This window comes from Leucopleurus acutus (assembly GCF_964270905.1).
Source record: "Leucopleurus acutus genome assembly, chromosome: 5".
NCBI lineage: Eukaryota > Metazoa > Chordata > Mammalia > Artiodactyla > Delphinidae > Leucopleurus > Leucopleurus acutus.
Window position 1 is genome coordinate 87750673 of NC_139147.1, and position 144179 is coordinate 87894851.

A 144179-nucleotide genomic window follows, 5' to 3' on the forward strand; every position below is an offset into this window, starting at 1 on the left:
CACATATAAGCGATATCATATAATATTGGTCTTTCTCTGTCTGACTTCACTTAGTATGATAATCTCTAGGTCCATCCATGTTACTGCAGATGGCATTATTTAATTATTTTGTATGGCTGAGAAATAATTCCATTGTGTGTGTGTGTGTGTGTGTGTGTGTGTATCTTTATCCATTGATGTCTGTGATTGACTTTAAAATACTTCAGCAAAAACAAAAGATGGAGCAAATACAGTAACAGTATTAACAATTTGTAAACCTTCACGGTGTACATTATGGATGTCTGTTACATTTATTTCTCTGCCTTTCTCCGTGTTTGAAATTTTTCTTAATAAAAAGACTAAAACAGGGCTTCCCTGGTGGCGCAGTGGTTGAGAGTCCGCCTGCCGATGCCCGGGACACGGGTTTGTGCCCCGGTCCGGGAAGATCCCACATGCCGCGGAGCGACTGGGCCCGTGAGCCATGGCCACTGGGCCTGCGCGTCCGGAGCCTGTGCTCCGCAATGGGAGAGGCCACAACAGTGAGAGGCCCGCGTACCGCAAAAAAAAAAAAAAAAAAAAAAAGACTAAAACAATCGAGAAAGAGTGAGAGGTTGAGTGTACTAGGTGAAAAGGGATGATCAGAAATGTAAGATTACTGAAAAGATAGGGAGAGATAGGATTTAAATCTCAGGAGGAGGAATTGACCCAAATGACAGAAAAGTCAGCTTCTCTATTATAACAGAAGGGAAGGAGGAGCATATGATGAGTCAGTCCTCTATGTATCATTTTGTAAAACTAATAGTGGGAAATTGAAAGAGTTCATGTCTGGTGGCTTCTCTTTTCTCTGTGATATAGAAGGTAAGCTCACTTGCTGCAAGAGGGGTTGTGAGAAGATCAGAAGCTGGCAAAGGATGCAGAGGAGCTGAAATCGTTGATATTGAGTGGACGTGACGGGTAAAAAGCTGCATATGGTAGCCAGGTGGTTTTGAGGGCCCAGCTAGATTGCTTATATGAACTTGTAGCAGAACTAACTTGCCCCGCTGTTTGATTTTTCAATCAGTGTTTGATAGATTGAGCGCTGGCTGAAAGAAAGTACGGAGTTGGATTCATCGGAGTTGTGATTTTTGTCAGTTGAATGTGACCCAATAGAAGGGCAGGGGAAACTAGGGTACTGGCAGAGTTGCTGATGAAGTGCTGGACCTGAAATTCAGCCTGTATGAGAAGGGAGTGCAGCTTGCAACTAGAAGGTGAATAAGTTCTGGAGATCTAAGGCACAGCATAGCGAGTGTAGTCAGCCACGCTGTGTTTTGTACTTCAAAGCTGCTAAGAGACTAGGTCTTAAATGTTCTGTCCACAAAAAAGAAATTGTAATTATGTGATGTGATAGAGGTGTTAGTTAACGCTTTGGTGGTAATCATATAGATATATAAATATCAAATCAACATGTATGTCTTAAACTTACACAATATTATATGCCAATTACACATACCTCAATTTTAAAAAAGGGGGAATTGCCACAAACTCACTGTATTTCACATCGGACCCCTCATCTTTCATATGAACCTTCTCCCTGTCATGGACTCTAAAGGGTCTGGGATTTTACCTACTTATAAGCTAATAAATTAGCCTGTTAGTGTTTTGTGGATGCTGGCAGAAGACATAAGACTCTTGGGTCAGAGACCAAGGACTTTATTACTCGCAGCACCCCAAGTAGCATGGCCTGATGTTGGTTTTTGCCCGTTCCCCATGCTCCTCAGTCCCATGGAGGTGACCCAGGTGTGCCTAGATGGATGCCACATATGCACTGGGTTTGCATCGCGGTCTAGAAACTCTGAGCTTAGGGAATTTACCACTTTTACAGTAAGAAGCAGCAAGGTCTCTCTTTGTCTTGGGGCAGACGTCGTCTCATCCCTCAAGGTTGCTCACTCCAAATGCAGCCTTGAGAAATGGCTTAGGTAAAAGTGACTAGGGCCTTCTTATTTTGGCATACACAGCAAGCATGTGCAGGGGTGCTCAGGGCCCCATGGCCTCTCCTAGTATTCCCCCTCCATAGAGTAGTGGTGGTGATGAGGGAACTGCTTCCTCTTTGTCATTTCTAGTCGCGGTACCTCCATCCTTTTGGCACCCAAGCTGGAAAATTTCATTCATTTGGAACAACTCATAGTCTTTCCTGAATAACTCTTGTTAGCTGCAGATAGCTCCTCTTTAGAGGGTCCCTTGTGTGTGTGTGGCTTTGGGGGATAGAAAGGCAGTCGAATTGGGTAAGAGGTGGTTTTGAATGCCCTTAAAAGTTATAGGAGACCTCTCTGAGCCCCTTGATATACCTACAGAAAGTCATTCTGTAGAAAGAGAAAAACAAAGCAGGTGTGAAGAGAAAAGCAGGACAGGTAGAGAAAGAATACTGCCAGTTTCCAGTCTCTGTTTTCTTCCTGAGGTCATAACATCCTTGCCTTTTACTTCTGGGATTCATGCTAAATGCTTAGAATGAATTTTCCTTTAGTTCTTAGATTATTTTCAGGTTGGTTAATCTGCTGGAGCATGAAGTGTCTCAGGTGCTAGAGATGTAGCAAAGAGTAAAGTGAGCAAAGTCCCTGCCTTAAGGAGCTTACACTCTACTAGGAGGAAGCAGACAACAAATAAGCAAATACATGTTCGATGGCATTGAGTATTACAGTGAAAAATAAGGCAGGGTAAGGGGCCTAGTTGGGTACCTATGTGCTGTCAGTGAAGGTTGCTCTGAGAAGGTAACATTTGAACCGAGGTAAGGGTGGAAGCAGTGAAGATACCAGGGGCAAGCAAGAGGGTTCCGGGCAGAGGTAAGAGCAAGTGCAAAGACTGAAGCTGGAGCCTGCTTAGTGTGTTCAAGGAACATCAAGAAAGCTTTTGAGTGGCTGGAGCAGAGAGGGGGAGGGGGAGGAGAGATATGAGGTCAGAGGGGGTGTGTGTAAGAGACTGTGTAGGGGGCTCTGTGGGTCAAGGTAAAGAGTTAGATTTTGCTCTGAGCGGAGTGAAAAGCCATTGTAGGATTTAAAGCAGAAGAGTGACTTGTGTTTTCAAAGCATCTCTGGTTACTATATTTAGAATAGACTGGAGAGTGGGCAAGGGCAGTAGAAAGGAGACCAGGTGGATGATGGTGTCTTGGACCAGGGTAGTCAAAGTGGAGGTAATCAGAGTTGGTCAAATCCTGGATATTTTTTGAAGGAATGACTGACATGATTTGCTGATGGATTAGATGTAGGGTATGAAAGAAACAGAACAGAGCCGTTAAGGATGACTCCCAGGTTTTTGGCTTAAACAGTTGGAAGGATGGAATTGCCATTTGCAGAGATGGGGAAGACTTAAGGGTGGTGTGGGGTTCAATTTTGAAATAAGTTGAGGTGTCTGTTAGGCATCCAAGTGTGGATGTCTACTGGTGCCCTTGAAACTGTTGTAAAGTATTTCTCCCTGGACTCCATTCTAGTACTGATTCTCTATAATTAAGTCTTGAATACTGCAACTCAAGCTGTCTCTTCCTTCCTCTGATCCCATTCCTCCATAAAATCCTTTAGCAAATAATCTAGATCTATAGTTACTGAGCAGTTTTAAGTTCCAGTAATAATTATCTCACTTGAGTTTCAGAGGGACCAAAAGGAAGTTACATGTCAATATTTAAAAAGCAGATTAATATGTAAATGGAGAACTGAGTCAGTTTGTCTCTCTTTCTTTTTGAATAGTGACTTTCATTTGTTAGTTTCTGAGGTAAACAAATTCAAGGATGAGTGAGCTGGAACAGTTGAGGCAGGAAGCCGAGCAGCTGCGGAATCAGATCCAGGTAAGAGCAAACTTTTTCATTTTGAAATTTTAACATTTTTATGTAATACCAGCGATGAACAAAATTTGTGCATTAGTTTATCAGTCTACGTATATTAAATAATTTATAAGGTGAGAAATGGTCAATTTATTTTTATCATGCCTCTAAAGAACTCTCCAAAAATCATTCCTAACAAATACCTATGTGGACCAACGGCCCCTGTGTCCCTAAGAAGTTAATAGTGCACATGTAATCTCTGCTGACATGATAATATTTCTCTTCTACTCACACACCAGGAATCATAGTTTGATTTTTGGTATGTTGAGGCATAATGTAATATCATAATGTTACACAATATCATAATATCACATAATGTAATCTATTAGAAAATTAATCTCTAAACCATTAGATTGCAGAAAAACATTAAAAATGATTAGTGGCATAATGAAGATGTCTGTCATCTTTACTCTTGGAAATCAACTCAAAACAGTAAAGAGCATAAGGAACAAATACAAGCTTCATCTTTAACAAAATTAAAGACACTTAGAACTTCAAAACCTAATAGAGTGGGGAAAAGTTGTCAAATGTTAGGGTGTGGAAAGGCTCTGAGAGAGGGTTTCTGCAGCTGTAAATCTCATATTCCCTCAGGGACAACATCGTTCCTTTCTTTTGGAACAGTGAAAACAGATGCTTCCCTGGACTGAGAAATATCAAGGAGGGCAGAGATAAACATGAAAGGATATAGACATGCTGTCTTTTAGGAAGCCTCTTGGTGAGAAGGTAGAGGAGAGACCGAATTGTGTGTAGCCTGCTGCTGCCTACTTCTTTTCACAGGGAAAAAGTAAGAGCTAAACAACTTACAAATATAAATGAAAAACTTCATAACGAAGCATGGAGAATCCAAGTTATTAGTAACTTGGAACACTGCTGTGATCTGTCCAGTATGAATCTTTGGCAATAGCGATTTCAGAATTACTTATCTAATTTAAAGGTGAAGAATAAGAAAAAAGGAACAATCATAGGATCTATGCAAAGATGTTACAGGAAAGAGATGAAAGGAGCAGGAAAAACAAGGGATGGGGGAAGAACACTCGGCAGAAAAATGTTGTATCTGAGCGGATTAAAATCATAATCATTCTAATCACCAGGAATTCAAGGAAGTTAATGATTTAGATGTGAATGAGAACTCTGGGTGGATACCTTAGGTGTCTGAACAAACCTGTCAAAACAAAGGAGGGATTGATTTTTTCTGGGATGATTAGAGAAGGCTTCATAGGCTAATCTCTGAGTTAAGATGTTGCTACCACCACCAGAATGGATTCTCCACCATCTCTACTTTGTGTCACTTGCTCCAGATGCTGAGCAGGAATGACTGACTGGCCAAGCACATTGGTCACATGGCCGTCTCATTTTTTAAAATCTTTTCTCTGTATCTGTAAGCTTGGTTTTTTGTTTTTTGTCTTTTTTTAACTTGCACATATAAGTGAGATTATGTGGTATTTGTCTTTCTCTGTCTGACATATTTCTCTTAGTGTAATGCCCTCAAGGTCCATCCATGTTGTCACCACAAATGGCAAGGTAGTCTTTTTTTATGGCTGAATAATATTCCATTGTGTGTATGTATGTGTGTGTGTGTGTATGTATCTCACATTTTCTTATCCTTTCATCTGTCAACAGATACTTAGGTTGTTTCCATATCTTGATTATTGTAAATAATGCTGCAGTGAACATGGGGGTGCATATATCTTTTTGAGTTAGGGTTTTTGTTTTCTTTAGATAAATACCCAGAAGTGGAACTGTTGGATCATATGGTGGTTCTTCTTTTAATTTTTTTTTTTTGTGTGGTACGCGGGCCTCTCACTGTTGTGGCCTCTCCCGTTGCGGAGCACAGGCTCCGGACGCGCAGGCTCAGCGGCCATGGCTCACGGGCCCAGCCGCTCCACGGCATGTGGGATCTTCCTGGACCGGGGCACGAACCCGTGTCCCCTGCATCGGCAGGCGGACTCCCAACCACTGCGCCACCAGGGAAGCCCTCTTTTTTTAATTTTTGAGGAACCTACATACTGTTTTCCATAACGGCTGCACCAATTTGCAGTCCCACCATCAGTGCTCAGTGTTCCCTTTTCTCCACACCCTCGTCAACACTTGCTATTTCTTCTCGTTTTGATGATGGCCATTCTGACAGATGTGAGTTGCTATCTCATTGTGGTTTTTATTTGCATTTCCTTGATGATTAGTGATGTTGAACACATTTTCATGTACCTGTTGGCCATCTGTATGTCTCCTTTGGAAAAATGCCAGTCAGATCCTCTGCCCATTTTATTTATTTTTATTATTTTATTTTTTGGCTACGTTGGGTCTTCATTGCTGTGTGCAGGCTTTCTGTAGTTGTGGCAAGTGGGGGCTGCTCTGTTGTGGTGTGTGGGCCTCTCACTGCAGTGGCTTCTCTTTGTTGTGGAGCACAGGCTCTAGGCATGCGGGCTGCAGTAGTTGTGGCTCATGGGCTCTAGAGCACAGGCTCAGTAGTTGTGGCACACGGGCTTAGTTGCTCCGTGGCATGTGGGATCTTCCCGGACCAGGGCTCAAACCCGTGTCCCCTGCATTGGCAGGCGGGTTCTTAACCACTGCGCCACCAGGGAAGTCCCCTTCTGCCCATTTTAAAAATCAGATTATTTGTTTTATTTTTCTGTTGAGCTCTATGAGTTCTTTATATGTTGTGGATATTAATCCCTTATCAGATATACGATTTGCAAATATTTCTCCCATTCAGTAGGTTGCCTTTTCATTTTATTGATGGTTTTTTTTGCTGTCAGAAGCTTTTTAGTTTAATGTAGTCCCACTTGTTTATTTTTGCTTTTGTTATCTTTGCTTTTGTGGTCAAATCCAAAAAATCATCACGAAGACTGATGTCAGGGAGCTTACTGCATATGTTTTCTTCCAGGAGTTTTATGATTTCAGATCTTGCATTCATGTCTTTGATCCATTTTGAGTTAATTTTTGTGTATTATGTAAGATAGTGGTCCAGTTTCATTCTTTTGCACGTAGCTGTCCAGTTTTCCCAGCACCACTTATTGAAGAGACTGTCTTTTCTCCGTTTTGTATTCTTGGCTCCTTTGTTGTAAATTAATTGATCATATATGTGTGGATGTATTTTTCTGCTGTCTGTTCTGTTCCGTTGATCTATGTATCTGTTTTTGTGCCAATATATACTGTCTTAATTACTATAGCTTTGTAATATAGCTTGAAATCAGGGCATGTGATGCCTCCAACTTTGTTCTTCTTTCTCAAGCTTGATTTGGCTATTTGAGGTCTTTTCTGGTTTTATACAAATTTTAGGATTGTTTGTTCTATTTCTGTGGAAAATGTTATTGGGATTTTGATAGAGATTGCATCGAACCTGTAGATTGTTTTGGGTAGTCGGGACATTTTAACAGTACTCTTCCAGTCTGTAAGCACAGAATATCTTTTCATTTATTTGTGTCATCTTCAGTTTCTTTCATCAGCGTCTTAGTTTTCAGTGTACAGGTCTTTCACCTTCTTGGTTAAATTTATTTCTAGGTAATTTATCCTTTTTGATGCAATTGTAAATGGAATTGTTTTCTTAGTTTCTCTTTGTGATAGTTCTTTATTAGTGTATAGAAATGCAGTTGATTTCTGTATATTTATTTTGTATCCTGCAACTTTACCATATTCATTTATTCTCAGTTTTGATGGAGTCTTTAGTGTTTTTTGTATATAATATCATGTCATCTGCAAGTAGCAATAGTTTTACCTCTTCCTATCAAATTTGGATGCCCTTTATTGATTTTATTTCTTTTCTTTGCCTAATCACTCTGGCTGGGACTTCCAATGCTATGCTGAATCCAAGTGGCAAGCATGGGCATCCTTGCCTTGCTCCTGATCTTAGAGGGAAAACTTTCAGCTTTTCACCATTGAGTATCTTATATATGTCATATATGGCCTTTATCATGTTGAGGTACATTCCCTCTATATCCACTTTGTTGAGAATTTTTATCATAAATGGATATTGGATATTGAATTTTGTCAAAAGCTTTTTATGCATCTGTTGAGGTGATTTTATGATATTTATCCTTCATTTTGTTAATGTGGTGTATCACATTGATTTGTGGGTGTTGAACCATACTTGCATCCCTTGAATAAATCCCACTTGATCATGGTGTATGATCCTTTTGATGTGTTGTTGAATTCTGTTTGTTAATATTTCCTTGAGGATTTTTGAATCTATGTTCGTCAGGGATATTGGCCTACAATTTTCATTTCTTGTGGTGTTCTTGTCTGGAGTGACTGGCCAATCACTTGGTCATGTGCTGATCTCATTTAATGCTTGTAGCAACCCTGTGAGGTAGATGGTGTTACTTCGTAGCTGAGGAGACTGAGCCTCAGTGAGATTAAGTAACTGGCGAAGGTAACATAACTATGAAGTGGTAGATCAGGACTCAAGCCAGGTGTATTTTGGTTCCAGAGCCCGTGCCATAGGTACCCCTGTGGCCCTGCCTCCCCATCATGTCTGCTAAGATCTGGCTCTGTAGCCTGTGCTATAGCCACATGAATCTGGTTGTCATTCCCTGAACATGGATTGCTCTTTTCCACTTTGTTGCCTTTTATCAAATGGTTTCCTTTGCCTGGAATTATACTACCTCTGCTCTAATTTTGTTCCTGGGACTTGTATTCATTGAATCCTAGTCGTCCTTTAAAAAACCTCACCAGAGTCCTGCACTTGGATTTCTTATTCTTTTGTTGGAAGGCAGCATTGCCTGGTGGAAAGGACATGGATTCCATCTTTTAATTATTTTGTGGCCAGGACATGTTTACAGCTTTTTTTGATGCTTAATGTCTCTGCCCACTATATAGGTTTGCGGAGAGGAGTAAGCAAAATGACATGTAAAGGATTTAGATCAATGCCAGTAAGTGGCCGTTCCTTACTTGTACAGCCCTTTGGATTTGTGTTACAAGGCTGATTACAGCCCACCTGATATTATAGTTCCTTGTGCACATTTGTCTTTACTACCTGTACTTGGCTGGGAAATTCTGTGTTTTAATTATCTTTGTATCTCACCAGCATCCAAGCAGAATGTCATGGGCATAGTTGCTCACTGAATCATCTTCCGTGATTTCAAGTCCATGTGTATGTAAAATACCATGTACTTTTCTCATCAGTTTAATCATGTCATGCTCTATTTAAAGACCATTTCTTCCTTCTTTTCTTTTTTTCCCCCTTAATTCCAGAAATATATTTTAACTATATATTTAACTATGGTATAAACACATGACATAATAGAAATGTATGCTATTTGGTGCAATACATGATTCATTTAAAAAGTTTATTTTATTTTATATTGGAGTAGCATTGATTATAATTCATTTTAAGTTAAAAAAACAGAAATAGAGAAAATGTAGATTGTCTTTTGTAATTGTTACTTGTTTGATTTGGAGTGAGAAACACCACTTTTATTTTGCACAAAGATATTAATATCAGAGCTTTATTTTTTAAGGTGGGCAATAAGGAATTCAGCTGTTAATTGGGAATGATTCTCTTATATTCAGTTTTATAATGGATAAAAGTGTTCATAAGTTCAGTAATTTTAACTTGCCGTGTTTTAATTGTGTTGTTAATATTAAGGTAAGCTCTATGAGGGCAGGGATTTCTGGTTTGTCTACTGCTCTATCCATGGTGCCTAGCATAGTACCTGACACAGTGTGCAACAGATTTTTTTATTGAATGACTGAATTAAGAAAGATGATCTAAACAGTGATAGTTCATTTTCATAAAGCTTAAAATCAGAGAGCTCTTTTTATAGAATTGTCTTCTACTCCAGCATTTTTGGACATGGCTTAGGCTGTCACTGTTGTTTCTGGAAATTCTTTTCATTGTAGGAAAGTGGGCTAAATTATTCCTTGCCAAATGAGGTTTCTAAACCCACAATCTGAGAATGAGAGAATCAAATCATATGTTTGTGTAACTACTTATGAACACCCTTACATAGAAATATTCTAAGTGCTTATAAATAGGTTGAAAAGGCCGCCAAAAAGATTGCATACTTATCCAGTCTTTGTTGCAGACGGTGGCAGGCATCCCCTGGCTGAATGGAACAGGTTGTCCTTTGGGGACAGTAATTCAACAAATCGTGTGTGCCTCTCTGCACAGAAGCGTGCACAGCACACTGGGGAAGAACAAAGTTGAAGACAACACTACCCTAACCTTTGGGGGAAAAAATTGGAACAAATCTAGTAGGAAGAATTAATTGTGCTTCCCATGTATATGAATCCTCTAAATTTATTATTAACTGATAAACTTGATTTAAAACATTTTGTTGCTTATTAAACATGTTCTTTGTTTGCCGTTACTTATTTTGTTAATTTTTGTTTCACTATCTTCTGTTTAATAATTCTCTTCAGTTTGTGTAAAAATTTAAGGTCTTTTTGAAAGGCTACCCTATAATACTTAGGCAAAAACACCTGCTTACATGTAGGGAATTTGCTTTTAATGTAAAAATATAACTCATTATATAAAAAATTATTTTCCTGACATACCATATCTTTTTATCATGTTAGATCAAAAGTATTTTATTTCTGGGCTTCCCTGGTGGCTCAGTGGTTGAGAGTCCGCCTGCCGATGCAGGGGAAACGGGTTCGTGCCCCAGTCCAGGAAGATCCCACATGCCGCTGAGTGGCTGGGCCCGTGAGCCATGGCCGCTGGGCCTGCACGTCCGGAGCCTGTGCTCCGCAATGGGAGAGGCCACAACAGTGAGAGGCCCGTGTACCGCAAAAAAAAAAAAAAAAAAAAAAAAAAAGTATTTCTAATAACACCTGTATACAGTATACTTGCAAAGTATTTTAAAGAAGTGTTATTTTTTAATTAAAAAATTTTAATTGAGGTATAGTTGTGCAATATTATATAAGTTTCAGATGTACAACATAGTGATTCATAATTTTTAAAGGTTATATTCCTTTAAAATATTCCTTATTTTAAAGGTTATATTATAAAATATTGGCTATATTCCCTGTGTTGTGCAATATGTCCTTGTAGCTTATTTATTTTATACATAGTAGTTTATACCTCTTAATTTCCTAAGCCTATCTTGCCCCTCCCTCTTCTCTCTCCCCACTGGTAACCAGTAGTTTGCTCTCTATATCTGTAAGTCTTTTTCTTTTTTGTTGTATTCACTAGTTTGTTTTATTCTTTAGATTCCACATCTAAGTGATATCATACAATATTTGTCTCAACTAAAAGCTGCTTCTTTGAAAACATAAACAAAATTGATAAAGCTTTAGCCAGAGTCATCAGGAAAAAAGGGAGAGGGCTCAAATCAATAAAATTAGAAATGAAAAAGGAGAAGTTACAATGGACACCACAGAAATACAAAGGATCTTAAGACACTACTACAAGCAACTATATGACAATAAGCTGGACAACTTAGAAGAAATGGACGAATTTTTAGAAAGGTACAACCTTCCAAGACTGAACCAGGAAGAAATAGAAAATATGAACAGCAGAATCACAAGTACTGAAATTGAAACTGTGATTAAAAAGCCTCCAACAAACAAAAGTCCAGGACCAGATGGCTTCACAGGCGAATTCTATCAAACATTTAGAGAAGAGTTAACACTTATCCTTCTGAAACTATTCCAAAAAATTTCAGAGGAAGGAACACTCCCAATCTCATTCTATGTGGCCACCATCACCCTGATACCAAAACCAGACAAAGATACCACACAAAAAAGAAAATTACAGGCCAGTATCACTGATGAACATAAATGCAAAAATCCTCAACAAAATACTAGCAAGCCAGATCCAATATACATTAAAAGGATCATACACCATGATCAAGTGGGATTTATTCCAAGGATGCAAGAATTTTTCAATATCTGCAAATCAGTGTGATACACCACATTAAGAAATTGAAGAATAAACACCATATGATCATCTCAGTAGATGCAGAAGAAGCTTTTGACGCAATTCAACACCCATTTATGATAAAAAACTCTCCAGAAGGTGGGCATAGAGGGAACCTACCAACATAATAAAGACCATATATGACAAACCCACAGCAAACATCATACTTAATGGTGGAAAGCTGAAAGCATTTCCTCTAACATCAGGAACAAGAATGTCCACTCTCACCACTTTTATTCAACATGGCTTTGGAAGTCCTAGCCATGGCAATCAGAGAAGAAAAAAATATATAAGGAGGACTTCCCTGGTTGTCCAGTGGTTAAGACTCTGCCCTTCCACTGCAGGGTCTTAGTTGCGGCATGTGGGATCTTTTGTTGTGGTCCACAGGCTCTTCGTTGCAGCGTGCAGACTTCTCTCTAGTTGTGGCGCACAGAGTCCAGAGCGCATGGGCTCAGTAGTTGCAGTGCGTGGACTCTCTAGTTGTGGCACACAGGCAAAGTAAGTCAGAAAGAGAAAACATACCATATGATATCACTTATATGTGGAATCTAAAATATGGTACAAATGAACCTATCTGTGAAACAGAACCAGATTTGCAGAGATAGAGATCAGACTTGTGACACAGAGATCAGACTTGTGGTTGCCAAGGGGGAGGGGGGAGGGAGAGGGATGGACTGGTAATTTGGAGTTGGTAGGTGCAAACTATTACATTTAGAGTGGTTAACCAACAAGGTCCTATTGTATAGCACAGGGAACTATATCCAATCTCCTGGGATAAACCAAAATGGAAAAGAATATTTAAGAAAAAGTATATATGTGTAAAACTGAGTCAACTTGGCTGTACAGCAGAGATTGGCACAACATTGTAAATCAACTCTACTTTGATTTAAAAAATAAAGTCTACTTTGTTTGATATGAATATTGGTACTCCAGCTTTCTTTTGATTTCTGTTTGCATGGAATACCTTTTTTACATCCCCTCGCTTTCAGGCTGTATGTGTCCCTAGATCTGAAGTGGGTCTCTTGTAGACAGCATATGTACAGGTCTTGTTTTTGCAGCCAGTCTATGTCTTTTGGTTGGAGCATTTAATCCATTTACATTTAAGGTAATTATCGATGTTCTTATTGCCGTTTTGTTAGTTGTTTAGGATTTGTTTTGGTAGGTCTCTTTTCTTCCCCTTTTGTTCTCCTGTGATTTGATGACTATCTTTAGTCTTGTGTTTGGATTGCTTTTTCTTTTTTGTGTGTGTATCTATTGTAGATTTTCACTTTGCGGTTATCATGAGGTTTTGATATAGCAGTCTATATATATACAAGATTGTTTTGACTTGCTGGTCTTTTAATTTCAAATATATTTCAATTATCCTGCATTTGCATTCTCCTCATGATTGCTGGTTTTGATATCATATTTGTTTGGGGATGATTTTCTACCTTTACTCTATGTTTGCCTTTACTGGTGAGCATTCCTTTTTGTAATTCTCTTGTTTCTAGTTGTGGCCTTTTCTTTTCTGTCTAGAGATGTTCCTTTAACATTTGTTGTAAAGCTGGTTTGGTGGTGTTCTGCCTATGTTTTCTTCTAGGAGTTTTACGGTTTCTGGTCCTACATTTAGGTCTGTAATCCATTTTGAGTTTATTTTTGTATATGGTATTAGAGAATGTTCTAATTTCATTCTTTTACCTGTAGCTGTCAAGTTTTCAAGTACTATGTATTTTTAAAAATATTTCTGAAATGACTTGGGTTATACTGTAAATACTCTTCCCATCACCTCAATTTCTAGTTGCCAGAACAAATAGAAGGGAACTCAGAACTCTTGCTTTTTGGTGATGCTTATTAACAAATATAACTCTGAATACAATGGGCTTATTAAATCAGTCTAGTTCAGTTTATTCGGGGGATGCAATTAAAAATCTTTTAACCATAAACCAAAAGTATATTTGTGCAATAGAATAGAATTGTGTGTCTATATATAAAGCCATATATCTATGGCCAATTGATTTTTTAGCAAGGGTAACAAGACAATTCAATAGGGAAAGAATAGTCTTTTCAACAAATATTGCTGGGACAGCTAGATATCCACATGTAAAAGAATGAGTTTGGACTCATACCTCATACCATATACAAAAATTAACTCAAAATGGCACCTAAATGTAACAGCTGAAAGTGTAGAATTTTTAGCAGTAAACCTAGTTGTTAATCTTTGTGACCTTGAATTAGGCAACAGTTTAATATGACACTAAAGCACAAGCAAGAAAGAAAAAAATAGATAAATATACAAATTGGTCTTCATCAAAACTATAAAAACTTGTGTGTCAGAGGAAACTATCAAGAAAGTGAGAACTCAACCTACAGAATGGGAGAAAATATTTGCAAATCATAATCTGATAAGGGTCTAGTATCCAGAATAGATAAAGAACTCCTATAACTCAACAATAAACACATAACCCAATTTAAAAATGAGCAAAGAAGTTGATAGACATTTCTCCAAAGAAGGTATACAAATGGCTAATAAGCGCATGTGAAGACACTCCACATGAAAAGATGCTTAGCATCACTAATCATTAGGGAAATGAAAATCAAAACCACACTGAGATGCCACTTGACATCCACTAAGATGGCTGTAATAATTTTTTTTAAGAAGAAGAAGAATAAAAAGACAAGAACAGTGTTGGTGAGGACATGAAGAAATTGGAACCCTCATACATTCCTTGTGGATATGTAAAGTGGAGCAGCTACTGTGAAAAACCATTTGACAGTTTCTTAAAATGTTAAACATAGTTGCCATATCACCCACCAATTCCACTTTTAGGTATATACCCAGGATAATTGAAAAGGTATGTTCAAAGCATCATTAATCATAAAACCAAAAAGTAGAAACAGCATAAATGTCCATCATATTAACTAATGGGTAAACCAAATGTCATATTTTTATACAGTGGAATATTACTCAGCCATAAAAAGAAATGAAATACTGACACATGCTACAACTGAATGAACCTTGAAAACATTACACTAAGTGAAAGAAGCCAGACACAAAAAAGGTCATATATTGTATGATTCCGTTTGTATGCAATGTCCAGAATGAGCGATCCATTGGAAAGTAAATTAGTGATCACCTGGGGATGGGGGAAGAGGGAATTGGAAGGTATAGGGATTCTTTATTGGAGTGATGGAAATGTTCTGGAATTAGGTAATGGTGATGGTTGCACAGCATTGTAAATATGCTAACCAACCCAACTACACACCTTAAAAATGATTAAAATGGTTAATTTTATGTTATGTGAATTTCATCTCATTAAACCTTTTAAAAATAAAGATTGTGTGGTACAGTAAGAAGTATATTTCAAATCTATATTTCCAATGAAAGTATTATTTTAAATCATATCTAGGGATTTCCATACCTAAATGTATAATTATCTTTCTTTACTTCAGGATGCTAGAAAAGCATGTAATGATGCCACGCTTGTTCAGGTAAAATTTTTATTTTTCCTCAATTCATTTTATTAATTCACGTGAAACTGCTTGATACTGATGCAAATGATGTTCAGATTCTCTTTATTAGTGAATTTAATTGAAAGGAATATGAGATCTCTATTAAAAAACACTTTGTAATTTGTCAGATGCTGGTAGAAGTGCTTTTTAAAGCATACCTGTTAAAATGGAAGTCCGAAAAAATACAATAAAAATATGTACGTTCATATAGTATATGTTTCTTTTTAGGTAGCTTCTGATTCTTTTGATATGCCCTGGTTAAGATCTTTTTTCTTATATAAACTATTAGGAAGGTTTCATTAGTTTAATTAATATTGATCATTTTTATTAAGGAGATATTTTATGTGTTGTTTAAATATAAAATTGGCTTTCTTTAGATAGTTAAAATTAGAAATGTTTTACTATTTGATCATCTATTAGATTTTTATTTGTAGCTGTTTTTTTACTAAGGTTGGAAGGTATGTCTGTTCTTTTTACTAAATAGTCTACAGAAGATGTTCTCACTGGAAGGTGTGCAAATAAATCATACTTTTTCTTGAACAACATATTAATCCTATAATGACTCTAGGAATTATTAAAATACCTTCAATAGCTATAAATTTGTTTTATGTCTGCTTTTTTGCCTATTAATTGTTTCTACTTTATTTTCTGAGCTACGTCTAAGGTAAAGAATGACATTCTCGTCACTTCCTATAGATCACGTCAAATATGGATTCCGTGGGGCGAATACAAATGCGAACAAGACGTACACTGAGGGGTCACCTAGCTAAAATCTATGCTATGCACTGGGGATATGATTCGAGGTTTGTACCTGCCATTTTCAGACTGTGTGCAGAATTATTTTTGTTGAGTCATCATTTGCATTTTCTTTTTAGAAACAACCTATACCTATGAAGTATTTGCAGAAAATGCATCTAATGTGAACGCTTTGCTTTTAATAAAAGTATTCATTGATACTTTAAAAGTTTAGAAACCTTTAATATGGAAAACAGATTTACCTCTCAGAAATATCCTTTATCAAATGATTTAGGCAAAGCGTTTAGGATTTCTTTTCTTTGCAGTGGGGTATTATAGTTTTTTTTTTTAACATGCCAAGGCAGTTTTATTGTGTATTAACATTGAAATTTCAGTTAATAAGGAAATATTTGTTGAATATTGCTATGTACAAGTTACCAGATCTTGCCGTAATTATTTATTACCTAAATTCACAAAGGATGGAATTACATAAAACAATGACATTTTTGTTGAATACATCTTTTATTCCCCTAACCCCATCATACAAGTGTGTGTACACGCACACACACACAGCCGCCATCTGGAGTGCAGTTGGATGGTTGGTCTTGATGATTTACTTTGTTCATAGGGTCACAGTGTGGCCTGTGCTTTTTCCAGAGTATCTGGCACTGCTTCCATAGTGGTTGACTTGTTCCTTTGATTTGGTTCATCTAATGGGGAAAAAGTCTTAACTAAAAAATTATTTTTTAATAGAAGTTGCATACTTTTTCTCTTCTTCTTCGAGAACCTAAAAATGTTGCTACCTGTTGCTAATGCCTGGCACATCTTGATGTAAATAAGATACTTGAATACAGTAATATAGAACTTGTGCCTCTTAGGAGGGAATAAATAAAATTATATAACTGGCAACTGACATAAAGCTAGGCCAAATGTTTTATTCTTTTTCTTAAAGAAGTTTAAGAAGTAATCTGCCCATTGAGATAGCAAATGTGTAACTCAAAATACAATCACTTGAAACAATGTTAATGGTTCTTACTTTCTTATAGTTTTCTCAAGACTATTAATCTTAATAGAGAACCCAAAGTGTCAACAGAACCTATCTCACATTGTCTTTCTACCCATTCTGATTATCAACTTGTAACTTAATGTCCTTCTCAACTCAATGCTGATGATGCCAACTGATGTTTGAAGAACTTTAGGTTCCATCCCATACCCTGTGGTTAGATCTTCCCTTTCATAAAACTTACAGTAATTGCTGCATAAGAACCTGATGTTATTTACCTACAGTGAAGGGTGATGGGGACAGGAAGGTGATTCTTTTCACTGTATATCTGTCCTTTTGTAGTTTTTGAATTTTATACCATAGTGAAAAATAAAATTCCAAAACAAAACAAAAAATTCAGTGGCAGGTAACTTAGTCAAGAGTTCATATTTAGCCTGGCAAACAGAGCTTTCTGTAGTTTAAGCCCAGTCCCCTTTTCTAAACTGTTATTCCCGTTTCTTACAAACTCTGTGTAACTGGGAAATTCACAATTCCTGAAATACCTGTTGTATTTTTCCACCTCTTGCCATGGAACATACCCTCCTCATAGAACACAGACTTCTTTATCTTTAGCTTTCGAAATTCCATTTTTTCAAGACTTGTTTTCTTTTGCAAGACTACTTGAGTAACCCAGTTAGCACTTACTTGTCCCTCATTTGTTTTCCTATGGCCTTTATTTTATACCACTCCTCTGACTATTTTCATTTACCTAATTTATTTTATTAAATGTCTTATCCCCACCAGATGATGGAGGGCCCCAGGGTAGGCGGTATAGCCTGTTTTGTACCCATAACACTGCCTTGCATTCACAGGCTCTCAACTGATATTTTTAGATTGAATGAAATGTGGTTCTTAGGCTTATATGTACTCTACTGTCATTATATTTAAGTCAGTACATACTAAACCAGTCAGCTAATAGCTACCAGAATCTTGAATAAGAACTAGAATGTTGTTACCATGAAAAAGTTGTTATAACCAGAGACATTTCTAGTAAAATGTCTAAAAATATTTAATGTTGAAATTTTTTGGCATGCAGAATAGATTTTTTTTAACTTGTGAGAATATTTTCTGGTATCAAGTTTTTAATTCGAAAAATTATTTTTGTCTTTTCTGAACTGTTCTACATTAATGCAGTGCATAATTTAAACTACTTTTTTCCTCTAAATGTCACATTATTTTTGTGTTTGTTCCTCTAGGCTACTAGTCAGTGCTTCCCAAGATGGAAAATTAATTATTTGGGATAGCTATACAACAAATAAGGTAGAGTTTCTTAATCATCCTCTTACATAACCCTTTTATTTGGTTTGATGTCCACCAATTCTTTCCTTTATTCTATTACTTCAAGCTTTAATTTCTTTCCAGGATAAATTTACTCGTTAATTTTAACTCAGATCCTTTCTTTAGACCTAGTGTTTGCTTTTAATATTTAACCTTTTCTTTTTATTCCCAAGGACAACTACAGGAATATAGTTCAGTGTGTCTTATTTGAGTCCCATATTTCATACTTGAATATTAGAAGACAGTGTGCATCAGTTTTACATATAAATGATTTTTTTTAAAAGGTCCCATTTCCTAATGTGACAGCGACCCTGCAATTTTTATTTTTAGTTGTGGATAAGCTAGAATGTTTTCTTTGGTCCACACTAGGCATTGATTTGTGTTTCTGGACTGCTCAGAAGATACAGTAGATTGGAGGCAAATTACAACTTGTTTAGATCCCTTGGTGGTAAAAGCCAGTGGGTCCTCTTAATATGTCCACTGGAAGGAACCCCTGACATAGAGGTGTTGAGTGGTCATGAAGAAGCTCCAGGAAAATACTCACAAGTCAAATACTTCTAGATTCTGTGTGCATTTATACCACTGTTTCTAGTAAAGATTTAGAAGTAGTACCATTTTTGTGAAATAAACAGTAACTTGAGCCTGGTTGAGAATTTAAAGCTAGCTAAGACACATTTGTAATATAATAGTTTTTCTGTATCAATCAGAATTGAGTGTGACTTTCAACTATATTTTCCTAAAACAGAAAAATATTCTTTTAGCTTAAGTGAGAGCATAGTAATCCCACGATGTGTTGATTCTGTGTATGGGCCACTTAGCCTTTATGTTCCCATTCACATTAAACTTTGCTACCTGACCTGCAAATGCTTGGTGTTGGGTAATAAGGCATCATACAGTGGTATGAGTAGATCAGTGCAAACTATTACCATTGTTTGAATTCGAGCCCAGAATATGTGTTATTAGAAGGTCATAGTTCTTTGTGGAAGAACCACTCTGTTCAACTCCAGTACTTGTATTATTCAGTGTTATGTTAGAGGAAATTCATCTTTTGAGCACTAACGCAAAAACAAAAAATTTTGTTAAGTTCTTTAACATTTACACTTAATATTTCAAATGGCTCTGTTAGTGTTGAAATGTCCTACGTCCTTGTTATTCTTAAAAGAATACTTTCTGAAAAGAGCACTTAAATCCAAATGATTTGATAATAATACAGAAGATATAACAGGCATTTCAGTGTGCATTAGTATTTTATTTTATTTATTTTTGCGGTACGCGGGCCTCTCTCTGTCGTGGCCTCTCCCGCTGCAGAGCACAGGCTCTGGACGCGCAGGCTCAGCGGCCATGGCTCACGGGCCCAGTCGCTCCGCGGCATGTGGGACCTTCCCGGACCGGGGCACGAACCCGTGTCCCCTGCATCTGCAGGCGGACTCTCAACCACTGCGCCACCAGGGAAGCCCTAGTATTTTATTTTTTATTGTTCACTTTCTCAAACCATTTCATTTTTATTTTACTTGGCCTATTTTTTAAGTACATTTAAATTGCAGTAATATTTGCTTCATTGTAAATAGGTTTGAAAAATTAATGACTGTTTTTGTACTCTTGACTTAGTTTTTGTGTTGTATTTGTCCTATAGATGCATGCTATTCCTTTGAGGTCCTCCTGGGTGATGACCTGTGCTTATGCTCCCTCTGGTAATTATGTTGCTTGTGGAGGACTGGACAACATCTGCTCTATATATAACTTGAAAACCAGAGAGGGAAATGTGAGAGTGAGCCGAGAGTTACCGGGTCACACGGGTGAGCATCACTACATATTGTCCTTTTCCCCTAAACCTGCTTCTTCCTGAAGAATGAGCTGATCAAGGAGAAGGAGTGACAAAGTGAGATCAGCTGGCCAAAGGATGCATATTAATCAAGTGAGAGTAGAAATTACCATGAATCTGGGAAACACTGACTTTTTATAATTATACAAATGATGACCATACTTCTATTTTTCTTTCAAAAAAGTATTGTTTTTAATATTGTACATCAACTATACATCAATGAAAAAGAAAGAAAATAAATAAATAACTCCAAAAAATAGTATTGCTTTTGTAAAAATTATAAATTTATTGCGAAAAATTCAAACAATAATGAAAAATACAAAAAGAAAGCAAATATAATTTTCTGTATTCTCTGCAAACCTATAGCAATTATGGGATTTTGGTGCTTAATTATGTAATTGAAAGTGTGTATCAAGATACATTTATGAAGTATTTTTCACTATGTGATAGTGCATTCAATGTGCACACCATAGTTCAATAATATAGTATTTGGTTAGCAGTGTTAATTAGGAATTTATCACCACTCATCAGGTTTCAGCCTCTCTGGATTCTTGGAAGTACTATTTGGCTGTGCTTTTTACACAATCTCAATAATGGTATTGTTCCTGAAATGTCCATATTTTGAAGCACAGGTGAATTCTGAGCATTTGAGTGCCACCTTTCCTTCCCTGAGGTTTTTAACATATTTCTCCAAGGTACTTAACCAAGTCTGCTATAGATTATAATAGATATTTGTATTAAGGAGTATCTTTCTCTTAGGTAAGTGTAGTAGGTGGAAAGGACTGTGTCTTTTACACAAGTTTGTAACTGAGTCATCAACACAGTAAATACCTAAGAGTTTGTTGATAAAATTCAGTTGCAGGCAGCATAGAGTTGGAAGTAATTAAAAGTAGAACTATAGATTATACTAACAAACACTTGCCCAGGTATTATATGTTTAAAATATATATTACTGTTTCATACGGTAATTGAATTAATCAGTGATAACCTAACATTTGTTACTCTCTATGCTGTAGGCTACTTGTCCTGCTGTCGTTTTTTAGATGACAGCCAAATTGTTACAAGTTCAGGAGATACAACTTGGTAAGTTTATTCCAGAAGTTTATTCCAGATTTTGAGTTTGAGGATGGTAGTAGGAACTAATGTAAGAAAAGAGCAGTCATTAATTATTTCTATTTTTAATTATAGTGCTTTATGGGACATCGAAACTGCCCAGCAGACCACTACATTCACTGGGCATTCTGGAGATGTGATGAGTCTTTCTCTGAGTCCTGACATGAGGACTTTTGTTTCTGGTGCTTGTGATGCCTCTTCAAAATTATGGGATATTCGAGATGGAATGTGTAGACAGTCTTTCACTGGCCATGTGTCGGATATTAATGCTGTCAGTGTAAGTGAAGAGCATTTCTAAGGAAAATTTATTGTGCATATAAAGTGTTGAACTCTACAGTATGATTTTAACAACAGATTCCCTTCAAGGATTCTTATAAATAGTATGCTTTTATAACATTTAACCCCCAAATAACAAGGGTTTGATTTTTGTTAATGGAAAGGTTTTAATCCATAGGCCTAGGTCCTTATTTGCAGGTAATCAGGAATAAGTTTTTTTTTTTTTCTCCCAGATTTAGAGGGATAGATCATCTTGAGCAAACAAGCAGATCATGAGTATCAACAGTGTGTTCAGAGGAGAACGAAGTCCCATATCTCTGGGGTCAAGGGAACAACCCAAAGAGAGACAGTCAGGAAGACAGAGGCAGCTGTTTAGTGTAGACAGTATAGCTTTTGAAGTCAGCAAACTCTGGATCTTAGTTCTGCTGGGAACCAGCTGTGTGAGATCAGGTGGGCTACTTAACCTCTGTGAGCTACACATTCCTCAGTAGGAATAATGCTGCCTACATTAAAGAATAATGTGAAGACTAAATGAAACTATAGACTGGATGCTCAATAAATGGTATAAATTATTTATAATCTCCTTCATATTGAAAAAAAAAACCCTCAAACAGGTATCCACAAATAGATTAAGCCAGACAATAAGTACTTAGTTCTTATTTCAAAAAAGTATTGTTTTTAATATGGTACATCAACTATACATCAATGAAAAAGAAAGAAAATAAATAAATAACTCCAAAAATGAGAATGAACTAGTCATATGTCTTTATAAATTAAAACTAAAATGGCATTTTGAGTGACAATCAAAATGATTTATCAAACAGTCAGCATTGAGGAGAGGGATATTAAGAGGAGGTGGGATACTGCTTGACTTAGGTAAATTGTCCTGTGTGGATCAGATGCCAAAATGTATAGATATGACTAGAATTTCCTAAAGCACTGTAATTGCAAGTGTTTATGGGTGTAAGATACACTCTAATTTTGCAAGAAGATATTTTTTGGGAAAAATTCGTTTTTATTTATCATGTGCATATTGAAAGTCAATTTTATATAATCTTTAGAGAATATCAGAGAAAGTAAAGGCTTTGTTACCCCCACCCCCTATTAGGCCAACCTGGTTTAAGAGTAGAATTTTGGAATAGGCAAATGCAGTCCTCTCCATCTCTCATCCCACCACGTTTATCACGTTGATGAGCTTCTCTTCTGTTCCTAGTTTGCTACAGATTTATCAGGAATGAGTGTTGAAGTTTATCAAATGTCTTTTCTTCATCTATTGAGATGATCATGTGGTTTTTCTTTTTCAGTCTGTTAAATGGTGAATTTACGTGGATTAGTTTTCAAATATTAACCCAACCCTACATTTCTAGGACAAACCTCACTTGGTTATAATGCATAATCCTTTTTAGTTACTAGTGGATTCGATTTGTTAAAATTTTAAAATTTGCATCCATATTGATAAGTTATTATATGATTTTTCATTTCATGAAATGTTTTTTCAGATTTTTGAAAGGGTTCCCTTTTTTCCACATCCTCTTCAGCATTTGTTTGTAGATTTTTTGATTATGGCCATTCTGACCAGTGTGAGATGATACCTCATTGTAGTTTTGATTTTAGTGATTTTAGTGATGCTGATAATTAGTGATGTTGAGCCATCTGTGTGTCTTCTTTGGAGAGATGTTTATTTAGATCTTCTGCCCATTTTTTGATTGGATTGTTTGTTTTTTTGATCTTGAGCTGCATGAGCTGTTTGTGTGTTTTGAAGATTAATCCCTTGTCACTTGCATCATTTGTAGATATTTTATGCCATTCTGTAGGTTGTCTTTTTGTTTTGTTAATATTTATTTGATTTATTTATTTTCTTTATTTTTTTGGCTGCGTTGGGTCTTAGATGAGGCATGAAGAATCTTTTATTGCGGCGCAGGCTCTTTGTTGTGGTGCATGGGCTTCTATCTAGTTGTGGCATGCAGATTTTCTCTCTCTGGTTGTGGCACGTGAGCTCCAGGGCACATGGGCTCTGTAGTTGCGGTACGTGGGCTCTCTCATCGAGGTGCACAAGCTCAGTTGTTGTGCGCGGGCTTAGTTGCCCTGCGGCATGTGGAATCTTACTTCCCTGACCAGGAATTGAACCCACGTCCCCTGCATTGGAAGGTGGATTCTTTACCACTGGACCACCAGGGAAGTCCTTGTCTTTTTGTTTTGTTTATGGTTTCCTTTGCTATGCAAAACCTTTTAAATTTGATTAGGTCTAATTTGTTTATTTTTGTTTTTATTTCCATTACTCTAGGAAAGGATCCAAAAAGATATTGCTGCAATTTATGTCAAAGGGTGTTCTGCCTATGTTTTCCTCTAAGAGTTTTATAGTATCCAGTCTTATGCTTAGATCTTTAATCCATTTTGAGTTTATTTTTGTGTGTGGTGTTAGAGAATGTTCTACTTTCATTCTTTTCCATGTAGCTGTCCAGTTTTCCCAGCACCACTTACTGAAGAGACTGTCTTTTCCCCATTGTATATTCTTGCTTCCTTTGTTGTAGATTAATTGACCATAAGTGTGTGGTTTATTTCTGGGCTTTCTATCCTGTTCCATGGATCTGTGGATCAATGGACTCAAGTGTGTGTTTGTGCCAGTAACATACTCTTGTGATTACTGTAGCTTTGTAGTATACTCTGAAGTCAGGGAGCCTGATTCCTCCAGCTTTGTTTTTCTTTCTCAAGATTGCTTTGGCTATTCAGGGTCTTTTGTGTTTCCATACAAATTAAAAAATTTTTTGTTCTAGTTCTGTGAAAAATGCCATTGGTAGTTTGATAGAGATTGCATTGAATCTGTAGATTGCCTTGGGTAGTATACTCACTTTGACAATATTGATTCTTCCAATTCAAGAACATGGTATAAGATTTCCTTTTTTATGGCTGAGTAATATTCCATTGTGTGTATGTATATGTGTGTGTCTGTGTGTGTGTACGTGTATATCTCACATCTTCTTTATCCATTCTTCTATCAATGGACACTGAGGTTGCCTCCAGATCTTGGCTATTCTAAACAATGCTGCATTGAACAGGGTGCATGTATATCTTCTCCAATTAGTGTTTTTGTTTTCTTGAGGTAAATACACAGAAGTGAAATTGCTGGATCATATGGTAGTTCTATTTTTAATTTTTTGAGAAACCTACATACTGTTTTCCATAGTGGCTACACCAGTTTACATTCCCACCAACAACACATGAGGGATATTTTCTCCACATCCTTGCCAACACTTATTTGTTGTCTTTTTGATAATAACCATTTTGACAGGTGTGAGGTGCTGTCTCATTGTGGTTTTTATTTGCATTTCCTTGATGATTAGTAATGTTGAGCATTTTTTCATGTGTCTATTTGCCATTTGTATGTCTTCTTTGGAAAAATGTCTCTTCAGTTCCTCTGCTCATATTTTAATTGGGTTGTTTGTTTTTTTGATACTGACTTTTGTGAATTCTTTGTATGTTTTGGATATATTGTTTGCAAATATCTCTTCCTATTCAGTAGGCTTCCTTTTCCTTTTGTCAGTAGTTTTCTTCACTGTGCAAAAGCTTTTTCTAGTTTGATGTAGTCCCATTTGTTTATTTTTGCTTTTCCTTGCCTGAGGAGACATCCAAGAAAAATACTGCTAAGACCACTGTCAAAGAGCATAGTGCCTGGGAACTCCCTGGTGGTCCAGTGGTTAGGACTTTGCACTTTCACTGCTGAGGGGGGCCTGAGTTTGATCCCTGGTCAGGGAACTAAGATCCCACAAGCTGCGCAACATGGCCAAAAAAAGAAAAAGAAAAGAAAAAAGCATATTGCCTGTGTTTTCTTCTAGTTTTATGATTTCAGGTCTTACGTGTAAGTATTTAATCCGTTTTGAGTTTATTTTTATATATGGTGTGAGAAAGTCATCCAGTTTGATGCTTTTGCATCTAGCTGACCAGTTTTCCTGACACCATTTATTGAAGAGGCTGTCTTTTCCTCATTTTATATTCTTGCCTCCTTTGTTGTTGACTGTGTGTGCATGGGTTTATTTCTGGGCTTTCTGTTCTGTTCCATTGATCTATGTGTCTGTTTTAGTGTCAGTAACATACTGTTTTGATTACTATAGCTTTGTAGTAGTTTGAAATCAGGGAGAGTGATACCTCCAAAAAATTTCTTTATATTTTTAAAAAAGTAAAAAATATTAGAATGCAAATGACAAACTATAAAATATTTGCCACAAAGAAGATAAATTTATATTCTTCATTTTATTCCTACACATCAGCAGGTACTAACAGAGTAATACAGATGACCAATAGATACATGAAGTGATTTCCTCTTTGTAAAAAGTGTTGAGTAGTGCCACAGTATCTGAGAAAGGGGATTCACAAACTAATAATGCATAGTTTTCTTTACTACTAGCTTAACTTTATAACCTAGCCTAACTGGATGATTTTTGTTCTCTTTTATAAAATGTTTCCTATTTATTTCTCATAATGAGATTATTGGAACATTTAAGAGTATACATACATATATAAATTCTATAAATAGTAATATTTGATTTAAACATTTTAGTAAGACATATGGAGGACCAGAGCCAGGATGTTTTGAGTACTTGCTTTGTGCTGAACAGTGGGTTATGGGTACTGTGCATGTGTTATTTCATTCAGCCCTAACCGACACACTAAATTCTGAAACTAAGACTCAAGTGTTTAAGAATCTTTAGTGCCTAACATCATTCACCTGGTAAGAAACCAAATTGGAATTTGAATCTAGGTCTGTCTTACCCCAGAGTCTATTATTACACTGCCTCACATAATTTTTGTGTACTTCTATGGAATAAATGTTTGTTGCTTTTCTTTCTAGTTTTTCCCAAATGGATATGCCTTTGCCACTGGCTCTGATGATGCTACTTGCCGGCTCTTTGACCTTCGTGCAGACCAAGAGTTATTATTGTATTCTCATGACAATATCATCTGTGGGATCACTTCCGTAGCCTTCTCAAAAAGTGGGCGTCTCCTGTTAGCTGGGTATGATGACTTCAATTGTAACGTATGGGACACACTAAAAGGAGATCGTGCAGGTTAGTAAATAAGTACACATTAGGTTTTGATTTTGTCGGGAAATGTGAAAAGGTTCCCATCGGTTGTTTCTGGGGCCCCCATGGACACCCTAGGGAATGGCAACATGGCAGTTCTCATTCATGGTCATTGTTGATCTTTTGAGTGCAGTTACAGTCCATAAACCATATTTATGTTTCTGTTTTCTGAAGAGTAATATCTGATTCTATATTTTCTTGTTTGGTAAGTTTTGACATAAAGATGAATAGTGAATATAATTTAGTATGGTCTTTTCCCAGTTACAGTTCTCTTATAACCTGACAGGAAACATGGATCTTCTTTTTGGCTCAGATCTTGTATGGGGCAGGACATGGAACCACTGTCTCCCCTTAACCCCGTACTCTGTGTTCTCCCCTGCAGCTTCCAGAATATTAGCATCCAGTTGTACTGGGGACTGTCATTAATAACAAATTACACAGAGTGACTTAAAATTTTTTCAGAATTAAAATTATACTCAAGGAATCAAATAGGTCTACATGGCTTGTTACCAAAACACAGCAGTCCTCTGACCCCAGCCCATGTTCTCTGCTCCCAATGGTAGCTACTTTTAAGTATTTACTTTTATATCTTTAAAGAACATCCTGATTTTTTTTTTTTAACTTTTAGGCATTATCTGTTGAGGGTTTGGTTTCAACATCCCTCCTCCCACCACAGCTTCCATCTTCCAGTTTTTCCCATGTAGTGAATTTGGTTTAGAACATCAGTCAGTGTTTATTACACAATTATGAATTTTTAAACAGTACTTACTGCCAAGCAGTGAGATATATGCTGTGACTTCTTTTGCTGCGCTGCTTTTGAATATTCTCTAGGGTCAAATTAATTTTTTGGCTTACATTCTTAGTTTTGATGTACTTCTCACTAATTAATCTTCAAACTTTTTGCAAGTTTTGATATGTTTGGGAGCAGATCCATTTTCATCCCTCATTCTGGGCATTCAGTGGACCTTTTCAACCTGGAAACGTATACCCTGGAGTACTGGGAAGTTTAGGCGGCTTATTTAATTGGTTGCACTTTTTTCTCCATTATCATTCTGTTTGTAGAACTCCCATCATTCATTCATTCATTCATTCTTTCTTTTTGGCTGCACTGGGTCTTCATTACTGCACACAGGCTTTCTCTAGTTGTGGTGAGCGGGGGCTACTCTTCGTTGCGGTGTGCAGGCTTCTCATTGCAGTGTCTTCTCTTGTTGTGGAGCACAGGCTCTAGGCATGCGGGCTTCAGTAGTTGCAGCACGCAGGCTCAGTAGTTGTGGCTCATGGGCTCTAGAGTTCAGGCTCAGTAGTTGTGGCGCAAGGGCTTAGTTGCTCCGCGGCATGTGGGATCTTCCTGGACCAGGACTTGAACCTCTGTCCCCTGCATTGGCAGGCGGATTCTTAACCACTGCACCACCAGGGAAGCCCAGAATTCCCATTATTCTGACGTTGGACTTCTTGGACTTTATTATTAGTTTCTCTCATATTTTCCATCTGTCTTTTTTGCTCCATGTTCTGGGAGAAATTCTTGCCTTTTCTTTCCATGAAGCTTCTGTTAAGCTTTGGGTTTTTATTTTTGCTACCATCTTTTTGAGAGTTTTTTTTTTTTAGGGCCACCATTCTTTTTTTCATGAATAAAAGTCTTGTTTTTCTGGGGTCATTAATGAAAGCCTTTTTTGAAGTTTTCTTCTGAAAGCATAATCTTTTGTTTCCCAAGTTGCCTTTTTTCCCCCTTCTTTCTTATTTTTTCAGTGTCCTATCTATTATATTTCCTTAAAACTCTGATTCTTAGCCTCTTATTTATCCTTAAGAGTGAGGCACTATAACTGTTTGAAAGCCCTCTGCACATGGTTGGGGTGTACTGACTGTAGGCCTCACTGAACAGTGATCTGGCCAGGCTTTGATTGGGGAACCTCTGATATATCTTATGGCCTTTTTTCCCTTGGGCCAGCTGTCTTCTCTGAGGTGGATTGTTCCACTTTTCTACCTGAAGTATATAAGCTGACTGACAGTTTGGGGGCTGATTTCCGGGAAGAAGCTGGGGTGCAAGACAATTAGCAAGTAAACTTACTTATTCCCCATTTTCAGCAGTTTCACCAATCTCAACTGTGCCTATTTTCTTCTAGTTAAGAGACCCTCTTTTACTCTCTCTAGCAAATAAGTCTCTAGTCTTATGTTCTGGTGCAGGATGATAAATCATCTGACTCTGCAGAGTGAAGGAAGAGACCTGGGGAGTCTAGCTGATTCCTGGACACTTTCTAATGTAGCCTCAGTTTACCCCATCTTTGCCCATGTCTGGTTCCACAGATACCTGGTTCCACTAGTATCTGACCCTTCTGGAGGTTCTGCAGTTTGCTTTTGTTTCTTGGCTTATCAGACCATTTGCTTTGAACTTAGCATTTTGGGGTCCACTAACACACTTACCACCATACAGCTCACAAAATTTTGTTGCCACTGCTTGCTCTCATCCTTGCTGTCCTTGTGGGTGTATGTCCTTGCCCTTTTAAACACCTATACAGTTGTTGAAGTTTCTGAGGGAGTGGAGGCAATGTCAACATTACCAGGAATAATTTTCTACAACCTCTCTTGAGACTGCAGAAAAGTTCACGGGTTAGCATTTTGCAAGTAAATTTTTGGAGATACTCTGTTGTTCAAAGCCAATTACCTTTTTGAGGTATTAGGTGTTTTGCTTGGATCGAATGAATTAATATCCATAACAAAATAAAAACATGTTTGTTTTCTGTATTTTTTTAAACATATGCTTGAGTTTTAGTTTTGCTTTGCTTACAGCTGTTTGGTTTCAAGTTGACTCAACTGGATACTTTCACCTTAAAATTGAAATGCTAATTCATTCTTCTTTCCAATATGACTTGGAGTATTTAGTCACAATGGTCATTTTTTGTTATTTCAACCCATAATGGTAAATTTGCCTGTTGCCAAACATTGCCATACTGAAGGTACTGCACAAAATATTGTTAGACAAGATGAACTTCTGTTCCTAAGATTGGGTGAAAATGATATGCTTAATTACATATGGAGATAATGAAAACTCAAACAGTATATTAAAGAAAAAATTCTTTTTGAGAATTTGATATATTCTAATTCTTCTTTTAAATCTTTACTTTTCTCATTTTCCTCTCAAATATTTGGGAATATTTAATTTTATCCTGTGTAGTGGTCAGAAGATCAAATAGGTTAAATATACAAAAGAAAGCTAAGACTAGATGAGTTTGATGGTTTCAGAAAGTTATGACCAAAACATTCCAGGGTTTGGTGGTTAAAAGAATAAAGTAAATAAATTATGTTGTTATTTTTGGAAGTGGTAGTATAAGTCAGCTTCATTCTCATGTTTTTGTTGTTCTGGTGGTAAAAGTTCATTGAACATTTAAAATTTTGTTTTTGTTGAAAATAGCATAGCTTATTGGCAAAATTTAGAAGTATCATGAACTTATTAGAGATGTAAAATAAAAGACTACATGTTGTTGAATAGATGATTTTGAACATAAGCATAATTATAATTTTTCAAAAATGAAAAACACAATTTGATGCACATGTCAGAAGTTCATGGAATACAAAGAATTTTATTTTACCTACATGCCCACCTTACCCCTGGCACTCAGTCTCTCAACTCAGGGGAACCTGTTAGCTTTTAAGTACCCTCCCAGATCTTTTATGCATACACTTGTTTAATTCTAAAACTTGCCCATTGCTAACTTTTTACTGAACTTTTGTTTTTCAGGTGTTCTTGCTGGTCATGACAACCGTGTCAGCTGTTTAGGTGTAACTGATGATGGCATGGCTGTGGCAACAGGGTCTTGGGACAGTTTTCTTAGAATCTGGAATTAACAGCACAAATTTTCTGTTCTCCACTGATACCTGGAGAAATCAGTACTACAGCCTATAGCTGTGCAGAAGAATTTACCTTATATTTGCAGGTGAAGATTTTTCTATTATTATATACAAAAAGAAGCTTTCAGTAAACTACAAAACAAAAAAAGGTGAAAACAAGGTAAAGGTGCTTGCTGAGATCAGGACCAGTGTATTAATTTGAGGAGTTGAGCTAATTTAACCTTGATGAATTTTTGCTTGTACTGTCTAATTCTTTTTCTTTGTGTAGAACAGAATGTACACATTATAGCAGCCTATCATGTTTGAGAGTATGTGTTTGCATTTTTTAAGAACTACATTTTTAACCTTGTATACCTTAAAAAGTGTCATAGTTTTGAGTTTTATAGTGGAGGAACCAGGCACAGTAATAGATGGAAGTGATACCATTGATGTGTGTACTGATATTTGAAGCAAGTCTCCTTGTATTCCGACCATTTTGATCTAAAAGAGATCCTGGTTGCTTACTGTTTAAGAATGCTGACAGGCCTAGGTACCACTGAGGGAGTCCTTGTGAATATCATTAGTTTCTGCAATATCCTCTGCCATCTTATCAATTTAAATTAGTGCTCATGTTTAGTCTTTTGAAGGGGACATAATCTGATGGCCAGGGAATAGAGATCTCACTTTGAAATTTTAGACATACATAAGAAACTCGTATTAATTGGTAGATAGCAATAATCACATGAGAATGGTTCTTGTTATTTTAAAAAGCTGGTTATGATCAAATGACACTTAGGTAGCATTCGAAATAGCTGGGCTTTCCTATTGATTTCATATTCTAGAACTGAGTTTGTAAGGTGCACTCATTTCAGCAGATTGATGAACATTTGGACTGTCCTGGCATCTGAAAGATTTTTCCCAGTGTTCTCCATCAATGTGTATCTAGGTAGGAAAAATAATGTGATAGCATTACGTTTTTCAAAGAAGTATAAGATCTAACCAATCACCAGGTCTGACTAGTTATAATCATTAAGAAAGTTGCTTTATGAATTTGTTCACATAATATAAAATCTGAATTGATGTTAACTCTCTGTGCCTTCAAAAATTTAAAAAGCAGACATTCAAGCTTTTTGATCTTCTGTAATATTTCCTCCCATTAGCACAAAATATTGGTTTCTAAGTGGTTTTGCTTCAAAGGATACCAAGATCAAAGTGACCCCCACTTTAAAGCCAAAAGAAGATTCTAAGAGCAGTTCTTGAAGGGGTCAGAGGAAAATACTAAGCAATTCCTCTGCTTGTCAGTGATATAATAATGTGTGTATTACTAGAACGGGCCCCCTTGAACTTAAACAGAGATCCTTGACCCCTGGATTTCTCTCTTAAAAATAATCTAAATGATTGACAGTAGAAGACTGTTAGTCTTCTTTGATGGTAAAGTCGTGGGGTTTTTCTGATGTAGAAGTGCATTGTGTTTTGTAACAGTAAACTGTCAGTAACTGTTGAGATAGGTCTGTTAACTTTTGATCACCTGTAACCCTAACCTAAATACTCCCAAATTTTACTTGTAAATTTTCATTTTTATATGTGGATGTGCTAATAAGTGCATCAACCATAATGAAATCAGTAACTGTTTTAAGATACTAAAAAGAATAAAATGGGAAAAGGAAGATTTATAGGACCAAAAAAACAGACTTGTAGATGGCAGGCATGAATGTATATTTATATACACATTCAAGATTTCTATGAGCTTTAGCTGTTAATGTTTGTGGACTATTTATATCACTTCATAAAAAGCAGCTCTTTGAGATAAGGCAAGAATACTTCAAAGGGACATATTCATATCCAAAAATAGAGAGGGGTGAGGGTTTACCATGTAGTTCAGCAATTTATTCCAAAATCCTCTTCAAGAAAGCACTTCTACCATGTGCAAAATAGCCTTATATATATAAAAAGAGAGTATCTCCTCTCCTTTGAAAGTGGTTCTAGTAACAAGATACTTTAGTCAGAGGCACACAGACTATGAGAAGTCTGTGGTCTTCAAAATGTTAATAAAAGTGATTTAATGTTATTAAAGTTTTTGTAGATAGTTAAAAAGCAATTCCCATAATTAAATATGTATTAGGCAACTGAAAATTAACCACTACTACGGCTGTTATGACCGTATTATACATATGACCGAATGGTGACCTCATTACCACGTTAACTTACTACTTAAACCGTTGTTTAGTGATATGGGTTCCAGTTGCTAAATATTTGTTTCCTTGCAGTTTGAGTTCATCTGCTCATCTAATTCTTTTGTGCATAAGAACTTCCTAAAGTCAGTATAATTTGTAGAAGCACAGTACAGTTTGAATCTCAGTTTTTCAAAACTTAAAAAAAATATGGCCAAAAGTAGTTTTAAGGAATTTTATCAATATTGCAGTTCTGGTGCCTGATTTTTTTCTATTTACCTAAGAAACATTTAAACGTCATGCGCCTCAGTTAGGTTTATTTGTAGAGTCTTTAATCACTTCGTAAAGAACAGGGTTTTTTAAGATGTGGCAAGAATATTTTAAAGGCACATACGCTTTTCTAAAACAAAGTGGAGTGATTGCCATGTGCTTCAGCAAATCATCCCATAAACCTGCTCAAGAAAGCACTTTGTGCTCTCAGCAAGAACATCACCTCCACTTTGATGGACAGGCCTCAATTTTGGCAGCTATGCTATCAGAGATTTAGACTAAATATCCAAGATCCCTCCCTAGCTCGGATTTTTATAGTTGAGTCTGTGGTTACAACAGCATATTGAATTCCATCTTGAGAGGCAAAGATTTAGGCTTAATATTTCATGAGATACTTAAGTATCAAGAGATACTTAATTCTTCAAGAGAGCCTAGTAAGCCATCTCCTTATCTTAATTTAGACTCAGTTGAACTGATTAATACTGCATGATGATAGTAAACTAGTTTCCTAGACATAACGGAGGTAGCTGCTTCTGGAATATGTTAAGTAATTTTAAAGTTAACATATTGAAAGAGAAATGGATCTTGGCTTCTCCAGGTGACAAAGTGAAATTTTTATTGTTGCAAAAAAAAAAAAAATACTGTGCCAATATTATATAACTAACCTTCTCCAACACTTTTGATGTCTTAGATTTAGTAATATTATTAAGACTTTTAAAAATGAAGACATTCATGGAAATTTATGCTTGATCATTGGTGAATGTCTCACAGTTTAAAGTACAACAGTTGAATACTTGTGGCTTACCTGTTGATGTGTTTAAACGTTAATGGAAAGTGATTAAACAATCTCCCAAATGGGCCTATGATTTTAGTAATAAACATGTTCTTTCTAAAATCTTCACAGTGTGAGTCATACTTAAAAACATTTTTAAATTAAGTACTATGTTCAGTTTCTAATTTCCCTTTTGCCACTGTGGAAAGCAAAATTTTGAAGCGTTTCTTACCTCCTGTTAGAATTTTTAAAACACCCACCAGTCAGACTATCTTGTGAGAAATGGTATCACAGTGAATAAAATTGGTATTTTAAATTAGGTTAAGTAGAATGTGAAGTACCCTTCATATTTACTAGTTTTTCTCCCATTGTTCATTGTAAGTTGCCTTAAATTCACTGATATATTTAAAAGTATTGGTTATAATAGGTACTCAGTAAAGTGGTCTGTAGTTGAATGTCTAAGCTAGCATTGTTTTAAAAAGTAATTTATTAATCAGAATGATGGTACATCTTGTGTTTAGCAAATTTGTTTGCATGTTGATAAAATTTCCTAAGTCTTTTTTCTTAAATCCAATTGATCCTACAAAATAGTTGATTAATGCAGCATATGAAAAAGCTGGTTATATGTTTCAACTGGTGTTAAATGTGCCTGACAAAATCTTACATCATACAGTATTTTTTAATTAATAGAACTTCAGTGATATACTTGGTAGATATTTCAAGCCTTTTCTGTGTCTTACACAATGGTGCTCTATCCTATTGTTTTCTCTTTTCAAAGAAGCATCTGAACACTTGCATTTGCATATTCTTATCCAAAGGCATTCATGTCTAAGTGGGTTTTTTAAGTTGATTAAAATGTTTTTCTTCACCTAGAATGGTTTCTACAACAGCTGTGGCCAACTGAATCTGAATGTCAGTAGTTTGTGGGAAAGGTGAATGTATTAGATTAAAGCTCTTAGAAAAAAGCTTTAAACCAAACTATGGACTTGTATCATGATTTAACAGTATTCTTGAATCTTTCTTGCAGTAATTTGTTCCTTTAGTTGTACAGTAGCTCTGTGAAATAATGTTGCTGTGAATTGATACTGTAATCAATAAAGTGCTTTTAACAGATTTCATGTAGCATGTTTTGATTTTTAGTAGAATTACTTTTAAGTCCCAGAACTAAACTCCAAGCCCAATAGTTCATGTTCAGTTCTAATTCCTTTATCTAAACATTGGTAATTATTTTCTTCATGAAAAATGAATGGGCTGCTGGAAGCAAGGAAGAGACTGGAGTGCCACTGACCTATTCTGTAGTACTGTGAATGTTAGCCTACTGTTAAAAGGCCACAGATTTTCATCAAAATGTCATTTTTTTCCCTTAAAGTTCCCTTAGGAAAAAGATGAGCAGGTCTCCCCAAGATAGCCATAAAAATCATTAAAAGATTAAAACTCACTAAATGCCAGTATAAATGCTACATTTATCAACTATCAGGCAAACATTTTATTTTCACCTTGCATACTTATAAAAAATCTAGTTTTGTAAAAAGTTGAAGGTTACATAAAGTTTATAAATAATCCTGCAAACATACATAGTAGACAGTCAAGTAAATGTGCAATAACTTTGAACGCCAACAGCTACAATTCTTTATAATTCATGGGCTTGGTCATAGGTGCACTTATTATCCCTAAGCATAAAGGCTGGGCTTCATTACTTTAGTGTCCCATTTCCAACACTCATATTTTCAAGCTTGATCAGGCGGAACTGGATTCAAACTAGTGATGAAAAACTTAGTATAAACTTACTATACGAGAATCACACTACACTACACTATTCTGTAGTTCCCAAACTTCAGCATGCATCAGATCACCTTGAGGGCTTGTTAAACCAGAGATTCCTGGTCCCCAAACCTAGTATTTGATTCAGTAGGTCTAGGATGAGACCCAAGAATGCAATTCTTTCTTACAACTTCCCTAGTGTAGTGCTCCTGTTGACTGAGGGACTAAATTGGGAGAACCACTGTACTAATGAGGTGATACCAAACCACTATGCTATTTCAAAAGTTCAAGTACTTGCATATAAAGATTAAGAACCCCCCCCCCAAAAAAAGATTAAGGCCTTGAAATTGTAAACTTAATTAGCAGTACCCAGTCTTAGACATGTTTTTCATGTTGCAATTGTTACCTAATCCCACTTCTTGGTGGCTTGTATCATTTTTTGGTTATAAAGCAACAATATTAGCCATAAATGAGTATTTATTTGGATTTGAATATTGCATTCTAATATCCGATTTGCATAAAAAATATTTTTGAAAGCCTTCTATGGCCTAAATAATATTTTCTCCTTAAAATATCCTGGAAAACAGTGTTGCACCTGTTGTGAAAAGACTGAATAGCATCCAGGAGCCTTAAAGGCAGAGAAAAAGAAGTACTGAGTATTAAAAGAAAAAAGCATGAAATGTTATCCCTCCCATGGAAAAGCAGCATAAACTATACTTGCCAAATGTGCTGTGTCTTCTGGGATTGTGCCTTTCTAACAAGCATCTAGGTGATGCTGATTTGGTGGTCCTCAAAACTACGTTTTGTGTAGCAAAGCCTTAGAATGTCAGTTTTTTAATGTTTCCATATAACTTTTCTATTAGTTTTTAACATAGAAACAAACAATACTTGAACTCATAAACATTTCATTAAGGTAAAAAACATAATTTTTAACCGTGACCTGTCAAATTCATACAATGTTTAAAAGCCACCCCGGGGGACAACCCAGCAGTATCCTTGGCAAATACTTTATAAAGAACAGCATTTGTACATGACTGTAGCCACCCAAAATTCAGATCTCCCATATCTCTGGCTATTTTTATCACTTCAAACTTAACTCTTAAAACTGAGATAGAAAGCTTTCCTTACTGGAATCAGAGCTGAGGCTGGAAGTGTTTCTTGAGAAACATGAGAAAACTATTTAGACGCAAATACCTTTATAAGGACTCTATAATAACAAACCTATATACTGTTTTACATCAATTTTAATAGGAATAAAAGAGGGAGTAAAAACAGCATTATTAGTGGTTTACATACCTGCCAGGATGCAAAAGTGATTGTAACCTGCATAAATAATACACTCAAGAACATTCCACACTCCTTTGTGGTTAGAGCAATGCAGTTTATAAAACAAAAATGTGACTATTCCCATTGAAATAGGCATCAAAAATTCGTTTTGAGAAAGAAGATGAAAGGAGCATTCTCTAACTCCTGGATGCCAGGAAGCAGAGTTTTTCAGAATCAAAAACAAAGAGAGCCCTAATTAAGAGCAAGGCCCCACCCCGCAGGGGTCAGAGAGTTGGTTCTTTAAACTAATTCATCATTTTCACATATCAAAGGATTTTTCTTTACCCAAAATTAAAACTAAAGAGACAACACTTTTCAGAAATGCATACACCCTGAGATAGATCAATACCAGGATCTACTCAAGGATTTGCTATTTAGGTATAGTTAGTATAATTCATATGTAAAGTCACTTCATAAAAATAACTGTCCCCATCTTCCAAGTTCCATCTTCTATCATGATCACCAAAGCAATCTCTATTGTTAAGATTCTTCATCGCTTGAATGTAGAAACTGCTTAGTAAAATTCTCCAGCTCGTTTTCAAGTTGAACAGCTTTATTTCTAATTTAAAAAAATGAATAAAACACCAATCTAATCATAAAGGTCAATGAGAAAAAATGCATCCCATGCAAATCTTAAAAAAAAATCACTAGCCAGCTGTTGCTACATTTGTCTGAACTCACATCATCAACTCTTTTTAAAGCATTTATTATATGTGCTACTGTAACTTTGCAATAAACACAGAATCCAATGGCCAGAAGAAAGGTATACTGAGATAAAATCTTTAATAAGAATGAAAAGCCTAAGAGACAGTGGAGTCATATCACCTTACATGGGAGTTACATCCTAAGTCACACAAAGACATAATTGTTCTTGAATTCCCGTTAAGAATAAAGCGTAGAATAAGTGGTTTTATGTATACACAAAGTAGCTGGTAGATGTCAAAGGACCATAGTTACCAAAAATATTTTTTTTAAATATTAAAATTGTACTTGATGCAGCCAAATGCCCATAACAAGAGGGAAAACAATGTAAATTGACAGGGGAATGCAGGTTTGTATCTCCCATTCTCATACTCTGCCAGGGCACACACACATACTTAAATGAGTTTCTCTCTTTTCTTGGTCCTGTTTTGTTTGTTGCTGAGTGCATATGGTCAAGGTCATAAGTTAAATGTTCTTGTGAACTCCACTGTATATTTCTTCAAGTAATGCTCCTGAAGCATTAGTTAAATTAAATTATATCTGAATGGCTAAAAGCCTAATTTAGTAACAAGGGAGATTCCAAATATTATGTTAATAATATTCTAAACTTATTATGTTAATATTATTCTAAACTTTCCTATTAGAAGAATTAGCAGATCAAAAATGTTGATACTTATTCAAGTCAGTCCTGCCAAAATCTGAAAGCTACATAAGTACCAATAATCTATTTTATCAGTTATGGCTTTTTACTATAGCAAGATGAAAAATATTTAAAAACCTACCTAGGTTAAAAAAAAATTTCTATTGGATATAGTTTCACCAAATTTGAAAAGCTGTATTTGGGATGACCTAACTTAAAATAGGAGCAATGGAATATGTGAAATTAACTTGGGTGTATTTGTGTGTGAGAAGTGATGCTGGGGTTTAAGTGATAGGCAGTCACCTTTTTCAGAGACCCTGAAATGGAGATGCAATGAGAATGTGACTGCTAAATCTTAATCTTTTCAGATTAAGATACCAGGGATGGACACTATCACAGGTGTTTTAAGTATAATGTCCCAAAATCCACGTCATAAGGACAGCCTCGCCAATTTGCAGGCGTTGCAAACTGTTTTTATATAGGCAACTGTATGTAGCATGTGCCCTGGTAAGTAGCAGCAGGAAGTAAATGATGCTTAATGATTCTACCAGACTTGTAGGTGAGCCAGCTAATGGGTAATAAAGCTGAAAGAACTGCCAAGAAGTATAGATCTCGTGGTGATACTTCTGGTCTTGACCCCCAAAGCACAATTTATTTAGACTCCAAAGAATCCATGGCAAATCATATTAAACCAGAATTCCACATTATATTAGGATATCTTGTTTACTTCCGTTGCTTCAAATTTAAGTATACCTAACAGTCCCCAATGAGAAGAAAAGCTATGGGTCTTGGATATGTAGGACTGAAAATTCATACTCATACTTTTAATTACAAAACTTCTGTTCTGAATAAGGACTAGTATAGCTTAACATAGAGCTATAAGCTTAGATCTAAAAAATTCCTTTAAATTCAGATTTGTTTTTTTGTTGTTGTTCAAATTAGCTTTCATTGAAATTGCAAAATTACAATTAAGCCAATGCAGAAAGCCAAAAATTTTAACATAAATTTGCTAGTGATTTTACATAATTATATTTTGGTAATGAAACCAATAAATGTTCATATTATTAAGGACAAAAGGTTCAAATACCTTAAGCGCTTTGAATTGTTCTGTATTTTCTCCAGTTGATCTATCTCTTTGGATAATCTGGCAATTTCCTCTTCTAGACGTCTTTGTGTAATATCAACTTGTTGGCACAGGCGAGCAAAAGTGGTTGCCATTTCCCTTCAAATAAAAAATAATTTTATCAGCAGTCATGAATGTCTTTTAAAATGAATAAGCTTTCATTTAAAGTTTATATTAAAAAAAGAGATCACAAGTTTAAAAAATTCCCAAAAATATAAGGTATCAAAGAACACGGCTAAGAATGGTATGAGGGAGGGTATGGCACTTATAAGCTTAATATGACTGTGGGCTTAATTTCATCTGGCCTCAAGACAAATGCTCAGTGGGTAATAACATTACTCTGCCATATTGCTGTAAATATGAATAAGCTATAAAAAGGCAAAGGATGGGTGTATTTCTTCAGAAGCATAATAAGCCTTACTCTTGTCCCCTGCCTACAGAAATAAATTACTGAGAACAGGAAAGAAAATTTCATGAACTTCTGTGACAGTCAAAAATACTTTAAACTATAGCAACATTTAACCACATTTCTAGAACAAAAGGGCTGTATTTAATTTGTGTGCTAGTTAATATGTTAACTTTGGAAAATATATTTATATTTTTGCAACTTGGAGCATGCCTCGTAGGTGTGTACCACTGGAATTTGATGAACTGACTTGTTTTTCTCTGCAACTATTCTCCTGCGCATCTTCATCTTTCCCAGGGTCCTTTCCCCCTCCATTCTCTCCCTATCTGACCAAATACCAATATCAGACAAATGAAGCATCTTTTTATTTTAATATTTTATTACATTAATATTTAGCTAGTATTATTATTTTAGCTATTATTATTATTTTTAGCTAGTATTATTTTAACCAGAGTAATTATTTGAGGTTGCCTCCATTAGAGTGTAAAGTCCTCTAAGGAAGAATACAAGTTATCTTTAACTTTTAATTTCCCATAAGTTCTAGAGTATTTATTGTCACACGGTAGGCAATTAATAAATGTTTGATGATGAAATGAATAGTAAGCTTCATTAATTCTGTTTTTATGAATGTGAGCCTCAGCTGATTTTGTTTGGAGGTCCAGTTTATCCTCATTAAAGAAAAAGATCTTAATATAAATAAATCAAAATTAACAGTTATATAAAATAGGAGCTCAATAAATATTTGGTAAATGAGTGAACTAATTCTGTGGTCTCAGTTCTGTGCCCCCATTGCTTCCATTCCCTATAGCTCTAACTTAACTAGGTTAGTACAGGCTCTGATCTTGTGTCTGAAACAGTTTAATCTCCCTGCAATTCTTGTCTCCTGAGTCTAAACCACTTTACACACCACACCACTGCAAAGTTATCTGTTCTAGAGCTAAATGTTAATGATATCACTCCCAGGGTTCCTAATTATCCAAACCTCAGTCCTAGTGTTAGGTTTATACTTGAATGGACCCCTTCTTATGTACACATCTGCCACACTGAAATTATCTCACGTTTCTGAACACATTCCTTTTCCCCCAACCTTCTTGCCTTTGGTTTGAGCTGTTTTCTCTGTCTTGCTCCTTCTATTCTGATGTTCAAGTCTCATCAGGCTACCTCTCCTCTAGGAAACCTTTGCTGATCCACTATCCTTCATGATTTCAGATTCTAGGGACTCCCCTGGTAGCAGAGTGGTTAAGAATCCGCCTGCCAATGCAGGGGACACGGGTTCGAGCCCTGGTTCGGGAAGATCCCACATGTCGTGGAGCAACTAAGCCCATGTGTCGCAACTACTGAGCCTGCGCTCTAGAGCCTGCGAGCCACAGCTACTGAAGCCTACGTGCCTAAGAGAAGCCACCACAGTGAGAAGCCCACGCACCGCAACAAAGGGTAGCCCCCCACTTGCCACAACTAGAGAAAGCCCACACACAGCAATGAAGACCCAATGCAGCCAATAAATAAATAAATAAATAAATACTCAATGCCATTTAAAAAAAAAAGATTCTAGAGCCTCACATTATGAAGCTCTCATTACTTTTCACTTTTCACCTTTTATTATAATTATGTACATGTTGTTTCTTCTATTAAATTGCAATCATCTTTAGCTCAGAAAACTTTCTAATTCAGCTCTCAGGGGCACTCTAATACAGAATATTATGCATTGATTTGACTGGAGTTCTATATGTTTTTACTAAATCAATGAAACAAATATTTAAGAGACATAAACTTGGTGGACCCAGGTATTTATTATTATAATAAAATTCTCTTGAGTTTTAAAAAATCATGCCTTTAAACCTACAAATCTGGGCTATAATAGTAAAAATAAATTACGTACCACCATGCATTTTGAGCCCACTTGTTTGGTATCATTCTGTGTTTTCCACTTTGGTGGCAATTATAAAATGTGTTCATGTTGTGATAATTCTTTGAGCTCTACTCTTATTTATGCATTTCTACATGTATGTCCTACTTCAGTAAAGCTTTAAAACAAAAATAGATGAATCTTGCAACTTACTGTTGTACTTGGTGGCTGCAGTTGGCGCTTGTGAAGCTAACAATCAGCTGCAGTTTTTCAGTTGCATAATTCACAAATTGCTGTTTAAAGGCTCTCTCTTTGGCACGGGTGGTCCAAGTCAGCCTTTCATAAAGATACAAAGCTCCATACATACTTAATGAAACAGATATGAGTTTCCAGCCTACAGTTTTCCAAATCTGTAAGATAAATTCACAGCTTACTTTGAGAAAGAAAAATACCACTAGGGAGATTGTACTAAAAGGCATTTTAGAAAACTCATTGGCTCCCTACAGGTCTTTGAGTCAGATCCATTTTTTAAAAATGTATATTCCTTCTCTATGAGAAAATATGAAATTACCAGAAATCAAGTCGAAAAAAGGAGCAGCACATAAATACCAGGCAAGAACTTTTATAACCTGCCAGGCATTTGGTAAGTTGATTAAATGTATCTCAAAAAGGGATGTTAATTTAGGTCAAAGGTTTAAAAAACCAAAATGAACTGTATATAAAATAGTTAACTGGGAGTTCCCTGGCAGTCCAGTGGTTAAGACTGCATGCTTCCACTGCAGGGGGCACAGGTTCGATCCCTGCTTGGGGAACTAAGATCCCACATGCCGCGTGGTGTGGCCAAAAGAGAAAAAAGAAGAAAAAAAAGATAACCAACAAGGACCTACTGTATAGCACAGAAAACTATACTCAATATTTTGTAATAACCTATAAGGGGAAAGAATCTGAAAAAGAATAGAGATATATATATTTGTGTAACTAAATCATTCGCTGTACACCTGAAACACAATATTGTAAATCAACTATACATCAATAAAAACAAACCAAAATAAACCTATGCTGTTAATGATATGAAAAAAACTTTTAGCATATAAGAACTACTACAAAAAATAATATTTAATACTTTAAGGCAGATCCCTTTGGTATTTGGAGAAGGCTAGATAAGGGACCTGGATCATTCCTGTTACTCCAATGCACAAATACTGTTTCTTCGTGTGCTGTGATGTAAAAGTAGGAAGTATTGTTTATGTTGTGGTAATCATTTCACAATATATACATACATTAAATCATGTCATACACCTAAAACTAATACTATTTTATATGTCAATTATATTTCAATTAAAATTTTTTTAAAATATTTTTTAAGATTAGACTTGTGAAACCCAATTCACTAATTTTAACTTACAACTTTTCATGTCATCTTATAGATCTTGGAAACTGAAGTAAATATATCTTTCTTTTCCTGATCTAGCAGGTAGCTTTGCAATAATTTCAATTTCAATTACACCAAAAAATACTGTTTCAAAAAAAAAGTTACTATTTCTTACCACTCCTCCAACAACAATGATGCCCATAGAAGTTCTAGACGTAAGAGAGGCTAATGCTGTTATTAAGGTAACCATGAGTTCTTCCTGTGACGCATTATCTGGTGTTGCTGGATTGGTAGGAGCAGTGGGAGTAGAAGCTAAAGATCTGGGAAGCTAATAAGGTTGGGGGGGGGGAAAGGATTAATTCAATTAAACCACTACAAATGGAAAAGTTACATTTACAAAATTCGATTGTATTCTCTTTTAAAATTACAGTAGTAAATCTACAAAAAGAATGACTCCAATTAATGAGTTTACCATAAATACATGAAGAAAATAAAAATGGTCTGAAAGTTATCTCCTGTGACATGGACCAATGATATCATGAAGAATGAATTTTCATAACATACAATGAGTCTACCTAAAACAACAAGCCTTCAACTCTCAAGTGAAATTAAAACTGTATATAAAAAAAGTTTTTTTACACCAAAAAAACAATCCTTAAAAAAAAACTGGACTTCAAATTTAAAACCTTGGGAATTCCCTGGCGGTCCAGTGGTTAGGACTATACGCTTTCACTGCCGAGGGCCTGGGTTCAATCTCTGGTTGGGGAACTAAGATCCCACAAGCTACGTGGCCAAAAAAAAAAAAATTAAAATTAAAAAAAAAAATAAAAGCAAAGTTAAAATCTTTTACACTTCAAAATACACCATAAGAAAATTAAAAGGCAAGCTACAGACTGGAAAAACATACGTATTTGGAAATCATGTATCTGATAAAGACTTGTATGTATCTGGAATATATATAAAGAACTCCCACAAGTCGATAAGAAGCCAAATAACCTAATTTAAAAATGGACAAATGATTTGAATAGACATGTTACAAAATAAGATACACGAATAAGCACATGAAAAGATGTTCAAAATCATCAGTCATTAAGGAAATACAAATCAAAACTACAATGAGATACAACTTCACATCTGCCATAATAAAAAAGACGATAACAAGTCTTGATGAGCATGTGGAGAAAGAGAACCTTAATACATTGCTGGTGGGAATGTAAAATGGTGCTGCTGCTTTGGAAAACAGTTTAGCAGTTCCTCAGAAAGTTAAACATGGAGTTACCATGTGGTCCAGCAATTTCACTCCTAGACATATATACTCAAGAGGAATGAAAACAGATGTCCATATAAAAACAGTCTATGAGTATTTAAAACATCATTATTCATAATAGCCAAAAAGTACAAACAACTCAAATGTCCATCAATTGGTGAATGGATAAATAAAATGTGTAATATCCATAATGGGATATTATTCATCCAAAAAAAGAAATGGAGTATTGATACATGCTACAACATTCATATACCATGATGACAAACCTTGAGAACATCATGCTAAGTGAAAGTAGCCAGTCACAAAAGGCCACATTTTGTGTGATTCCATTGATATGAAATGTCCTGAAGGGTAAAAATGATAGCTAGAGAAACCTGACTAGCAGTAGGGCTGGAAGTGGAAATGACAACTGACTGCAAATGGGCACAAGGGTAGCCTTTGGGGTGACAGACATGTTCTAAAACTGGATTGTGGCGATGGTTTTACAACTCTAAGTTTTCTGAAAACTTATTGAATTGAGGGACTTCCCTGGTGGCGTAGTGGTTAAGAATCCGCCTGCCAATGCAGGGTACACAGGTTCGAGCCCTGGTCCAGGAAGATCTCACATGCCGCGGAGCAGCTAAGCTCATGTGCCACAACTACTGAGCCTGTGCCCTAAAGCCCATGAGCCACAACTACTGAGCCCATGTGCCTAGGGCCTGTGCTCCGCAGCATGAGAAGTCACCACAATGAGAAGCCCAAGCACCGCAACGAAGAGTAGCCCCCGCTCGCTGCAACTAGAGAAAGCCCACGCACAGCAATGAAGACCCAACGCAGCCAAAAAGAAAAAAAAATTAATTAAAAAAATTATTGAATTGATAAATTCAAAAAAGTTTTTAAAAAGAGACTCTAAACTGGTAGAATCAGATACATACCTGTATAGTACAGCAATAACCACCTAATAAAAAGCCTACTCAAAAAAAATATATATATATAGATATATATATACCTGAAAGATAGGCTCTGATAATCCTAGAAGCACCCGCTGAGCATTTGTAGGACCCAAGAAACGATGGACAAGGGAGGACCAGCCCAAGGAAAAATGAAATACAATATCCTCTTGAAAATCTGAACATAACTTGTGGCAATTTAGGTCATAGCTGAGATCAAATTTCTTGCAAGGAATCAGTGTATGTAGTTTATTCTGTACACCAGCTGGAAGTAATGGCTTCAAATTTTCTAGAAAGAACCGAATTATGATATTTTAGTTAACAACAGTAAATAATATTTTATAAAATATCTAAAGGATTTTATAATAAATCTTTTAACAACGACATAAAGAAAAAACTACACATGAACTTGCAGACATAAATATTACCAATAATTTCTTGCTGGGATTGAAGCATTGAAGCATTGACTTCATTGGTGCACCGATCAGCCAAATTTCTTCCCATTCCATCTTCTATGTGCTTATTTAACTCCTGTTAACAATGGTAAATGTCCACGTTATTTTTTCTCTAGAATATATGCAGATTTTATTAAAATGTCAAAAAAGTAGTAAACACTAAAATGATCTTATTCTTTTCTAAGATGATAATTCTTCTGTGTACTTTATAGTTTAGATTTATTACAAGAGTGCACAGGAGATGTAATAGTTTAATCATGTACTGATTGCCATGAAGACACTAAAATGGCCAAACCACTAAAGAGTGGAATAAGAGTCAGAATAAGATAAGGAAACTGTATCTGAATAACATTTAACTACAATTTAACTTACATTTTTATATACTTTCAATACACTTGGAGTAGGATGAAACTCAGAACAAAATTCATCAACCAAAACAGAGAGTCGACAAATTTCATCTGTCATTGCACATGAAACCTAAAAATATTAAAAAATCAGAATTAAAATATTTAAACAAGATTACCAACTACTCAAAAAAATTAAATTGAAAAAACTTAAATATTCCTTTAAGGTAACAGATACCATTTCTAGCATTATCAAAAGTATTTCCATTCCCAGATATTATAATCACAAAGCTAATGTTACCCACCTTATTTGCAACCTCCTCTGTAACCTCCCTGATTTTTTTCTTAACATCCAGTGTTAAAAGGTTCATCTGGTTTCGGATAAAGTCCAGTCTATCAATTTGGTCTTCCCTCTCTTCTATTGAATAAACCCTATTATAGTATGAAAAGTAATTAATATTCAGGGTGTATTAAAGTCCCACAGAAATTAAGTACAAACACTCACTTATATATTGAACCATCTGTTAGCATGATAGAAGAAAAAAAAATCTTGTATTTCAACATCTAAAAGGATTCAAATAATATTTCACTTATAAAATGTTTTACAGATGATTGGATATAAACTGTCTCTCTGCTCATGTGGTACCTGAATCCCACAAAGGATTAATAAGGATGCTAAATCTCCACCCATTTCATAGATATGAACAGTCAAAACAGAACTAACTCAATATTAAGTCTACTTAATAAACAGGGGCCAGTAAACAGCACTCTGCAAGCCCAATCCAGCCATCCGCTAGCTTCTGTTAAAGTTTTCTTGGAACACAGCCACAAGCATTCATGAACTTATTGTGTATATGGCTGCTTTTGCTCTAAAACAGCAGAACTGAGTAGTTGCCAAAGAGACAGTATAGCCTACAAAGCCTAGAATATTTACTATCTGCTAAAATTTGTCAACCCCTGGATGATATAGGAAAATAAAAGCCTGAGATCCTTTTAAGATCATCTTTCCCAAGACATCTGTTCCCAAGGCATGATTATACGAACCACCCTCAAATCACATCTTTTTTGTGCTACGTTTATTTCAATGTCCTGTATTTTTATAAAAATTAAGGTCAATCCAGTGGACGAATACTTACTTTGGCTACCATAATAAAGCAACTGAGCTCACTATAGAGAAACAGTGTGCATAGGGCCAGAGATCAGAATCTGGGTTCTGATCCTTGAGTTTTATATGCTGCAAATTCTCTAATGTTGTACATAATGCATTCCTGCTAAAGTGTCAAAATTAGGCAACAGACCTAGATATGAGTGGAGTTTTGTTCTCAGCAAGATCAAATACATTTAAAATCCCCAATTTTATATCTTGGATTTAATCTTAGATTCTTTATATCTTCCCATTGATTGGCTTAAGCCCACTTAAAGGTCCAATTGAGGCTTAACATCATTATGCTTACAACATCTAATAACATCTTAATCTCTGTTTCAAGTATACCAAGTTTGTGAGAACTACCCTCTTCTTCGACTAGTGTTGGCACTTTCGTGTATTCATTTTCATCATTACAAGGTAATAAATGGAAAAAATTACTGCAATATAGTATGACATATAGAGTAATGCTTACCAAATTCACTTTCTGGCTGGCAGGTAGTATCACCTTGTTTGTTTACCAGCTGATATAAAACCACAACTGGCATAAAGGAGTGATTTCAAGGTTTCAATGTATGAATACATGAAAGATGAGTGATAGGTTGAATGTAAAAAGAGGGCACCTGTTTTGGACTTCGAGAAATTCTGCTGGAAGAAATGGTTCTTTCACTGCTTTAAAGACATTTAAAGCCACTGAACATTTTAAAATCACAGCTCACACACGAGAATACTGAGATCCAGGGGATGTAAATGATGTATTTGTTCAAGGTTGTAAAAAAAATATTTATAGTTTCAAATATTCATTAAAAAACATGCAAGTAGGCATCAGCTAAACCTGCAAGGTTGATGTTAGTGTGAAAGGTATTTAATAATATAAAAATTTTAAACCTTAGTCTAAAGAATTCATATTGACACAAAAATAATTTTGCAATAAAATGAATTCATACCTTTTCTCTGCTGCTGCCACGTTTATTGAATCCATTATGTTTTTCACCGTTTCTAGTATCTGTTTAGCTCTGATAGTGTGCTGTTCAAACTTTGTTTTCACTGCTGACTGCGAGATACACTCCTGCGAGGGGCCCAAGCCATAACACATTACTGTAATTCCATCCCAACGTTTTCAGGAATTTAAACACAAAAACTTGCTGTTTGTAATGTTAACCAAAACAGACATAAGGATAGAAAATAAATGGATGACAAACACAACTTAAAATTATAAAGGTAAAAAAAAATGTCAAAAATTTAAAAGTTAAAAGGCTTTAACAGCAAGTTCATAGCTTTGTGTAATTTTACACAGTAATGTGCAATGGCTCTTTGACTATATTATTTTTTTAAATAAATAAAAAAAGGTACTATTTTCAATGTTAAAAAAGGTTTCCTATTAGGATTACTAATTTTATTTGGATCACCTTTAATCTACTTCTAGTCCATCTATCTTGATTTTTCTCATATTTGCAATGAAAACCTCATGAAGTTCTTAAGCCATGAAATAGAATTCTACATTGAAACAAATGAACGATACGATTCACATAAAGTTAGTAAAAAGGACTTCTACAGATTAAAGCTTGAACAAATTGAAAAATACTATTTAACAGCAAACAACCTAAGTAATATTTTAAATTGTTTATAGAAAAATATCTAAAGCTATTTCTAAGATAATCCCATTATTGTCATTGGACTATATAGTGTGTGCATATAGGTCAGAATGATGCCTTATCTCATGTTTCACTTTCACTAACTGTAGCTCACAACTTACTAACAGTTGTACAAATCAATTAGTGTTTCATGACCTGTGTTTTTTACACAGAGAATACATCAGAATGCACCACATATGATGATGGATATTTCTTTAGTGAAATTTTGTTTCAGTTTCAATATATGTGCATATTACTTGTTATTTAAAACATTTACTGTGATTCATCATTTAAGTGCTAGCAAAATTATTAAATTAAAATTGGCCTTTCACTTTTACATCACAGAAAAGTCCAATTCTGTACTGACATAACATTTGAAAACAACCGCAAGTGTAGAGAAATACTATCTGGTCTTTGAACAACCAAGAACACTCATCTGGGTCACGACATCAAATTAGGGATATACTCCCCAACTCTCCAATATTTCCATGAATTCATCTTCTTGAACTTAATATAAAACCAGTACAAATTGTGGTAATTACTTCTGAAAGTAATTACTATCCTTTATCAAAATAAATAGCTTTTAAGCTTTAAAAGGTAGTCACTTAATACACTAGCACTATATTTGTTATGGTGAAATCATTAGTATATTATATATTCATTCAGTGTTCTATTTATAATCTATGCTGAGCCGTCACATCTCTAAAATGATTATTTCACTAAGAGAGAAGAGACTTTTAAATTCTCTCTTTGGTATTTTTTTGAGGTATAGGAAACAAAGCAGATTCATTTCTTTAGCTATAGGGCACATGAGGGTAATTCATTTAGTTAACAGTTTATGTCTTAACTCAGAGCCCATTACTTTTTTTCAGTGCATAGCCTTACTTTTGCTCATTGTCAAGCTCATTTATACATCACTCAATTATCACTAATCCTGAAGAGATTACTAATAAGAAGTTACAGTATTCCTGTTCTGTATATGCCAAAGCAGAAGCCACCAATAACTACAAAATATTAAACATTTAAAGTGCAAACTGCTTATTTTTTTTCAAACTGCTTATTTTTTAATGACCAAAACAAAGTTATGATTTTACTTTAAATAACTATCTCATAAATTGCCAAATTAACCATCACAAAAACTATAATAAAAGAATAAAAATATTTTTAAAAGAAAAAAAAGTTAAAAGAAATTCTGTTCCTCGATGAAGCAGATCTAGATATCAGCAATGAAGACCCCAAATTTGTAGATGACAGCACAGTATTAGAGCTAGACTAGAGAAAAAGAAAAGACCTCCAAAAGTTATTAGGCAATATACAAGTTATTCCTTGATTCAAAAATATACATTGGTGAATAAGTATAAAGAAGAAAACAGGCAATCTTTTTCTAATTAAAAAGTATCCCATACTGACGTTCCCGCTGATCAGAAAAATATCAGAAGTCAACTGCAAAAGGAATACTCTATTCCAAACTAAGTATAGGGAATGCTAATTTATTTTTTAAAATATTTATTTATTTGGCTGCACCAGGTCTTAGTTGCAGCATGTGGGATCTAGTTCCCTGACCAGGGATTGACCCCGGGCCCCCTGCATTGGGCGCACTGAGTCTTAGCCACTGGACCACTGGGGATGTCCCAGGGAATGCTAATTTAAATAAAGGTTCTTTACTGAACAGTTTCTCAGAGCCCTTTATATACTAATATACTTATGAATCTCCATGGGAGACATATATAGCATGCAGCAGTTCCCAGACTTATTTTATCAGGAACTCTAATTTTCCAAGGAGAAATTTAAAATACTACACCAGACAATTTAAATTCCATCTTGTCAGAGTATCCTGTAGGCTGTTTTAAAACTTATTAAAGATTTAGAACCAAAACAATAATCACATCTCAATTATGATCATCTTCTCATTTTCTAATAACATCTACAGAAAACAGCTGATGATTTAGTCATATGTAGTTACAAATTTGTAAATATTAATATTTATGTGTAATTAAGACATACAGGGCTTCCCTGGTGGCACAGTGGTTGAGAGTCCGCCTGCCGATGCAGGGGACAGGGGTTTGTGCCCCGGTCCGGGAGGATCCCACATGCCGCAGAGCGGCTGGGCCCGTGAGCCATGGCCGCTGAGCCTGCGCGTCCAGAACCTGTGCTCCGCAATGGGAGAGGCCACAACAGTGAGAGGCCCACGTACCGCAAAGAACAAAAACAAAAACATAAACCAGCTTGTCAAGTCCCCTTGATAAAAGGCCCTAAATACCCAATAACATGCTATTTACCACTCCCAATGTATTATTTTGAAATATCTTAAACTGACAGGAAAATTGCAAGAAAGAACACCAAGACACAATATACCTTTCAAGTAAATATACCAAATGTTAACATTCAGCTTTGTTTACCTTTCCTTCTCTCTCTCCATGCAGATCTATATAGGTAAGTCTATATAGATATTCATCTTTATACATACCTGTATATATTTCTTCCTGAACAATCTGACAGTTCATTGTAACCACCACAGCCTTACTACTAAATATATTAACATGTGTCTCCTAAGAATGGGGACATTTTCCTATACAACCACAAAACAATTACTGTATTCAGAACTTTTATCACCAGGACAATACTATTAACCTAACGTACAGTCCATTTCCAAATTTCACCAGTTGTCCCAGGAATGTCCTTCACAACAAATTCACTGATACAAAACTATTAAGAATAGTTAATGGCCAAATATTTGGGCAAAAAAATTTTAGATTTCTAAACTGTGTTCAGAATATACACTGTCCAAATATAGGTTGAAAACAAGAAAACATATGAATAGAATTAACATTGATTTTCTTGATTGATTTTATTTAATTTCCAAGCCTTATTTAACTTGGTACCCTGAAAGTTCATAATATTCAGCTTCTTTTAAACCAAATGAATCTCAAGAGGTCCATAGCAAAGATCAGACTGATAAAATGATTAACTTGGTACAGTTTTTCTTTATACAAAAATCATCTTATAAGACTACACACACAATATTGAATTCTAAAAACAGAGAAAATGTGTATAAAGGCCACATTTGTGATCACAATGCAAAAAAAATCAAGAAAAGTTAGATGATAATAATCAAAACATCTGAATTTTAGTAACTCCTGTATTGAATAGGAAATGCCAAAAGCTATCATTAAAAATTAATCAACAATGAAACTGGATACTGAAACCTATAGAATACATCCAAAGCTACACTCACAGACAAATTCATGGCCCTAAATTCTTTCTTAAAGACCAAAAAGCAAAAAACAATCCCACTTATATAATGAAAGCAGAAAGAAACTTTGTGTAAAGATTAACATAGAATTTAATGAATAAAACCCCCAAAATACTATGTATCAACTGATAAATTAACCAAAGTCTTTGGAGGAAAAGCAAAGCAATCAGATCATTGGTAAATCCAATTAAGGTTTAAAATACACAGATATTTCTTGTATCCTTTATCTATCTATATATATATATAAGTATAGATATAGAAAAGGAATACAAAATTTTTTTAAATGAACAATTTTATACTAAATCATAATTTCTCAGAAATGCACCAATTTATAGGAAATCATAAATTACCAAAATTAGTTTTAAAAGTAACAAATTTCAGCTTTGACAAAAGTTGAAAAGAGTTGTCAGTGCAGTTACCAAAAAAAGGTCTGGCCATCCAGACAAAATTTTTTGCCACCTGATTATTTCTTTAGGTAAATTCAAATAATTTCTAGCTGATTCTCATTTTATATCATAATTTTAAACAAAAATTTCAAACTCTAAAGCCTAACATTCTCCACAACTTCATGTAAAAGCTCTTGCTCATAAACAGTTTTTTCCATATATAATTTTTAGATGCTCAAATGAACTTTTACAACAAAAAAGTGAAATGCCAAGTTTCTTCTAAAAACATTAAAAAGAATAGTTCCTACGTCTGCCTGATTATTGCAATCACTCAGGGAACTTTAAATATATAACAGATTCCTAGGTCCATCCTAGCCCTACTGGATTAGTCTCTGAGATGAGTCAGGAGTCTGCAGTTCTCTAAAGTACCTCATGTGTTTCTCATCATCAGCCGGGTTTGAAAACCAGTGCTCTACAGCACATCTTTTATTCTTCTCATTCCCACCTCTTCAAGGAGATATTCTGGGAAATCAAATGCTGTACCAGGAACCAATATGAAAGAGGTATAAATGTATAACTGAACAATATATGATTTGGTAGGAGAAATCAATGACAAACACACATGCACACAAACACACAGGAAGAAAGAAAAGCTCAATAAATAAGAAAAGACAAGGGAAACAATGATATGCTCCCCAATTATTTTCTCCATGGATGAAATGACTATAACCAGTAAGAGTGAGGAGAGCATTGAATCTCTTGTGAAAGCAAAAGGGAAAGAAGATAAACAATGGTCTTTGAGTAACTGGGATATCATATATCCTATAGCTTAGTTTGACAAGACACCTACTGATATCCCAGTGACCTCTGATATCCCAGAGGCCTGAGAACGGGTTTTCTTAAACACCTTGTCTTTATCTACCTAATGGTCTTTCTCCCTCTCACCAAATTAAAAATAGGGGATAGTGAGCAAATGGTTAATTTTAAAAATTCTGCCAAGTACATTCAACATTTATGTCCTTACTATTAAGACAGTTACTACTTATAAGGAAGAATAATTACTGATGGAAGTTTTTTTTCATTTCTGAAGTATTTGTGTTCATCTGCGGATGAGAAGGAGATATGCAATCTAATAAGCACAACTAAGAGCTAAATTAGAGTCAAGAAGATTAACAGCTAGAGAATTTTTCAGTCAATGTAGAAAGTTTTAATGTCTCTGAATAAAACACCTACACCAAAACATAAGAGTATCTTCCCTCCCCAGTGCTGCACACACATTATCTATTCATGCACCTCAGCAGTTTAGATTCCTAAAATACAGGACCTATATCTTAATTATTTTTGTATTCATTTATTCAGGACACTTGGCATAAAACATGGAGAATTAACAGGTGACAATACAGTTTAGAAATGTAATTAACTTTTGTCCAATGACATTAACTATGTTCTATCAAAAAAAAAATCTTCATTTTGCTCTATTATCCATTCCAACAGCAATTACATTTCTTTAATCTTGTGCCTGACTATTGAATATAGAATATTTTACCCACTGAACAACAAAATATTAGAAACTAGTGTCTCATTTAAACACAAATACATTAAAGAAAAAGAATAGGAAGAAATTACAATCTTTAATTTTCCATTCTTATAGATCATCCACTTTGCAGGGACTTTCCTTCTTCCAACTTTCCTCGTTTTACTTGCTGTGTCAGAAACTACACTAAATAACACCAAAGGTTACTGACAAAGGTAGGTAGTGAAAACAGAAGATTATGCTCACTCTCCAACCAATGCTACGGTTTTACATTAGTCAGTACATTCACAAAATTCCTACCTCAAAGATTTGTTCAAAATTCTGAAACTCCTGCAATCTCGCCTGAAATCCTTCTGCAAGTGCCCCACCTGTAATATTTAGGTGAAGATTTTAAAACCTAGTATATAGCAAGATAAAATTTCTAGCATGCTATTTTTATAATCTATTTGTATTTCAAAAGGATGAAATAATGAATACATACCACCTTCTGGCATCCCCTGGGCTTTGTGCTTTCTGGCACTAAGAACTTCCTTTGCAGAAACAAAAAAGATACGATTCCGTGCTTCTAAAGGATCCACAACTTTGAGCTCCTCCACCAAGAAATGTAGGCATCTTTCCATGTGCTGTCTGCGTACCTAGAGAAAAACAGGGTATTAAAAGAATTCTAATAATTAAACAAATATAACAGTTACTGGCCTATACTAAACTCCACTTATAGTGATATTGTTACTATATGATATGGTAACAGTTGTCTTATACGTAACAAATCCAAAAATTCTAATAAATGAAGTTTGATACTTGCTGACAGGAAATCTTCCTCTTAACTTAATGATTCTTCCTTGAACATTTAATTTAAAATTCTGATGGACCATCAAATACTACACAACCATTAAGAAACATACTGTAGACAAACATTAGTGTTTAATGGCATGGGGAAAGGTTCCTAATTCTGTATTAAGGGTATATGATGTGTACATATATTTATGTAAATTAACAGGTGGCATGCAGGCAATACCCACAAAACTAGGTGGCATTTTAATTTCTTCCTTAAGCTTTTATTTTCCAAATTTTCTACAGTGAAGCTATTAATACCTTTAAAATCAGAAATTAAGTGCTACAATAAATTTGCTATAATGAAGTTATCTTTATTTGAAATCAGAACATAGATGGTATATTTTTCTTCTAAAAAACACTGGGGGGACTTCCCTGGTGGTCCACTGGGTAAGACTTCACGCTCCCTATGCACGGGGCCCAGGTTCAATCCCTGATTGGGTAACTAGATCCCACACGCATGCTGCAACTAAGAGTTAGCAGGCCACAACTAAGAAGCCTGCATGCTGCAACTAAAAGGTCCCACATGCTGGAACGAAGATCCCACAAGCTGCAAATAAGACCCAGCGCAGCCTAAATAAATAAATTAAAATAAATATTAAAAAAAAAACTACCCGGAATTAAAATTGGGGAGAATGCATTAGCTAGGGATTGGAGCTCTAACTTTAGGTTTAACAATAGCACTTGGGTACCTAAATTAGGAAGAAGGATTGGAAGTTAGTTAGGGTTTAGTACCAGCCTTTAGCATTATGGCTATGATAAGAGATCTCCATGTTAAGACTTAATAAAATTAAGCTAAATAGGAATGGAGAAGAACAATCTGTTGGTGATATTTCCTAATTCTCTGATGATTAAATGAGACCCCAATTTGAAAGAGTATGATTATAAAGCAAGAGTTAATAACAACAGGATATAAATCATCATATTAAGCAAAATTTCCATTTGGGGGGTGAGGGGAAGAATGAAAGCAAATAATCTAACATGTGAATAGTGATGGGATAGTGTAAATTTCATTTTTTTAATGCATTTTCTAAGTTTTTTTTAATAATAAACACATACTACTATTAAAATCAGAAAAAGTAGTATCAAGCCAATTAAATATTATTTGTAGACCAAATACCAGATTCTCTACTCTTTTTAAAATGAAGTTTCTAAAACCACCAGCATGACTAAACCACCAGCATGACTAAAATGAAAAACAAAAATACCAAGTGTTGGCAAGGATATAAATCACGTGGAACTCTCAATCTGGTGGTGGGAATATAAACTGGTATGAGCACTTCAGAAAACACTTGGGCTGTATTTATTAAAACAGCATATTCTTGGGAATTCCCTGGTAGTTCAGTGGTTAGGACTCTTTTGTTTTCACTGCCAAGGGGGCGAGTTCAATCCCTGGTCAGGGAACTAAGATCCTGGTAAGCCATGTGGTGAGGCCAAAAAACAAACAATAAACCCCCAGCATATTCTTAATCTGTAATCCATCAATTCTACTCCTAGATTATACCCATGGATTACTGATACCTGTGTTATTGACATTTTGAGTCCGATAAATCTTTGGTTTGGGGGCAGGAGCTGTTCTGTGTTATAGGATGCTTAAAAGTATCACTAGCCTCTACCGACTAGATGCCAGTAGCACACACCCTTAATTGTGGCAACCAAAATATTCCCTGGGGGACAAAATCATGCAGCCACTTACACTGAGAACCATTGGTATATACTCAGCAGAAATGTACACCAATGTGCACCAAAGAGACATATACAACAATATGCACAGGGACCTCTCTGGTGGCCCAGTGGTTAAGAATCCGTCTTGCAACACAGGGGATGCTGGTTCAATCCCTGGTCGGGGAACTAGGATCCCACATGCCACAGGACAACTAAGCCCACGTGCCACAACTACAGACCTCACATGCCACAACTAGAGAGAAGCCCACGCACCGCAACAAGACCCGACACAGGCAAAAAATCAATTAAAAAAAAAGAATATGCACAGCAGCATTATTCATGATAGCTAAAAACAGGAAATTTATCCAAATGCCCATAACTATCAGAATGAACAGATCAACTGTTATTCATAGGATGAAATACCACACAGCAATGCACTTCAGCTATGCACAACAGTATGCATACATACCACAAATGTAATGTTGAGCAAAAAACCTGACATAGAAGTAGATACTATGTGATTCCATTACATAAAGTTGAACAACCAGAAAAACAGGGGGTACTGGGGTGCTGGAATGTTCTGCTTCTTGATCTGGATCCTTCTTGATCTGGATCCTTACACAGGTGTCAAATTTGTAAATTCACTGAGCTGGACACTTATGATTTGTACACTTTTCTGTCATGTTATACTTAAATAGAGAATTTAAAAAAACAGGGGACTTCCCTGGTGGCACAGTGGTTAAGACTTTGCCCTCCCAATGCAGGGGGCCCGGGTTCGATCCCTGGTCAGGAAACTAGATTGGCAAGCTGCAACTAAGGAGCCTGCCTGCCTGCGACTAAGACCCAGCACAACCAAATAAATAAATAAATATTAAAACAATAACAAAGAAACAGAAGGACATTTCAAGATCTAAAGTGATTAGATAGTACTTTTATAACATAACTTTCCTTCAAAGTAGCTTAATACTCTGTCTCTATCACATATCCACTTCAGGTTTTCTGTAACTATATTCTTCTCAAGAGAATAGCTGCTTATGATGTTCTATTCTATGAGATGTATTGTTTCTTCAGATAGCAATGTACATGACTGTACTTCAAAACTTACAGAAAAAAATAACTTACATCTTCCATATATTCTGGCTCTGATGCAGAGGCATCCCAACGATTATTCAGAATAAAAATATTAGGCTTGGAAAGTCGCTCATTTACCTTGTGAAAAAACTGTTTTTCCTGAAAAACATGAAATATCCAACAGTATGTTTATTTTTTAAAGCTACTTTATTTTTACCTTTATACTTGAAACTTTATTTGAATCTCAAAGTTTGAACCATTTAACAATAGTGATAACACCCACTGATAAAGGATCCCAAAGCACTCTGAGCATTAAACTTTCAAAGATGACAAAACTGGGCTTCCCTGGTGGTGTAGTGGTCAGAAGTCCGCCTGCCGATGCAGGGGACGTGGGTTCGTGCCCCGGTCCGGGAGGGTACCACATGCCGCAGAGCGGCTGGGCGCCGTGAGCCATGGCCGCTGAGCCTGCGCGTCCGGAGCCTGTGCTCCACGACGGGAGGGGCTGCAGCGGTGAGAGGACCGCGTACCACAAAAAAAAAAAAAAAAAAAAAGATGACAAAACTAAGATATAAGAAAGCAAAAGTTAAGATTTTCCTACTCCTCCCATCAGTCTTTTTTTGAAATTCAATTTAACCAATATTTATCGGTTTCTACTATATGCATGACACAAAAGATACTGCTAGATATGACAGTCCATATTTTTAAAAAGCTACCTCCCATCTTTTTGAAGATTTAGACTAAGTAAATAATAATGTAAGACACATGTACAACACATCATAATAAACAATAAAGGTATATGCCATAAATAGTATAAATATCCAATTGAAATTAGGAAATGCTCCATAAAGAAGGAAGTGGTGATAAAGATGGGCTTGAAAAGTACTGACAACAGGGCTTTTTGAAGGATGAAAAATTGGGAGGGGGAAGACCTGTGCACAAAGAATAACATAAACAAAGGTACCAAAGTCAGGATGTGTATCAAAGTTTGTTTATCCAACACCTAAATAATGCAGTTACTCTAAAACAGGTTTTAAACATTTCCCTATTTTTTATACCATCAGGTTGTAAACAACTGTCAGTGTTGTCACAGCAACACGGTTTATGTGATATAGATCGGGCCATATAAACACTAATAACACGGTGACAAAACAGGTCTTGCTGGTAACACCTAGGTTTTAATGGTGTTTGGCCATTTATATGCTTTTGATGAATAACATTTTTTTAAGATTATACAATAGTTTTGGATATTAGATATTGAAACTCTGGAAAGTTTATTTGAAATAAGTCTGGCTCTAGACATTCTGGATAAATAATCTTCTATGTTTGACAGCAGCTTATAGTGTACACAGGTAAGCTGAAACCTACAGTGCACACAGATAAAGCTGGAAAAGGCTGACAAAACTCAAAGTATGAAAAGCCTTGCCTGCCAGATAGGGAGATGAGGTGGGAGTGTTATACTTTATTCAAAAGACTTAAGCCAACAGCCTAACAATTCTGATGCCTATTCCTTCAGAAACTTGTAAATAACCACAGTGAATGTCAACAACACACATGTATCACACCGTGAACTCAAATATTCACTAGAAGCTAGAGCCATCAAACCAAAATCAGCCCTTCCAATCCCACAGAAACACAAACCCCTTCGTTCACCTCTGATATTAAAGCTTCTTTCTAATCCATGACTTGGATTTCCTTCACTTTTCAGAATTAAAACAGACATCATTTCATTTCCTATCATTTAAACAAAATAATGATTAGACCCTACCGTATTCATTAGAGTTGATTCAGAGTTTGCAACCAAAACGAAGACATCAGCATCTAAGCAAAACTTATCAATCCAGCTATCCAGCTCTGTAGTGACATCTGTACCTGGACTAATGGGAATAAAATAAGAATTGTGTTATATATTCTTTAAAAAGAAAATTTAGATTACAGAGAGATAATTTTTTTAAACTTTTAAGAATTAGTTGAAGTCTAAAGGATAGGATTTCTACCAGTTATCAGTCTGAAGCCTAGGAGATTTAAATTACTTTCTCAGCTACAAGACAGCAGTTGTGGAAAGCTGAGAATCTGTGCTTTATATACTTCTATTCTGCTGACAACCCCCAGAGCCTGTCCAATCAACAACTTAACAAATGCTAAAAAAGTTTATTTACTAAAGAGAGAAAACTTCGTGATTTTTGACAAAGCAAGTAACATGTTCACTATTTTAATCTTTTAAATCTTTATGCTTTGGAAGATTGAAAATAAGCAATGGAAAAAAAGAAAATAAAACCTAGGCTAATATACAACCTATACTATAAAAAGTAGAGACCAACTGTCTATACATTGACTTGATATGTCCTGTGACAAATCGGCAAGTTAACAGGTTGGGGTCATGGATACAGTCTGGCCATGAAATAAAGAAAAATTAGTTAATATTATATTTAAACCAAATATTTTAATTTCCCAAGCACCTTCTCTCATCTGAGCTATTTCTGTTGATTACTTGAAACTCGCTTTCAATCAAAAGGGAAGACACTCAACCAAAAAAATAAAGATTTCCATAGAACACTGAAATTTTAACTGAAGAAAACAAAAGAACACACCACAATTTTAAAAAATCATTTAACTACTTTTTTTGGTTAAGGACTCTGCTAAAGAGATATGCATTACCATTTTATTAAGCACCAGTGTAGTAGGATGATTTTTGAAAAAACATATTAAATGCAGGTTAATCAGAAGAGCCTGAATAAATTACAAAAGCATGCGATTAATTCTTGAATAATGAAAAGCTGTATGAACTGTCCAGTGGTTATTTTGGGAAACTAAGTCTCAAGAATAATTACTGATTAAAAATAATACCTATTTAGAGTTATCTATCTAGGTATCTAGAATGAGACAATCTCTAAGGCCCAACCAATTATCCAAACTACAAAGTCAGTCTAGAGAAAAAGTGACAATTCTTGAAATTTCCTGTAATAGAATTAAACTGATAAATTGGCACTTTTATGAAACCATTAAAAAACAAAAAAATAATAACTTATCTATTCCATTACAATCTAGCAAATGAGAACAAAGCAGCAATTGAACATTTTTTTTTAAGCAACTGAACATTTAAAAATTTTACGTACTACATGCTAGAAGCAAGCAGCATTTCTAAAAAAAAAAAAAAAACAAATATATACATAGAAAACAATTCATATGTAATTTTACCTATCCACTAAAACCAGGTCATCTCTCAAGAGGGCACATTTTGCCTTTGGCCAAAACACATGTACAAGACAGCCAGCTTTCAAATCTTTGTCCATATGAAGGGCATGGGCCAGCTGATTAACTGTCTAAAGTGGGAAGGAAAGAAAAAATAAAACTCTACTTGTAACAAAATTCAATAAAAATTTAAAATATTATGATTTGGTACATTTATTTCTGCAAAACATGTAGAAAAAGCAGAACTTTAAATCTTTTGAAGTAAAACCATCTGAGCAATCTTGAGAAACCTGAGGTTTAAAATTACCAAGTAGGAAAAAAAATAAGGCCTTGAAACCGTTTACTCATACCATTCAACAACGATAATCTGGGCTGGAAACATTCTAAATGTCCAACAAATGGAACTCTGGCAATGAATCCCATGCAACCCCTGAAATTGATATTGTATGTATGAAAAGAAATTCACAATATGTTAAGAGAAAAAAAGCAAATCAGAAAATAGCATATATGGGACTTCCCTGGTGCAGTGGTTAAGAATCCACCTGCCAATGCAGGGTACATGGGTTCGATCCCTGGTCCGGGAAGATCCCACATGCTGCGGAGCAACTAAGCCCGTGCACCACAACTACTGAGTCTGCGCTCTAGAGCCCACGAGCCACAACTACTGAGCCTGCATGCCACAACTATTGGCCCGCCTGTGCACCTAGAGCCCATGCTCCACAACAAGAGAAGCCATCGCAATGAGAAGCCCGCACACTGCAACGAAGAGTAGCCCCTGCTCATTGCAACTAAAGAAAGGCCACGTGTAGCAATGAAGACCCAGTGCAGCCAAATAAATAATAAAATTATTTAAAAAAAGAAAGAAAATAGCATATATGATATAAAACCATTTTGTTTTAAAAATACAGAGAAACACCAATGTAACTCTATAGCAAAGAATTTCCACTGAATTTAGAAGTTTAAGAGTTTTGGAGTTTCTTTTCTTTTGCCTAATTGTATTTTCTGACTCTTCTAAAATGAGTTTATTGCTTAGTAATAAGGAGGAAAAATAAAGGAACGTCACTAGGCAGTTATTTATTCACACAAGCCTGCTTTATATCAATGACTACGCCTTCTCTTTCCATTTAAATTTCCTAAAATATTTCTATTTCTCAAGATGACTTCTGACACACATTAGTTCATTACCTTTCTTGTATGTGTTAAACATACAATTAAGTACAAAGGGCTTAAGACAAAATTAATAATCAAGGAAAGGGCATCAGTACACATACCTCGATGGTTCTTTTGTGATTTGTATGAAATTTTAAAGGGAAACATCTATTTCCAAATGGGCACAATAGTCCTGATCAGGCTTGAAGTGAATCTCCACAGTGACAATGTTAGGTAGGGGTTTTTCTGCTTGCTTTCATAAACTTTTTGATAGAATTATAAACATGTATTAAAATTCTGATACCTGGGCTTCCCTGGTGGCGCAGCGGTTAGGAATCCACCTGCCAATGCAGGGGATGCGGGTTCGAGCGCTGGTCCGGGAGGATCCCACATGCCACGGAGCAGCTGGGCCTGTGTGCCACAACTACTGAACCTGTGCTCTAGAGTCTGCGTGCCACAACTACTGAAGCCCGCGAGCCACAACTACTGAAGCCCGTGTGCCTAGAGGTTGTGCTCCACAACGAGAAGCTACCGCAATGAGAAACCAGCGCGCTGTAACGAAGAGTAACCCCCACTCACCGCAAGTAGAGGAAGCCCGTGCGTAGCAACGAAGACCCAATGCAGTCAAAAATAAATTAGTTTAATTAAAAAAAAAAATCCTGATACCTTACCTATAAAATTAAAATAATAAAAGCACCCATGTGACAGAGTTGTGGTGAGATTTGAGTTATTACAAGTATTTAGAATAGTGTCTGCTACTTATCTTGATTACAAAATAAGCAATTCCTTCATTTGTATGGCTTAAAAGCTTGAAAAATATTTTCATAAATATCATCTTATTTATTGTTTGTAAGTAATCTGAAGGGTATTAGACAGATTGAGTTACTTTCTCTGATCAAACAGCAAACTCACAGAAGGAGGACTAGACCTATGAATTCACCTACAGTTTAGCCAAAACTAAAATAGCATGGATCTTCACACACTGAACTTTTGCATTTGTGGGAGAGATCTTACGACTTAAGAGAAAGTGAGTATAGTGAGAAGCAGTGCCTTTTACCAATTGCTTTCATTGCAGAGTAAATATCTTGCATCCTAATTGCTTTTTATTTTTGTTTGGCTGAAAAAAAATCTAGTGCCACTGAATTCCTTAAGAAATTTATGAAAGGCAGGGAACTACCACTGGCCTTTATCTGATAAAGCTATAACATTTACTAATGAATATGCTTACCAAATATTCCAAAGGCAAAAACAGTTTCTAAAGGCACAGATGTGTCAAAAACAGATTCCAGAGCTCAATTTTTTAAACAAAGTTTTCTTTAGAAAGACAAGATTTGAGATTAAACAGCAACAACACAGTTCAATAATGTTCTTTTCACCAGGAACACTATTTTAAAAATTTTATAAACTTTTAATTCTAATTTACTTTCATTTAGTTGAGGACAGGTTTTATTCTTCCAGTAACTTAGCTTTGAAGCAAAAGAATTTTAGAAAATTCAAAATATTAGTGATGGTTTTAAAAGCTATGAATAGAAATACTAATGGTTCTTCCATTAGTATTTCTTGTAAAAAATTTTTACAAGTATCTTAAAAAGTATCTTAAAAGTATCTTCTTGTAAAAATTTTTTTAAAAGAACAAGTTAAGGACATTATGTCAGGTACATTATGTTGCTAAAGATCAAACAGTATACCTTCACATTCTTTTTTTCATCTGACCCTTCTGTCATGAGATAGGCTTTATCTCCATCCGTTCCTTCAACACTCAGGAAGCAATTGGTTGTATGGCCAATTCCACTAGGGAGGACTTTATCCCACAACATGGCATTGATAACAGAGCTCTTCCCACTGCTTGTCCTGAAGAATGAATACACAAAATCATGACAAAACATAATGGTAAAAACTTTGTTCTTTCACTGGGTCAAAGGCCAACTTTTTTAGAATGCAAATTTTGTAAAAAAAATTTCATCAGATTACAATCTGAAATCACAGCCCACTCTTCCCATCACAAGATGTGGTCTAACATCCCATCTTAAATCTGGGCTGGACCTTTTTCACACGCAAAGCTCATTCCTATTTCTTCTTCTCAAGCAGGACAACTGAGTCATCACTTCTCCAGGAGGCCTCTTCCCTCCCACTCCTATACCACCCTAACCTGGGGTAGGCCTCTTTCATGGACCTACTTCACACTAGACTCTGTTTAAGGCCCTGAGAATATGGTCAAGTGGAAGAAGCAGATAACAACATAAAACAAAAAACAAACAAAAACAGAACTTTGAGAAAAGTTTTCAAGGACATAAACAGGGTGCTTTAGCAGAGAATAACTGAGAAGGAATACCTTAGAGTGGTCCGGAAAGGTTTCTGCTGTAGTAACATTTAGGATGAGATTTGAAGAGTGAGAAGGAGTCAGACATACAACAAGGCAAAGAGAATTCTAGGCATAGGAAATTGCAAGTGCTAAAGCCCTAAGATGGGAAATAGCTTAGAAGGCCTATGAGGTTAGTGAGTAAATAAATGCTTCTATTGGTGAACAGCACATGATATCTGAACAATCAAGTGGGGGCCTCGTCATTTCTCTTTGCATCTCTAGTACCTAACAGAGTGATTGGTACATAGGTAGTTAACAAATGGTCCTTAAATTAACGTATGAGCTGTGGCAGAAATCATTCTACCACTCCAGAAGTTTCATTAAGGAATGGCACTTCTTATTCTCCCTCTGGGAATCATGGAGCTGAAAATCCTTTTGGAAGGCACACCTGATAATCAATAGAAACTTAAAAAGAGTAAGTCACAAATTATACTTATCTGTTTTTCTATTCTTACAGCTGGCTAAGAAGCCAATTCTTAGAGATAAGCATTCCTAAAAAGCAAAAATATAGCTTCATAAAGCTGTATTTTATACCAGGAGCTAAAATGAACAAGTTCTTTTACATGCTAATAGCTTTAACATTTAATACAGGCAGAAACTGTTGTGAAGAGAAGAGGGAAGAATATCACTTGCTGCAACATCAGAAACAGAGCTGCGGATATGATCAAGAAAAGCTAATATCTGGAAACTACCCTTGAGAAGAAATAATAAAGGATTACCTGCCAAAAAATGCCACTTTCATATGTCTCCGAGACAGCACCTCACCAATGATGGAAAGCTTATTTTTATACCTCTGTATTTCTATCAGATCATCCTCAGTAGCTACTCGGTCAAGTTCTGGATTCTTGTATGTTGCTGTAAAATTGAAACAGTATTAGAGAAAGTAATATAGATGAATATTAAGTTAATTATAAAACAGAATACTTAAGATATACATATATTTGGGTTTTGTTCTATATTAACATGATATTTGAAAATAAAAATAACATGGTATCTGAATATTTGGTAAAAGGTGAATGCCTTGTTGTAATGGGTCATAAGAATACTGCCCAAAAGAATTTCAAAATTATTAAAAATTACAGGGGTCCAGTCAAAACGGTATTTATTATTCATCTAGGTCTCAAAGATACAAAATACCCACCTAAGACAAAAAAGCATTTCTGAACAGCAAAACTAGAACTTAATATACACCTATTATTATTCCATCCTGATAGGAGCTTCAAATCTTGAACTGAGAAGAGGGATTCACATGCTAAGAGTGAGGTTTGAATGGGCAGTCCCCCCAAAATAAAGATATGGTTCAAGGAGGTCTTCAAGCTAGGTAAGACCTTGCTGTCTTACCACTTCTTGTCTGCTTCCCACAGGGGTGGAGCAAGACAGCTCCTTGAACATGAATGAAAAGAGAATTGCAGACTGTAACCCACTCCTGTCAGGTTTGGGAGTAACTGCCTACCCCAGCCCCAATCTCTCTTCCTCCAGAGATGGGGGTAGCTGGGAAAGCAACGATTTGAAAAGTAGGAAAGTATCTCAGTTTTGTTTATATTTCAGGAATATACATTTTACATTTTTTTCACCTCATTTTGAAGGTGAAAACATGAAGATTCATTTGGCTAGCTGAATGGTCCTAATTAGAGACAAATACTGACACAACTTACTGAGTGACCATCTAATTAAACTTAAGCTTCACATCTCACCATACTTTTCAAGTACATTGATAAAATATGTGCAATTTGGTGAATACCGGCAAGACTGGCTTAAATACCATTACATTCATCTTTGTTTTTCATTTCATTCTTGCTCTTCTACGTGCTTCCTGATTTACTCACTTTGCCTCTTTTTTGCAACAATTTTTTCTGAGGTTTTAGAACCAGTAATGTAAGCAGATAGGTTAGGGGGTCCCTGGAGAAAGAGAACCAGAAATGGCTTTCTTGACTTAAGAGAATCCATCCTGGCCTAAGCCATTTTGTGATCTAAGCCTGGCCACAATGCTCGTCCTTGAACAGGTCTCAGTAATTGATGATCTTAAGGGAACAAAGGAATGCAGCAAAAGAGAAAGGGCAGTCAAACAATAGTGAGTGATAAAGCAGAGTCCTAGTTCCTCCTCAAGAGACATACGTGTGTGTGTGTGTGTGTGTGTGTGTGTGTGTGTGTGTGTGTGTGTTTATCTATCTATCTATCTATCTATCTTTGCGTTCTGCAGGAACTAAAGTCCCCACCCAGGTGGAGAACTGAATGATGATGTTGACCCTCCTGACTTCAGTCAACCAAGACCTGGACTCTGTTGATCTTTGCTCCAATTCTATGCTGAATTCTCCTCTGCTCAAGCCCCTTCATAAATACACATGTACCCTTAGCTTAAAACTTCCCCAATTTTGCTGTTTGGGGACACACTGCTTTAGGAAAGATCCCCAGTGTTCTCCTTACCTGCTGCAAGTAATAAATCCTTCCTTCTCCCGATCTGTGGTTTGGTTGTGTCTACTGGCTCGATACCCACCAATAACAGTAACATTGAATTCAGATTCTAAAGCTGAATTCACTAGCTCCTAGAGTAATAGCTCCTACCATCTATTACATGCTCAATACACAGAAGATGTTACATTTAACTTCATTTTCACTTCCCATCAACTTTTGTAGAATAAAATATTATTCAAAAGTCACCATGCCAGCTCAAATTCTTTCCAAATTGAAAACTAAAATTCTGAACCAGTATTTTTTTCCTCATTCAACAGCAAAACTTGTGTCAGATCTGGTAATACGGACAAAATAATAAGGCAGGATCCCTACTCTCAAGAAACTCAAAATCTGGTGAAAGAGAATTAGGAAGGACAAGGAAAAAAGTTTGATTCTACCAACCTACCAAATGTTTTCCCACTGTCACAGGAGTTTACAGAATCCCTCCCTTTTCACTGTATGCTTGAAGGTCAACAATTATCTCTAAAGTAGTATTTCCCAGTATGACATTCTCACCACCTTTGTTTGAACAGTTACACTCTGTTTAAGAAAACTCCTTTTGCCCTTTTCCCACTGCATCCCAGCCTCATTTGAGAAGGTAAGAAAGGTCTCAGATCTTGGCTTAACTGCTGAGTTGATGGGGGTGATAAGTATAATGGCTAAATGTGGGCTGCCTGACTTTCAGTCTGGGCATTTACTAGCTGCGTGATCTTTGGTAAGCTGCCTACCTTTTCTGTGCCTTAGTTCCTTCATTTTTTTTTTTTTTTGCGGTACGCGGGCCTCTCACTGTTGTGGCCTCTCCCTTTGCAGAGCACAGGCTCCGGACACGCAGGCTCAGCAGCCATGGCTCACGGGCCCAGCCACTCCGCGGCATGTGGGATCTTCCCGGACCGGGGCACGAACCGTGTCCCCTGCATTGGCAGGTGGACTCTCAACCACTGCGCCACCAGGGAAGCCCACCTTCATTTTTAAAATGAGTGTGATTAAAATCTGCCTCAGTGTTGATTTGAGGATTAAATGAGTTATTAATAAAATAAAGTGCTTAGAATAGGACCTCACATATGCACTTCGTTCTTAATTGCTATTAATATAATTCAATCTTCCTCTTTTGGAGGGCAGAAGTGGGTTTTATTTGTTATGGTATCTCTCATAGAGCACAATCCCCTGTATGTGTTCAGTAACCAAGGTTGAAAGAATAAAGCACCTTTATATATTTTCAAAAGTAATTATTTAAAAAACTTAGAGGAGCTAACCTTCAACAAAATGTGATCCTTCAGTAACAAACTCCAGTAACTGGTCAAAGATTGCTGTAATTGTCTTCTTAGCCAGCACAAAGTGCTTCAGTGGAGAAGCAGTTTCTGCCATTATGCTGAAAATAAAAAGTTAGAAAAGTACAAATTAAACTGGATGATAAAGACATGTGAGTTAACAACACTTCCAGCAACATTAACTCCCCAATGAAACAAACTTCCAAACTTTTAGATTTATTTCTGGGGGAAAGAAGTGTTTTGTTTATATATTCACTTTTTGGCTGCCTCGGGTGCGGCGCGGCGGGTTCCAGAGTGCGTGTGCTCTGTAGTTGGGGCATGCAGGCTCTCTAGTTGTGGAGCGTGGGCTTAGTTACCCCGTGGCATGTGGAATCTTAGTTCCCCAACCAGGGATAGATTGAACCTACGTCCCCCGGCATTGCAGGACGGATTCCTAACCACTGGATCACCAGGGAAGTCCCTGGGGGAGAAGTGTTTTAGTCAGACAATTAAAGACTACTTTTGGGTGATATTCCACTAAAATAAGTGAATTCAATTGGCCAAAATCTTGATTGCAATTTCTACTTTAGTTCCCTTTGCTGATGATGAAACTGGCCAAATTCTGATTGCATGTGACTCTTAACTACATCAGGGAACACGGCAGCGAGTGACATGAAGCCAAGTTCACGAACAGTAACTAAGTTATTACGTTTTTCAACCTGGACCTCTAGGTGAGTGGAGGTGGATATGCAGAATGAGGAAATAAAATTCCAAGATCATAATGCAATACTAACGTTTAGAAAGAAGTAGTTCTCATCATAACAAATAAGGAGGCAAGCCTTAAAGCGAGTATTAACGTTTCCAGCCAAAGTACCAAGAACTTCAAGGAGTGTAAGTTAAGAAAAATAAGTTTTGGTGGCAGCTTCTCCTGAAAAGACACCAAACAAAAACGATCACACACCACTCTAATCCTGGTATGCATGTGTGTCAAATGGAGCAAAGGGGCCATAAAGAAGGCTGAGCCTTCCAAAGCGTCAGGAAATGACTGACCAAAGGGGACAAGCGGGAAAGCACGGTGGGGGTAACAACTCGGTTCAGCTGGTGGTGAACGCCGACCTTGAAGAAAGGCCTTCCCAGTCCTCCACACCAGGCGCTGGAGCCCCGCCCGCAGGGCTCGGGGCCAGACCCCACCCCTGGCCCGCTTGCGCCGGCCCCGGCTCACGGTATCCCGGGCTCCGGGCTCGCGGGCTCCGCGGGCCTAACCCGGTCGCCAGCCCTACTCGCAACCGCAGCAGCTCCCTCCTTTTCCGCAGGACCGCGGCGGCGCCTCGTCACAGAGCGCCCCACGCACGACTCCTCGCCCCCTGCCCCCAGCAGGACGAAGGTCACCCGAGCAAAGTGAACCGGCCCGCAGCCGAGGCTGCGGGCACTCACCCCGTCCCGGCTCCGACCTGTCACCCAGCAACCGCACCTCAGCCACAGCCCTCTGGCCGCCTCATTCTTCCAAGAGAGGCTGGGAGACTGGGAGGCGGTGGGAGGAGAAGCAAGAGGGCGGTCACTTCCGGTCTCTTGCCCTTCCCGATTTGGTTTGGCTCCGTAACCGGAAGTGACCTACTCCGAGCGCCATTTTTCTTAAGGGCAGAAGGCAAGGAATTGTTGTGAACAGGCAATGCATCCAGAAGAATGCTTTTCCTTTCACCCCCAACTTGTGCATCGCCTCCCTCTCCCTTCAAAGTTTCCAAAACTCTGCCCAGCCTAGGCGTAGCTAGCTGTCAGTAGCTCGTTTAGTGAGGGAGAGCTAAAAGGAGGAGGGGTGAGATGAGGTGGAGTTAGGGTGTCAGACAAGGATTCCTGCTTACTCTGCCAGAAGCAATAAAGGAAAACCTTTTGACCTCTCCACTACCCTCTGTTCTTGTGTGATTCACTTCCTGAGCTTGGAGTATAGCGGTGTGTGAGGCCACTTCATTTTTCTGAGCCTTATCTACAAAATCAGAGTACTAATAATACCTACTTTGTTGGTAGGCTCTACTACCCAGTTATTAACCAAACACTAATCTAGGTATTACTGGGAAAGTATTTGTGATTAATATCTATAATCAGTTGACTCTATGTAAAAGAGATTAGTTTGGGTAATCTGGGTGTGCTTGATCCAATCAGTTAAAAGACTTTAAGAGCAGAACCGAGGTTTTCCTAATAAAGGAATTCTGCCTGTGGACTGCAGTGTCAGTTCCTGGCCAAGAATTTCCATTCTGCCCTTACTGATGGCTTGCCCTAATGTTTGTTTGTTTTTTAACAACAAAAAATTTATTCTCTCACAGTTACAGAGGCCAGATGTCTACAATCTAAGTGTCAGCAGGGCTGAGCTCTCTCTGGAGTCTCTAGGGGGAGGTTCCTTCCCTTGCCTCTTCCAGTTTCTGGTGGCTAGAGGTATTCCCTGGCTTGAGGCTACATGGCAACAACCTCTGCCTCTATCTTCTCGTGCATCTTCACATGGCCTTCTCCCCTGTGTCTCTTTGTCTCGAATCTCTCTCTCCTTCCTTTTATATGGACACTGGTCACTAGATCCAGTATGGGGATTTGGATCCTGGATCCTAAATCCAGGATGATCTCAACTCAAAATCCTTAACTTAATTACATCTTCAAAGGCCCTATTTCCAAGTAAGATCATATTCACAAGGTATCAAGAGTTAGGACTTGGAGACATATTTTTGGGAGATACTATTCAACCTATTACACATGTATTATAAATACTTTCTTTAGTCCATGGTTTGCCTTTTCACCCTTAAAAAAAAACTTAGTTTTTAATCTGATGAGGAGAATCGTAAATATTCTGTGGCAGGACAATCTAAGATAGAAAAAAGGAAAAAAAAAGACAAATAACATGCCCCCTTTTGGCAGGCCTTTCCCAATGTGCAATGCCAATCTACATTATGCACTTGAACCAGACCTCCTCAAAGCAGGAGGATGAAATCAACCTATGAGAAAAAGTCCGCTCCTTTCTTCAGGCTCCAGCATTATAACATTGTAATTCTATTATTAATATATTTATTTTTCATCTCATACAAAGGTAAAAGGGGTCACATTGACCAAAGGCTTGTCTGTACATGCGTAATTGAAAAAAAAGGAAAAAAAACCTTTGTTGATTGAACTATAGATACAATGTTAATCTGTCAATATGATACATAATTTCTTTCTCTCAAAAATCTATAAAACTGCACCTCTAATTCTTGATCAATGGAGCAGTTCTCAGAGGTTCCGAGAATCTGTTTCCTGGGTTATAATCCTCAGTTTGGCTCACATAAAATTCTCTTTTCTTTCTTCTTAGCTTGATTGGTATTTGATTTTTCATGGACAAATTGAAATTTAGTTGATTTACAATGTTTTGTTAAGTTTCTGGTGTACAGCAAAGTGATTCAGTTATACATATATATACATACATTCTTCTTCATATTCTTTTTCATTATAGTTTATTACAAGATATTGAATATAGTTCCCTGGGCTATACATTAGGACCTTGTTGTTTACCTACTTTGTATACAGTAGTTTGTATCTGCTAAACCCAAACTCCTAATTTATCCCACCCCCGCTTTCCCTTTTGGTAATCATAAGCTTGTTTTCTATGTCTGTGAGTCTGTTTCTGTTTTGTATATAAGTTCATATCACATATAAGTGATATCATATGATATTTGTCCTTCTCTGACTTACTTCACTTAGTATTCAATATAATAATCTCTAGGTGCACCTATGTTGCTGCAAATGGCATTACAGTATTTCACTCTTTTTTATGATTGAGTAATGTTCCATTGTGTGTGTGTGTGTGTGTGTGTATATACATATATATATATATATATATATATATATATATATATATCTCACATCTTCTTTATCCCTATATATTTTGGATTTGCCTAGCCAGCCCTCAGTTCCTTGTAATATTCCTTGCAATAAATTTCTTACCCACTGAACCCTAACTGACACACACTGTAACCCTCCTGCCAGCAAAGTAAGAGACTACGCTTGGTCATCTGCATCATAATGTGACATTTTAAAATAAATAAAGATCTTCATTGTAAAACACATTTTGATAGAAGTACAATTCTAAGGATTCCTAGCAGAAATAATTAGCATACTGTTTCTGTAAGTGTTTTTGTTTATGGTGTGGAGAGGGAGGGTGGGGAGAAGAGATAAGGCATTAAAAAGCACAAAACACTTTGAAATCAAAAGATTTCCTTTGTACGTGCCTGACCAATAAGCACTATAATTTACAATCACGTTAAGGCATTAAGCAAAAAGGAATGAAATTTTAAGGATGAATTTCAAGCATCAGTCAGCATGTGAAGGGTGAAGGCAGTTACTACACTTGAGATCATTCATATGTTCATTAAACAAATATATACTGAAGAAGAAATCTTTTAATGAAAAAGCATGGAACTTGATCTGAAGACCTCAGTTCAAATCTAGACTATGCCAGTTAATAGCTATGTGAAACTCTTAACCACTCAGTTAGTTTTCAGCATAGGGAATTTCAAAGGAAATTTTTGCTTTATTTATATTATTTGAATTTTTAAAATCATAATGGTATCCCTTTATTAGTTTTATAAATAATTACATCTTTAATATAATTATTGTATATCAAAGTAAAAGTGACATTGCATGTTATAAATTATAAAAATAATAAATGTTTTTGTATAATAAGTAATTTAATCCATTGTTTTTCTTTTTATGGAACAGACTCATAGGCAAAAACCAGCAGAGTAAACATAAAGAAGAAGAAAAAAATTAAAATATAAGGGCTAAAACAGAGATTAACAAAAAGTAAAATTTAATTATTTAAAAAACATATAAATTTGACATACCACTGCCAAATCTGTTTAAGAATGTCAAAAGTGAGGGAAGATACAAACCAAAGGAGAAATAACTCTAGATACAAAATATCATAAATGCCAATAAACTTGAAAACTCAGATGAAGTGTAAAATTTCTGGGAAACCATCAAATACCAAAATTAGCCTGAGAAAAAATAGAAAACTTGAATAAGCTAATAAGCATTCAAAAAATTGAAATGGCAATTCCCATATATACAAAAAAAGAGAGCCTAGATGATTTTAGACGTAACATTTTACCAAATCTTTAAACAAAAGATTAATCTCATTATCTCATACAGGTTTTTGCAGAGCATAGAAAAAGAGAAAAAACACTCCAACTCACTTATAAGACTAGAATAACCTTGATACCACACTGGATAAGAGGTGTCAGTAAAGAAAATCACACTTATGAATAAGGCAAACATCCTATGTGAAATATTACCTAACTGAATCCAACATTGTATTAGAAAAAAAATTTTGTACAGGTAGGGTTTTCCTAAAAATACAAAGATAATTCAACATTAGAAAATCAACCAATGGAATTCATATTCGCGTACTTAAAGGAGAAAACCCACTTGTTTATCTCAATAGCTATAGAAAAAGTCATTGCTAAAGTTTAATACCTACTTAAAATAAAAAGTCTTAAAAAACTAAGAAAACTGCTAAAGGCTACTTATCAAAACCTACAGAAAATATACTTAATGGGGAAACTTTAGGAGTCTTACATCTAAGGCTAGGAACAAAAAAAAAAAGCCTGCTAATGCTATTTCTACACCTTATAGCAGTGGAAGTGCTGACAAATTCGATGATAAGAAAAAAGCCATTTGGACTCGCAGACTGGAAGTAAAGAAACAAATATATAATTTATGGCAGATTATATGGTTATTTACATTAAAAATTAAGCAAAGACAGCTATTAGAACTAAAAAGATTAAAACCCAAACAACATTATTTCTGTATACAAAAATCCATGTTTCAAAACTCAGACGTTTTCCTATACATGCAGTAGCCAATTAGAAAATAAGATAGCATGTCAAAGCAACCAAAACTGTAAAGAATCTAGGAATTGATTTAACAAAAGCCGCACACAACCTTTATGGAAAAAATTTAAAAGAACATTAAAAGAGACCTAAGTAACTAGAGAAATATACAATGTTTACAAAAGAAAAGATTTAACATTGTAAAGATGTTGATTCCCTCAAAAATGATCATAACTATAATGCAATTCCAACAAGACTTAAATGGAATTGGAACTAATTCTAAATTTACATAGAAGAAGAAAAAGTCTACCAATAACTAAAACAGTTCTCAAAAGAAGAGCAGAGGACTTGCCTGGTGGCGCAGTGATTAAGAATCCACCTGCCAATGCAGGGGACACGGGTTCGAGCCTTGGTCCGGGAAGATCCCACATGACGTGGAGCAACTAAGACTGTGAGCCACAACTACTGAGACTGCATGCCACAACTACTGAAGCTCATGCGCCTAGAGCCGTTGCTCCGCAACAAGAGAAGCTACCACAATGAGAAGCCCATGCACCACAATGAAGAGTAGTCCCTGCTCGCCGCAACTAGAGAAAGCCCGTGCACAGCAACAAAGACCCAACACAGCCAAAAATAAATAAATAATAAATAAATTAATTAAAAAAAAAAAAAGAAGAGCAGGGAGAATAAATTCACACTACCTGATATTAAGACATACTGGAAAGCTATAATGTTTAAAGCAACTGTTAAAACATGTGATACTATTGCAGGAACTAACAGGAATATAATGAGTACAGACACAGATCCATATGCCAATTATGCCCATGGGGAGTAGATATATGCTCAAATTGGTATCATGAATCACTGGGGGAAGATGCATTATTTAACAAATAGTATTGACAAAATCAGCTCGCTTGAATGAACAAAAATAAAACTTGAATCATCCTTACACACAAAGAAACTCAGACCTAAACACAAAAGGTACAACCAGAACATTACTAGGAGAAAATGTAGGAAAACAGTTTGTTAACAAGATGTAGAGGGCTTCCCTGGTGGCGCGGTGGTTGAGAGTCCGCCTGCCGATGAAGGGGAGGACACGGGTTCGTGCCCCGGTCCGGGAAGATCCTACATGCCGCAGAGCGGCTGGGCCCGTGAGCCATGGACGCTGAGCCTACGCGTCCGGAGCCTGTGCTCCGCAACGGGAGAGGCCACAACAGTGAGAGGCCCACGTGCCGCAAAAAAAAAAAAAAAAAAAAAAATGTAGAAAGCACAGCCTGTGAGGTAAAATGTGATGGATCTATCTACATTAGATCTTTCCCCCCTCCCTTCCTCCCTCCCGCCTCTCTCTCTCTCTTCTCTTTCTCTCTTTTTCTTTCCTTCCTTCCTTCCTCACCGTGCAGCATGTGGGATCTTAGTTCCCCGACCAGGGATTGAACCTGTGCCCCCTGCATTGAAAGCGTGGAGTCTTAACCATTGGACTGCCAGAGAAGTCCCAATGTAACGATTTCTGTTCAACAAAAGACATAAGTAACAGATGGATGGCAATCTGGGAATCTATTTTTTGCTGTGTATATCATCAACTAAGAACCAATATTTAAAATTTTTAAAGAACTTCTGAAAATTAACCAGAAAACCCAATAGAAAAGTGAACAAAGGGGAATTCCTTGGCGGTCCAGCAGTTAGGACTCAGCACTTTCACTGCCGTGGCCCCGGTCCAATCCCTGTTCTGCAAACCAAGGCCCTGCAAGCTATGGAGAGGCACTTCACAAAATGAGAAACCAAAATGTCTCATAAGCATATTAAGATATTTTCAATCTTTTTAGTAATCAAATAATGCAAATTCAAACAATAGTAACATACTACTTTAGGCCCCTCAGATTTACCAAAATTAAAAAGTTGTATAAAACCTTCGATAAGGATGTAGGGAAACATGATCAGCTGATGGGCGTGTAAACTTGAGCCATTCTGGATAATATTTTGGAGGTATTTAATCACAAGCATACAAAAAAATATATACACAAAACCCACTCCCCCTCAGAAAAAAGAGAAAAAAACCCACAAACACCTTAACACATACAAGAATGTTTATGGTAGCATTATCTACAAAGTGAATACTTAGAAACACAGAAGGCACTCAACTTGATATTTAATTGAATTCGAGTTCAGAAAGGTGACAGAGGAGAGTTTCCTGCCCTATACAGTAAATTTCTTTAAGGACAAGAACCATAGTTTATCTTTGTATCCCTGTGCATATGGCTTGATAGGAGATATTCCATAGCTGTTTGTTAAACTGACTAGTAGTGAAACAGAAGTTTTTAAGGAGCTGCAAGAAAAATTTGGTAACATTACATCCATTGCCCTTGGTTAGTCACACAATTTATGGTTAGCAAACAGAGACTAGAAAACAAAGTCACATGCCATGGTTCAGTACTCTCTATTACATTATTTTCTCTCTTCAATTGTCTGGTATGACATTCCATGGAAAAAATAGGGCACATTTTCACTTTTTCTATAGAAAATTCTTTGAAGAGTGGTAGAGAGTTATAAAGTCCTGTTTATTCTAGTTTAAAAAGCATTTGTCTAATGATGTTAGAGAAGCATTTTTCTAAGCTATAAACAAGAAATTTACATCAGAATTTTGTATTCTCAAACTTCAGTCATTCATGTTTCACCTGCTCAATTTTTTCCATGTCCATGTATCATTATTTACTTCATGCTTTTTCCTTAACTGTTTGCTTTAAAAAAAAAAGTTCTGTCTTAAGTAAAAATATTCATGAATCAGATCTGATGTTACATTTTACAACATATAATTTACAACCATGAAAATAAAACTATGTACTATATATATTTTTATATGTTGTGCGCTTTATGAGTCTGGATTAGATGATTTCTGAGGTTCCTCCTGATTTGAGGTTCCTCCTAAACTAACATACTGTCATTTTGTGTTAGTTTCTCTACTTCAGCAATTTAGTTGTTCACTAAAGAACACTGGATCAGTGCCACAAGGCACTTAACCATAATCTTGTAACCATAAAGAAAGAAGTGCCATGAGGGAATTTCCTGGCGGTCCAGTGGTTAGGACTTGGTGCTTTTACTCCGTGGCCTGTGCTCAATCCCCTGTGCTCAATCCCCGGTTGGGGAACTAAGATTCCGCAAGAGCTGCACAGCCTCCTCCCTGCCCCGCCCCCCAGCAAAAAAAAAGTGCCATGATATTATGCTTTAAAAATTTCTAAATTCAGCACTGCTGTTAGACAGAAATTTATAAAATATTTACAGGGTATAGAAGCGAGTGATGTGGTGGGTATATGGTATGAAAGGATTAAGTTATTTTAAACACAGTTTGGAGAATACAGAGAAGGAAGAATTAAAGGAAAAAAATCCACTCTCACCTTGCTAATTGGGAAAATTTTAATCTTTCGAGACTTTCCAAAAATCCAAATGAGGTGTGGAAGAGTTGCACAGAGGAGGGTAATCAGTCATAGAATATAGTTCGAGCAATATGTTTTTTAAAAAAACATAATGCTATAGCAGAGAAGTGGTAACCCTAAATAAAATGTGCAGGGTAGGCAAGAAAAGAGAATTCAATAGTCTCAGATTTCAGCCAACTAAAATCCAAAACATCATGGTAAATGGTCTTTAGGCAGAGGATCAAAAAACAAAAAACAAAAACAAAAAAACACTACCCACCAGAAATTACATTTCTGTGTTATTTTGGTATGATTCCAATTCCTAATCTCAGCTTATTCTGAAGAATAAGGGCAAAAGTATCAATGATTTCAACTGTAATGTTTTTCAGTAGTGGACAGTATCTGGATAAGCTATTTAAAAACCAGAAAACATTTTTTATTCAAAACATTCTTTTCATTAAATTTTTCAATGTGTAATTCATTCAGCTCAATATTTTTAGCAAGAAAAAAATTATCCAGGTCATATTTGTTTGCCTATTTAAAACTCAAAATAAACAAAAACTTAAAGGTTGTGACAACAAAAATCCCCCTAAAAAAGTATCTAAATAGTCATACCTTTTAAAGTATGGGATTAAGACTAGTAGATGACACAATATTCCTATTTAGCAATGTGAGAAAATTGTTTCTTTTTACAGTGAAGAAATTACTTTTCATAAATGTGATTTATTTTGGGTTCAGGTAGTTACCAGTTTAATACCAAGGTTACTAAGGAGAATGAACTTAACAAGGAAGTTGTGGTGATGCTTTAATATGGAAAAATCTTTATATAGAAAATTATTTTTCAAATCACTAGTATGAAGTAGACTCCAAGCAACTAACAGACTATTAATATTTTGTTTTTTAAACTTACAAATTGAGCATACAACTTCATGTAATAAACATGTAAATTACATGTGACTTTTAGCTTTGTGAATTTATATTTTACACCATAAGTGTACATACACATTTCTTTCTCTTAGATTTGACTGTTGTCTTAAGAGATTAATTTATGGAAAGCTAAACCAATATAAGGTATATTTGTAAATCCATAAACTCAATGCCATGAATAATTCTTGTAGATACTCTATCTTCAGTCATCAGAACTTGAGTTACAAAGGAATATATATTCAAAAGTTCATTTTTAATTTATAGGGATGAGACTGTTAATCGTAGGGAAAAACTAGCCAGATTTGCTTCTCTGTTGGGATTTACAGTTAGTTAAACTATTTATTTTCAATTAAATAAAAAGTACTGATTCTTTTAAGCCAATCTGCTTCTCAAGAGGATTGTGGCTATTTGATACGTATTTTTTTCTTTTGGCTGTGCCGCACGTCTTGGGGCATCTTTGTTCCCCACCAGGGATCTCACTCGTGCCCCCTGCTGTGGATGCATGGAGTCCTAACCACTGGACTGGCAGGGAATTCCCATGGCTATTTGATTTTTATTAGCTTTTTCAAATTTATGTCGCTTATAGTGCTTTTAAGTCATGAAAATTCCATCAAAAATTAATCACAGTAGTTTGGGGAGTATATTAACCTGCTTGTAAGACTGGGAGAACAAGCTGAGTAAGATTAACTGCAAATTGCCAGGAATTAAGTAATTCAATGCTTTGAAAATCAGATTTAAAAACTAGGAATAGTGTTAGTTTATTGGGGAAAAACAAAACACTACTGGCTACACCTGCCAATAATTCAGCAATCACCTAACAGGCTACAGACCCTGTGAAACAGAGAAACTGGTTAATATGTGATGATACAAACTCAGAGGAATGAGAAAGGTGATTTAAAATGGTAAAACTGGCAAATTCACAAGCAGGAAATTTACAAAATTACAAGCTTTTGAGTACCACACAATCATTTTCAAATAACATGAACTGCAAAGTGAAGATGAAAAAAAAAGATCCATCACTACTGTTCACTACTGCCAAGAATTCTATTGTAGTGCTAATAAACATCACCATCTGTTACGTATTCTCGAGTCACAAGAGTACAGTGGAAATGTCTGTCTTTGCGCAGAAAAAATCTAGAAGCAATTAGAAAATTTTCTTTTTAAGTAGGTTTGTTTTTCCAAAGAAGTTCATTTAGCTAAAAATATAGACTTGCTACCTCAGCAATTTATGGTCAGTCATAGGCTTATTTGAAAGCTGAGTCAAAGCAAAAAGGTTTTATTGGACAAACTGTCAGTGAGATGTGGCCTCAAGCTGCAGATTCAGCAAAAAAGCACTAAATTATATGGTTCTAAAACTTGGATTTAATACCTCTGGAGTAGTTGCATTACAATCTCTAATTTGATTACTAACACCTGATCAAAAGTAAAGCTGTAAAATACACAATTAAAAAAAAAAACCCAGGCATTATTTATTTAAGGTTTGTTTCCTGAAAATCAAATTCCTGAAGCTGGATGTATATTAAAAAATTATAGACAGAATTACCAAGAAGGTAGTTGAATGGCTAGGTTACGTAGTTATGAAAAACATCCCAAGAACAAATCTTAGATTTTTATGTAACATGGTGTAATGGAAACATAACTACACTGGAAGCCAAATAACTTGGATTCCACTCCTGTCTGCTATAACTGGTTTTGGGACCCTGGCCTAATAATAACCCTAAGTTTCTGTTTCTGTAAGAAACTTAGAAACCTAGAGGGTGTAGACCAGATGGTTTCTAATGTTTTCTTACAATTTCATAATAATTTTAAATCTTCTAAGAAACATTTACATCAGACAGCTCTACCTGGAATGTGATAATCAGATAGAATGGTAGTTTTTAGGAATACAGGTATGCATATATAACAAAATGGTGGAAATAAAAATGACTGGTTTTGAAAAACTTGTTGCTGCCACCATTCTCAAAACAGACTCAAATCCCATGGGTCTTGAAGTAAAAAAAAACACTGTGGGTCATAAATCAGTCTTTTCAACTACATCAATATTTCTGAATGACAATATAGTTAGTGACAGTGTTTATTATATTTGAGGTCAATGAGGCACAAAATGCTATCTCCTTGATACTATAAAAAGCTGTTACTGAATTGTAGTTGTGCCTCTCCCTCACTCCCCTCAGTTCATATGTTGAAGTCCTGGGCCCCAGTACATCAAAATATGAACTTATTTGGGTATAGTGTCTTTATCAAGTTAAAATGAGGTTATCAGGGTGGGCCCTAATCCAATTACTGGCTGGTTCCTTGTAAAAGGGGCAAAGTTGGAAACAGACTTGCATTCAGGGAGAAGATGATGTGAACATGAAGATAGCCACGTACAAGCCAAGGAGAGCAGCGGGGAACAGATCCTTCTCTCACAGCTCTCAGAAGGAATCAACTATGCTAATATTTCAATTTTGAATTTCTAGCCTCTAGAACTGTGAGGCAATAAATTTCTATTGTTTAAGCCACTCAGTTTGTGGTAATTTGTTATGGTAGCCACAGGAAACTAATATAGATTGATTTACCACTATCAAAAGTAATCTATACATTTTCATACAGCAACCCCTATCTCCCACATCTTCCTATTTCTATTTTAATACTTCAGAGGGTTTTCTCAAAAAATGATTTGATATCAGAAGTTCGGGCATGACTTTGCAGTTGCATAACTCTAAATGAAATGTGAACAGATTATAAATAACCTGTTTATTCATTTATAAATGAGTTATGAAATGTTACTTTATTGTCGAACCCCTTACCACTTTCTCCCCATTTAAAATTATTTAGCACACAGATGGGGTTAAAATAGAGTGAGAATTAAAAAAAGACTGCCAAGAAAACCAGATCTCTCCTTCTTACCATAACGCTGGCCTCCTAGTGTCACTGAAAGAATCACACAGATGGGGAGTACACTGATTGCCTTGGGGATAATAATTGTTGGGGAATGCAAAAGGAGGGTCTGGATCTTATTAATGGGAGTATCACTGGACTTAGGTGCGTATTATGTTGCACTTTAGTTCTGGTAGTACAGTACTTTAACGACTTCATACATGAAAAACTGATCTTGTTTTGAGTTTAAAGAAGAAAAAGTTTACAGCACCTATGTTTACGGAAGGAAAACTATAGTCTAATTTCTTCAGTACATCTGTTTCTTATCGATTTATGAAATCAGAGAACATGCCAGACGACGATAGTCACCAAAAGCGGTTAAAACTACCAAATACAATACATTGAAAATACCACATTTAGGATACAATTATATACTGAAAAAGGTAGCAATGCCAAGAAAAAAAATTTAAAAAGATCTTGTTAAAGACAGTTCTCATAAGTTGTGTTTAAAATCATCCATTTTAACATCTGCAAAAAAGTCAAGTTTATTATTTTACATCAACATTATGGAAGTTAAAGAGAACAATCAAGTTGTCTCATGGACTGGAAGGTGACTTATTAATTCCCTTTCATTTCCAAACCTCATTAAGCAGTCACTACATTTATGAGGTAAATCAGCCGAATGCTTGAAATCTAGATGAATTTTAAGATCTTCAATCTGTCCTGTTGAATATTCACAATATTGACATAAATAAATCCCTTCAGATAAATGTGAATTTAAATGTTTGCAATATTCTAGCATGCTTGAAAAGCCTTTCCCACAGTCATCACAAACATGAGGAAAAATTTTAGTATGTTCAATAGCAACATGCCTGTTAACATTTGTATGAAGTCTACTCCGAAACCCACATACTTGACATACAAAGAAGTTTTTACATTTGTCAAATGTAATTTTGCTTAAGAGGCTGTACTGTCCATGTTCTCCATTGTTATACTTATCACTTAACTCTATTAATTTACATGCATGCTCATTTACCACATGGCTATGCAAGTCTTCTGGATCATTCGTTTCATGTTCACAGAACTGACACAAGTACTGTTCATCACAGCTGTGCTCCTGGAAATGTAGGTAGAGTTCACTGCTTGAGGAGAACTGTACATCACACTGCTCACACCAATAAAGGTGATCACTAAAATGGGTGTCTGCAATGTGCTGGCTGAGGTTCTCAAAAATTACTGTCTTATAATCACAGTATTTACAAATGTAGGGATCCTCTTCATGCAGTTTGGCATGTTCGATCAGGAGCATGTTGGTAGAGAAACTTTCTTTGCATACTCGACAGACATTTGAATCAGTACGCTTATGCTTCAAGATCATATGCTGCTTTAAATCAGAAAAATATTTGCTGTTGAACTCACAAAGTTCACATTTATAGAGGCCACTGCTATTAGCTCTCAGTAAAGGCCATTTCTGCTGGGCAGTCACATTAAAAGCTTGGCTCTTGTCAAGAATTTTGCAAAGTTTAGCTGGTGGCTCTTCATCAGTTTGGTCTTGGAGACTCTCAGAGGAATTGTTTTCTGTCTCTATATCATAATCTTCAGAAATTGCATGCACTTCCGCAGCAATTGGAACATCTTCAGCAGTGTGAACTTCTATAGGGCTCTCCTCTTGAGTTTGCTGGTTGACTGATTCAGGGGAGTCGCACTCTTCATCACAAATTTCAATATCAGTAGATTTTTCTAAATAAAACAAGGCTATTATTATTATTATTACTAAATAAGACCTACTAAATAAGTCACTGGCAAAAAGAAATTTATTTTACTTATTATTTTTTCACTGACCTATACAAAATGTGCAAATTCTATTAATTACTTTCCCTTACCTGTAGAAAAGGCAGTGTGATCTAGAATTCTAAGTACAGGACTGGGAACCAGGTAGTTTTGATTTCTGTTTCTGGCCTTGATTCCATCTGTAAATTTTGGCAAGTCATTTGATGTCTCTGTATCAGAATCATCATCTGTGAAAAGGGATTTGGAAAAATATTTATTATTTACATAAAAGCATTAAACATTATTATAAAACAAAGCACAAATGTTTTAAAATATAATTTAGAATTCCAACAGAACTAAGGACTTAAATTTAGCTATGAAAAGCTTTGTTATCTGCGTACCACAGATACACAGAAAATCTGTCCAAACAAGCAACTACTTTTGCTTCCATGCCCTATTTGGACAAGAATACACTTTTTAAAGTTACTTAGGAATTTTAACTTGAAATTACTGAGTCTGAGTAAGTCTTTATTCCCTCAGCTCAGCCCTAATGTGTGTTTATTTTTTAACACTTTAATTGGAATATAATTGCTTTACAATGGTGTGCTAGCTTCTGCTGTATACAGTGAATTAGCTATACATATACATATGTTCCCATATCTCTTCCCTCTTGCATCACCCTCCCTCCCACCCTCCCTATCCCACCCCTCTAGGTGGTCACAAAGCACCGAGCTGATCTCCCTGTGCTATGAGGCTGCTTCCCGCTAGCTATCTATTTTACGTTTGGTAGTGTATATATGTCCATGCCACTCTCTCACTTTGTCACAGCTTAGCCTTTCCCCTCCCCATATCCTCAAGTCCATTCTCTAGTAGGTCTGTGTCTTTACTCCCATCTTCCCCTAGGTTCTTCATACCATTTTTTTTTTCTTTTTAGAGTCCATATATATGTGTTAGCATACGGTATTTGTTTTTCTCTTTCTGACTTACTTCACTCTGTATGACAGACTCTAGGTCCATCCACCTCACTACAAATAACTCAATTTCGTTTCTTTTTATGGCTGAGTAATACTCCATTGTATATATGTGCCACATCTTCTTTATCCATTCATCTGTCGATGGACACTTAGGTTGCTTCCATGTCCTGGCTACTGTAAATAGCGCTGCAATGAACATTGGGGTACACATGACTTATTTATTTATCTATTTATTTATTTATGGCTGCATTGGGTCTTCATTGCTGTACGCGGGTTCTCATTGTGGTGGCTTCTGTTGCGGAGCACAGGCTCTAGGTGTGTGGGCTACAGTAGCTGTGGCTCGAAGGCTCTAGGGCACAGGCTCAGTAGTCGTGGCGCACGGGCTTAGGTGCTCCACGGCATGTGGGATCTTCCCGGACCAGGGCTCGAACCCGTGTCTCCTGAATTGGCAGGCGGATTCTTAACCACTGCGCCACCAGGGAAGCCCATATGCCCTTTTGAATTATGGTTTTCTCAGGGTATATGCCCAGTAGTGGGATTGCTGGGTCATATGGTAGTTCTATTTTTAGTTTTTTAAGGAACCTCCATACTGTTCTCCACAGTGGCTGTATCAATTTACATTCCCACCAACAGTGCAAGAAGGTTTCCTTTTCTCCACATCCTCTCCAGCATTTATTGTTTGTACATTTTTTGATGATGGCCATTCTGACTGGTGTGAGATGATATCTCATTGTAGTTTTGATTTGAATTTCTCTAATGATTAATAATGTTGAGTATTCTTTCATGTGTTCATTGGCAATCTGTATATCTTCTTCGGAGAAATGTCTATTTAGGTCTTCTGCCCGGTTTTGGATTGGGTTGTTTTTTTTGATATTGAGCTGCATGAGCTGCTTTTAAATTTTGGAGATTAATCCTTTGTCAGTTGCTTCATTTGCAAATATTTTCTACCATCCTGAGGGTTGTCTTTTCGTCTTGTTTATGGTTTCCTTTGCTGTGCAAAAGCTTTTAAGTTTCGCTAGGTCCCGTTTTTGTTTTTATTTCCCCTTCGCTAGGAGGTGGGTCAAAAAGGATCTTGCTATGATTTATGTCATAGTGTTCTACCTATGTTTTCCTCTAAGAGTTTGATAGTGTCTGGCCTTACATTTAGATCTTTAATCCATTTTCAGTTTATTTTTGTGTATGGTGTTAGGGAGTGTTCTAATTTCATTCTTTTAATGTAGCTGTCCAGTTTTCCCAGCACCACTTATTGAAGAGGCTGTCTTTTCTCCATTGTATATTCTTGCCTCCTTTATCAAAGATAAGGTGACCATATGTGCGTGGGTTTATCTCTGGGCTTTCTATCCTGTTCCATTGATCTATATTTCTGTTTTTGTGTCAGTACCATACTGTCTTGATTACTGTAGCTTTGTAGTATAGTCTGAAGTCTGGGAGCCTGATTCCTCCAGCTCCGTTTTTCTTTCTCAAGATTGCTTTGGCTATTCGGGGTCTTTTGTGTTTCCATACAAATTGCGAATTTTTTTGTTCTAGTTCTGTGAAAAATGCCAGTGGTAGTTTGATAGGGATTGCATTGAATCTGTAGATTGCTTTCGGTAGTAGAGTCATTTTCACAATGTTGATTCTTCCAATCCAAGAACATGGTATATCTCTCCATCTATTTGTATGATCTTTAATTTCTTTTAGCAGTGTCTTATAATTTTCTGCATACAGGTCTTTTGTCTCCTTAGGTTTATGCCTAGGTATTTTATTCTATTTGTTGCAATGGTAAATGGGAGTGTTTTCTTAATTTCACTTTCAGATTTTTCATCATTAGTGTATAGGAATGCAAGAGATTTCTGTGTATTAATTTTTTATCCTGCTACTTTACCAAATTCATTGATTAGCTCTAGTAGTTTTCTGGTAGTGTCGTTAGGATTCTCTATGTATAGTATGTCATCTGCAAACAGTGACAGCTTTACTTCTTCTTTTCCAATTTGGATTCCTTTTATTTCTTTTTCTTCTCTGATTGCTGTGGCTAAAACTTCCAAAACTATGTTGAATAATAGTGGTGAGAGTGGGCCACCTTGTCTTGTTCCTGATCTTAGTGGAAATGGTTTCAGTTTTTCACCATTGAGGATGATGTTGGCTGTGGGTTTGTCATATATGGCCTTCATTATGTTGAGGTAAGTTCCCTCTATGCCTACTTTCTGGAGGGTTTTTATCATAAATTGGTGTTGAATTTTGTCAAAAGCTTTCTCTGCACCTATTGAGATGATCATATGATTTTTCTCTTTCAATCTGTTAAAGCCTCAGTGTTTTAAAGTTAACATGGACAAGCTGAAATGCCAGCCAGTAGTGAAAACTGCACTTCAACATCAGGTCTTTATGGTTTAGAAGTTTCAGATTTACAGAAAAAAAAAAAAAAAAAAGACAGTACAGAGAATTCCCATATATCCTCCATTCAGTTTCTCCACTCTTAACATCTTACATTAATATTTGTTACAATTAATGACCAATACTGGTAAGTTGTTATTAACTGAAGTCCATACTTCATCCAGATATCCTTGGTGTTTACGTAATGTTCTTTTTCTGTTCCAGGATCCCAATCAGGATACATACCATTTAGTTGTCATGTCTCTAGGCTACTGTTAACTGTGGTAGTTTCTCAGACTTCCCTTGTTTTCGAAGACCATGACAATTTGAGGAGACTGGTAAGGTATTTTGCAGGATGTCCCACTAATGAACTTCGTTTTTTTTTCATGATTAGACTGGGATTATGGATTATTGGGAGGGAAACACAGAGGCAAACTGTCAAGTTTTATCGTATCATATCAAGAGTACATACTATTAACTTGGTTTATCACTGTTGACATTGAACTTGATAACCGGGGTATTTATCAGGTTTCTTCAATGTAAAGTCACTCTTTTACTTTCCATACTCTATGCTTGGAATTAAGTTGCTAAGTGCAGTCCATACTTTAGGAGTGGAAAGTTATGCTCCACCTCCTTGAGTGAGGAGTATCTACATAAATCATTTGGAATTCTTCTGTACAGATTTGTTTCCTCTCCCTTAAATCAGCCATTTCTCCAAGAAGCCCTTGTTCCTTTTATTGGAAAATGGTATTAGAAACCAAGATCTGGACACTAGATGTGCTCATTGCTACTGGGCTGTCATTTCTGCTAGGCCCCCTCAGCTAACACAGCAAATAATATGTGCATGTACACTACCATGTATATATAGATATACCCATAAATGTTTCTGTATGTAACCATTTGTGTCTATATTAAGCCAAACATGAGTTCATACTGATGTCTCTGACTCTGCATGTTCTTTTCTTAAAATTTATTTATTTTTATTTTTTTAAAAAAATATTTATTTATTTGGCTGCACTGGGTCTTAGTTGCAGTACGTGGGATCTTTCAGTTGCGGCATGCAGTCTCTTAGTTGCAGCATGTGGGATCTAGTTTCCTGACCAGGGATTGAACCCAGGCCCCCCGCACTGGGAGCACAGAGTCTTAATCACTAAGCACCAGGGAAATCCCTGCGTGTTCTTTAAATAATTTATGTATCTGTGCCTATAATAGGAGCTCACGGGAACTGGGAGTTTTGATTATTGCAGAGGAAGAAGAGAACAAATGCAAGTTACTATTCATCTTATGCTCTAGAAAAGAGGAGTCAATAGAAGATACAAGATTGAAAATGACCAAATCCTTCACCCTCTGTTCTTTCCTTCCATTAGCCCTCCAGACTGAAAGGTATAGCTGAGTGGAAGAACTGTGTGTAACAGTATTCTTTACCTTTCATCATAAATGGTCCAAACTCTGGGTCATTCCTGCTTTGCCACTGATTCCTAGCTGATTAAAATTGATTTAGGAGGATCTGTTTTTGATTTATATCTCTGAAATAATGTTAAAAATTAAAATTCACTTTCTTACACAAAACTCTTTTGTTTTCTTAAGTTTAAACACTTGCCCATTTTGAAATCATCACTTTCACCCACATTTTCAAAAATGAAATGAAAAATTATAAAAGCAACTTAAAGAAAAATATTTTGGAAAATTTAGATATACCTTTGTTGTCAAAATATTTTAAGTCTGGTTGTCTCATAGAACAAACACTATAACAATGATCAGAAAAAATGCCATTGAATCCATCTGCAATTCTGCTTATTCCAGAGGAATCTGAAAACAAAATTTTAAAAATTTCAAGCATACTGAACATATATATATTTAATGACAGCAATCTCTTTATCCAACATATATAAAATTTCATAGTATTTGTAATAAAGTATTAATATTTCCCTCAATTCTCAAGGCTTTTATAATTCAGATCTGACACTGACTTTGAGCTTTGAAAGAACCATAAATTATACAATTTAAAATATAATACTTTGAAGCACACAAAGATACAATTGCCTTGGTCAGAATCCCACAAAATATAAATATGCAATATATATGTTAATTGCAAAAAACAAAAACAAAAATAACAAACCAAAAAAAACATCGAATTAACTACCAAGAAGATCTGCCATGTACTGTAGGAAAAGCATAACACATAGGGGAAAGTCTGAGGACCAGTTAGGGCTCTGAATACAGTCATTTCAACTCTTGCCTGGGAAGTGCCAGTAAGCAGTAAACCAGGCTTAATTTCCGCAGATACGAAAAATGTGTAGGTTGGGTTGGTTAACAGGTATACCTGAAACTGCCCCAAGTATATGCATGTGAGTTGCATTTGTTACAGATGGCCAAAGACATCTTATTTGCCAAGACAGCAGAGCCAACCTCAAAGAAAGGATCTAAAATTACACAATCAAAAAGAAATTCATATTTCTGAAAATAATGTACAAGATAAAGTATTTTCCCAATGATGCAAAATATCTTCCACCAAGGTTATTGCTGTGCCTTAAGCACAAGCTTGGGAATCACACAGGCAAATATCAATTATGCTGTATAAGTATGTAACCTTGGATATCGAATTTTAAATATCTATAAACCACAAAGTTGTGAGGAATAAACAATGTCTGTAAAGTTCTGATGTGTGCTTAGCACATGGCAGACATTGAGAAATATATATTCAGAGAATTTATTTAAAGTTTACTCTTACCTAAAAGTTGACCCAGATATTTAACTCTTATCAAATAGATCATTTATGAGAAAATGATGGAAACACAACTGCACGGGAATACATGGCCTAACTTTTAAATAATTTAATCACACACTGACCTGAATAACGAGAAGGGTGTAAAGTCTTCCTTTTTCTTTTTTTAGGATATTCATTCATATCTTTTTAATCTAAAAATGGAAAAATTTAACAAATATATCACAACTGTTAAAAAATTTTCTTCTAACCAAATAATTTATTGGCAATAGGAAGTATGCGTGCCACATGAAAATCCACTTCATAAGAGAAATGTTAAACAATCCTTCTGCTTACATTTTGGATTTATTTTTCTGATCAAGTTTAAAGGCAGGACACCAAGTTCTGTTTTCTTTCTTACTGAGGTTGAGAACTCCTTTTCAAATGTGGATGTAATTGTGAAAACTGGATAATAACATAAGCCTTATGCTTAATTTTTTATAGAAGACAAATTGTGCATATGGCACCAAATTAAGGGTTTTACAGGTACATTTCTTAGAGTTGGGAATATTTTGATGCAGTTTTGAAGCCACAGGTAGATAGATTCCCTCAAAAAAATACTGTCACAAATCTGTATTGATGCCCTGGCTTCAGGAAAAACAAAAAAACAAAAAAAACAAAACTCATTGTATAGAAGCTCAGAATATAACTTTCAAGAAAAAAATCCTTTTCTGACTTATGAGGTCACATTCAACATTCCGTCGAGAACAAAAGAGTACGGCAGCCACTGAATGATTAAATTCCGACAGACTGTTATAGAATTGACTAATTAGTTTTACTACATCCCACTTACTTGGTATAATTCTTAATACTGGAGTGAGGAAAAATGAATTACAGGAAGTTTTCACAGATGGTAAAAAAAATGCCTGTAGAAAAAAACATGACAAAAGTCTTATGAGCAAAAATGTAGTTCATTTCTGAGACACAAGAATACAATGGTGGGCTTCCCTCGTGGCACAGTGGTTAAGAATCTGCCTGCCAATGCAGGGTACATGGGTTCGGGAAGATACCACATGCTGTGGAGCGACTAAGCCCATGTGCCACAACTACTGAGCCTGCGCTGAGCCCTCGAGCCATAACTACTGAGCCCGCGTGCCACAACTACCGAAGCCTGTGCGCCTAGAGCCCATGCTCCACAACAAGAGAAGCCACTGCAGTGAGAAGCCGGCACACTGCAACGAAGAGTAGCCCCCATTCGCTGCAACTAGAAAAAGCCTGTGTGCAACAACAAAGACCAAATGCAGCCCCAATAAATAAATAAAATTAGTTTTTTAAAAAACGAATATAATGGTATCAGATCTTAGTCAACTAGAAAGCTATACAGAATTAACTCAAGTACAATATTCTTTTGAACATACTGTATTAAGTACTAAAACTTGTGTAAATCTATAAATATGTGACTATATGTAAATGTGTCACGTTTCATTGAAATGAATTTATCTTCTAAAGCTACAGTTGTATCTTAACACCGAAATAGGAATATAAATCTCATTAATTTATTTAGCCACAGTGAAAGCCAATATAATGCAAGCCAACCCCAAATTAGACTTTAAACTGTTTAAATCCTTATAGATTATTTAATAAAGTATAATAATGATCATTTGAGCACCAATTATGTACCATGCTGTGGTGTACATTATTTTATTTAATCCTATGATTTGCAAAATCCACAACACTCTCAAAATCGCTATTCTTTACCCTTTGTTACTGATGAGGAAACTGAGGCATAGATTTAAGTCAGGGGAATACTTAATAAGTGACAGGGCTGGGATTTGAACAAAGATCTAATTGATTTTGAAGACCATGCTTTCAATCCCTTTATTTTAGTTGTGGAAACAAATAGGGAGACAAAGTGATCACCCCAATTCAAGTAATAGCTTAGTGTCAGAATCAGAACTGCCTACTCCATTTCAGATTAGTGTTCTTTCCACTGTAGCATTGGGAAAGTAAGGAATGTCAGGAAAAAAAATGCATCGTGAAGTCTTCTCTACCAGCTTATAAACTGCTTTTCTTATCACCACGGTGATATACTATACAGCAGGTAGAACTTGGCATCATTACTAAGACCATCTCATTTCTAGTGGTAAGGAACTTGAGGTGAACATACTATTTTTGCTGTTTCACTAAGTTCTGGGTATATCAGCACTACATGTGCTGTTATACTACACTTATAGTGCTGCTGAGTTTATTGCAAATTTTCCTTATTTTATTTGATCTTCACAACAATCCTGTGAAGTACATAGAAGGGCTACTATCAAATCCACTCCAATATTACTGATGAGGAAACAAACTCAGGGAAAGTCAAGTCAACAAAGTAGTAGAACCAGAGATGAAAAAGCATGTCTTCTGACTTCTGGGTTTTGAGCAACTAACTGTGTGAGTAAATCTTCATTTCTAATCACTGATACCAGAAAGTTACGTCTTGCTTCCAGTTCTTACTCAGCCACCAATTGGGAGGAGGGGAAGGGAATCACCCAAAGAAATTGACAACCATGATTCACAGAAATGGTATCAATATATATAATGCCTCACCTAACAACACAAATAGCATTCCTTGAGCCCACCCCCATCAAGTGCATTAAAAAATAAAACAAAGAAAAGCTGTTTTCATATTTATGTAATAAACTAAAATCTCAAGACTTATTCCTAATACCTTTTGTACACTTCCAGAATTTACACAGCTAAAACCTTTATACTTCATGTTCTAAATGTTCTACAAGTATCAGATAGAACACTGAAAACTGTCAGCCGAGCATGTTAAACACTTCAAATTCTTTCAAAAAAACAAGAAAAGGAAACCAACTACGGCATTAGAATTAATGTTAAGCTGGCCTGGATTCAGATGTCAGGTGGAAGGAATAGGATCACCTTGATCAGGAATTGTTTGACTCCTACTTAGGGCTAAACAATATCCAAATGCTCACCAGACCTCCTTTAAGCCAAGATGGTAAAATGCCCACTCAAGACCAAAAATGCTAACCATCCTTCATTTCACCAAATGTTTTTAAGTGCCTTTTGTATGTATAACTGCCCTGATGAAGAAGTTTGGCTTTTTTACTTAGGTATGTCACATACACATTTGCTCACTAGCCCTCCTTTCACTGGGAAGATTCTGAACATGCACATGCACCTTTTAACTCAACTCCCCTTCCTCACTTAAAAACAAACTACAGATGTAATATATGTCACTGCAGTAAAATTAGAAAAAAATTAAAATGAATTGAATCACTTAGAATCTATTCATCCAGAAAAACCAATGTTAACATTTTGGTGCATACACATCTAGACATTTTTCTCATGCTAAGGTATTCACAAATATTTTACGTTTACAGAAAGAAAATCATGCCATCCAAAACATTTTTTTTTTTAAAAAGCAACTTACAAGACACTCATCAGCATCTTTCCACCTGTCATTTTTTTCAACAATAAAAACGTGTAAGTACAAAACACACTACAGATAATAGGCAGTCAGCACTCACATCAAAGAGTTCAACCTTTCTAAGGCCTTTCATGCAATGTAAATATTCTCTTTCTAATTGGTATAAACATAAGACAAGCACTTACAATAAAAAGCTACAGTTTTCTTCTAAAGAGTTTTAAAAGCATGTTCTTTTCCACCTTCATTTTGAAACAAGTATATATTTTCCAGATTTTAAAAGAAATGAAACACAAAAATGCCACAGGAAAACTTGAACTAGAACCGACACTATATGTCCAATTTAGTGTCAGTCTTTGCTTTATCTCTTTGCTAAGAGATAAACTGCCTCAAATCACTCGTGTCCCTTGGTTCTACTGAAAAACAAGACCAAAAGGAATTATAAGCACCCTAACAAGTGGCTTACACTATACTGGCTGGAGACTTATAGCCGGGACCGAGGCCTGAAGAGTGAGGCTACAAGATCGGTCAAGATGCCACCCGGCAGGGCCTGAGGGCCAGCGTGGCACCGACGGGCGTCCCGGGCCCAGACGCCCGGCGGGGCCTCTCAGGAGCCACCGAGACACAGCCGCCTTCACCCCAGCGCCACGCACCGGCCCCGACGACTAGCGGAAACTCCAAAGTCCCGACCCCGGAGGCACCTTTCGGAAAAAAACAGCGGGGGGCCGAGGCGAGCCAGGGTGGAGGCATCCTCCACAGGGGATGGAACTGCCTTCGGGATGGGGGAGGGGAGCGCCATCCCGCCTGAAAACGAAGGCAGGGTTTCAGTTTAAAAGACGCCATCCGGTCTTCCCTGCCCTCTCCCGCAGGAAGCTGCGGCCGCACGCCCGCGGCCCCTGCAGCAGTGCAGAGCCCGACCCGCTCCGCCCTCACACTCACCAGCCCTCGGGCCCCGCCCGGCCAGCCCAGGCGCAGCTCCGAGGCGGCGGACAAGGCGCCAGAGCACGGTCGGAGGGGCCGCGCAGCCCTGCCCTCAGGCGCACGGCGGCGGGCGGCGCCGCTCTAGCCCTCACGCTCCCGGGCGCTCCGCCGGACCAGCCCCACTCCCTCCCCGCGAGCCCTATGCCCTGCCTGCCAGGCCCCCAACCCAGGCTTGGCGGCCGCACTCACCGCCTCGCTCCGCGCCTGCGCCGCACGCCTCAGGGGCCCGCCGTGAGGGCGGGGAGGTGACTAGGTGAGAGTGGGGGCTGGGGAACGGGTGGTTTGGCCTCGCAGCACACCCGGCCTGGGCGGGACCACCGGCCTCGAGTGCCGGGGGTGGCCCGGCGGCCCGCCCGCCCCCTGGCAGGCACCTCCGCGCCGCGTCGGGCCCCTTCCGGGCGGGGGACTGCCCCGCCCGAAACAAGCGGGCGATTCCACCCTCTAGAATTGCTCCCGGCGAGGCTGCCGAAGGAACTTTCCCCCGCCCGACCCCGGCCCTCCCTCCCGCACGGAAGAAGTGGGAGAAGCGACGCGCGCCAGGCGCCCTTTTCCCACTAAGCTCCCCCTGGGATGTGCGAGAATGGTCTTGCTCGGGGTGGGTAAGGCGTGTGGCGTTTCAAACCCCAAAGAGGGGCCGCAGCCTTTTGGGGACGAAAAGGGCAGCTGTCCACAGGGCAGGAGGGTTAAGCTCTTAAAAGGTCGTGAATCATTGTTAGGCTTTAGCCGGATTCCCTGACTCAAAAAATCTTGGTGGAATGAGTGTGAAATTATAGCGGATTGGATTAGATGATTTAACTCCTTTTCCGACCTTGAGTTTCTAGGAGCAGAGGTAGAGAGGATTAAATTAAGTAAGCGTAAATAAACTTGTGAACAGGGTGTGGTCACATGTTTTATCTTTTTGACAAAGAGTTAAGGTTGTTAGTCCCAATTTACAAACTAGTAAAGTGAGCTTGTGAGGGTCTAGAGACTAGGTTTTATTCATTTGTAGCCTCAGCACCCGGTTCAAATAATTGTTAAATGGATGATGAAGCCCATATGGAGTGTCATGTGCCAAAGGTCACTCTAATAGTCAGGACTGCAATCTGTGTCTTTTTATCCATACGTCTACTGTGCTTTTCTTGCTTACCACATACTAACCAACCAACCACCAGATAGTTATCATAGACTTTACTCTGACTCCTTCAACTATCTCCCAGGAGATAAAAGTCATATTTGAAAGAGACACTAGTGTGTGTCTCGATTTTTACGATTTCATAAGTTTTATGTGTGTGTTAAGCCCAAATAAACGAATATTTACGAATGCTGGCATGGCCTGAATAAAGTATGAAGAGATTTAGAGGCACCTTTTAATCCTAGTATATGGCACGGAATAGGGAATTGACACAGGTTTGTGGAATTTGTAAAGGACAGTATGTTTCTCATTCCCTCCTCTTGGGTATTTGGGCTGTTTCTTGATCTGATACGGTGGAAGCCACTAGGGGGTGTTATGGAACCATTTTGAAGGCTTCTCTTTGCCAGCAGTGGTGAAACCATGCAGCGGTCCTGGGAAGGAGATCATTTTGCCCGCCAGCGCCGGCGCCTTCATTCCACTAGCGTTGTGCCCTGGCAGCGAGGAACTTTTGATTTGCGCTGGCAGCTGGACATCAGCTCTCTGTTGACTAAGACAACTCTACTGAGAACCAACTTATAGAAAAGGTACACCTCAACTAAATTTGGGCTTTATTTCTTACACCTCCCGTCAGCCTGGAACGGTAGTGTAATTAATCTATCTTTGGTTTGGAGTATTTCTTTATTGGCTTGTTAAGCATCAGGTGATGCTGATGCTGCTCCCAGGATCACACTTTGAGAACCACTAGCCTAAGGCTTTCCCCACCCAACCTGACATTAGGTAAATACTACAGTGCTTCTCACTATTCCACAGATAGGCTCCAGTTCTTTCTCATCTGTGTGTTTTGGTGTGTTTCTTCCACCTGCAATTCCTTTCCTTTGCTTCTGTCCGTAAGATCAAGGTCACAGTTCATCTCTTCTGTGAAGTCTTTGATTTTCCCTAGCAGAGATCTCTGATCACTCTTCAGAGATTTTATAGCATTTGGTGCTTCAGTCCACTTATCATCAAAGATGCATTTACTGTGGAGATAACGAAGCTTTAAGCTTCAAGTCCCCGCAAGTGCATGAACATCTTCTAGGATGAGGTACTTAATTTTGCATTTATAATTTTGTTATTTTTCTTAAATTGGTGCCCTCAGTTGGCATAAGCTTCTGTTCTCACAAAATTTGGCTCCACCCCTGTTTATCATATTGTCTGTCCACAGACTTTGAATTCTAGTTTTATTATATTTCAGTCTGTTCCATCTCCCTGCTTAGCACAGGCATAGAGCCTCAATAAAATAGTCATTGCATATCTATCTTATGTCCAGCACTGTATTAGGTACTAGGGATACAGTATGAGCAAGATGGACATGTTCCTTGCCATGCTGGTCCTAATAGTAGAGAAGATAGGCAATGAAACAGCATTGGAATGTAATGACTAAACATATATAAGGTAAGTAAAGAGTGTGTGGGAGCTCATGACAGGTGCCTAGCTTGGTCTAAGGAGGATGGGGCAGGTAAAGAGTCTAGGGATTCAGCTTGTTGAATGAATTGATAAACTCTGTCCAGGTTACCTAGCCTGATGACACTAGTGTAGACCTAACTGGGCGCCATAGTCCTGACTCATGAGGCAATGGCATGCCATAGTCTTGCATCAGGGACCTCACATTCCCAACAGAGAAAACTGGACTCCGTAATTCTGAGCCACCTACATGGCAGAGGTCTTCCAAGCAACCAGCCCAGTGCTTTCAAAACCAGTACGCCCAGATCTAGCCAGCCAGTCAGTCCACTCACTTTGCTTCCTTAAAATAGGACAGAGATAGTCTTTTGGCTTTAAAAGTCTTACTCCATTTCTTCTTCTCTGAACCTCATATCTGGGAGTCTACCTAGACTCTGTACTAGGTCAAGTTCTCTTCTTGGCTATAAAAATTTTTTACTCAGTGCTCAATTTTCAATTGCTATTAGTCTTTATTGTTTCTTAAACTGAATGAATCAATTAATGGATACATAAAATCAGACTAGACTTCTTTATTAGAATATTAATTATACCTTCTACAGTGTTTGTGTGGTACTTTTCATTTTCTAGAGTATTGACTTTATTTATAGCATCTGGGAAGGAAGGTCAAGTGTTGTATCCATTTGATAAATTTGAACTCAGACACTCATACCTATGAGGATCTGAAGGCTAAACCATGTCAAGGGAAACTGATGAAAAGAAGTAAATAGGTATATTTGATATCCCTAGGAAGTAAATAGGTATATTTGATATCCCTAGGAAGTAAATAGGTATATTTGATATCCCTAGGAAGTAAATAGGTATATTTGATATCCCTAGGAAGTAAATAGGTATATTTGATATCCCTAGGAAGTAAATAGGTATATTTGATATCCCTAGGAAGTAAATACATATCTTTGATATCCCTAGGAAGTAAATACATATCTTTGATATCCCTAGGAAGAAAACTCATTAACTGGTTAGGTCTGTGGTAGGCATTACTACTGTTCAACAGTATCAAATTTTTGGTGCTCTCTACTCTCAGCCATACAGGTGATTTTACTCCCTGTCCTGTTTAAAGTTGGGTAGAGCCACATGACTGGCTTTGGTCATTGAAATGTCAGTAGAAGTGCTATGTGTTACTCTTAGGTGGAGGCAATTCATTCCGGTGCTTGCTTCTCTAGCCCTCCCTTCCTCTGTCTGGAGAGCTATCAGGACACAAAGCAGACATGGCATGAGCAAGAAACACTTTTGTTGTGTTAAATTGATAAGCTTTGGGGATTGTTTGTTATTGAAGAATCACTTTCTGGGAGTTCCCTGGTGGCCTAGTGGTTAGGATTCGGTGCTTTCACCTGCGGAGGACCAGGTTGGGGGAACCATCTCACATGCCACTCGGCGCAGCCAAAATGAAATAAATAAATAAATGAATGAAACATTAAAAAAAAACCCACTATGATTAAAAAAAAATCACTTTCCATCACTGACTGAGACAAAGGCTAAATTTATACATTCCTTCATCCAGGGTGTGAGGTTAAAGAACAGAGTCTATTAAAATCTATATTCTATTAGTGTGTCTTTGGATTTTAAATTCAATTATTTATTCATTTAACGAGCATTTATTAAAGCTTACTAGTTGCAAGATAACTGTGGTAGCCACTATGGAGGGGACAATACAAAAATATGTTTTTAGTTACTTGTATAGCAGCCTTATCAGGCCACACTGAAAATCTATGTAAATCTCTTAGAACTGTAATTTTCTTGGAGTATTTTCATGTAGCAGTTCTCATGTCTTACACCAAGTAGTGCCCCTTAGTAAATGGTAACAATGGGAGCTGCTTTTGATGATCAGGAAAATCTAGAGTTCACCTGTTCTGAACTTTGACTAGTCTAAACTGAGTAGCATTGCTTTTCCTGTTGGCAGTCAAAAACCGGAAAGACATAATTATTTATGATGATCACTAATCACAGTGAAACACCACCTCCTGGAGGCAGTGGATGGGAACTCTTGGGGTCTCCCAAGTAGACCGTCTGCTTTGAGAAGGTAAGAAATCAGTCTGTCTTGCTGACTGCTAATCCCCAAAGCTTACCTAGCACAGTGCTGACAGAGTGACCACCTAATATTTATTGTATGAATGAAGCACAAAATGAAAGGACGCATGAAATCCTTACCACAGTGTAAATATTTGTACAACGTTTAGTCCGTTTTGTGTGTTCAAAGTATGTTTAATGGCAAATATTTACTTAGTAGGCATTCCTCTCATATTCAGTTTTCCCCCCAAATATGTTTTGAAATATTAAATCTGTTTTGAAATAGGAAAATTGATATGGAGTCTTAAGGGGAAGGGTAACATCAGAACAGGCTTCGCTTGGGACTTCCCTGGTTGTCCGGTGGGTTAAGACTCTGAGCTCCCAGTGCAGGGGGCATGGGTTCGATCCGTGGTTAGGGAACTAGATCCCACATGCCGCAACTAAAAGATCCCGCATGCTTCAACCGAAGATCCCGTATGCTGCAACGAAGGCCCAATGCAGCCAAATAAATGAATAAATAAATATCAAAACAAAACAACAAAATAACAAGCTTAGCTTAGTTACCCTTAAAAAGCTACAAGATTTTCAGGTACTTTGAAGCCATTAAGCAAAGAAAAAAGATTTGAGGAGGAACATCAAAAAGAATGTAGGTCATGATTTTATTGCCCTTCACAGGTGTAAAATCCCTTTAAGAATTTTTAAATGGATTATTTATCATTGATTTACTCATAAAAATGATGAGGTTCGGCATATTCAAAGGATAGTTTACTTGGACAATAATCTCACTATATTTATTGTTTTCATTTTTAATCTGCATGCATTTTGGATATTTTCATGACTTTTATAAACTTTCCAAATGTATATAAGAATAGAGAGAATAATAAATGTACCCTCATATACCCATCATCCCATTTTCAATAATTACCAAACCATACTTGACTTTTGTTTTTTTCCTTTTGCTCTCCCGCCTTCCCTCCCTCCATCCTTTTCGTCTTTTTTCTCTTTTTCAAGCATTTTGAGAAAACCCCAGGTCATTTCACTCTTACACAATTCTGTATAAAATATGGATATTTTCTTACATAAACACACATAATTTTCACACCTAACAAAAAGAACATTAATTCCTTAATATCATCAAAGACACAAATTTCTCTGTCTTACACATGTCCTTTTTTCAGTTGGTTTGTTTAAAAACAAGATCCAAGCAAGGTCTATAGTCAAACCTACTTGTTATATTTCTTTAGTTGCAATTAAGCTGGAAAAACCCCCTTTCCACTTTTTTCATGTCATTGATTGTGGAAGATGAATTTACATTTTTTTACTTTCAATGTTTTAAATTTTATTACAAACAGAACTCTAAAAATTTGCACTTTAAGGAATTTTGCTTCTCTTAGTCTTTGCTAGCTTACAAAAAGAAGGCAGAAGTACAAAACAAAATAGCCAGGCTTCTGGGGTGGGGGAGAGAAATTACTCTGTTTTTGATAATTTATTTGGCTCTGTTAATATTAAACAGATTCAGAGGTCTCATTTTCTGAGGAGAAACAAAACATTATTGAGTACAACTAAATAATTCATTCACATTTTCCAAGCTTATAACACTTCTTGCTTCTTTGGCTGTTTCATTTTTATTTCTGTAAGGACCTCTGAAAATTAAAGGTTAAAATCAAAATCATTGAGACTGAGACTTCCATTTCTCTATCTCTATATATCTTACATTCTTCCTTATGAACAAAATCCTTACTTGAGACTGAAATGTCCAACTTAAAAACTGTGTTTTCCAGCCTCCCTTGAAGATAGAGGTGGTATTAAGACACAGGTCTAGCCAATGAGATGTAGGCAGAGGTAGTTGTGAGGGAATATGAGGAAAGCTTCTTTTTAAAAATGGAGACAAAACATTTCACAGAGAAAGAAATAGAAGTGGCCCTTAAACATATGAAAAAAATACTCAAATTAATTCTTATTAATATAAATACAAATTAAAACTACCCTGGGACTTCCCTGGCGCTCCAGTGGTTAAGACTCCATGCTTCCACTGCAAGGGGTGCATGTTCAATCCTTGATCAGGGAACTAAGCTTCCACACACCACGCAGCCCTGAGCTATCATTTCTAACTATCTGATTGGCATAAATCCCAAAATTTGGCAACAAACTCTTGGAGAAGTTGCAGGGAAACCAGCGATTTCATGAATGCAAAATGGTATAACCTCTGAGGAAGATTTTGACAATATTAGCAAAATTACAGGTAAATTTACCATTCAATTGATAAATCCCACTTCTAGAAATTTATGCTTAAAATACACCAGCGCAAATATGAAGTCACATATGCACAAGCTTTGTGTGTATGTTTTAGCCTTTTCCTGAGTTTTTTTTAATATAAATTTATTTATTTTATTTATTTTTGGCTTCATTGGTTCTTCGTTGCTGCACACGGGTTTTCTCTAGTTGCGGCCAGCGGGGGCTACTCTTCGTTGCGGTGCGCGGGTCTCTCATTGCGGTGGCTTCCCTTGTTGCAGAGCATGGGCTCTAGGCACGCAGGCTTCAGTAGTTGTGGCACACGGGCTTAGTTGCTGCACGGCATATGGGATCCTCCCAGACCAGGGCTTGAACCCGTGTCCCCTGCATTGGCAGGTGGATTCCCAACCACTGCGCCACCAGGGAAGCCCTCCTTCCCTGGTTTCTTAAATATGAGTTTCTTTTTTTTTTTTTTTTTTGCTGTACGCGGGCCTCTCACTGTTGTGGCCTCTCCCCGTTGTGGAGCACAGGCTCCGGACGCACAGGCTCAGCGGCCATGGCTCACGGGCCCAGCCGCTCCGCGGCATGTGGGATCTTCCTGGACCGGGGCACGAACCCGTGTCCCTTGCATCGGCAGGCAGACTCTCAACCACTGCGCCACCAGGGAAGCCCAATATGAGTTTCTTAAATCATATTTGATTGTTGAAGCAAAAATTATAACATTATATAATGTGCTCATTGTATATAGAGGAAATGCATGAGATTATTGTGCTTAAAAAGTGGAGGGGGTAAAGGGACCTAAGTAAAGTTAGGCTTCTACATTTCCCTTGAAGTGGTAAAACATTCATACCAGTAGGCTATGGTAAATTACATATGTGTATTCTAATAAGTAGAGCAAATACTAGGAAAACTATACAATGCAATGTACTAAAAAACACTTCAAATAAATAAAAATGGAATCCTAAGTGTCCAAAAATCCAAGGAAGGTAAGAAAAGAGAAGCATAGGAATGATAAACAGAGGAAACAAACAGAGGAAACAAATAACAAAATGACTTACTTAAGCCCTAACTTATCAATACTTACTTTAAATGTAAGTGGTCTAAATACATCATTAAAAGATGGAGATTGGCAGTGTTGATTAAAAAATATTTGACCCAATGATAGCTGCTTACAAGAAACTTCAAATTCAATGGCATAGGTAGGTTGAAAATGAAAGAAAAAGTAAAATAGCCAAAATTGATATCTATTTGATTTCTTTGTAAGCTTTTACTAACATTTTTTATAGTGAGCAACATTTCTTACCAAATTTCTATGGAGAGTGTAATTTCAAAATTATTTTTATTTTCTGCCAAAGCTCTTGATCCACTTTAAAAAGCTTTTATTTATTTATTTATTTCAGCTTTATTGAGATATAATTGACATATAACATTGTGTAAGCTTGAGGTGTACAATGTGGTGATTTGACATACACATATATCACAAAATGATTACCACAATATTTCTGGAATAAAGCGTTAAATTTGAAGTTGAATGTGTTTTTAGACTAGAAAAATGGACAGGGACCAGATCTGGGAGGGTTTTGTTTGTCTTGATAAGGAGCTTAGACTTTATCCTGCAGCCAGTAGGAAGCCATTGATAAGTGGTAGCATAAACATCAGATTTGCATTTTAATGGTGACTTCTAGCAACAACTGTATGGAATAAGGGTTGCTTCCCAGGAGGCAATGAAAAGAGTTAGAAGCTGTATTATTCTAGGTGGCAGATGATAAAGACTTTGAAACAGGACAGTAGTGTTAAGGACAGAGGAACTGGACAAATTCAAGAAGTATTCAGGAGGTAAATTTGTCAGAACCTGGTGATAATAGGATGTTTGGAGGTGAAGAAGAGGAAATATTATAATATAATATAGAATGAGTTTCTAGTGTCTGATTCAATGGTAGATTAACTGGCATAGGGAATGCAGGAGGGGGGAGCAAGTGTGGTGGCAAGGAGGATGAATTAGGTTTTGATATTGCTGAATTTGACAATGCAGATGGAGTTTGGTAGGCAGATCTAATGCTTTGTAGAAGGACTTGGTCTGGAGATACACTTATATGCTCAGGACTCAGTGTCATGGCTTATATGCGTAGGGTGGGAGATGCTATCTCAGATTTATTCCTTTGAGGATTTTCTGCCATTAACACTCTCAGGAACTTGCTGCAACTGATAGAAATCTAATTTAAACAATTTTAGGCACTAGAATGTTGGCTCACAGCTAGCGGAAAAGGGGGATCCAACTTATGGCCGCCTCAGAGAGAGAGCTCAGCAATATTTAGAACCCGGAAATTAGATACACAAGACTTAACTAATTTAGCAGACCACAGAAAGCTGGATTCTGTCAATGTTCACCCACCAGAGATCATCAGGAACACACCTGGAGTTAAAGTTATGTTTGTTTAGTTTTCTGCAGCAAGGGAGAACACACCCCAGAGGAATCTTGGAGGCATCTCAGGAAGGGAGAATTGGGAAGGAATTCTTATAGGGTAGGGTTTTTGCTGCATGATTCTAAAGAGGGATTAGGGAAGAGAGGTGCCATCTTTGGATGGGATATGGTTAAGAAATGGGGGCCTTTCAGCAATTGGATATCTCAGAATTCTTTTTTCAGGTAACTGAAAGAAAAAAAGCCAGACCAGGGATGTCATTGGTAACAATGCAGCAATCACTTAGAAGAAAAGATTCTTAGTCATTTTTGCAGCTGTGGTATCGCATTGTATAGAAATGCTGTTTATGTGACCTTCTTCATGTCCCTTGGAAACATAGTTTATGTTCTGGAGGAATATCACTGTCTGATTGCCAGCAGGGCTGTTTTTCATTTTCTCAAATCTAACTGCCTATAACAGGGTAATTCCAAGGAGCAAGCCAATTTTCACAGCAGTATCCTGGAAAGGCTCAAAATATACACAACAGGTATGGGTATGAGTGGGACTGAAAATATGAGAAAGTCTATATGAACATGAAAGTCTACATAAGAAAGCAGTTAAGGTCTTGTTATGAACTGAACATTTGTGTCCCCCCAAAATTCATATGTTAAAATCCAAACCCCCAATATGATATTATGAGGAGGTGGGGGCTTGGGGAAGTGATTCGGTCATGAGGGTGGAGGCTTCATGTTTGGGGTTAGTGCCCAAAGGGAGCTCCCTTGTCTCTTCCAACATGTGAGGACACAGTGTGAGAAGATATAATCTATGAACCAGGAAGTAGGCTCTCACCAGACACCAAATCTGCTGGCATCTTTTTTTTTTTTTTTTTAAGGAGAACCACTTTATTTTGAGTAGTAAACAAAACTTCATTTATAACATAATAAACAAACCTTCCATCAGTTTTTTAACAGTCCAAAGAACAAAACCTCTGACTTAGTTAGAATTTACATTTAACCTTAAATATTCTAAAATGCATCCATGTCAACTTTGCTATTTTAATTTTGCCTGATGCTGTGAAGTAGGGCAAACCTTGATCATGGTCAAATTCCTAATTTTTGCTGTTCAGCCACTTTTCTTGATCTTGCTTTCTGATTCCATACATTCCAGAGTGTTCAATGGATTTGTAATAAACTTCCAAGATGAAGGGGAATTTCTTCCTCATTGTTTGCCTGAAATCTTGGCTTGTGTTTATCTTTTTAAACAAAATATATGCTCCAAAAATGTCCACAAGTTCAGCTTCTAAACCTCCTTTAAAGATCTTCTTTGCCAGTGGATCCATAGTGCCTCCATCCTGAGGTGTGTACTTGCAAGGGTCTGCTGGCGTCTTGATCTTAGACTTCCCTGCCTCCAGAAATGTGAGAAATAGGGACTTTCCTGGTGGCGCAGTGGTTAAGAATACGCCTGCCAATGCAAGGGACATGGGATCAAGCCCTGGTCTGGGATAGATCCCACATGCTGTGGAGCAACTAAGCCCGTGTGCCACAACTACTGAGCCTGAGCTCTAGAGCCCACGAGCCACAACTACTGAGCCCACGTGCCACAACTACTGAAGCCCACACGCCTAGAGCCCATGCTCCTCAACAAAGACAAGCCACTCCAATGAGAAGCCTGTGCACCGCAACAAGGAGTAGCCCCCACTTGCCACAACTAGAGAAAGCCTGTGTGCATCAACGAAGACCCAATGCAGCCAAAAATAAATAAATTAATTAATTTAAAAAAAAAAGAAATGTGAGAAATAAATGTTTGTTGTTTAAAGTTCAGTTTAGGGTATCTTTGTTATAGCAGCCTGAGTGGAACAAGGCAAGCCTCTAGGATTGAAAGTTTACTCTTTAGAGAGGTTGACTCAGAGACTGGATTTGGAAATATGAGAAACAGCAAAGGGAAGGGAGGTCCAACTGAACTGAGAGTGGGAGCTGAGGGAAAGTTTGCAGAGTTAATGGTTAGACTCTAGCCTCTTCCCCTCACACAGCTGTCAGAAGACTGATTTTCAGGCTTAGAAATGGGATGGTTCTTCTCTTGGGAAACCAGTTAATCCAAGGAAAAAACTTACAGATATTGGCAGTAGGGAAGGTGGGCACCCAGGGAAACACCTGTGTCCCAGCCTAATCACAAGCCCACGCTTCGCTTCCAACTATCTTTTTCATGCCTTACGCTTAAATATGGACAGTACCCAAGGACCATGAGAGATTTGGGAAAAGCATTTAACATGAAAGAGAAAATAAAACAAACATTAAAAAAATTTACAAGAAAAGAGATAATCCAAGGAGCAAAAGATGATATTGAATCTATGAAATGAGAAAAAAATGCTCTAAAAATAAATATTCAGCAGTCAAGGAAGAGTTTTTGGAAATTAAACAGGTATTAGTTAAACTAAAAATTAAATTTTTTATTGAAGTATAGTTGATTTACAATATTATTTTTAGGAGTACAACATAGTGATTCAATATTTTTATAAGACTTGTTTTTTTCTTTTTTTGGCTGCGCCGTGCAGCATGTAGGATCTTAGTTCCCCAACCAGGGATCGAACCTGTGCCCCCTGCATTGGAGTCTTAACCACTGGACTGCCAGGGAAGTCCCCAATATTTTTATAGATTATGCTCCATTTAAAGTTATTATAAAATAATGACTATATTTCCCTGTGCTGTACAAAAAAATAAATTAATAGAAGCTTTGGGAGATAAAGTAAAGTTGAAGACATCGTCAGAGTAGAAAAAAAGAACTGAATAAGAAGAGAAAGCATAGAATCATTTGAGCAGGTCCAATATTCAAATAAAGGAGGTCCAAAAAGAACAGAAAAGGGAGGAAATAATCAAGGGAAAAAAAATAAAGATTTCTCAGAAGAGAAGTTCATGAGTCTCCAGATTGAAAGGGTTCATTGAGTGCCTAGTGAAATGAATGAAACGAACAAACAAAAAGCATTGTGAAGTTTTAGAATATTATCGTTAAAGAGAAGATTCTAAAACTCTAGGGTTGGGGAGGGGTAACAGATCACATTCAAAGGAGAGGAAAGCTGGAAATTTTGAAAGCAACGCCTTCAGAATTCCAAGGAAAACTGAAATCCAATCTAGAATTCTATAGCTACTGTACTACCAATCAAATGTCAGGGTAGAAGACAAGAAAGACTTCAGAATCCTTATGCCAATGTGCTCTTCTTCAGAAAGCTCTGGAGAATGTACTCCACTAAAATAAGGGAGTGAATCAAGGAAGGAATTTAGGGGCCTCAGTAAATAGGGAACACAATATAAGAGAAAGGCGTGAATTCCCAGGATGATGGGAAAAATAATTCCCAGAACACAGTATTGTAGTAGGCCTAGAATAAAAATAACCCAGATTAGAGCAGGAAAGTGGAGGATCCCAGACATGTCTACATTTAAAAATTAAGTAAGTAGGGACTTCCCTGGTGGCTCAGTGGTTAAGCATCCGCCTGCCAATGCAGGGGACATGGGTTCAATCCCTGATCTGGGAAGATCCTACATGCCATGGAGTAACTAAGCCCACAAGCCACAACTACTGAGCCCACGCGCCACAACTCCTGAAGCCCGCATGCCTAGAGCCCATGCTCCTCAACAAGAAAAGCCACCGCAATGAGAAGCCCACGCACCACAGCAAAGAGTAGCCCCCGCTCGCCGCAACTAGAGAAAGCCTGTGCGCAGCAACGAAGACCCAGCACAGCCAAAAATCCATTTAAAATAAATAAATTAATTAATTAAAAAAATTAAGTAAGTAAATAGTTAATCCAGTAGAGTACCTGCTATTTTTTTAAAAGCAGTTACGGTATAGAACTTGAAAGGAATTAGAAAATTAAGCCAAAGAAAGTACTTATTAACTCCAGGGAAAATTAAAAGTGCATTGAGAAACGAAATGGCTCAGGTGAGAGTAATAGTTATTTACAAAGTTGTTATATAAATACTAAATACTTGTTTAACCAAAAAAACCCAAAACAACAAAAACTGTGTAGGGAGGGAGCGTGTGTGTGTGTGTGTGTGTGTGTGTGTGTGTGTGTGTGTGTGTGTGTGTGTGTGTGGTGGAGGGAAGTTGTTCCCTGGAAATAGATGGCGGTACAAGATATCTAAACACTTTTGATCAAGAGTAGAATGCCAATAAAAGATAACTGAATTTGAAAAATGAAGTTTCCCTATAATCATGCTGTTTAGAAATACATAGAAAAAAAAAAAGAAGCTATAAAAAAGTAACTAGGAAAGCATCAGGACCAAAAGAGTTGGATTGCCTTGGGGGCCAGAAACTGGGTATGGGGAGGGCTAAAGCAAGAAAACTGCTGTTGTGTATTAGAAGCCTAATAAAACGATGTAACTTAAAAAAAAGTACATATATTACTTTCATCTAAGTAAAACATTATTTTAAAAATCATGATAACTGAGAAAGGAAGATGGATCGGTGGAAATGACTAGAACAATTAAACAATTGCTCAATTTCTCTCCCTCCTGTTTCTCTCTGTGCATCTGACTCATTTCCCTCACTGTGGATCAGAGTTATGGGTGTAGAGTGAGGGGCAGGGGAATGGAGCGATTAGGGAGGGGTGTGGCTACTAGCAGACACACGTTAGCTAGAGACGGTTCCTAGCAGTTCTCATTATTCTCATAGCTTGGCTGATTTAGAGCGAAGGATTCTTCCTCCCACCTCCAGTTAGTATAAGGATGACTTACACTTTTCTCTCCATGGCTCTCTTCTGTGTCTCTGAAGGCTAGTTTAGTGCCGTTAGGACCCTTCCTCCCAGTGCAGATATACTTGGTGATTATGGAAATACTTGTAAAAGATTTCATTTGCTTGTATTTGCAAATGCATTTCATTTTTTCAGAACAACTTGGAACCTCATAATGCTTTCCAATGGTAGTTGCTATTACTACTTTGGTGAGGAGATAAAAGAAAACAAGTAGATTAATGACGAGTTTTCTTATACATATTAACAAAAGCATCTACTTACGTGGTACTACATCATTTCAGTGTAGTGGTGCTCCCTTCTTTTTTTTTTTTTTGTTTGTTTTTTTGCGGTACGTGGGCCTCTCACTGTTGTGGCCTCTCCCGTTGCGGAGCACAGGCTCCAGACGCGCAGGCTCAGCGGCCATGGCTCACGGGCCCAGCCACTACGCGGCATGTGGGATCTTCCCGGACCGGGGCACGAACCTGTGTCCCCTGCATCGGCAGGCGGACTCTCAACCACTGCGCCACCAGAGAAGCCCCGGTGCTCCCTTCTTGACAGTAGTTGTACTTTGCTACTCACCGACATCTTGTTATAAATGCAGAATCTCAGGCCCCAGAATCTGAGAATCATTGTGTCAGAATCTAATTTAGTTAGTTTGGAGCCTGGGCTTTAAAATATATATATATATATATATATATATATATATATATATATATCTCCCCAGGTGACTAGATTGTTAACTAACAATTTGAGCAAATCATAATTCTATTCCCCTTCATTTAATATTTCTGAGTTAGCAAAAAGGGTTAGTATTTCCAAAAATGTGTATGCATATAAATCACCTGGAGGTCTTATTCTTTTAAAACTATTTTGAAATACAGATTCACAGGAAAGTTGCAAACATAGTATAGAGAGGTCCTGTGTACCCTTTACTCAGTGCTCCCAGTGGTTACATTTTTGGTTAAATTTAGTACAATATCCAAATCAGGAAATTGATACAATGTGTTTGTATAGCCCTATGACATTTTATCACCTATGGACATTCCTACCATCATAACTGCAATCAAAATACAGAACTATTCCATAACCATAAAGATCCCCCATATGCTACCTTCCTAAAATCACATGTACCCCTTTCCCCCCCACTTAACATTTAGCCTCTGAAAACCACTAGTCTGTGTTGCATCTCTATATTTTTGTCATTTTGAGAATTAAAAATTTATTTATTTATTTGGTTGTGCTGGGTCTTAGTTTCAGCTCTAGGGCTCCTTAGTTGTGGCATGCAGGCTCCTTAGTTGTGGCATGCAGGCTCCTTAGTTGTGGCATGCAGGCTCCTTAGTTGTGGCATGTGAGCTCTTACTTGCAGCATGCATGTGTGATCTAGTTCCCTGACCAGGGATTGAACGTGGGCCCCCTACATTGGGAGCACAGAGTCTTAACCACTGTGCCAGCACGGAAGTCCCTTGAGAATTTTATATACATGGAATCATACAATATGTGGTCTTTTGAGATTGTTTTCCTCATTCTGCATAATGCCCTTAAGATCTATCCAAGTTGTTGCATGCAAAAGAGTTTTTGTTTTTTTTTTTTACTTCTTATTTTGAAATAATTATAAATTCACAGGATATTGCAAAAGAAGTACAGAGAAACCCTGTGTACCTTTCACCCTGTTTTCCCCATGGTACCATCTTAGATAATTATAGTATAATATCAAAAGGTGCTATCCACAGACCTTATTCAGATTTTACCAGTTTTATTTACACTTCTTTGTGCATGCTTGTGCCTGTGTGTAGTTGTATGCAATATTTTTCCCTCTTGAAATTTTATTTTATTTTTTAAGGTTATAGTCCATTTGAATTTATTGGCTATATTCCCTGCGTTGTACAATATATCCTTGTAGCTTGTACATAATAGTTTGTATCTCTTAATCCCCTGCCCCAGTAATGCCTCTTCCCCCTTCCCTCTTTCCACTGATAACCACTAGTTTGTTTTGAGTCTATTTGTTTTGTTATATTCATTCGTTTTATTTTGTTTAGATTCCACATATAACTGATATCATACGGTATTTGTCTTTCTCTGTCTGACTTATTTCATTAAGCATAATACCCTCCAGGTCCATCCATGTTCTTGCAAATGGCAAAATTTCATTCTTTTTTATGGCTGAGTAATATTCCATTATATACATATATATATATATATATATATATGTATATATATCACATTTTCATTATCCATTCATCTGTTGGTAGACACTTAGGTCCATATCTTGGCAAATGTAAACAATGCTGCTGTGACATTGGGGTGTGCGTATCTTTTCAAATTAGTGGTTTTGTTTTCTTTGGATATATACCCAGGAGTAGAATTGCTGGATCATGTGGTAGTTCTATTTTAGTTTTTGAGGAACCTCTACACTGTTTTCCACAGTAACCGCACCAATTTACATTCCCACCAACAGTGTACAAGAGTTCCCTTTTTTCCACACCTTCTCCAGCATATATTGTTTGTAAACTTTTTGATGATAGCCGTTCTGACTGGTGTGAGGTGATACCTCCTTGTGGTTTTGATTTGCATTTCTCTAAGAATTAGTGATGTTGAGTATCTTTTCATGTGCTTGTTGGTCATCTGTGTGTCATCTTTGGAGAAATGTCTATTTAGGTCTTCTACCCATTTTTTGATTGGGTGGTTGTTTTTCTGTTATTGAGCTGTATGAGTTTTTTGTATATTTTGGATATTAACCCCTTGTCAGTCACATCATTTGCAAATATTGTCTCCCATTCCATAGTGCGAAAGCTTTTAAGTTTGATTAGGTTTCATTTGTTTATTTTTACTTCTTTTGCCTTGGGAGACTGATCTAAGAAGATATTGCTAAGATTTATGTCAAAGAATGTTTTGCCTGTATTTTATTCTAGGAGTTTTATGGTGTCATGTCTTACACTTTGGTCTTTAATCCATTCTGAGCTTATTTTTGTATGTGATGTGAGAAAATGTTCTACTTTCATTCCTTTACATGTAGCTTTCCAGGCTTCTCAATGCCACTTGTTGAAGAGATTGTCTTTTCTCCATTGTATATTCTTGTCTCCTTTGTCGTAGATTGACTGTAGGTGTGTGGGTTTATTTTTGGACTCTTTATTCTGTTCCATTGATTTATATGTCTGTATGCCAATACCACAGTGTTTTGATTACTGTAACTTTGTAGTATAGTCTGAAGTTTGGAAGGGTTATACCTCCAGCTTTGTTCTTTTTTCTCAGGATTGCTTTGGCAATTCTGGGTCTTTTGTGGTTCCATATAAATTTTAGGATTATTTGTTCTAGTTCTCTGAAAAATGCCATGGGTATTTTGATATGGATTGCACTATATCTGTAGATTACCTTGGGTAGTACTGTATAGTTATTTTGAGTAGTATAGTAACCTTTTGAGATTGGCTTTGTTTCACTCAGCGTAATGCCCTTGAGGTCCATTCAAGTTGCTGCATGTTAACAGTAGATTGTTCCTTTTTATTGCTGAGTGGTATTCCATGTTATGGAGATACCACTGTTTGTGTAACCACTCATGCATTGCTAGTTGCTTGTTTCCAGTTTTGGCCAACAGAAAGGAATCTACTGTGAATAATGATGTGCATAAATTGTATAAAAATTTTTAAAAAGGCCCAGGCTCCAGACTAAGTAAATCAATCTCCAGGGTGAAGCTCAGGCATCAACAACTTTTAAAAGTTTCCCAGATAATTCTCATGTACATCAAGGATTTCTAAAATTGCAAATTCTGGGGCTTCCCTGGTGGTCGAGTGGTTAAGACTCCATGCTCCCAGTGCAGGAGGCAAGGGTTCAATCCCTGGTCAGGGAACTAAGATCCCACATGCTGCACGGTGCAGCCTAAAAATAAATAAGTAAATAAAAAAAATAAAATTTCAAATTCTGCAAAAATCATTTATTAGTAACAGTTATCATTATTATGCACCTACCAAATGCTAGACATTGTACTCTTCTAAGCCTCTTAATAACCCTGTGAGATATATATTATTATTCTCTCTTTACATATGAGAAGATTGAAGGGTGGGTGGAATAGTAAAGGTGGTAAAAAGGTATAAATTTCATGTTATAAAAGAAATAAGTCCTGGGGACTTAAATGACTATAGCTAATAATACTGCACTGTATATTTGAAAGTTGCTAAGAGAGCAGATCTTTTTTTTTTTGGCTGCATTGGGTGTTCATTGCTGGGTGTGGGCTTTCTCTACTTGCAGCGAGCAGGGGCTACTCTTCGTTGCGGTGCGCGGGCTTTTCATTGTGGTGGCTTCTCTTGTTGTGGAGCACAGGCTCCAGGTGCTCGGGCTTCAGTAGTTGCAGCACGTGAGCTCAGTAGTTGTGGCTCGCGGGCTCTAGAGTGCAGGCTCAGTAGTTGTGGCACACGGGCTTAGTTGCTCCACGGCATGTGGGATCTTCCTGGACCAGGAATCAAACCCATGTCCCCTGCATTGGCAGGCAGATTCTTAACCACTGAGCTGCCAGGGAAGTCCCATGAAGAGGGTAGATCTTAAAAGTTTCTATCATAAGAAAAAATTGGTCGCTATGTCTTGTGATGGATTTTTTTGTTTTTTGTGGTGCACCATGCAGTATGTGGGATCTTAGTTCCCTGACCAGGGATCAAACCTGTGCCGCCTGCAGTGGAAGCACAGAGTCTTAACTGCTGGACCACCAGGGAAGTCCCGTGATGGATTTTAACTAGACTTATTGTGGTAATCACTTTTCAATATTTACATATTTTGAATCACTATGTGTACACCTGAAACTAATATAGAATTATTATATGTCAATTTTATCTCAGTAAAAAATCTTTTCCTTAGAGATATTGTTAAGCATTTCGTATCTTAAATTGTGTCTCAAGAGAGAAATTGTATTTGAAGTTTTTCTTTTTTTTTAACTCAAGAAAGCATTTTAGGATAAGAATCTTACAGGGAAAAAATCCCACAACTCATGGATTGTAAAGAAAAAAGAGTTTTGTCTTTAAAACAGTATCTTATGCAATTGGGAGCCAAGGGAACCATGTGAATAATTCAGAGAGGCAAATTAACTGCAACAGGAAAATTTTTGGTCTATTGTGGCCCTCTCTATCCATGCAACTCAAATCATATGTGAGAAAGAAAATCTCTGTCTGGGGACAGCCATATTCACTGACCAAGCTACCTTACTAAAGTCTGTGGCCCAGAAGAAAGTGAGGGAGATAGACTCAGAAATCTTTGAGTAGATTTTCTGAGGAGGTTGTTCCCGTGCTTGACAATATCGGATGGTAGGGAGCATGGAATGTCCATGGACTGACTTGATTATTGGCCCATTGTCAGATGGCTTGAGAAAGAGAGAGGGGACTTCCTTGGCCGTCCAGCCGTTAAGACTCTGTGCTTCCACTGCAGGGGGTGCAGGTTCGATCCCTGGTCAGGGAAATAAGATCCTGCATGCCACATGGTGCAGCCAAGAAGTTAAAAAAATAAATAAAATAAAAAGAGAGAGAACGTAATGCCTTCACTTGTGTCTATGAAGTTCGAAGTGTGAGCCTGCCAGTTCTTCCCTTCCTGACTGCCTGTCCCATGGATTTTGGACTTGCTTAGACAGCCTTCATAGTCAAATAAGCTAATTTCTTGTAATAAATCACATACACACGTACATACTGAAATGGAGCGGATTAGGGAGCAACAATTTGGGGAGGGGAAATCAGGAATTCTCTTTCGGACGTGTTCAGTTTGAGATAGTTTAGACCTCCAAATGGAGAGGTCAAGTAGGCACTTAGACAGCTAATAGACACAAGGGCTAGAGATGTAAATTTTGGGAGTCATGACTACAGAGATGCTTATGTTAAATCATAGATCTCATGAAATTGGATGGGATTGCCAAGGGAGAGACTGTATATAGAGAAAACAAGGGGAACCCTGACCGAACCCTGGATGGTCCAACATTTAAAGCCCCAACAGTGCGGGGGAAACCAGAAAACAACATGGAAGAGGAGCAGTCCCTGAGGTGAGAGAACCAGGGGAGTGTCATGTCAGAGAAGCCATGAGAAGACAGTGTTTCAAAGAGAGGCCTAATGAGTCTAACGCTGGTAAACTGTTGAGTAAAATAAGGTGACCATTGGATTTGATAGTAACAATAACTCATTGTTTATATGACACAGTTTTGGAGCACTTTTTTAAAAAAAGTATTTATTTGGCTGTGCTGGGTCTTAGTTGTGGCACGTGGAATCTTCTTGGCATTGTGCGGGACCTTTAGTTGTGGCATGCAGGATCTTTAGTTGCAGCATGCGAACTTTTAGTTGTGGCATGTGGGATCTAGTTCCTGACCGGGATCAAAACTGGGCCGCCTGCGTTGGGAGCTCAGAGTCTTAGCCCCTGGACCACCAGGGAAGTCCCTGGAGCACTTTTATAAAATCTGAAATGTCAGTTTTTTTTCTCTACATGAGACATTGGGAGGTAGTTATGGTCATTACTATCCACCGAAATTACCGAGGAACAGAGGCTCAGGTAGATTTCAGGAAATTGCTCAAGATTAAAGTAGCAAGTTATGGCAGATCTGGTTAGAAGCAGTTTCTTCATTCCAACTCAAGTCTCTGATTCTAAATCCTAGTTGGCATAGGAATCACTTATCATGCTTTCTAAAAATACAAACATGTGCCCCACCTCAAATATATTTCATCAGAGAACTCTCAGATAAGGGCTAGGGAATGAGCATTTAAAATAAAATAAACCATTGACATGGAATGGATAAAGAAGATGTGATACATATATACAATGAAATATTACTCAGCCGTAGAAAGGAACGAAATAGTGCCATTTACAGAGACGTGGGTGGACCTAGAGATTGTCATACAGAGTGAAGTAAGTCAGAAAGAGAAAAACAAATATCGTATAATATTGCTTATATGTGGAATTTGGAAAAATGGTACAGATGAACTTAATGGCAAAGCAGAAATAGAGACACAGATGTAGAGGACAAACTTATGGTTACCAAGGGGGGAAGGAGGGGGGCGGGACGAATTGGGAGATTGGGATTGACATATGTACACTACTATGTATAAAACAGATAACTAATGAGAACCTACTGTTTAGCACGGGGAGTCCTACTCAGTGATCTGTGGTGACCTAAATGGGAAGGAAATTTAAAAAAGAGTGGATAGGGGTTTCCCTGGTGGCGCAGTGGTTGAGAGTCCGCCTGCTAATGCAGGGGACACGGGTTCGTGCCCCGGTCCGGGAAGATCCCACATGCCGCGGAGCGGCTGGGCCCGTGAGCCATGGCCGCTGAGCCTGCACATCCGGAGCCTGTGCTCCTCAACGGGAGAGGGAGAGGCCACAACAGTGAGAGGCCCGCGTACCGCAAAAAAAATAAAATAAAAATAAAGAGTGGATATATGTATACATATAACTGATTCACTTTGCTGTACAGCAGAAACTAACACAACATTGTAAAGCAACTATACTCCAATAAAGTTAATTAAAAAAATAATAAAATAAATACGTACAACTCAACAAATAGTTCTAAATGAGAGACCAGGGTTCAGGGTCACTCAATTAGTCTACAGTGTATTCTAAGCAACCTTTAAATTAGACTTTGTAGGATTAAAGTCTATGCAGAGTTGGTTAACCAAGTTCGCAAAGGTCAGCCGAAACTACTTTGAGCTTCCTCAGGGTGGAAATGCTAATTTACCCAATATGTTAATGCCTCAGTTTAATTTGCTAAGGTGTTTTCTTACAATTAGTCTCCTGTTTCTGAATGGAGAAAGCATTTCCCAAAAGACAGTTCTTTCCTTTGTGACTGAACTTCCTAATCAAACTTCATCATCTCATCAGGTGAATTTCCATGACTAGTTCCTCCAAGTTGAAAACCAGTTAGTGTAGTGAGAGATGCATCTGATGGAAATGTGTGGAGATAGTCAGCTGCTTGTTTATGAAATAAGGATGATGTCTAACGCATGAGCGCTTCTCACCTATTACAAAAGAGAAAATTGTGCTTTACAGGTAATTTAAAGCAGGGACTCAAACTTATTAAATTCTGAGGTGCTTTTTCTAAAATTTCAGCAGCGTATGCTCACTCACTGATGGGCCTTTCCAGCCCTTCTCTAAGAGGTCCTGCTGCATCTCTTCTTTTCCCAGGAGTGTAGTCAGTCCAGACCAGAGTGACCCCAGGACTAACCTTGCTTAGACACAGCCACTTAGAAGGACCCTCTTGCATTTGTCTATCATTCATTGTTCTCCAATATATTTTTCTACCTCTTCCTTTAAGGGCTGACTGCACATTAGAATCATCTGTGAGCTTTAAAAAAAAAAATTGATGCTTAAGCCCCTACTTCAGGTCTTTAATTTATGCTGCTTTTATTACCATGTATTTGGATTTCTCCAGTAGCCTCCCCACCTTTAGTCTCCTACCAAACTAATCTATTCTACATATTCCTGACAGGTTGCTCTGTCTAAAACCCATCTTGATGAATTTAAAAGATTAAAGATAAAAAATGATCTGCCTCTTCATACCATGAGCAAAAATTAACTCAGAATGGATCAAAGATGGGAATTCCCTGGCGGTCCAGTGGTTAGGACTCTGTGCTTTCACTACTGAGAGGGCGGGTTCAATCCCTGGTTGGGGAATTAAGATCCCGGAAGTCGTGCAGCGCAGCCAAAAAAAAAAGAAAGATCAAAGACTTACATGTAAGAGCTAAAACTATAAAGTTCTTAGAGGAAAACAGGTGTAAACTTTGTGACTTTGGATTAGACAATGGGTTCTTAGATAAAAGTACAAGAAATAAAAGAAAAACTAGATAAATTGGGCATCATTATAGTTAAAAACTTTTGTGCCTCGAAGACATCCCATTTATCACAGATTGGAAGAAGACTTTTTCAAATATACAACTGATAAGAGACTAGTATCTAGAATATAAAAAGAGCTATTACAACTTAATAATAAAAAGACAAATAGCCCAGTTTAAAACAGGCAAAGAAGAGGCATTTCTCCAAAGGAGATACACCATACTCAATAAGCACATGAAAAGATGCTCAACATCATTAATCGTCAGGGAAATGCAAATCAAAACCACAGTGAAATATCACTTTATACCTACTAGGATGGTTATAATAATAATAAAAAGATAAGTGTTGGTGAGGATATGGAGAAACTGGAACCCTCATACATTGTTGGTGGGAACGTAAAATAGTGAAATAGCTTTGGAAAATGTTCCAGCAGTTTCTCAGAAAGAAACATGGAGCTATATGACCCAGCAATTCTACTCCTGGGTATACATACCCAAGAGAATTGAAAACCTGCACCCACACAAAAATTGGTATCCCAGTGTTCAGAGCAGAATTATTCACAATAGCCAAAATGTGGAAACAATCCAAATGTCCATCAACTGATGAATGGATAAATAGAATTTGGTATATGCACACAATGATGTGTTATTCATCAATAAAAAGAAATGACATACTGATACATGCTACAACATGGATGAACTTTGAAAACATTGTGCTAAGTGAAAGAAGACAGTTCCAAATGACCATATATTGTATGATTCCATTTATATGAAATGTTCAAAATAGGCAAATCTGTAGTCAGACAGTAGATTAGTGGTCATCTAAGGCTGGAGGGGGAAGGGGTATTGAGGAGGTAACGGTTAGGGATGTGGGTTTCTTTTTAGGGTAATGAAAATGTTCTAAAATTAATTGTTGTGATGGATGCCCAACTTTGTAAATGTACTAAGAGCCACTAGATTGTGCACTTCTAAAAAATGACTTTCTGAGTTCTTTTGAGTGCCTTAGGCTGATTTTCAGTATCTACCATTAGGGCTCCTCCTCTGTTCAGACTTTAGTTTTATTTCCTTTTATTGTCCCCCCTGTACTAGGTCACAGTCAAACTGGACTTTTCAAGGTTTCTCAAACAGGCCTTGTACTTTCCTTTCTTGTTGTAATGCCCCTATGCCCCCTTCTGCCTGCCATGCCCAGTCTTCAAAAGTCCAAGTGAAACACCTCTTCCTCTATCTCTACCTCCTCAATTCCCGTAATATTTTTGCTTAATCTTCTAAGTGCTCAATTATGATAGAATATGAGGAAAACCTTGCCTCTCCCCCCACCTTCTTATTTTTCAGGTTGCCTCCTTTTAATTGTTTTCACCCTCTCTTCTGAATTACTGAAAAATATGTGAGAAATATAGTCAAAATGACTTTTTTTTGGTGGGGGAAAGAGTTGAGAGAACACTTGTATTTTTTTTTTTTTTTTTTTGCGGTACACGGGCCTCTCACTGTTGTGGCCTCTCCCCCTGCGCTCCGGACGCGCAGGTTCAGCGGCCATGGCTCACGGGCCCAGCTGCTCTGCGGCATGTGGTATCTTCCCAGACCGGGGCACGAACCCGCGTCCCCTTCATCAGCAGGCGGACTCTCAACCACTGCGCCACCAGGGAAGCCCCATGAACACTTGTGGTTTTTGTTTTGCTTAAGCTGTTTGTGGGAATGTTCGTATGTTGGATAGTGTGCTTCTAGAATCTGACCATCAAGGTCAGGCTGGACCAATGAGACACGGCGAGAGAAAGCTGGGGGTGAATGGACAAGATTCTAGATGTCAGCTGTACAAGCTCCCCGTTTTTGTAGTGAGTGGGACAGCAGGCCCACAGAGACCGTTCCTGGGCCGTGAGTCCTCCCACACTGTCAGCTGCCAGCCTCAGGCTGTGCCACTTGCGCCTGGTGGGAGGAGGCTGCCGGTCCCTCCCGGACCAGAGAGAGGAGCAGTAGGACTGCCCCTTGCATTGCGCGGCCTAGAATCTCCTCCTTTTCCTTCACGCAGGCTTCAAGGGCACTTTGCAGGTGGTGGTAATAAAGCAAAAGAGGGACCTAATTATTTGTCCTTAATCACAAGTGTTAGTTTTAAAATTAGAACTCCAAAAGGGGAGGCAGGAATACAAAACCCTACTCAGGAATCAGAAAGAAAATTTGAAGTATGTCAAGTGTGCAATTTTTAAAAAATTGAAGTATAGTTAATTTACAATGTTGTATTAGTTTCTGGTGTACAGCAAAGTGATTCAGTTATACATAAATATACATGCATTCTTTTTCATTGTAGGTTATTACAAGATATCGAGTATAGTTGCCTGTGCTATATACAGTAGGATCTTGTCGTTTATCTATGTTATATATAGTAGTTTGTATCTGCTAATCCCAAACTCCTCATTTATCCCCCTTTCTGCCCCTGTTTGCCTCTTTGGTAACCATTTATTTGTTTTTTACCTCTGTGAGTCTGCTTCTGTTTTGTAAATAAGTTCACTTGTATCATTTTTCTAGATTCCATGTATAAGTGATATCATATGGTATTAGTCTTTCTCTGTTTGACTTACTTCACTTAGTGTGATAATCTCTTGGTGAGAGTGTGCAATCGTAGCATCCCAAATTTTACCTTTTACAAAAACTTGATGATTCAAGAATTGTTTTAGTTGAATTTATCTCCCCACTCTAAATGTTCCTAAATTAAGATTTTGGAAAATTATGTTTCATGTTAAAGTAATCAAAACTGAAGTTGGACCAATGTCCCAAAGCATTACAATTTTTTTTCATTAAAAATTACTTAAGTAATACATGCTGTAGTAACAAATTTCAGCACTGAGGAAGCAAATATCCTTCAATATCTGGTTTGTATGTTACAGCATTTAGCTTCTTCTCTCTTGTGTTCTGTATGGAGAAGCAGTATACCCTGTGTAGTGCATGAGCTTTGGGGTCGGATAGACAAGCCCAGATTCTAGCCTACAGGGTGTTTTCCCTGGGGTAAATTTATTAATTTCTCTGTGTCTGTTTCCACATCTTCAATACTCATGAAAGGACTGATATGAGGATTAAATGAGATAATAATGATTTGGCATTTAGTGTTTGGCACTTGGTTAAGTTTCAACAGTTGAGAGCTAAGTAGAGAAGTGTGTGCAGATGTTCTCCTCTGTACTCAATTATAAGCCCTTTCAGAACAGAAACCTTGTCTAACTCAGTTCCCACAATGCCTAACAGTAGCAGAGGCCCAATAAATGTTATTAAGTGAATGAACGAACGAATGAATGAGTGAGTGATGGTTTATTTGAGTCCCTGATATAAATGAGTAATACATTTTTTGACAGTGACAAAGACATTTTGTGTCTTTTTTTTCTACATAGTTTCCTTTTTTTGTGAAGTCATTTTATTTTCAGACAAGATTTGAATGAAGCTGTACATGCTCTGGATGCCTTACTTGCATGTGTTCGCTCCCCACCTAGGTGAGGTAAGGCAGTTACTTATCTTCCCTTACGGCCAGTGATGGAGACTCAGAGAACATAAGTTATGTATTACGTCGTAGACTTTGCGGTGAAATGAGCATTAGACTGTTTAGGCTGCACAATAATAGAATTAATTCTTTTTTTTAATTCTGCTAAGCTCTCTTTCTTTCTGCTTTCCTCTAAATGTATAGGAAATCTATTAGATAAAAATCACCTCTAAAGTTCTTATTTCTTGTCAAAGACAGCACTCCCCAGATAAGAAATGGTATTCTAAGTAATAAACATCAAAATAAATAAACAATCTGGGTAGGAGGTTGAGGGAGACGATCAGTGGTGTTATTTAGCTTGCCACTCCTCCCAACCTTTTAAAACAGTTTTATTTTAATTTTTTTTATTTTTATGTTTTTTATAAATTTATTTATTTTGGGCTCCATTGGGTCTTCGTCGCTGTGCGCAGGCTTTCTCTAGTTACGGCGAGCAGGCGTTACCCTTCGTTGAGGTGCGCAGGCTTCTCATTTCGGTGGCTTCTCTTGTTGCAGAGCATGGGCTCTAGGGGCACAGTCTTCAGTAGTTGTGGCTTGCGGGCTCTAGAGCGCAGGCTCAGTAGTTGTGGCACACGGACTTAGTTGCTCCACGGTATGTGGGATCTTCCCGGACCAGGGCTTGGACCCGTGTCCCCTGCATTGGCAGGTGGATTCTTAACCACTGCACCACCAGGAAAGTCCCTAAAACAGTATTATTGTAAAAGATTGCACATTTTTCCAGAAATATGCATCAACTTATTGGCACAGTTTAACAAATATTTACTATAAAGCAAACACCCATGTAACTGGTACTAAGGTTAAGAAATTAAATGTCATGAGCACTTCATCCCAATCCATGTATCAATTTCTGATCCCAACTTCTCTCCTCACCCAAAAGGTAACTGTTACCTTTCTTTTACTTTTCTTTTTGTTTTCTTGCTTTTCGTTATAGCTATACCATATATGTGTGCAGTATCTTTAAACAATGTTGTGTTGTGTTTGCCTGTTTTAGAACTTTATATAAATCAGACTGTATATATTCTTTTGTATCTTGCTTTTTTCTTTTTTACTCACCATTACGTTGTAAGTCACTCATATTATTGCATGTAGTTGAAATTCATTAATTTTGTTGTTGAGTGATATTCCTGTATGAATATACTCTATATTTTTATCCATTCTATTGAAAATAGATTGCTTCCTATGGACATTTTCATATATATATTCTGGTTTGTATGTATACACATTTCTCTAGGATATATGCCCAGGAATATAATTGCTACATCACTGGGTATGTATATCTTCAACTTTACTAGATACTATCAAGTTGTTTTCCAAAGTGGTTATACTGATTTACAACCTCACGAACAGTGTATGAGCATTCCAGTTGTTCTACATCTCTATCAACATTTGGTATTTTCTTTCTCCTTTTTTTCTTTTCTTTTCCTTTCCTTTCCTTCATCCTCCCTCCCTCCCTCCCTCCTTTCCTTCTTTGCTTTCTGTTTCAGTACCAGTATAGTATATAACCTTGTGGTTGAAATTTGCACTTTCATGATGACTAAAGAGATTTAATACTTTTTCATTGGCAATTAGGATTTCCTGTTTTGTGAAGCAGCTACTTAAGTCTTTTTTTCTTTTTTAATTGAATTGTGTGCCTTTTTCTCAATAGATTTGGTTTGTCTTTCCTTTCATGAGTAATATAGGTGGAGGTTGATAGAGAGTGGAGTTATGTGGTCATATCCCACCTTTTAGAAAACTGCCAAATGGAGTTTAAGTTAGTGTGTGTGTGTGTGTGTGTGTGTGCGCGCGCACGTGTGCGTGCATATGCAGGAGGATTATTGAGTCAGTTCTTCTTTTCAGTTGTTACCTCCAGGCAGTTCGTGAGTTTTCTGCCCTGGAGTCTGGGCAAGAGATGCTTGGTAAGAGTTGAGTAAGCGCCATCAAGGGAAAGCAAAGGAATACGCCCGACCCCCCACCGCAATCAGGAGATCACTTAATAGAGGACATCAAAGGATGTCCATTGCTTGGGGAAGGTCTCCAGTTAATCATTACCTAGAAGTGGAGAGCAGAACATGGTCTGGTCAATCCCCTGAATGGGTCAGTCCCCTTTAATCAGTGCTTTGAAGACCTTTAAATTCCTGTTAGACCCATTAGTTCATCTGGAAACTAATGTTTACTTGGAAATGAGACAAATAAGAAGGGGATTCTCTGAAACAATCCTCTAGCGGAATGTGTCTTCACTACCCTTAAATAAAGATAAAGTGAAGAAAGTAGGAGAAAGTTACTTGCAACTTCTGATAAATAAGCTGCTGGAGCATTTCTGCATGTCTTTAAACATAATTTTTTTAAAATTTAATTTAATTTTTTTATACAGCCGGTTCTTATTAGTCATACATTTTATACACATCAGTATATACATGTCAATCCCAATCTCCCAATTCATCACACCACCACCACCACCTGCCGCTGCTTTCCCCCCTTGGTGTCCATACATTTGTTCTCTACATCTGTGTCTTAATTCTGCCCTGCAAACCGTTTGCAAAAACTGTACCATTTTTCTAGGTTCCACATATATGCGTTAATATGTGATATTTGTTTTTCTCTTTCTGACTTACTTCATTCTGTATGATGGTCTCTAGATTCATCCACGTCTCTACAAATGACCCAGTTTTGTTACTTGTTATGGCTGAGTAATATTCCATTGTATATATGTACCACATCTTCTTTATCCGTTCGTCTGTCAATGGGCATTTAGGTTGCTTCCATGACCTGGCTATTGAAAATACTACTGCAATGAACATTGGGGTACATGTGTCTTTTTGAATTATTGTTTTCTCTGGGTATATGCCCAGTAGTGGAATTGCTGGGTCATATAGTAATTCTATTTTTAGTTTTTTAAGGAACCTCCATACTTTTCTCCATAGTGGCTGTATCAATTTACATTCCCACCAACAGTGCAAGAGGATTCCCTTTTCTCCACACCCTCTCCAGCATTTGTTGTTTGTAGATTTTCTGATGATGCCCATTCTAACTGGTGTGAGGTGATAGCTCATTGTAGTTTTGATTTGCAGTTCTCTAATAATTAGTGATGTTGAACAGGTTTTCATGTGCTTCTTGGCCATCTGTATGTCCTCTTTGGAGAAATGTCTGTTTAGGTCTTCTGTCCATTTTTTGATTGGGTTGTTTGTTTTTTTAATATTGAGCCGCATGAGCTGTTTATATATTTTGGAGATTAATCCTTTGCCCATTGATTCATTTGCAAATATTTTTTCCCATTCTGAAGGTTGTCTTTTTGTCTTCTTTGTAGTTTCCTTTGCTTTTTCTGAAGGTTGTCTTTTCGTCTTCTTTGTAGTTTCCTTTGCTTTGCAAAAGCTTTTAAGTTTCATTAGGTCCCATTTGTTTATTTTTGTTTTTATTTCCATTACTTTAGGATGGATCAAAAAAGATCTTGCTGTGATTTATGTCAAAGAGTGTTCTTCCTGTGTTTTCCTCTAAGAGTTTTATGATGTCTGGTCTTACCTTTAGGTCTCTAATCCATTTTGAGTTTATTTTTGTGTAGGGTGTTAGGGAGTGTTCTAGTTTCATTCTTTTACATGTAGCTGTCCAGTTTCCCCAGCACCACTTATTGAAGAGACTGTCTTTTCTCCATTGTATATCCTTGCCTCCTTTGTCACGGATTAGTTGACCATAGGTGCGTGGGTTTATCTCTGGCTTTCTATCCTGTTTTATTGATCTATATTTCTGTTTTTGTGCCAGTACCATTTTGTCTTGATTACTGTAGCTTTGTAGTATAGTCTGAAGTCAGGGAGTCTGATTCCTCCAGCTCCGTTTTTTCCCTCAAGACTGCTTTGGCTATTCGGGGTCTTTTGTGTCTCCACACAAATTTTAAGATTATTTTGTTCTAGTTCTGTAAAAAATGCCATAGGTAATTTGATAGGGATTGCATTGAATCTGTAGATTGCTTTGGGTAGTAGAGTCATTTTCACAATATTGATTCTTCCAATCTAAGAACATGGTATATCTCTCCATCTGTTGGTATCATCTTTAATTTCTTTCAACAGTGTCTTATAGTTTTCTGCATACAGGTCTTTTGTCTCCCTAGGTAGGTTTATTCCTAGGTATTTCATTCTTTTTGTTGCAATGGTAAATGAGAGTGTTTCTTTAATTTCTCTTTCAGATTTTTCATCATTAGTGTATAGGAATGCAAGAGATTTCTGTGCATTAATTTTGTATCTTGCTACTTTACCAAATTTATTGATTAGCTGTAGTAGTTTTCTGGTGGCATCTTTAGGATTCTCTGTTTATAGTATCATGTCATCTGCAAACAGTGACAGTTTTAACTTCTTCTTTTCCAATTTGTATTCCTTTTATTTCTTTTTCTTCTCTGATTGCCGTGGCTAGGACTTCCAAAACTATGTTGAGTAATAGTGGTGAGAGTGGACATGCTTGTCTTGTTCCTGATCTTAGAGGAAATGCTTTCAGTTTTTCACCATTGAGAATGATGTTTGCTGTGGGTTTGTCATATATGGCCTTTATTAGGTTGAGGTAGGTTCCCTCTATGCCCACTTTCTGGAGAGTTTTTATCATAAATCGGTGTTCAATTGTGTCAAAAGCTTTTTCTGTATCTATTGAGATGATCATATGGTTTTTATTCTTCAATTTGTTAATATGGTGTATCACATTGTTTGATTTGCATATATTGAAGAAGCCTTCATCCCTGGAATAAATCCCACTTGATCATGGTGTATGATCCTTTTAATGTTTTGTTGGATTCTGATTGCTAGTATTTTGTTGAGGATTTTTGCATCTATATTCATCAGTGATATTGGTCTTTAATTTTCTTTTTTTGTAGTATCTTTGTCTGGTTTTGGTATCAGGGTTATGGTGGCCTCATAGAATGTGTTTGGGAGTGTTCCTTCCTCTGTGATTTTTTGGAAGAGTTTGAGAAGGATGGGTGTTAGTTCTTCTCTAAGTGTTTGATAGAATTCATCTGTGAAGCCATCTGGTCCTGGGCTTTTGTTTGTTGGAAGAGTTTTAATCACAGGTTCAATATCAATCAACAGATTCGTCTGTTCATATTTTCTATTTCTTCCTGGTTCAGTCTTGGAAGGTTATACCTTTCTACGAATTTGTCCATTTCTTCCAGGTTGTCAATTTTATTGGCATAGAGTTGCTTGTAGTAGTCTCTTACGATGCTTTGTATTTCTGCAATGTCTGTTGTAACATCTCCTCTTTCATTTCTAATTTTATTGATTTGAGTCCTCTCCCTCTTTTTCTTGATGAGTCTGGCTAAAGGTTTATCAATTTTGTTTATCTTCTCAAAGAACCAGCTTTTAGTTTTATTGATCTTTGTTATTGTTTTCTTTGTTTCTATTTCATTTCTTTCTGCTCTGATCTTTATGATTTCTTTCCTTCTGCTAACTTTGGGATTTGTTTATTCTTCTTTCTCTAGTTCCTTTAAGTGTAAGGTTAGATTGTTTATTTGACATTTTTCTTGTTTCTTGAGGTAGGCTTGTATAGCTGTAAACTTCCCTCTTAGAACTGCTTTTGCTGCATCCCATAGGTTTGGATCGTCATGTTTTTATTATCATTTGTCTCTAGGTATTTTTTGATTTCCTCTTTTATTTCTTCAGTGATCTCTTGGTTATTTAGTAACGTCTTGTTTAGCCTCCATGTGTTTGTGTTATTTTATGGTTTTTTCCCTGTAATTGATTTCTAATCTTATAGCATTGTGGTCCGAAAAGATGCTTGTTATGATTTCAGTTTTCTTAAATTTACTGAAGCTTGATTTGTGACCCAAGATGTGATCTATCCTGGAGAATGTTCCATGTACACTTGAGAAGAAAGTGTAATCTGCTGTTTAGGGATGGAATGCCCTATAAATATCAATTAAATCTATCTGGTCTATTGTGTCATTTAAAGCGTGTGTTTCTGTATTAATTTTCTGTTTGGATGATCTGTCCATTGGTGTAAGTGAAGTGTTAAAGTCCTCCACTATTAATGTGTTACTGTCGGTTTCCTCTTTTATAGCTGTTAGCAGTTGCCTTATGTATTGAGGTGCTCCTGTGTTGGGTGCATATATATTTATAATTGTTATATCTTCTTCTTGGAATGATTCCTTGATCATTATGTAGTGTCCTTTCTTGTCTCTTGTAACATTCTTTATTTTAAAGTCTATTTTATCTGATATGGGTATTGCTACTCCAGCTTTCTTTAGATTTTCATTTGCATGGAATATGTTTTTCCATCCCCTCACTTTCAGTCTGAATGTGTCCCTAGGTCTGAAGTGGGTCTCTTGTAGACAGCATATATATGTGTCTTGTTTTTGTGTCCATTCAGTGAGCCTGTGTCTTTTGGTTGGATCATTTAATCCATTCATGTTTAAGGTAATTATCAATATGCATGTTCCTATGACCATTTTCTTAATTGTTTTGGGTTTGTTTTTGTAGGTCCTTTTCTTCTCTTGTGTTTCCCACTTAGAGAAGTTCCTTTAGCATTTGTTGTAGAACTAGTTTGATGGTGCTGAATTCTCTTAACTTTTGCTTGTCTGTAAAGCTTTTGATTTCTCCATCGAATCTGAATGAGATCCTTCCCGGGTAGAGTAATCTTGGCTGTAGAGTCTTCCCTTTCATCACTAAATATATCATGCCACTCCCTTCTGGCTTGTAGAGTTTCTGCTGAGAAATCAGCTGTTAACCTTATGGGAGTTCCCTTGTATGTTATTTGTCGTTTTTCCCTTGCTCCTTTCAATAATTTTTCTTTGTCTTTAAGTTTTGCCAATTTGATTACTATGTGTCTCAGCATGTTTCCCCTGCGTTTATCCTGTATGGAACTCTCTGCACTTCCTGGACTTGGGTGGCTATTTCCTTTCCCATGTTAGGGAAGTTTTCGACTATAATCTCTTCAAATATTTTCTCGGGTTCTTTCTCCCTCTCTTCTCCTTCTGGGACCCCTATAATGCAAATGTTGTTGTGTTTAATGTTGTCCCGGAGGTCTCTTAGGCTGTCCTCTTTTCTTTTCATTCTTTTTTTGTTTATTCTGTTCCGCAGCAGTGAATTACACCTTTCTGTCTTCCAGGTCACTTATCCGTTCTTCTGCCTCAGTTATTCTGCTATTGATTACTTCTAGTGTATTTTTCATTTCAGTTATTGTGTTGTTCATCTCTGTTTGTTTGTTCTTTAATTTTTCTAGATTCTTGTTAGACATTTCTTGCATCTTCTCAATCTTTGCCTCCATTCTTTTTCCGAGGTCCTGGATCATCTTCACTATCATTATTCTGAATTCTTTTTCTGGAAGGTTTCCTATCTCCACTTCATTTAGTTGTTTTTCTGGGGTTTTATCTTGTTCCTTCATCTGGTACATAGCCCTCTGCCTTTTCATCTTGTCTATCTGTGAATATGGTTTTTGTTCCACAGGCTGCATGATTGTAGTTTTTCTTGCTTCTGCTGTCTGCCCTCTAAACGTAATTTTAAGAGAGCTGATGAACTGTCCCTGCAATATAATGACTGATAGTTTCTACATTTGAACATTTTTTCTACCCAAAGGATTAACTTATTGAGAATTTTTTTTAAATAATACTTGAGCTGGTTGTAATTTTGCAAGGCATCATTTCTTAAATAAAAAATGTAATTATAACTTTTGCTAAGCTCTACAGGGGCAGAGTTTTGGGTCTCTTGTATTCACCATTGTTTTTTCTGGAGGCTAGAGCAGTGCCTGTTACATGGCAGGCCCTCAAATATTCATTGAATAAATGGATGAATAGGTGATGGATGTTGAAAGCTGATAGCCTAGTAACAGAAGGAAACAAAGATGATGCTTATTATTATGTGAACACATGCAGGCATACACACTCACTACTTTTGTTTGACTATATTTATGACTTTACAGGGAAAAAGATGCAAAATTTCTGCCCTTAGGAAGATAATGAATATAAATAACTAACGAGCATGAGAATAGTCATAAAACACAACCAATAAACTTAAAGGTAAGGTCTTAGTTTTTGAGGGCAAAAACTTTTTCTCCTCTTTTATTTCTTAAGGATCTTCTGACTTAGAAATGCCTAATATAGGCTCTGTACACAGAAGGTTCTCAAATAAGTATGCAAAGGGTAAATGTTGTTTCAACACAGTTTACCTGGAATTAGATTTTTTTTTTTTTTTTTTTTTTTTTGCGGTACGCGGGCCTCTCACTGCTGTGGCCTCTCCTGTCGCGGAGCTCAGGCTCCGGACGTGCAGGCTCCGGATGCGCAGGCTCAGCGGCCATGGCTTACGAGCCCAGCCGCTCCACGGCATGTGCGATCTTCCTGGACCGGGGCACGAACCCGTGACCCCTGCATCGGCAGGCGGACTCTCAACCACTGCGCCACCAGGGAAGCCCTGGAATTAGAATTTAATTCATTGAAAATCAACACATTCTTTGCAGCATTTTTGCTTGTTGGAAATAAGCTCTGAATCAGGATGTGTGTGGGTTGGGCAGCAGCATATTTGTCTTGGTGTTCTCAGTGCATGTCACCTGGGATAGGACTTGGTCATGTTGCATGAATAAATCCTGTGAAGAAGAGTTGAGGGCATTAAGGATGACTAACTTGGAGAAGGAGAAGTCTTTGGGGAGCTGGCAAAATTGCTGTCTTTGGATATTGGAAGGCCTAACCTGTAGCAGAAGGAGAGCCAAATGAATACACTATGTGGGTGCTTCCAATAGGCAGATTTTTATTTGTCACATGTCAGCAGAGGAACAACACCCTCTTAAAACCAAAACATGGAAGAGAAAAAAGTTGCATTCCTTTTCTGGTTTTATTTTTTTCCAGGGCATCTTTATGGTATACCTCCTTCCCCCCTATTTTTTATTCCCTTATTTTCTCCAAGGTTCACTGTATGAGTTCCCCAATTCAGCAGGATCAGAAAACTCCAGCTTTCTATCAGCATATCTACTTTCTGGGGAATGATGATTCTCTCTGGGCCATTACATGCATAATTCAAGGCTTAGGATTCCATAGCTACAGTCAGTTAAGAGCAATATATGGTTCTACCTTTGCCCATAAAAATGAGATATAAGACCTGAGGTAAAACATAAATCAATTTTGGGCCTACCTAAACCTCCACAGCATTGCTCCTGATGAGTGTCATATTGCTAAGGACTCCTCACAAATCAGCATGAAAAATTAGTCTCTATACACAGTGCTGTGTCTGTTGCCCTTTGTATTATTTGTGTATTACCTTATTGTTAACATCTATGGTATCTTGGATTAAATATATTAGTTTTACCTCGATTTTTGTTTGGATGATAAAATCTCAGTTATTGGGCTATTACACATCAATCTTTTCTCTTTTAAATTCAGACCTCATCCCTTGTTTGGAAAATGCAAGTAGTTTAAGAGAAGTGTTATGACTTAGAGAGATAGACCCAGAACAGGAATAGAAAGTGTCCCAACCTGAAGTCTGCTTCAGAATCCTTATATAATCTTAGGTAAATTGCCCAACTTCTTAGTATCTCATTTTTCTACCCATAAAATAATGTTAACAAGGGAAATTTACCATATTCTTCCTGTTGAAGAATCTTCTTGTCTCTTTGATTGTAATTTTTAATACCCATGAGGACCAAAAGAGGAAACCAGGAAATTGACTCAGAGAAGTTAGAAAAATTTCCAGTAATACACAATGGTATCAGGACTAACATTCAAATCCAGGTTTTTTCCGACCCCAGAGCTTATTCTCCTCATCAGTATGAATAATCAATAATCAAACTAAAACTTGTGATGAATAAATATTGGTCAAATAAAACTATTGTATGCCATACATCTGTTATCCTTGACACTTGGGATTGCCCCATTTCCTCAAGCAAGTTTTCTATAGACCTTGCCCTTTTTATGTTTCATCATCCTGTCTGGGGACCTTTCTTGGGAGTTAGGGTGATGGGGTGGCTATGAGGAGCCCATACCAAGTAAGACAATACTGACACCTGCTACAAAGTGTTTTTTCTCACCTGCATCCTAGAAGCGTCCATGGTCCACAGCGATAGCCAGGAAGGGAGGGGGACATGTCTTCTTTCCCAAACAGTCTGAATTATGTCTTCCAACATATCTACTTCCTGAGAGCAGGAAGCTTCAAAAGCCTGGAATATAACGAATTAGAAAGACTGTGAGGGCAGAAGGGGAAGGGAAAAATGAGACATGAGCATGTCTGGCTAGAAAGTGGGCCAGTGGATCACATCAAGGATCAGACCTGAACATGGTTGATTCATGGTAACAAAGCTACATGTTTCCCATGACCGCCTAGACCTCTGCTTACTTTGGCTCTTAATAAGACTGGTGCTTGTGCTAAAATTCTCATGCCCCAGTTTCCTCTTTTGGTCCTCATGGGTATTAAAAGTTACAATCAAAGAGACAAGAAGATCAGAGAGAATTTATTTCAACATGGTCACAGGCACTTTGCCTGGCACCTTGCACAGACTATTTCATTTAACCCTTTCATCAACTCTGTGAGGTAGATGTGTTTATCTCTGTTCCTCAGATGAGGAAACTGAGGCCCAATGAGGTTAAATAACTTGTCCAAAATCACACAGCTATCAAGTGGCCTTATAATTCACACTCTCTACTTTAAAATTCATGCTCAAAGCCCCTCAGAGCTGAACTTTCACAATAGCTACCTAGAACAATAGGCTTTATTGTCGGAAGATGTAATTGAGATCATCTAGCCAAGCACTATCCAAAAGTGAGCTCTATATGTAATTCAAATTTTTCTAGTAGTCACATTATAAAAAGTAAAAAAGAGATAGGTGAAATTTTTAAAGTAAGTATTTTATTTAACCTAATATATTCAAAATATTATCATTTCAGCATGTAACCAATTCAGAAAACTATTCATGAGATATTTTACACTCTTTTCATATTGTCTTTGAAATAGGATATAGTTTACATTTGCAACATATCTCAATAAGGATGCTACATTTTCAACCATTTAAGTGAAATGTAGTCCTACCAAAGTTAGGTGGATAGAGCCACCTCATTACTTGACTGGGTTCCCATGGCCCCTCGCCCCTACCTTTATTCCTGCACCTGTCACACATAGTTATTCCTTTACAGCTCTGTCACTGATTGGAGTATGAATGCCTCTGGCAGAGTGGTAAACTCCCAGGGACCCCATTCACACAGTAGCTGGTATGAATGGCACCACCTAGAGGTGTGCCACATCTAGCCTGAGCAGCCCCTCCGTAGTGCAGGGGCTCTGCCTGGGGATCGGGTGGAGTGGGTAGTTAGCAAATTGGCCCTGTACATTTTTTCCTGGCATCTGGTACATGGTAGGTACTCAACAAATATTTTTTGAATGAATGACACTGGTCTTACAATTTATTTTAAGTTGATTTGACCCATTTTCCTAATATGTGGATCTTTTCATCTAGACAATTATCTTATTATTATGAGATTCCTGCCCCCTCCATCTAGGAAAGTGCTTCAGTTTTAAAGGATTGATGTTATTGATGTTTCTTGTGCGTCCAGCAGAACTTCTAGAGAGGTGAGCTCACTGTGGAGGAGCTGGGTGTGTTCAGGCTGCTTGGTGCCGCTGGGGTCTTGACTGCTGGGGTGACTGGGCCTGCAGGACTCATGTGGTCCATGCTCCACCCACTTTCAATGCTGAGAAACAACTCAGTGACCTTCTGGCCTCATTTTCAATGTCATAGATATGGCTCTGGAAAAGAAACTGAGTTTATATTTTCAGCATATAATAGCATTGAGTTTGGGACACAGCTGCAGCAAAATCAACCAGAAACAGATAAACAATATGTAAACAAAGTGGGGATGAATTTGATCCGTTTTCCTAATTTGGAGTGTGGAGCTGGTTGGCTGGGGGGAGATTGTGGGGGGATTATCTGTCTTGGATTCTTCTTATTGCTTGAATTCATACTTCAGCAAGGAGAAATTTAGCCCAGAATGCTAATGGTACCAGGATGGAAAAGCCTCTCCAGTTCAGGTGGATAGACAGTCACGGGGCACTCACTGTGTGTCAAGCCTGGGGTGGCCGGGACAGTTACTTCCCCCCAGGTCCTTTGATTGCGCACTGCCAGCCTTATGTCCTAGGGGAGAAGAAAACATATCCTTTTTATGGTTTTGAAGAAACTGAGCTGCCCAGACCTGAGTTCACCTGATTTGCTGCTTCCTTTTTTTTAAATACATTTATTTATTTCTTTTTGGCTGCATTGGGTCTTCGTTGCTGCCCACGGGCTTTTTCTAGTTGTGGCGAGCAGGGGCTACTCTTCGTTGCAGTGCACAGGCTTCTCATTGTGGTGGCTTCTCTTGTTGCAGAGCACAGGCTCTAGGCACACGGGCTTCAGTAGTTGTGGCATGTGGGTTCAGTAGTTGTGGCTCACGGGCTCTAGAGAACAGGCTCAGTAGTTTTGGTACACGGGCTTAGTTGCTCTGCGGCGTGTGGAATCTTCCCGGACCAGGGCTCAAACCCGTGTCCCCTGCATTGGCCGGCAGATTCTTAACCACTGCACCACCAGCGAAGTCCCTGATCTGCTTCTTTATTGTTAAAAAGGAACATAAAGACATGTAGGAAACCCTTTTTTCCTGGCCAAGCCTGCTTTTCAAAATCTCTTGTGCTGCTGCAGACCCCAAAGTCACATATTTGGGTGTCAGGAACTGAATATGGAGTCTTCTCTTGACATTCCTGCTGGGAAAATCCTATCCCCTTCTCTCTGCCCAGGTACCCCAGAGAGTTGTATGTCTCTGCCTGAGTAGAGAGAAGATCACACACATGGAGATGCAAAACAGGAAAATCCATTAATATATTTTAAAAATGCTTCCTGTGATAACAGAATTCATGTTGAGACAAGAAGCTTCACAAATCCTCAGCTTCCCAGAGGACAGAAAACACTTCATGGGGAAAAAGGAAAGAAACCCAGTACCAAGTGTTAGGACATGAGGATATGGTTTTCTCTCAAATTTCCCAGGCAGTTTGTGCTGTTGTCTTACGTGTGACCCCTCACTCTACCCATTTCACTTACTTCCCCGACAATGGAAGCATAGCAGGGCACATACCAGGTTTGTGAAATCAAGCTTCTGTAATTCTCTTTGTGAGGAGCAAATGGAAATAAATCAAGCTAATTAATATAAGGGTTTGTAAGAACTGACAGGCCATGCTATAAAACACAATTTGGAAAAGGGGAAACAAATCTTTGCATTTGGTGCTTAGGATCCAGTCCAGGATAGTGACATGGGGTTTCCTTTTCAGCTTTCTTCTTTCTTCTTTTTAACTTGGCAGGGAAATGTGGCCTAGATATTTCAGCTTGGATGAACCAGACGGGGTGATCCATGGAGTTGCTTATCATTTTTGCTCCATGTGGCTGCAAAGCCAGGCACCTAATTGTGTGCTCTGGAAATAATCATGGTGTAACACGTCCTTTTAAAAGGGAGGCTGGTTTCCTTGCTGCCAAAATGACGGATGTCTGGTAATTTAACTTTGCCAATATTGGTAGATAGTTATTGGCTTTAATTTATGACTAATAATTGGCACAAAGAGAAAATTTGATTTTCTAGCCTATTTGCTCCTTCATAGATCCTTAGGCATTTAAAGTGGGTGAGTTGATGTGTACTGTTCTCTTCATCATCTTTCCACGTTTCCACGTGACTGGGTCAGGTTTTCTATCAAGGAGAGCAGAGAATAGGAATACTTACTTTAATATTCTGGTGAAACTTTTTCCTTTTACTGAATGGCTTAAAAATTGACTCTTTTGGGCTTCCCTGGTGGCGCAGTGGTTGAGAGTCCGCCTGCCGATGCAGGGGACGCGGGTTTGTGCCCTGGTCCAGGAAGATCCCACATGCCGTGGAGCGGCTGGGCCCGTGAGCCGTGGCCGCTGAGCCTGCGCGTCCGTAGCCTGTGCTCCGCAACGGGAGAGGCCACAACGGTGGGAGGCCCGTGTACCGCAAAAAAAAAAAAAAAAAAAAATTGACTCTTTTTTTCAGAGACAGATGACAGAAACTCAACTCCATCTACCTTGAGCAAAAGAGTGAATTTATTGACTCGTATAACAGGAAAATGCAGCCAGCAGTGGATTAGCTTCAGGCACAGCTAGATCTAGGGGTTCAAACATTATCATCCAGGCCATTTCCCTCTCTCTACCTTTTTGTCTGTCCTTGTCTGTTCTATAGGCAGGTTCCGTTCATGTGGTAGGCAAGATGGGTGACAGTAGCCCTAGGCCCATACTCTCCCACTTAGCAACCCCGAGTGAAAATAGAACGTTTCTCTTCCATCGTCCTGACATTGCCCTCAGAGAAAGTGCTCATTTGCTGTACTTGGGCCATGAGTTCATCTTTGAACTCGTCCTTGTGACTGGGGGTAGGTACACGTGAAATGGAGAGTCTGTCCAAGCGCTCATCCCTGTGGTGGAAATGGCAGGTCCTAACCCCAGAAAAAGTTCCTTTATGTCTAATTGGCTGTAATTCAGTTACATGGCCAACCCTGAATCACACACCTGACCAAGGGGATGTGGTGCTCTGATTGGCCAGGCCTGAGTCACCTGTGTCAGCTCTGGAGACGGAGACATAGGACAAGAACTGAGAGTGAAGAGGGGCGGGGGTGCCCCAAGGAAATTGGGGCACTGGCAGAGGGAGAGCAGAAGTTGGCTAGCTGAAACAAAAACTATGAAGAGACTACTTCAATAACAGCTTGCACTTACTGTCTAAACCTTTGGAGGTTGGATTTGTTTTTTCTGTGACACTATATTGAAACCTAAGGAAACATAAGTTTACCCTGGTTACAAATCCCTATATTTAGAGAGTGTTTTTGACTTTACAGAGTTCTTCCCCCAACCCTAATAACAACCCCATGGAGTTTGTAACTATTCCCATTCTACAGGTGAGGAAACTAAGGTACAGAGAAGTTAACTAACCCCACACTACACAACTAGCAACCAGAGGAGCCAGTGCTCAAACCCAGGCTGACCCTACAGCCCTTGCATTTTCCACCCTGCCCTGTGAGAGAGAAAGACGGCTCATAGAAAGCCCTTCCAGTGTGAATAGGAGCAGGGCACAGATTCAACAGACAGTTCAGAGGAGCTGTTAGCAATAGACTCTGGTGACTCACTGATGGTAGGTGGAGGCAGAGGTGGAGGTGAAGGAGAGGAGGTGACTCAGCCTTCAGCTTGGGTGACGGCTGGGGTGATGCTGCTGCCATTAATTTAGATAGAGCTCACAGGCTGAGATGATTCCCAGCTTCTCAGGTACATCCCCCCTCCCCACTTCATTTCTTGAGCCATTCCTGATGACACCCAAGAGATGACCACCTCCCTTTTCCCTGTGCCCTCCCCTATCTTGTGGGGCTCCTTCTTCTAGGCCTGGGATCCAGTGGTCTGGCTAGATTTGGCTTTTACGGTGGTCTAGTGGTCTGGCCTGTATGTCTTCTCTCAGAGTTCTCCAGGACTCAGGCTCCTTTGCTGCCAAAGGGACGCTGAGAGTGAATCCTGGTGATTGGGTGGCCTGAGTTTCAGCACACAATACGCTACCTCAGTTTCCCCTCCTTAGTCTTAGCACTGCAGCGCTGCTTGAGGACCTGTCCAGTGGCTGAGCCTTGATGTCCTACTCAACTCTTGCAATCCCCTTCTGTCTGATTTTCTGGCATGTTGGTTACAGCCATACCTCACATGGACAAACATCCCTCAGGGATGATCTATCATCCTGACTCCTGAATATTGGCCGCAGTCTGGATGTCCCAGAGCATTGCTCTGCTGGACTGTCTACCTGGCCGGGGGCCACTGGGCTTACCTCTTCCAAGAGTCTTAGATGCTGCTTCCCCATGTTGGTGTCCTTGCCAGAGGTATTAGTCTATTCCTGTTCCCTTTGCTGATCAGACTCTTCCCACCTTGGAGCTTTTGCCCTGGCTGCCCCACTGTTGGCAGTGCTCTGCTCCCTAGCCTGGTTGGCTTTTCCTTGCCGTTCAGATTGAGCTTAAACATCATGTTCCTATTCAATGTTGCCTGTCCTCTTCCCATCTCTTTCTAGATCCTCACCCCATTTCTTGTTCCTCATCACACTTCTTTTATTTGGCTCTTTGCTTCTTATCTGTTTCCTCATTAGAATCAAAGCTCCTGAAAGGCAGGGATCTCCCCTCTTATGCTCACTGTTATACTGGAAGACCTGGAACAGGCCCTGTGATACAGGAGGTGCTCAAGGAACTACTTATGGAATGTTACTGAATGATTCTTGATTGCTGAGCTCATATCATGTCTATACCAGTGGGAGAAGGTGTGATGGATTTTGTGTAGGCCAAATTGGAGGACTCCACTTGGAGCTGTCTAACGCTCTCTGCCGGGAACTGTCCCCCTGGTCTATCAGGCAGACTCCTAGATTCAGCTTGGAATTGCCCTCTCAGAAACCTTCCCTTGCCCTGACTCCCAAAGCAGTACTAAGGTACCTCTTCTTCCTTGCTCTGGGAGCACCTGTTTCCAACCTTTAATTATCCACCTGTCACACAGCATTGTATACTTGTTTGCTTACCTGTATTCCTCCCCAGTTAGACTGTGACCTTTTTGCCAGCAGGAATTCTGTGGGGTTTGTCTTTGGACCTGGTGTCTCATATAGAGTTACAATTCAATTCCACAGTTATTTGTGTGGAAATATATAAGTTGGTGAGTGTGTTAATAAACTGGATGTATGAATCTGATATTCAAGAGATAAGTCAGGGTTAGTGATGCAATAATGAAATCACGTAATTAACAGCCATTTATCCAAAAACAATGTCACTGAAAAACCTTTGAAACTTTGGCCAGTCGTGTGCAGAAGAGCTCAAGTCATCATTATTGTGTCAAATTAAGTCCATCTGAGCCATTCTCCAATCACATGCTCCTATTCATAAGCCTAGAATAGAAATTCAGAATTGTGTCCTGACCCACTGGAGGTAACTCCAGAGTCATGGTTGTGACATTCTCAGCTCTTGAGCAACTCTATTTTCATCTACCCTGAGTTATAGTCACTAGCTCTTGAGAGTCTCAACCTCATTAATCATAAGAGCGTCTGTGCAGGGGAGGCACCTACCTCATCCTGCCCACGTGTAGATTAATGACGCAGAACATGAGGGTTAGCTCAGGCTCGTTCTTTTCACTTTTGATTCATTGATGGGCTTATTCTGTACTTGACTCACTGTGTTATCACAGATTTAAGACCTAAAAACATAATTCATTTGGTAATTTTATGTAATGTCACCCCTGAGATGAAATTTTCATTGTGAAAGAAAATTCGTTGTTTATTCACCAACCATTTTTAAGTTGTGTATTGTATCGCAGGCATTGTGCTAGGGTTTGCGAACAAGGATGAGTATGATGCATCCTTGTCTTTGAGGAGCAGACATTCTGAAGGGCGATGCAAGACAAGAGGGCAGATGCTTTCGGTCTCATTTGGTGAGGGCCACGGTAGGGTAAAGTCTTGGGGGATGAATACAAGCAGGTCAGATAAAGGATAGAGGGCAGGGAGGGAATAACAAGAACAAAAAACAGAAAAGCATGGACTGGGAGTGGCATGAGACCAAACCAGAACCGTCTGGACCCCGTAAGGCAACTTGAATTTTAACCTGTAGACCAGTGTTTTTCAAAACATATTTGAAGGAATACTTGTTCTGTGTGATGATAATTGCTCTTGCATGGTAAAAGGGTTTCCTGGTTAACCAAGTTTGGGGAACACTGATTTAAAGGACAGTATTAATACTGTTCAGTTGGTTCCTGTTTTTCTCGAGTGCTGTGCACCATCCTGTGACAGGCGAGGGGGACAGAGGGAAACAATACATACGGTCCCCTGCTCGTGGGGCTTGTAGGCCAACGAGGAAGACAGGAATTAAGCAAATGGCTACAAATGATTTCTTAAGTCTATACAAGTAGGAACATCCCAGAAGGGAGTTTGTGTTATAGGATATAAGCTAAGAGGTTAATAAGAACAAGAATTAACATTCTTTTAGCCCATGCTATCAGCCAGACATTGGGCTTTTTTTTAAAATTAATTTATTTATATTTTGGCTGCATTGGGTCTTAGTTGCTGTGCGCAGACTTTCTCCAGTTGCATCGAGCGGGGGCTACTCTTCGTTGCGGTGCGCAGACTTCTCGCGGTGGCTTTTCTTGTTGCAGAGCACGGGCTCTAGGTGCGTGGGCTCAGTAGTTGTGGATCGTGGGCTCTAGAGTGCAGGCCCAGTAGTTGTGGCGCACAGGCTTAGTTGCTCCATGGCATCTGGGATCTTCCCGGACCAGAGCTTGAACCCGTGTCCCCTGCATTGGCAGGCGGATTCTTAACCACTGCGCCACCAGAGAAGTCCCTCCACTTTCTTAACAAGGAGGACAGTAGTGTTCAATCCTTTCAGACCCAATGTCCCCTTCATAGCAAATATCAATACTTTACTATTCTGAAATGAGATCTATAGATGATATAACCTACCTACATATGTTTAAAAAATATAATGCCCGAACTATATTATATAGAAGAAATTAAAGTTGAGTAAATTCCCATTAAGTATGTAATTCTCCATGCGAATTCTTAGGCGTGGCCACATCAGCGGTACAGTGAAGTACACATGCTGACATTTATATGGATAGTCACATTGGATGTGACAGCTGAAAACATAGGCTGATTTGGGTTTTATTGTATTGGTAACTCAGATACCACGTGCAGCTTTGCTGATGGTGATATACGTTTCCAAAATGGTGAAGAACTTTTGATAAAGTTCTGAACAAAGCAAATACACATTTCTCTCAATTTTCACAGTAGGTGCATTTTGGAAAATTCAACAAATATTGAAAAATGCAAAAGCTAGTCAAACACAAGATCTTTTGTGTTCGTATGTAAAACAGTGTTTGATTTTAGCTCAGATCATTATTAACAGACTTTTCATCTACATGAATGTCCAGCGGGAACGTGCAAAGTTCCATGGCACTCAGGGCAATTGTTTGTTGTGTGGGACTTGCCTGCAAACTACAGGACATCTGCCACATCTGGCTGTCCACTCCAATCATGGTGACAGCCAAGAAACACCCGACAGGTTTCCAAAATGTCCACCAGGGGGTGACTCCGTCCCCTTTGAGAATCACTGCTGTTTAATATGTGACTATAATTGAACTCTACACTAAGAGAAGCTCACTAAATGCTTGTTGGATAGAATGACTAAGAATCTTGCAGATCCTCACAACCATCATTTTGAACTTTAAGTCCCACCATGGAGAGGCTGTAGATATAAATGGAAGATGTAGACAGGAATAGCCAAATGCTTCAATCTTGCAAGCCTATCCCAACTGGTTGGAAGTGGTTGCCTTTAATGCCATCCACAGAATAATTTCTGAGGTAGTGTCCAGCTTGTTCAGTCATTCAGGAACTATTTCTCGGGCATCTGTGCTAGGCACTGTTCTAGGAGCTGGTGGTACAGTAATGAATAAAACAGACAGACTCAGACCCTCATGGAGCTAAATTTTTCAGCTCACAGGGAATGGACATTAAAGGTGTCTGCAGTGGGATCAGAAGTCCACTAGCCAAAAATTACCTGAACAAGGAGAGTGATCTGTATTTCTACAAACCTAGGAACTCTCCTGGAATTTTAAAAAATTAAGTGTCTCATATAAGTTCATTTTCATATACTTTGTTGTCTTCTCCTCGGAAAGAGAAACAGGAAACAAAACAAAACAAACAACTTTTAGTTAATTGAGAATTCTGATTGAGTTTTTGTTAACAGAGTTATTCTATCATTTTACAGGATGCATTAGAATTAATGACCACATATCACTTGACAAGAAATGAGGGCTTGGTCAAATCAGAAACAAGAATTTATCTAAAAGTAACTAAGACACCCGGACCTATCAAAACTTATGAACATCCTGTCTCTATGAAGACCTGGTCACCAACATTCCTGGGCAAACCTTGAGAATAAGGCACATGTCCCAAGCCACTGAGTGAGAAGGCAGACTGTTAGTAAAAGCTGGGCTTTGAATCTGATCTCTTCTGGAGTCCTGGACCTGCCCCTTCTTGCTGTGGCTTTGTGGTTTGGGTCTCTGTGTCCTCATCTGCAAAATGAGTGAATACTTACCTCCTTGGGTTATGTGACTAAGGGAACTAACGTTCTCAAGGCACTGAGCGTGACACCCGGCGCAGCGTTGCTCAGGGTGCCTAAATTGTTATTACTTTTCTAGGAGAAGTAGGTTGAGGGCGGTTGGTTGGGTTCCCTCTTTTCTAGGTGAGCACTGTCACTCAGCAGCTGAGGTGGCCTGTTCTTGCATTGTTGTCACTCCAGGAGAGAACTTTTCCTTGCAAACTAACTTATGGTTTCACATACTTTATTGGATCTTAAAGATGGAAAGTACATTAAACATCTGTTCCAATCCCCTCATTGCATAGAGGAATAAGCTGAGTTCCAGAGAGGTCTAGTGATCTGGGACTAGAAACAGGGTTTAGGATCCCGAGGACCAGGCCTCCAAGACCTATTAAACCCATAACATGACCCAGGGTTTTCCAATGTATGAATGTAGGACCACCTGTATTAGGATCACATGAGGAGCTTTTCAAAATGCATGTTCCTGCATGCTGCACCCCAACTATTTGATCAGAATCTCTAAAGATGGGGCCTGGGAATCTGTATTGAATAGGTCACACTTGGAATCAAGTACCATTCAAGCAGTGATCAGTTACCTTGACTTACATTATTATAAAATATGTCTGTGCCCAGTGCCACCTGGTGAAGACTTGGTCACAGTGGATTTCAAACGGGACCATAAATCAAGGGCTCTTGAACTACCTAACAATTTCAGCTATTGTTTCTATTTGTTTCTGCTTCAATTATCCAATGAGCTTTTTCTATGCCAGGTTGGACCAGTTCTGTGGCTCTTGTGAGGTTTTGTAACTCAGTGTAGCTCTCTGCTCTTAAAAATGCCCAAGAAGTGAATTAATGCATGTAAAGCCTTAGAACCATGCCTGGCTCATAGTAAGTACTCAGTAAACGTTAGTCATTAGTATTATCACTCATCAGAGCAGGGAGACCATCTGCAGAGAGGTGACACTGGTTTCTCTGACATGAGCCTAGGTCATATAGGGTCAGTGGCCATTTGATTAGCACAGATGTCTGGAGTTAGTCATTATGATAAAGGAAAAGGAAGCTACCATCTAAGACTCTGTAAATGTGTAGCACAAATTATACTCCCTTATTGTTTGTTTTTCCTGCAAAGAGAATGTAAGATCACATATTATTCTACTTTTGACAGTTTAAATTGCTGCTTGCACCAGCAAAAACTATTCATACCAGGATGATTGTTCAGTTAGAGGTTTATTTATTCTCCTACAAATAGCAGAGACAGACAAAGAACATAAGCTGTTGTATACTTTTTAGGTTGTTGTATATGATTTGTACATCTCCATATTTGAAGTTCTCATACAGTTCTCATGAACGTGGAGAATTTCAGCTACCAAAGAATTCGTAGAATTCATATTACCAAAGAATAAGTAGTATGTAATTGAGAGAATATGAAAATGAGTGAGGAAGTGGTTTCTCTAGCCTGGTGAAAGGGAGATGGTTCTTTTTTCCCTTGAGTAAAGCACCTGTTCAGTGCAAAAGAAAAAGTGGAGCCAAGACTCCATGACGCCAGCACTTGGCAGTAACATCCCCTTTCATCTTCAGATCTCACAGCAGTTTATGGGCACTGGTTAAGTTACATCACACTCACACAACTCACACTCAATTTTTATTTACTTTCTTTTTACTAAGGAAAACCAGGGCAGAGAATGTATAAAGTGTTACCTGAAGTTACAAAACTGGGATTTGAACGCAGTACCCAAATCCTCTGGCCCAGAGAGGGAGGGGGCCCAAATGGTGGGCTTGATGGTTGACTCATGGCTTTTGTGGAGTAGGAAGTGATCTCCAGCAACTCTGAGAGGAAAGAGTAAGCTGGGGACTCAGGGACGGTCTGAGGGACCAAGGGTGGGGATCAGATATCCTGATGTACAGTGAAGGTCTGTGCACCTGGCGTCTCTTACCACCACACTCCTTCTGGCTTAGCTTGTGTGTACCTGAATGGATACATTGGGATTGCAATTCATAGCAATCACTCTAGGTTCTTCTTGAGAGGTAGGCTGTGAGCCTTGAGTGGAGTGTGTGTGTGTCGGGCACTTGTCGTAAGGGTGAGAAGGGAGTGGTCTGCTATTGGTGGACAGAGAGGCCAGTCAGTTACCACGTGAAGGGGCACCAGGAAGAAAATCAAAGGGTAACAGGTTAAGTTGCTCCTTCCCATTTACCATCATGACCCTATGTAAAAAGGAAGAAAAAACCAAGCATAGGCTGGGTCTGAGGTCAATCTCAGATGGCCAACTATGCCAGCTACTTCTAAGACATACCAGACCCATACTTGTCCAGGACCCAAAATAAATCTGTCTGGATCTATCAGAACTTTTGAATTGGGACTAAAGGTAATTTAAAATAATGCACTTTTTTTGTTCACACCCTCTTAAAATGAATTTTTAAAGATTCTGCATGAGTATTTTCACTTAGGTGGAACTAGAATTATAAAATGGGAAATCCCAGTAAAGGTGAGTGCAAATTCAAGTAGGGGGTCTTAGGGGCTCAGAAAGTACCCTATTTCTGAGGTTGAATCAAATACATAAAAATAGCAGAAAACCAATCATTTCTTCAAAGAGAGTTACATACCAAATTGCAGGGGAATTTATTAGCACATCTAAATCTGAAAAAGAAGATTTATTATATATTTAAAGGCTGTTTCAAGCAGGAAGCAGAAGGAAAAAATTCTAGTTGGTATCAGTTTTTATTCCAAATTGCATCAGTTCATTAAAAACAAATAATTTACAAAGGAACTAGTCTATAACTCTAATAGAAAATTAATACAAATCATAAGTATATAAATATGTTTTTTTCATTAAGTGATATTAATACAGCTGAAAGTAACAGTTAATAAATATGGCTCTATATATATGATGTTTATAGATGAGATTATGCTTACCTTCTTGCTAACACCAATGTTTTGGAAAATGTTAAGATAATACTACCTTTACTAAAAAACATGCAGCAAAAGTAGTCTACCTAACATTCTATCATCATTTCGGTAAGCTACAATATAATAGTAATTTATGTTCATGATTTCGTGGTATCGAAAATTCCCCCAAATGTCTTTTAGTTATCAAAGAAAGATAAAGTATCATTTGATACAGTTCTTTTAAACTTTGTTATAGTTTTAATGGTGAGTTATTTTATGACCCTTTGAGTCTTGAAAATGTGGGAAATCACATATGGTATAGAAATGAATTCTCTTAATCAGAACACACAATTAACCAGAAAAAATCCATCCTCTGAGCTTGCACTCTAACAGAAAATTTATGAAAAAGGAAACGTGGCCAGGGCAAAACATTTCCTCTTTTTATAAACCTTGAACTGCGTATGTCCTTTGCAAATTATACAGGGTCCCTTGGGCCTCAGAACTTTTCACAAGCGTTTAGGTCTCTATGGCGATGCACTGGCTGCTGAAGCAGAACCCAGGTGATAAGGCAGCGGCAGGCATCAGGCGACCACGGGGAGAAGGTCTGGCTGCAGAAAACCACTTAGGGCCTTGAGCCTTTTGGACGGACCGCCCTGCCTTGCCGGGAATCTGCAGAACCCCCAGACAGGCCAGCCCTAACCCCCCACCTCCCCAGGAGAGCGGGCACCGCACACCACCAGCTGGCAGCTCTGGAGGCACAGGTGCTTCCGATGGCTGCCTGCGCCGGGGACTGGTGGCTGCCTGGGACCCCACTTCTGTTGATGTTTAAACTTTACCCTTCTGGTGCCCTCAGAGGCTATGGCTCAGGTGGAAGGAGTCCATTTTGCCCAGCCCCCTGGTCTCATGCAGCTGTTCAGCATCCCCATGCAAATTAAACTCCAGGGTGGCTGGAGACGCCCGGGGAGGCAAGTCACCACCAGAATCTCTCAGCTTTCATGGGCGTCTCGCTGAACAAGTGGCTAGAAGAAGAGCGGCCATAAGGAGTTTGGAGGTTGAGTTTGGTCTTCATCCTCTGAGGGTGTCCACTTGTCATGCCTCCCAGGGGACCTTGGAGGCTTCCCCCGCAGCACTGCTATCCAGGGGTTGCATCCTTTCTTGTTGGCTTCCTCATCTAGGCTGCAAGTTTTTGGAGGCTAGGGATCTTTTTAAACTCCTCTCTGGCTCCCCAGCAGTAGAACATGGCCCAGCACATAGTTGGTGCTCAACAAATGTCTGTTGGTTAAATGAAATTACTGCCAGCATTTGTCGCATTGGTGAAATCGGCTTGGGTCTTGGAGTCACAGCCTAGGTTCAAATCCAGCTCCATCACTTAAATAGCTGTATGACTGTGGGCAAGTCACTTAGCCTCTCTCTGCCCCATCCTCTTGTCTGCTGATGGAGATAGTAATGGTCTCTGCATGGCTTAGCATACTCTCTATGTACTACTTTCTATACTATTCCATTTCACATTTTAGCTGTGGTTATTAACCACCAGCCTCTACTATTTAAGGGGGAAGTGAGACAGGTTATCTTGAGGAGCAGGGGAATGCAAAGCAGAGGGGCTGTACTTCTGCCTGCCCCCAGGCGTGGGGCAGTGGGGCACTGAGAAGTGGGCACCAACATGGAGAGAAGAGCAATGCCTGAGGGTGTTTGAGCAATGAGATATTAAAACTTGCCAGCTTACTCCTGGGAGGGTACATTTCACAGCTAAGTTCACTCTATCTGGAAACCTGGATGGTTTGTTAGTGGCTCAAGTGGAGCTGGGAGCTGAGAAAGTGGAAACAGTAAAGATCATAATGGTCATCACATTGCCCACTCCCATTGTTCTTTAACTACACTCATGAGTCTTTATGTATTTGGGAGAAAGAATGCAGGAGAGTGAGAAGTAGGGGTTTGGACGGAGGTTGGGGCTGGAGGAGGAAGGAACAAACCGCAGAAAGAGATAGAGGCAAAAACATTTCTCTCCTACAAGTGAACTAATGCTTTTGTGAGAAGACAATCAAAGTAAGTCATTGTATGGCAGAAGATCAAATGACAAACATGCAAGGGAACAATTTTTAATGCCCCATTCACAACATAATTAACTAGC

At 37.8% G+C, this 144179-nt stretch overlaps 4 protein-coding genes across 4 annotated transcripts; 1 reads left to right on the forward strand and 3 right to left on the reverse strand.

Moving 5' to 3' along the window:
- Nucleotides 1–3727: 3727 nt before the first annotated feature.
- On the forward strand, nt 3728–30357 carry GNB4 (G protein subunit beta 4; the record flags this gene model as incomplete). Its single annotated transcript, XM_082840550.1, has 9 exons — nt 3728–3790; nt 15114–15152; nt 15870–15976; nt 18147–18210; nt 19862–20024; nt 21067–21133; nt 21239–21440; nt 26286–26502; nt 30251–30357. Exons 1-9 carry the CDS (start codon nt 3734–3736, stop codon nt 30355–30357), a joined length of 1023 nt encoding a protein of 340 aa, XP_082696676.1. The 5' UTR covers nt 3728–3733.
- Nucleotides 30358–35128: 4771 nt separating this feature from the next.
- Nucleotides 35129–69163, reverse strand: MFN1 (mitofusin 1). Its single transcript, XM_082840553.1, has 18 exons — nt 69074–69163; nt 67646–67761; nt 64661–64796; nt 63268–63430; nt 60437–60561; nt 59007–59115; nt 57293–57400; nt 54156–54309; nt 53975–54042; nt 47815–47936; nt 46029–46155; nt 45752–45856; nt 45353–45455; nt 44984–45213; nt 42904–43056; nt 41570–41766; nt 39069–39203; nt 35129–37198 (listed from the first exon to the last, which is right to left on the reverse strand). The coding sequence occupies exons 2-18, from the start codon at nt 67755–67757 to the stop codon at nt 37120–37122; spliced, it is 2226 nt and encodes a 741-aa protein (XP_082696679.1). The 5' UTR covers nt 67758–67761; nt 69074–69163; the 3' UTR covers nt 35129–37119.
- A 10502-nt stretch (nt 69164–79665) lies between these two features.
- ZNF639 (zinc finger protein 639) lies at nt 79666–89400 on the reverse strand. The gene is made up of 5 exons (XM_082839662.1): nt 89326–89400; nt 88619–88687; nt 87467–87577; nt 82559–82693; nt 79666–82415 (listed from the first exon to the last, which is right to left on the reverse strand). The coding sequence occupies exons 2-5, from the start codon at nt 88674–88676 to the stop codon at nt 81262–81264; spliced, it is 1458 nt and encodes a 485-aa protein (XP_082695788.1). The 5' UTR covers nt 88677–88687; nt 89326–89400; the 3' UTR covers nt 79666–81261.
- A 13451-nt stretch (nt 89401–102851) lies between these two features.
- Nucleotides 102852–103471, reverse strand: LOC309961704 (protein CEBPZOS-like; the record flags this gene model as incomplete). The annotated part of the gene is made up of 1 exon (XM_082839190.1): nt 102852–103471. The coding sequence occupies one exon, from the start codon at nt 103469–103471 to the stop codon at nt 103241–103243; it is 231 nt and encodes a 76-aa protein (XP_082695316.1). The 3' UTR covers nt 102852–103240.
- Between the last annotated feature and the right edge of the window lie 40708 nt (nt 103472–144179).

Bases quoted from the DNA above. Each gene is read 5' to 3' on its own strand.
- ZNF639 (XM_082839662.1), bottom strand. From the start codon at position 88,676: ATGAATGAATATCCTAAAAAAAGAAAAAGGAAGACTTTACACCCTTCT. The intron at 82,694-87,466 runs GTATATCTAAAT...CCCTTTTCACAG, and splicing joins AAAATATTTTGACAACAAAG to ATGATGATTCTGATACAGAG. The intron at 82,416-82,558 runs GTAAGGGAAAGT...TGTTTTATTTAG, and splicing joins TCACACTGCCTTTTCTACAG to AAAAATCTACTGATATTGAA.
- MFN1 (XM_082840553.1), bottom strand. From the start codon at position 67,757: ATGGCAGAAACTGCTTCTCCACTGAAGCACTTTGTGCTGGCTAAGAAG. The intron at 45,857-46,028 runs GTGGGTAACATT...TAATATTTTTAG, and splicing joins CAGAGGAGGTTGCAAATAAG to GTTTCATGTGCAATGACAGA. The intron at 43,057-44,983 runs GTATATATATAT...CAACCTTATTAG, and splicing joins TATCAGAGCCTATCTTTCAG to CTTCCCAGATCTTTAGCTTC.